General features: G+C 35.0%; 1 protein-coding gene across 1 annotated transcript; it reads right to left on the bottom strand.

Annotated features, from left to right (window-relative positions):
• Positions 1-68,488: 68,488 nt before the first annotated feature.
• On the bottom strand, positions 68,489-137,751 carry LOC150096383 (LHFPL tetraspan subfamily member 2a protein-like). Its single transcript, XM_090409109.1, has 5 exons — positions 137,206-137,751; positions 79,174-79,404; positions 75,468-75,719; positions 72,000-72,113; positions 68,489-70,264 (listed from the first exon to the last, which is right to left on the bottom strand). The coding sequence occupies exons 2-5, from the start codon at positions 79,358-79,360 to the stop codon at positions 70,122-70,124; spliced, it is 696 nt and encodes a 231-aa protein (XP_090265235.1). The 5' UTR covers positions 79,361-79,404; positions 137,206-137,751; the 3' UTR covers positions 68,489-70,121.
• Positions 137,752-144,179: the final 6,428 nt, after the last annotated feature.

The following is a 144,179-nucleotide window of genomic DNA, read 5'->3' as shown; positions in this document are numbered from 1 at the left end:
CTTTTCGCCCAACTTTTCATCATGATTAAAAGAATTAGTGAGCCAAAAAGTGGAAGTGTGAAAATTATTCGAAAAGTAATCTGATTGGAAGAAAAACTTGAAATAATAAAGAAAATGAACAAGGCGAGTCCAGAGCAAAGATAGGACAAGAACACAAAATGGGTGAATCGACCATAAAAGCAATTTTAAGCAAAGCTGCTGAATACAGAGAGAAAGGTAAGGCTGCTTCCAGTTCATTATGCATGCACTCGAAATCAAAGCATTATAATGATTGAATTAGAGAGACTTCTTTCTACATGGATCAAAGATTGTAACCAAAAACGGATCCTGCTGAGCACTGACCTTATTAAATCAAAAGCAGTGTCTCTTCGCAACCTTGAAAGAAAGGGCTATCAATGATGGAAAAGAAGAATTCCACGCTAGTGGTGGGTGGTTTGAGCGTTTAGAAGAGAAATAGCCTACATAATGCTTTAATCACAGGCGAAGCTGCAAGTGCAGATAAGGAGGTGGCTGCAAATTATCCAGATTTTGAAGAAATCTGTGGAAAGGGGAGCTATTCTGACGAACAAATATTTAATATCGATGAAACTGGCCCTTTTTTTTTTCTTTTTTTTTTTTTAAATAAATGCCTTCTACAACTTTTCTGGCCAAATCAGAGAAATCTCAGTCTGTTACAAAGTCGCAAAGTCGAATGAAATTACTGCTAACAATATGCCAGCCATTTGGAAGCACATTCTTCCAATGTGCAAATGATTTTAAAGGCTTTTCAAATGAATCTAAGTGATTTAAATCTCATTCTGAGAAATTGAGTGATTCCGACCTGCTAAATTTAGATGCACAGCGGGAAGATCCTGAACAATATGAAAAAAATTTAGTCAGTGGCAAGTCCAAAGAGATTTCATAGAAATAATTTGAAAATATTTTTCGTACAATCGAAGTTTTTAAGCAGCAATGCTTAGAGGCTGACCCTGATGAAGAGAGAAGCAGTAAAATTTGCAGAAGTAGTAGAAGAGGCAATAGGGCCATATCGTCATTTGAATGGAAAAAAAAAGAAACAAAATGCCCGCCAAACTACGTTAGCTCAATTCTTTGTTAAGAAGTAGAATAATAAATTTGTATTCTGAATATAAATTTATTCATGGTTTTATCAGCTTCATGGTTTTCCTTTAACTAGGCCCTGAGACATACCCTAATTCTTTTATAAAAAAAAATTAAGGATCAAAAAAGAAATTTGAGGAACGAATTATACTTTTCCCCATAGGTTATTATATTCGATTAGTGCGTTTTCGATATATATATATATATATATATATATATATATATATATATATATATATATATATATATATATATACATACATACATACATGCACACACACAATTAAGGAAATAACATGAATGAAAACAGAAATCTACAAATGGATAATATACAGGAAAATCTAAATCTAATCATCATAGAAAGCGTACATAAGATTGAAAAAGATAAAAAAGAAAATAAAAACTTGCAGAGAAAAAAATGTCTCTTGGAGAAAAGATGACAACTAATTGGAGAAGGAAAAAGAAATACAACAGAACTTACAAATAAATAAAACAATCAGAAAAAATATTAAAGAAGATAAAATTATACAATAAACAACAGATAACAATAAAAATATGAAAGTACTATGAAATTATCTTAGGAAAAAAAAGAAATATTAATATACTGAACTACTGAACACACTGTCTATAACAGGGGTCGCCAAACTTCTTTGACCATCGACCCCTTCAAGAGTTTCTTGACTTTTTATCGACCCCCTCTATTTTACTATTACGTAATTATAATAGGACAAGCAAGAAAGACGCTCATGTGAGTTTTTAGATTGTTTATTTTATAGTTACAGTGTTTATTGTATGTATAATATAGTATATATTATTATATTGGCTTAACTTCAAAGGGATACGTTTTTGTTTTTGACGTCCTTCTTAACATTACATATTTGATAGGAGGGATAAATAAAATATAAAATATAAAATTTAATTTAGATAACAAAATAACAATAATACAATCTTCCTTACATATATGAAAATAAGACTTTTATTAACTTAGTATACAATTTACTAACGTTGTCAATGTCAAGGGTGGGCTTCTTTGCCGGGGTGGAACCACCGACATTCGTTTATTAGTAAATATGTTATTTTGGCCTACTTGATTGGCTTCCGTAACTATTTTCATGACCTTTCTCCATCATACAAGTCCTATTCATGTCACTGTTCGCACGATTCATTCTTAATTGCGTTGTCATTCAGGATGGAGGTAATCCAAGTTAACCGAATTAAATATTACCCGTAGATTGATGTCTTACCCCCAATCGACCCCTAACAATGTTATAGCGACCCCTGGGGGTCGATATCGATCACTGGTCTATAAAGTCAGAAATCGGAGACGCTATCTGCTCATCTACCTAGCCACCATTCTTTACTAAAATATGCAGCACACTAAAACTTACTTCGATTTAGTTTATCGCAATCATTAAATTAGCTAAGCAATGGAGTGAATTCTGAAAGGAAGGCTCTCTTGGAAATTCACAGTAAGTCTTTGTGTACATTCTCAGTTAGGTTCATCTGACAAAATGACAAAGTATCCTTTATATAAAGCAGATTTTCGGATTCTATTATTTTAAATAATAGTGCAGTGCATCGTTGAGTTTTTAAACATTCAGAGAGGTAATGAAATCATCATCAGCACAACAAATAGAACGCCTTCCTTAGAACTGTGAATATAATAGAATAAAACGATAATCATTGCTTTCGTCACCTCTGTGTTCCAAGTTCCAAAACAAAGCTTCGGAATGCCGGAGGCTAAGAGTGCTTGAAAGGTATTTCTTTGCTGCAAGGCAGAAATACTTTTAGTCTTTCATTTTCTGAAAGCGAACTAATTAACTCTCGTCTGTTTACAAAGAACTGCCGTAAATTTCCCAAGATGCTTTATTACATGTATTGACGCGTTATTCTCTGCACGACAATATGGAAGCCAATTTTATTAAATTGAAAACAGAGTCGGATGACTGATAGTAGAAACTGAAACCTCCATAGCGCCCCTTCCTTAATTTCCTTAATTCGATTTCTCCTGAGTATCAAGTCCCGAAGATGTGCATAAGAGTAAACAAACTCCGAGCCAACGAAAGACCATATTACACACGACACTTATTTCCTTAATATCTTTTCTGTGAAGTAATTAACTTCGGGGAACGAATTAATTACTTCGCTGATTCCTTAAATTTGCAATGCGAAATGGAACGATTTAGAAACAGTCATCAGATAAATGAACACTTGGAATTTTTTTTTTATAACATTTAATTAAGATTTTTGCATCACTTTTCCAAAAATATATGATCGGTTCCGAAATTAACTGGTTGGCTCAAATGAGGTGTGTAAGATGCATTTATTAATAGATCTGGAGTAATATTAATTACTTTGAATTACACATTAAGATGTTTCAATGTGAAGTTTCGCTTATTTAAAGAAATACTCAAAGACAAATCAAATGTACCAAGAAATCTTTCAGTTAAAAGCAAAGAGGAATAAACGATTAGCCTAAAAAGAAAAAAAAAAAGAATTGAAAGAAACTGGATCCTTACGGTTGAAGATGATCTGTAGTATTTTTTGTAATTTATATCACTTATTGATTTGAGGCAAATAGTGTTTTTAATAGTTTGACTTATAGGCTTTTTTTTTTTAAAGAAGCGGTCGATATATATCACGGATCAGATTTCAATCATTAAGGGTATGGGTCGCATCCTTTGCTTGTACATCCTTAGCATGAGACAATAGTATTTTCATGGATGTCGATGCTTCATTCTGAAAAAAAAAAACGTTATTTTACATAAGCGTCCAGATCGGCACTGTGGAGGGGGGGGGGGGGGGAATTGGACAACTCACTGTTCCCCAGATCGGAAGATTTTAAAAGATTTGTGCATTAGCAGGCGTGATAGCAACATTTGTTTGCGATTCTTACGTTTAGCGAGTGTAATTAAGATGCTGAGGTCCTTCATGCAGAAGATTTAAAAAGAAAATCAGGACCTTTCACAATCGACAGATAATCCACAATTATCCACAATTTTAAACTTTGAGTACGTAAGTACACAAAGTTCAAAATTCCTCTGACAGGAAAGAGTTTGAAGCAATCAATCGATTAAATTTTAAACTGTGGCACGAATACTGAATGGCGTACGAAGAAAACTAAATATTAACTATAAAATTACTTATTCTTATAGTAGAAAAGACAAATGGTGCTTAGAACATAAACACAAAATTGATCTTACTTCAGCTTCCAAAGTATAATATAAAGTTCAATTCAGGTATAAACGATCACAGTCCATCTAAAAAATTGCACCTTATGATTTATTATCATTATTATCATTATAGCAGTGGCGCCTTAGTGATTAGTTTAGAAGTAAGACAATCATTCATGCTCAAGTTTTCTTTAGTGATGTCTGCTATTCAAAGGGCAATAAATATATTAGTTAGAAAAAGTATGTGCATATCTTTCTTTTAAATGATACATTCGAATAGTTAGTATCTAGCATTTAAAGAAACAGCTACTGTTTCGTACACAAGAAGATTAAGCGAAGTAACTGTCATATTGTTTCAAGGTGAACGTGAGCCTCCTACTGACCGATCAACGGTTCAAAGGCTATCGAGACCGTTAATGTCGCTCTATATCCTTCAACAGGTGCGATGAGCCGTTATGGAAGAGCTACACTAAACAGTCTGCAGGCGATGACTGCACTACCAGTGCTCTGGGAGTTCGGAAACCGCATGGAAGCAATGGGAGTAACCAAACACACAGAATCGATTTGTCCATAATTCCGAGAGGGGATAAGGAGCAAAAAGAAATTACCAATTAAACGCTGTCAAATGCAGCAAGATAAGTATCTTCCTGATCTCGTCATTGCTGCTGACAATATAGATTTCAAACACATGGTAAAAGATAAACTTAATCCCTATATAAAAACAAATTAGCAAAACGTTTCGGAGGTATGAACACTACCACCAGCACAATTATGATAGGGAAGAGGCATAGAACAGTCATATACATGGGTGGTCTGAAACGTTCTCGGCCTCGACCATAAATGGCAACACTATCGGCAAAATTATTTTACCAAAGTTGGTACATCTGTCATAAGCATCCATGTGAAATTGCAAGGCATTCTATCAAGTTGTTTGTTTTATACAACTGTCTGAAGCAAATGTGTTGTCTGTGTTCCTTGAAATGGATAAAATTGAGCATCGGGCGGTTATAAAATTCTTTGTAAAAGATTTAACGCCAAAAGAAATTCATTCGAAGTTCATAAAAGTTTATGCGCACTCTTCTACTTCGTTTTCGACAATTAAGAAATGGGCTGCGGAGTTTAAACGTGGCCGTACCAGCCTTGAAGATGATCCACGTGAATGACGTCCAAAAAGTTTAACAACCCCAGAAATCATTGATCAAGTGCACGATATAGTATTGGATGACCGGCGAGTCAAAATGCGTGAAATTGCTGAGACTCCAGGCATTTCAAAAGAACGTGTAGGATATAATTTGCATGAAGAATTGCAAATGAAAAAAGCTTTGCGCAAGATGGGTGCCGCGCTTGCTCACAGCAGGTGCTTTGGCCACAAAGGTGTTTTGGCAATGGGAAAATTAAGGGATCTGCACTATGAATTGTTGGAACATCTACGCTATTCCCCAGATCTGGCTCCTTCTGACTTATCTCTTCCCAAAACTCAAACTCTTCCTCGCTGGTCAGCGTTTTCTTCGAATCAAGAAGTGATTGCAGCTGTAGAGGGGTGTTTTACAGATCTTACTGAGAACCACTACAGGGACGGGATAATGGCCCTGGAGCATCGCTGGAATAAATGTATTAGTCTTAACACGTTCATTGCCAATCACGCGATATCGCACGATGCGAGTTCTCACCAAACGGCCGATCACGCGTTATCGCGTTGACGTCGCTAACTAAATAAAAAAATAAAAATAATTTGGCCACCACACGAAATTCCAATTTTCAGCTTGGCAATGAAAGTGTTAAGGGAGATTATATTAAAAAATAAAAATAATTTTGAAATTATAAATACTGTACGTTTTTTTCTTTTTGTTAGGCGGAGAACTTTTGAGACCACCAACGTATGTTCAATGGACATCCACAGATGCCGTATGGTCACTCCGATGCTCGGTGATGTGCCACACTAGGCTTTGCAATGTAGTCCTGTTGTATACTTTTCTGGAGGCTTCAGCTCTCTGAAGATCAGTCACTCCACACACACACACACACACACACACACACACACACACACACACACACACACACACACACACACCATCCATCCATCTCATTGACGGTCTACCCCTTCCTCTTTTTCCAGGAACTTTACCTTCTACAGTATTACTGTTCTAAGAAGTCCTCCTTTTATTCTTAGGGCCATAATTGCAAATGCTTTATATGCAGGTTATGCAGACGGGGTGGTGTGGAATTCGTGGACGTGTGGAATGAGCTTGATGGGCGAAAGGATTTATACAAGATGGATGGCCTGCATTTGAATGGATTTGGTGTGCGGAGACTGGAAAAAGTGTTGCTGAATGAAGTGAAAATGGATGTGCAGAACCAGGGAAACTAGAACTACCAAGGACGGGAGAAGTGGATATGCGGAAATCAGTGAGACAGTTGAGTGTAAGAATGTATATAATGTACCCGAGCCAGTACTAAGGACAAGGAATCGGAATGGGATAGTTAGAATAACGTATCAAGATAGGAGTGGGACAAAGGGACCTCTGAATTTCATGTATACTAATGCCAGGAGTATTAGGAAGAAGAAGGAAGAATTTTTTGGCCTTGATTAGCTCTTCCTGGCCACAGGTTATTGGCATTAGTGAAACATGGCTGATGGAAGATGATATAGTTAGTGGAATAGAATGTGTAGGTTATAGTGTGTTTAGGAGGGACAGAGAGAATAAAATGGGGGAGGAGTGTTATTGATGATAGCTGATGAACTGCAGCCAAGGAGAATTGAAGTTGTATTTCAGGATAGTGAAAAGAGCTCATTTGAGGCTATTTGGTGTGAGATTGAGACTGGCAGAATAAAATATACAGTTGGGTGCTACTAGAGACCAGGTGATGGAATAGATGGTGGAGATAGTATGCATAAACAAATTGATGACATGAGTGGAAGGAGGGTAATTATTATGGGGGATTTCAACTATGGTACCATTGATTGGAAGGAGGAGAGGACACATGTGAGGAAGGAAATGGATTTTATTCAATTATTACGGGATAACTATCTGAGACAGCATGTAATTGAAAATACTAGGGGTATGAGACTGCTTGACCTGGTCATAGCATCTGGGAATTTTACTGTAATGAATATGACCATGTTGCCACTTATTGGTGAGAGTGATCATAAGGTCTTGAACTGGGAGGCGGCTAAAGGTGTGGAATTTTCGATTAAGACAGGGTATAGGTGGTATTACCGTGCTGGCAAGTATGACAAGCTTAGGAGATTGCTTGGTTCAGTGCCATGGCATGTAAAACTGCAAGGGCTGGATGTCGATAGAGCACGGGAAGTGGTCAAGGAGCATTTAGAGGAGGTTACGGCTGATTGTATACCAAGGGTCCGAATAATAAAACAAGTAGAGGTTAAATGGATGAATAACACCATTAAGCTTGAGCTGCAAAAAAAGAAACAACTGTGGAGGGAATTTAAAGAGGAAGGTGACCTGCAGGCACACGAACGGTATAAAGCGCAGGCCAGAAGGGTAAGGAGTGTGGTAAAAAAAAAGCAAAAGCGGATTATGAAAGGAAACTAGCTATGCAAGCTAAAGAGAATCCCAAATAGTTCTTTCAATATGCTGCAAGCAAAAAAAAAACTGTACATGGCAGAATGATTTTAAGGAATGCCGATGGTAAGGAGGTCACTGAATCAGTCAATATAGTGGAATTACTGAGCAAGCACTTTGCAAAAGTATATCATCCAGGTGGTGACATTCAAAGAATGAAGGAACCATTAGTTTATACGGGAATTGTGATGAATGAAGGGGAGGTGAATAGTCTATTATAGAACGTTAATGTGAATACATCTGTGGGATTGGATGGTATACCGTCACGGGTCTTACGTGAAGCGGCTAAAGAATTATCAGTGCCCTTGACAATGTTGGTTAATCTAAATCTCGGGTCTGGTTTAGTCCCGAAGGTGTGGAAAGAGGGGAAAATAGTTCCACTGCATAAAGGAGGATCCAAGACTACTGCTGCAAATTACCGACCGATCAGCATATCAGAAGTCATTGTCAGGGTCTTGGAGAAAGTAGTCAAGGGAAAAGGGAAAAATGCAGGAATGGATTGATGAAAATGAGATACTGTACGGGGGACAGCATGGTTTTGTGAAGGGTACATCATGCCTCAGTAACTTGCTCAGGTTTACTAACACAGTGACGGTTGAACTGGATAAGGGTAATGGGTTTACAGTGATACTGCTGGACCTGGGTAAGGCATTTGACAGGATACCACATGGAATTCTAATCCGTAAATTGTAACGTATGGGAACGGATATAGAGTTGGTGAGATGCATAGGTGGGTGGTTGATGGAGAGATATTAGAGAGTGGATTATTCAGGAGTAGAGTCCAAAAGACGGCCTGTGACTAGTGGTGTGCAACAGGGTTCTGTTCTTGGATCACTGCTGTTTAATTTGTTCATTAACGATATAGAGAAGAATCTAAGAGGAACAGTTCATTTGTTCGCTGATGGTGCAAAGTTGGGTAGGGCAATTAGTGAATGCAGATGTCAAAATCTTGCAGGACGATTTGGCTAGATTGGAGTTCTGGGCTAATGGATGTCAATTAAATGTGATAGAGTGAGGAGAAAGTAAACGTCCTTGCCTAACTCCTTTTCCAACATGAAGTCAATCAGTTAATCCAGCACCAGTTCTTACCGTGACTTCTTGTTCCCTGTACAAGTTGGCTATAAACTTGATAGTGTGTTGATCATGTTCTATCAACAAGGAAGAAAGCAAAGCCGACAAGTTTAGCCTTCAATGACAAGCAATTCATAGAACAGTGAGCGATATAAAAATCGAAATTATTGGAAGAAATAGAAGTGCAGCAAAACCTCAAGAGCAAGAATGAAGAATTGCAAAAAGAAATATAATAGTAATAATAATAATAGCCAGTTAAATAAGGGCCACAAAGAAAAAAAAAACAAAGCTCATGACTAATCATTACACGTTTCACCAGCAAAAATCCGAGATCGTGTTCTATCAACGAGGAAGAAAGCAAAGCCGGCAAGTTTAGTCCTCAATGACAAGCAATTTAAACTCCAATCCACATGACAGAACACTGTAGCCAATAACCTATTGTATCAAGCAAGATAAACAAAACAGAAGAAAAACTGTTTCTATGGACTAGAGACACATAGAGACTCATTTATGAGAAAATCTATAGAATATTCCATGAATCTGGCCCAACTAGTCTCCCAGTGTCGTGCTTTAAACGCCCACACCCCTCTATTTTTCAGAAAAACAAGTTTTAAATTTATTCTCACTGTTATAACATGACGATCTTAAATCTAGGCGAATATATCTACTAAAGGTATACCTAATATCCAGGTATACCTAATAAAGGATACCTGGAAAAGTATCCTTTATTATTTATGTCTTTGAATAACTGGACAGACAATACTTACACAAATTCTGGCTTCGTCATTTTATACACAAATATAAGAAGAATAAAGAAATACGTTGTTAACAATGCTGCATAGCACATTGACAAATACTGATGTACTAATCTTGACCAAAGAAACTTCTAAACCTCATTAACCATTACTAATCCTACATCCTATGTACACAAAACAAAAGAGGAGGCGGCATTATGGAGTTCAAGGAAAAGTACAGCGCGACCGAAACATTAACCTGTTTGAGTAAAAAACAATGAAATATTAGTTTTGTAAATTGCGACTGACGACAGACATAGCGTCAAAATAATGCACGATAGACAATGTACAGAACCTCCCCGGGATATTGCACAACAACAGACTGGTTCATCCTAATAGGAGATATCAATATAAACATCCTCTACCGTTACCTCTTCAAGATATCTTGACACATTAAGTCAGTACAACATAAACTTGACTATATATTTGCACAACTGTGCGAAGATCCGTGCAAATAGCAACAAAACATTGAAAACGGATAATTACCCATGAATAAACGATGTTGTTAGCGTATGGGAGTATCCAGGATACCAGTATTTCGCATTTCGATCCAAGATAAGGTATTGGTCAAAAGTTATTCTTTTGATGATGGTAGCCTGCAATGGCCCCCGACTTCCTAGTCGGGAGCCATTGCAGGCTACTATCATTCCCGGGAGTGCTCTAATTGTCTGTAGATCTGTGTGTAAAAGCTGCACTGAAAGACAGTCGGTGGAACAGGGGAAAAAAAAACCACTCCACAACCTTGAGCTGAAAATGTGATACAAACACACAAGAAAACAGGACTAAAGAAATGATACAGACCTATAGGGCTTCAAAATCCTAGAAAACGACGGACACACATAACAGTGTAGAAATATATATAGGCATACGAGACTTATATATAGGCTCCTACACTACTCACAAAATCAGTATGGTTTCCAGAAAAAAAAAAAAGGTCATGCTACTAGAAGACGCTAATAACTATGACAAATAACTAGATAAAAATAATTATAATCCAAGAATCACGAGCCCTGCATCACTCTCGTTTTTCATAAATCACACATGCCATTGCATTAGCAACAACAGCCACCACTTTTCCCGAAATCGCACCTTAATGCATGCAATATCTTGGCCTTTAAGCCTGCCTTGTAAATGGACAAAACATATTGAATGCCTATAATACCAAATTCAGCATCATGGCAGCAAAACTCTTCTAAGCAAAAGACGTGACTCCAACTAATGCAAAAAAAAAAAAAACGTATACCATGGAATATGTGAATCAATACTCATTTAACATAGAAGCTTCCTCTTACTTCAAAGGCAGTGGGATTACAGGACTTTGACATCAGCATCCCATCATCTATCAGTACTATCGCTCCGTATGATAATTATTATTTTAGGCAAACTCGCATAAAATTGATTCTTTCTTTTGATTTATTTTAAGCCATAAATACAAAACTCTGCTGAGTTTACCATGCGAGTTATTCTTTTGGCATTTAACTATTCTTTCTTTCAGACCTCTGTTTGTGGTGCCACAAACATTGAACTACGTACCAACTACGGTGCCACGTAGGATTGCTGTAGCCATCGCAGCTAAAGGAGGTCCTACATCTTATTAAGGTCAGTCTATCTTTTTTTTCACATTATGGTATCCGTTGACTTCTTTCCAAGCAGTGTATATTACATATTTATTAAAACAATGAATGTACTCTGCACTTTGTTCTGAATCTTTGAACTGTACAGAAAATGACATACTAATGCTTAAATTGTATATATGTAAATACTCTGTATGATGATGATGATAAACTGTGTCATTGTCAAACAAAAATCATCATTATTTGAATTGTAACATGGTAGAATAGTATTTACCCCGTAAATGCGAATTATAACTGTGAATGATTACAATTGTTAATAATCCATGAAGTTCATTTTATATCAATTATATTAATAACAAATTATAATGATTATAATCTATACTGAACCACGTGTAGGTTTAATTTTAATCCCTAATTGGAGAAACGTTTCTTATTTTTATTTAATCATTTAACTATTTCGAACAACAATACAAGTGTTAGAGATCACAAGATGGCGATAGTTGTTTGCCGTACTCTCTCCCCAAGATGCCACTAAAATCACCGATAGCCATTGGCTCAGCTATGGACACCAACTGCCTCCCCAATTTCCAAAAGTTACTTAGCGCTGAAAAAAAGCTGCGTCTATTTTCTTTGCAGTATCATGCGTTACCGTATGAGTTCTGTCATTCATGGCAGAATTTCTTTTTATGGGAAGCATGCGTTCAGTAACTGTGATCTTTATATACCTCATGGCAGTAGTATACGACGAACGATATCTTGGAATGGTTGTGAAATTTAAATATCTCCAAAAGTATAACTTTACATGTTTCAAATATTTAAATATTAAATAGCGAATAGTATTTGTTTCTCCTGCCTTTCTATTATCTCTGAAAATCGGTAGACTAAACATGTTGTGGAAGGCAGGACCTTATCGATCGTTCATATTTTAATAGCAGAGTTAAGATGAGTGATCCTGACCGTAGAATAAATAAATTGATTTCGAGTAGATGAAGCACGCCTTGCAGCAGATAAACACCATTCGTCCCGAAGGCTCTAACATTAAATCACAATGATGTTATTTTAACAATTAATTTTGAATTCTGTTTGACGAAAGCCACATCGGTAGCAAAGGAATGATCGCAATTTTGATGTTGGAACGTGTACATATCCAGCTTAATTGCCAGTGATTTGGGAATATTAACGGGCTAGTAGAAAGGGTTAGTCTAGCTCAGCACACTCTTAAGGGACTCTGTTTACCAAGTATTAATGAGTTTCCAGTCTAACATCTGTGTCGTGCTACCCATCATCCCTTTCCGCTAATTACACACTTCTATAGAAGCGACATTTCTATTAACTCGGCTGTATCGATGCACAGAACACACTTGGTCTAAATTTAGCACAACAGGCACACCGAGAAAGGAACATTCACTAAATGCTATTCACGTGTCACGAGCTACGTGTAGCAACCGACACTATACATAAAGCTTTAACCAGGAGCGTGACTCCGTCACAAAGGAACACGTGTTGGGCGTGGTTTAGTATTGTTGGCGTGTCGTAGTTTTATGCTTGATAATGATCTTGTCTCGCGGGTATCAATAAATGAAAGTCTCAATTTGCTTTGTGTTCTTGCAACTGTAATTAAAATACATTGCAATAAATCGTATTCACCAAACGTATCTTCAATTTACCTACAGAAGTCCTTTCCTAAGGTACACTATTAAGTTGTTGGTTGGTTGCCACCTTTTTTTTTAAATTTTATTTTCTGCTAATGCTAAAGGAAATAAAGGCCTAGTTCACTGGTCTCAAATTTGAGGTTTTGCTTTATTAATAGACACGATGATCATGAACATACTTTTTATATGTATCCTAAAACGAGTGCACAGAATACATTGACAGTACAACATAATTAAGTTAACATTAACTTCTCAGCAATAATTTTCTTCCAATTAATTTAAGAACATCTTTAACTGCATGAATAAATCTGGACCTTGTCTTTTTTTTCCTGCCATTATCACATCAAAACATCTGTTTTTCTAGCATTTCTCTTCTAATCAACCTTTCATAACATCTGAGATTAGCTCCTTTCCATTGTCTTCAATTTTAAGACGATTTTGTGCAACCGATGATAGCTGTCACCTCACTAATCTTTCTCCGAACTCATATTTGTGGTCTTCAAGTCTTTGATCAACGGTATTATTTCTAGATTAACTCTCAGATCGATTAAGTTAAAACTAACCTGAATACTGTATTGTATACTGCTAGTTTAGGCTTTTGGCTGATTTTTCTCTTATTTCATATAAATTTATTCAACTGACTCGCCATCTTTGGCTTTTTTACTATTCATTTCCACATTTAAGTTGCTATAAAACTGTTATCATCGCAATTCAATGCAATGTAGAAGCCAAGGATTAGATAATACGAGAATTCTGCACTAATAGAATAAACTGTGAATATTTTCAGGCCTTCATCTTTTATATCAAGTTCTCAATTTCAATGGAGTTGATAAATCAAGAGTGATTTTGTCAACTGCTAGCAACTAATAACTGACAAAGAAAAATATTTTGGTTTTATAAATCAGGAGCATGGAAGCAAGCTTTAATATACAGAGCAATAATGCCTGAAAACCCTCATACTTCATTGAAACGGATGTCGAAATATCGCTACAGCTCCATGCTAATACCCGAAATTGCCCATTCACTATAAGAGTCAAGAACATTTTAAATGACTGCTGACAGAATTTATTTATTATAGAATTACGATGATAATCCCAACTTTCCCATGCCATCTAATGTAAGTGGTATTCAATTATTCGCGTGCTATATGCAGCCATTTGCATAGTGCGCTGAGAGCGTTTATGAACAATTAACATCGCATGCTTGTATCACCAGTCACGTACATGGCGTGTTTGACAGCGAATGCGCCAACAATGGACCGAGAGCAATATATTAGACAAAGAGCACGCCACGTGAATGAGACAGTAGCCTCTTCCATTTCATTGGTCTCTAAGTGCTTTCGAATAGATTAACGATTAGGAACTGTGGAAAAAGGGTAGGTTTTTTATCATCATTAAACGTCGCACGACTCCACTAATTTAAGCAACCGTTTCACGTAGCCAGATTAGAGAAGCCATAATTCACCGGGAATTGAATGTAGATTCCAATCTGCAGTGGACAAGAGTGGTCAAATGACTAGAATAGAAAACGAATGCTAGGAGTGTGTACGCAAATGAAGAAAACGAGGAAACTTTCAGGTTCAACAAAGAAAATAAAACATTTCTTGCAGAGTATTGGAATTAACGCAGTTAAAGTTACTGTTAAAATGTGACCACCTTTGTATTTCAGCTATGCAATAAAAAATAAAAGGAATGTCTTTCACTTTTTTTAGCAAAACAAGTTCTGATGTCAATCAAATCTTTTTTTTTTTTTTTTTAAATCAGGAAAAAAAAATTTAAATTTCCTGATTTAAAAATAGTCGTAGAAATCTGAAATATAGTCGCTGAAATCTGTGCACAAGATCTCGCTTGGTTAGCGTCTTGCCTTTCCAATTAACAGGTTACGAGTTCGAGTCCAGCCATAGACAGGGGTGTTGATGAATGATTATCTTTAAGAAGTCGATGAATTTCATCGAGTGATGCGAGACCACAAACTAGATTGTTAATGGCTTAAAAAAATTCCGGGTTTGGTTTCCAGATTATTTAAGAAATAAATAAAAATGCCAAAATATACAAAACATATTTTTAAAAAATCCTTATTCCACCCACAGTTCTAATGTATTATAGGTTTAGAAACTTTCTAAGGGATCTGTGTATAAAAATACACAGACCCCGATAATTTTGATGCCAGCATATTAAAATAATTTTATCATGTTTTATTATTACACATTTTAAAGATGGTTTTCTGCTTTAGGATAAAATCAAGAGAATTTGAAAACTTAATCCGAGACTACTCGGTATCGAACAAAGAAATTGAGATGCTCCCGGTGGACTAAGAAGTCAGCAGAAGAATGACACACCCATTAACTATTAGAATCCCCACAAGAGCAGTTATGTAGCAAGCAGTAATTTGTGAGTTTCAGTAACACACAGGAATGCACTTGAGCATTTTAGTCCTAGTGAATGTCAAAAAATATTTTAAATGTTTTTACCTTTGCATCGGCCTCAGGTAGGAACAAATATTTTCTTCTAAATTTCATTTTTATTTAAAAACCACAAATAATTAGAGTAGACCTGGTTATGCTATTCAGTTTATCCACAAAATATGACTTTAACAAACGTTTTTCACTGGAATGGATGTGTTGTGAAATCAAACAGTAATATAATAATTTTAGGTGAGTTTCGCAAACTATATAAACACCAATAAGATTCATTTTGTTGTTCCATATGCAAGTTATTTCGAGAATTTGGCTGGAAGGATTATATTGAAATTCAGTATCAGAAACCCTCAGAAAAAAAATTGTTGAGTTATTTCAGTGTTCTAGCAATCCGACTATTTGCAGGGGCGTTGAAATTGTATAGTGTCACTCTGCACTAACTGGGTGAATTTAAATAAAACCTAACATTTAGGATGTCATCCATGTGATTCAGTTTTAGTTTCGATCGGTTCATTTTATTGGCAAAAATGGTTCGAATTGGTATTAATAATTCTGTACTGAGATGGACAGGATTTAAGCTTTGGTATTCAGGATCTTGACTGAAATTTGTCGAATTGTATCAATTTTGATTTCGATAGGATCATCGAGTGTTACAAAATTAAGCAAAATAAAATCACATATTCAGAATACGTAAATCAAAAATGGGTCGGATTTAATAGCAGGCGTTGGATTTTTACAAAGCTATCTTATCTTGCTTAAGAGAGTTAATTGAATAACAAAAATCCCTCGTGAAAACAATATATATATATATATATATATATATATATATATATATATATATATATATATATATATATATATATATATATATATATCGTCAATTGAAAATTCAACTCAACAAAAACTCAAAATTCGGTTTCGATTTGAATTTATGTAAGAAATATTATAAGAAGCTGTTGCTCACTTAATTTATATTGGCGAGGATTGCACTTCAGTATCAAGATCAATCGATAGTATATTTTTTTTTTCAATTGATAATGGCTGCTTTATTGTAATTATAGTAATAATCGACATTATATTTTATTCGCTGCGATTGGACTGTTTTCATTGGTAAAGCGATTCCAAATGATAATAATAATAATTCCTTCTCGACTCAAAGGAATTTAATGAAATGTGGTACTGAGGATCACAGTTAAAATTTGTCGTTTCATTTAGACGGTAGACAAGACAGAAATTATCTTTATATGACAAAAACCGCTCTAGGTTCAAGTGTAAATAACGAATAGTGTCGTTAAAAAGAATACGATTAGGAAATGCAGTATATAATTTTTTTTATTTAATTTAAATAAAACAAATATGAAAATCTGCATTGATTTTCATATTTGTTTTAATTTAAAAAACAAAAAATTAAAGATCTACGTTTTAAAACCGTCTGAGACAACACGAAGAACTATGATAAGGGCCCTACAACTTAAGGTGAATTAGCAAGTCTAATAAAAAGGCAGAAGCGCCCCCCCCCCCAACAGAATACATAGCCATAGCAGACTATGTAGACAAGTTTAGTGTCCATTATAGCATCAATAGCTTTCTTGGACCACGTTATTTAGCTGTGACAGACCAGTGAGCATTACACCGGAAGAATGAGATATACAAATTTAGAAGAGATAAATAACACGAAGTCTATAAATAACATAAATAACTTGATGATGCATAATCATCTTGACTATGGAAACGATTCAAGGCAATGACATAAGTGTGCTATATTCCTATTAGGATAAACGCTTCATGGCACAATAACAAATTTGAGATCCAGTCTTTTATGAATCTATCCAGCTTTCATTTATAGGAAAATAAAGTAAAAGCGATGACCTAGCCAAGTGCAATTTACAGTCCAGAATTTTTTTAAATCCACTATTACGCTGTTATAATGTTGGACCATATGAAGAGACCATGATTCGAAGATTTGTCTTTTATTAGTTAAGAGTATAAATTTGGTAGCTAAAGTAGCGTCATACTGCATTTAATAATAAAACATCTCTATAACAATACACAACTAATACTCGAACTCCCAAATATGACATAAGAAAGTATTCCCAAAAATAAATAATAAATAGAAAAAAAATAACATAACTTGTTTCTGAATAAACTGTACTTTTACACGGGGACTACTGTTTGTTATCAATTATTTTGGTAAACAAACAATTGCACATTGCATACAAAAAAAAATCTATGAAAATCGCATGCGAGAACACATGAATCCGTAAAGGCGAATTAAATAGGTAAATTATTTAAATAAACATAAAACTTATTCTGATTGTAAGACCATCGGTTTAATACACATATGTACAAGAACGTCGACTAGTTTCACTAGCATACTGTCTAGCTTTGTCAAGACTAAAAAGGTGAAAGAAAATAATAAATGCAAAAAAAACGAAAGAATACAGTAAACCGTTAACAACGGTTAGGCAACCAAATTTGACAACTCGCGTGACAATGTATGCATGAAGCGAGATGCATTTATAACCACCTCGAGAGAGAAATTCATCGCTGTTTGGTAGAAAGGTATGGAATATACTCCATATTACGGAAACAGATTTGGGCTTATAGTGTAATGCATTTGCCTACAACAAGAGATACGATCTACATGTTTACAGCGCAGTTACTTTAAGCATAGACGACAAATGCATTCAACTGAGGGACAATACCCAAGAACTTATTCCACTAGGGTAATGGGCACAGTACAATCCCAAGATTATCTTTTGACTAGAGAAAAGTTTGTGGAGACTGGGTGCTAAAGGAGCACAGTCCCGATCTTTCACTCTGCGATTTCAATATCTTTGAATCACTGAAGGAGCACTTAGCAAGCAACAGTGCAGTGATGCCTTTAAGAGAGAAAGACACGAAGCGAAATGAAAATTATGGAAAATTCCTTATTCTTGGAGAAAGTGTGGACTATCAATTATAGCTAAGAGTCCATTTAAAGGAATTTGTCAATAAACAAAACCTGATTTGGGGGAGAGAATAGTAGGTGATCGTGCAGCTGGAATTCCCATTGTTATTTGCGCATTCTGGAAGTCTTATTCATTGAAAAGACTGAGATTTTCGTTACAAATTGATTTTTCACTTTGGATTGTAACTGCCTCGTTCGTTTTCCCTATCTCGTCAGCTGTCTCTTATTTTGGTAAACAACTGCATATCGCATGCATCTTTTATAGGTTCTCCTGCCATGCAGAAGACTCAAAATACTTCAATATTAGATTTAAGTCGACACAATTTCAAATACTTTAATGTCGTGTGTGCTGCACATATAAAAAAAGAAAATAAATGAAAGTGTTTCTGATTAAGTCTACACGAATCTTGTGCGTTTCTGTTAACTTGCCTTTGGTTTTCATTTGAATTTTATCTTCGCGAATCAATTCGCGTTTTGCTTCAAGGCGACGTTAATAGGTTATAAATGTTACTTACGACGAAACAAACATTAAATAAATAAAAAAGTGCAAGAACAATGAATCAAAATTGATTACACAAATGCAATTTTGTTGAGAGGAAATGAATGAGTGAGTAGCTACTACAGTCATCAGTGGAGAAAGAAAAATTCAACGGAACTGGAAGTAAAAGCAAGAAGTGAAGAACTGATTGGGGATATTTACTTCCAAACCACGTATATCCAAGCAGTGAAATCTGCTTCGTTCATCCATATAACAGCGCTGGAAAACGATTCGCATTATTTGCTTTATCAGAGGCGAGAGCATTTACCACTGAAAACACGTGGCTATTGTCATTAAACAGAAGCTTAATATATTCAAACCGAATCCATGAATTAACGACATGTGCTATTAATTCAACTGGAAATTGCACATCTGTTATTCACTCTGATTTACATTAATTAAAATCGGATCATCTGAATAACAGAAAAAAATTTAATCAAGAACATTCATCTGGTAGTATTATCATTATTACATTGTAATAATACTATTAACTATGTATTTATGCGGCACATTTGATATGTGTCTGTGTATTTTCACATCACCCTACTGTTGCCAATCAAAATGTTACATAATAACTTAATATTTCTATACTGCGCATTTATAATGTACAAAAAGTCATGAATCATAGTTCTTTCTACGAAGAACTGTTGCTATAAATGATTGTTATTGTTGCAGCAAGCAGTCAAAGGAAATGCGAGAAAAACGAACAGAACAGTTTCTGTGTGGTGGCGCTCTGAATGTCAAAGCCAAGATAAATCATTCCTATTCATCGCATGTCCTCGATACACCCGAACATTCTGATTATGAATTTGAATTCCTATTTTTGTATTTTCGCATGCAGAAGATGAATACCGTCTTTCAACTCTGTTTGTCAATCACTCCATTTATGCAGTCATTTTGATTCGATAGTAGCGTGTCTATGTACCTATCAACATTGGATAATTAATATTCTTTCAAACAAGTATTTGCCATTCTGCATCGTTCTGTTTTAATTTTTTTTTAATAAATTTATCTCGTTCAGTTAAACATCAGAGAATTGATGACCTATCTCCGTCTATCCTGTATTTCCGTAATATTTCCCACAATTAACTGATGCGATGAATAGGAATGCATAATTGCATCCATGAGATGCAATTATGTTTCTGAACTCCGCATCATTCCTCTGACTTTCCTTTGTATCTTACAAATATTCTTTTTCTTACTTCAACGATTTTTGCAGCAGTTTTTTTCTCACCATGCATGGATGTATCGATACAGCTGTAGTATTTTTTTCCGCAACCAATCATTACCTGAACAATACTAGTGCATATGCGGTTTATCCATTAAAAATCAAAGTACACGAACACATTTCATAGCTCCAATAACCGCGAATCATCCCATTATTTCCTAATTTCTAATAATATCCAATTTTCAAGGCTTCTACGTTAATGACTTTTCAATCTAACATCAGCAACGTATATTGTTTCTTTGTGTGTGTGTGTGTGTGGCAATCACCCCGCTGCTTATCTAAATTTCGTAAGCGTACGCGAATTGCAGTTCTTTTTCAATACAGCCATTTCGAACGGACAAGTCCTACCAAACTCCATCAAACTACAATTTTAATGAATTTCAGTTAGGTAGTAGAGCACAGAAGCAATGGGTTCAATTCAGATCGAGCTAAAGATAGGTTTCATTGTAGAGACGAAGCAAAGTGTACGGTAGTCTACATATCTTTAATGGCTTCAGAAGGTAATGACCCAACTTGCAGACACAAAAGAAATTAGTGCCTTGTCCAGGTAATGACGGGAGACCTTTCTTAAACGTCCCCCTATATCCGGAAGCCAGAGCGAACTAAATGAGCAACATAGAACGGAGTTTCTTTGGCAACTCAGTTAATGTTTTTTTTTTTTCCTTCCTCCTGCAACACCACATTAGGAGAAGCAATCAAGGACGAATCAGACCAGACAGTTCAGCCTGGTGGGTTGCTTTGTAGCGTTGGGAAATTAGGATTTTCTTTAGGTTCGCGCAGTTAATAGGAGGAATGTGATTTGTGTCGGACTTCACCATGCTAAGGTTTAAAAAAAAAAAAACATTAGCTAACATCTGCAGGAAACTACTTTTTTCGCATATATTTTAGAGCAATCTCTTTTAGTAGACTAGTTACAAGGAATCTTCGCAACTTAGCTGACCAATCTTGCTTTGATAAAACATTTAATTTTCTTAAATAGATAAGTTCAATTCTCCCCTGTTATTTCCTTGTTTAAGGACGACTCCGTATAAAGACTAATAAACTCCAGTAGTAGCATTCTTCTTCTTCTTACAGCAATCAGGCTGTTTCCATTAGCATAGCATCTCCACTTCTGGTTTACCTAAACTTCAATTAAACACTCGTTCTGAAAATACTTCTTTAAAGTTTTCTTGAAAGTATTCCAAGAAGTAATTAACTCAACTTTCTGAATTTAAAGAATCCATTAAGACATCATTTTACATTTGGGGTAAAGAGTTTAAAGGACAAATAAGACATGCTACATTTAAACACGGTGAACGAGGCTATCGTTTGAACCAGAGTTTTCCAAACTTTACATAGCAGGGGACTGTTTTTTTTTTTTTTTTTCCTTCTCAGTAGAATTCTTTGCTGTTTACCACATATACACATACATTCCCGCATGTATGTAGTTTGCTGAACTAGGACTAAGTGTGCAGTCACTATGTGCGTTTGAATGAATGCATAAACAATAAATAATAATAATAAATAACAATAAATAAAAAATAATAAAATTCCTATTCGAACCTTTACCATACAAATCGCATTCCTTAAAAGTTCGTTATAAACGAATTTTTCATTCGAAATGGGTTCGAACCCAATTTGCGGCCGGACTCCATCCTTTGCAATCGCCGAGTAATTCAGTACATTTCTGCCAGACTACAAGCTGGAGTGATAATACAGCAGAAAACTGCTACTATTCATTATTCCTTCTCCTAATTAGTATTAATGTATGAATAATACATGCATTCTATGGTCAATGCTTTTAAGTTTCGGATGTTAAAATCTGAAATTTCTTTAGAGAGCATCTACGTACGAAAAAAAAAAAAACGCTCTAGATAAACAGGTGCTTTTGGTATGTGACTAAAAGAAAGATTTTTCTACGCTTTTTTCTTTGGTTTTGTTTCAAACGGGTGTAATGTGGTGTCATGCTTCCGTGAATGACACGGAAGTGTGTGCGTGCGAAATCCACTAAAAGAACGCTGTTAGTCTGTATATAGAAATCTATATATGGAAATAATTACTTACACACACACACACACACACACACACACACGTAAATATATATTTATGTAAGTGTATATATATATATATATATATATATACATATTTATGTAAGTATATATATATATATATACATATTAAAGTAAATGATTGAGAGCTAATGTAGCCATCCTTCTTGGACTAAGGTCTCCTTGAAGGATGAAAATAAATGAAATAATAATAATAAATGTTCATATTTTCACATGCTGTAACATGACCTCTTTCTCTTACTATAAAATTCTTTTATATCTGGTATTGTAATTTGTTTTTCTTTTATTTTACTTCATTATTTATTTCGATGCATTTGGTTGGCAGCAAGTGCAACATTAGACGTCATCATCATCATCAAATTCCTGCCAAGTACCCTCAAGGGGTATACAGGATATGATAGTACTACATGAAAAAATTACATCATTACTAACTTATTATCTACAATTTTCCTCCAAATCAGTCTGTTACTTGCCAAGACTCCAACATTATCAGATCTTATATTTCTATCTTCTAAGGCATTTTTTACTGCATCAATCCACCTATTTCTTGGTATTCCTCTAGATCTGTTTCCTGCAAACCTGACAGAGATAACACTTGTTTTGCTAATCTTTCCTCTCCCATTCTATTTAAGTGACTATATCACCTGAGATTAGCTCTGCTAATTCACTCCTGGATGCCGACAATGTCAAGTTCTTTCTTAATATCCTCGTTTTTAATATGATATTGCCATTGATGCCATCTGTTCACGCCTATAATCTTTCTCAGGACTCTCACATCTGCAGTCTCTAGTCTTTGGTCAAGTGTTTTACTTCTGACCCAGCTCTCAGATCCATAAGTTAAAATTGGTTTGAACACTGTCTTGTATACGGATAATTTAGTGTTCCGACTAATTTCTCTCTTATTCCATATGAATTTATTCAATTGGCTTCCTACCATACCAGCTTTGTTGATTCTGTTGTCTATTTCCATATTTAATTTACCGTCTTCAGTAAAAGTCTTGCCTAAGAAGCTGAGATATTTTACTTGTTCCACAGGTTCCTCGTTCACAACGCAGTTGACATTTTCAACAATTCTACCTATTTTCATTGTCTTTGTCTTTTTAATGCTGACCTTCATACCATATATATTACAACAGTTATTCGATTTAGTCAGGGAATCTTGCAAACTTTAATATTTAATTTACCATATTTAATTTACCGTCTTCAGTAAAAGTCTTGCCTAAGAAGCTGAGATATTTTACTTGTTCCACAGGTTCCTCGTTCACAACGCAGTTGACATTTTCAACAATTCTACCTATTTTCATTGTCTTTGTCTTTTTAAAGCTGACCTTCATACCATATATATTACAACAGTTATTCAATTTAGTCAGGGAATCTTGCAAACTTGTAGCGGATTTATTTAGAAGTATAACATCGTCCGCATAAAGCAAAGAGCTGACATTAACATCTCCAATTTTGATATCATGTTTAATACCACTTTCCTTCATAATGTGATCCATATAGATAATGAATAATGAATAATGTACATCCTTGTCTCACACCAGATTTAACATTAAACCATCTTCCTGTACTTCCTTCAATTCCAACTACCGACTTACAACTCAAATACAGACTAAGTATTGCTTGATATAATGCCCCATTGACACCATATAACTGTAGCGTATTGAATAGCTTCACTCTTGACACCTTGTCATATGGTTTTATCAGATCGACAAAACTTAAATACAGATATTTGTTATATTCCCATGCTTTCTCAACTATTTGTCGTAAAATGAAGATGACAGCCTCTATTTGGCCTGAATCCAGCTTGTTCTTCACCAAGTTTTTCTTCCACAATTCTTCTCAACCGTTTTTCAAGTATTCTTGCATAAATCCTGCCAGGAAACTCAGTAGGGAATTACCCATGTAATTCTCACATTCAGTTTTATTTCCCTTTTTATATATGGGTACTATTAGAGCTCCACTCCAATCATCGGGAATTCGTCCCTCTGTCCAGGCTTTCTGAACTATGCAGTATAGCCACTGTAAGACTTTTATACGACATTTCAGCATTTCTGGTCTAATATCATCTACTCCTGCTTCCGTTTTACCTTTCAAGCCTTTGATGGCTTTTTCTACTTCAAGTATGGATATGTATTCCTAACTGTATGCCTGTTGAGTGTTTTTTACCACTGTGCTATCACTGCTTGTTTCATTTAGCAATTGTTCGAAGTAATTACTCCATACTTCAAGGATATCTTTTTCTCCTGTTTTCATGTAACCTTTTTCATCTCTAACTCCTTTTACAGCACTCTTTCCTCCATTTCTAAGCTTCTTCAACAACCTCAAGAATATCTTACCACCTTCTTGATGTTTATTTTCTATGTTCTTGCCAAAGTCCTCCCATGACTTTTGTTTAGCTAGTTTTACACAGTGTTTAGCTTTCTTACATTTGTCTCTGTATTCTCTAAGAGCACAAGCTGACTTATTTGACAGAAACTTTTGATATGCTTTCTTCTTTTCCTTAACTGCCTCTTTAACTTTCTGTGTTAAGGCGTTCTGATTTTTCTATCCTTTTCCTATGTAGACAACCTCACCACATGCCTCTCTGGCTGAATCAATCAAGGTTTTCTTCAAGGTTTGCCACCGAATCTCCAAGGTTTGGTTCTTGTTCTCAAACTCTTTCATTTTTTCTTCAATAATCTTTGTGAAATTTAGTCTACAGTTCACATCTGAGAGCTGCTCAACTTTTATTCTCTTTAAAACTTTCTTACATGTTATTCTTTTCAATACAAAATTCAATTTTATTCTGCTCAAGACTAAATAGTGATCACTTCCAATTTCAAATCCTCTGTACACTCTGGTGTCCTGCACCAGGGAGAAAACATCACTATCAACAATAACGTAGTCAATGAGACTTTTCTTATTCCTAGCCTTTTTTCTCCATGTGAATTTGTGCACATTTTTATGTTGAAACATTGTGTTGGTAATAGCCAGTCCATGTCCTGAGCAAGAAATCCAACAGATATTTGCCATTATTATTAGCTTTGCTCTTTTCTCCAAATTTCCCCAAAATATTTTTGTATGTCCGACAATCGCTTCCTACTCTGCTATTTAGATCCTCAACAAGGACCAACTTTTCTTTTTCATTGTGTCAGTTGCATTTTCTAAAGCATGAAAAAATTCCTCCACTTCTACCTTAGTAGAACCTTCTGTGGGATCATAGGCATAAATAAGTTTGATTGTTCAATTCCCCATTCTGATATTTGCTCACATTACTCTACTTGAGACTGCCTGCCATTCAAGAAGATTAGCCTGGTATTTAGTGTTGAATACTATGGCTACTCCTTCTTTTCCATGATTGTCATTGCCTGAATATAAACATTTTATATTCATTGCTCAGAAAGATCTCACCAATTTTTGTCTTTTTTGTTTCAGTCACCCCTATTATGTCGATCTGGTACTTATCTAATTCCTCAGCTAGCTCCATTTCTTTGCCATTCAGGCTTCTTACGTTGATAGTACCGATCTTTAACTCTGGTCATGTTGAGTTGGGGTTTGTTTTCAGATTTGTTCCAGTAGCTGACTTTTCGCTGTTCGCCCTGGTTCCCTGGGCGAACAGCAAAAAGTCAGAATTAGAACATACAAAAAACTGTCGCACACATCTTCACTCCACATGACTTATAATTCATTTTTCGGTGAATGTATTTTCGACAAATTGTGATTTTTCTATAAATTGTGTTTTCGATTAACTGCTGATCGGTAAATTGCTTTTTTCGGTAACTGCCTTTCGATTAATTACTTTTTCGATTAAGTGTTGTTCGATGAATTGATTTTCGATGAATTGCCTTTCGATAAATTGTTTTCGGTGAACTCTCCGGATACCAGGATATACACTTGGTAGCGCCTCTGCAGTTCAAGAACCTCCGCAGAAATTGAGACGGAAAAGGACTTTTGATGATTTTAAAAGACTTGGGCTCGAATTCTATAAATAATGCAAAGAGTTTTTTTTTTTTTATCTGGAGGTGAAAAGGTTTTTCCCTTCCAGAAACTCGGGGTTTTTGCCCGGCAAAGCAGGCAAGCCAGCAAAAATAATACACGCAGTTACCGGAGAATACACTGGCCTTATAGCTTTAGTTTCTTAGATAGCAATTCCAACAAATGATATGTTACTCAACCCCAACAGGATTGCTGTTGGCTGAATGGTGGTAATTGGATAATTCTCAATACATTTGGAAAGAATTTAGTAAAGCTCGTAGGCATTTGGCGTTAATGATACTTTATGTCACACAGACATTGTGAATCTGTCTGTTGTTGTCTGTAGCTGACGCTGAGCAATATAAATGAGGTAGAAGTAATCTTCACGCACGCAAGCACTGCGCTATTTCGCGATTCTCATACGATTTTAATTATACAATAAATGATAATTCATTACTACGAAAACTTAATGGAACGAAAGTTTTAAAGTAAATACAGCAGTTTAATTTTAATTGTTTCTAATTATTAATCATTTTAGCTTATCGGTCATGAAATTAGATCACGTGCCCTGGATTACACGTGAAACCATAGTCATAACATCATTTCGCACTATCGTTAAATTCTATTTAATACTAGAAATAAGAGCTATCAGACAAAGCACTTGTTTCATCAGCTTTTGGAACAATGTTTCCCTTTAATACGAACATCCGAAAATTCTACGATTTTAGTTAAAAAAAATCTTAATTACATACAAAATATCTGTAAAATCTTATTTTTTATGTTTATAACGCAAGCCAAAACATTTGCTATTAATAAACTGGATGCCCTGTGAACAGCAGAAAATAAATGAGACAATGCGAATTTGCGTTATGTATGTTACAAATGCAATTTACTTTCAAAAGGCAAATAGTTTATTCCACGTACAGTATATGCACGTAAAAAAAAACTATTTTTTTTTATTATTATTCTTTTTTTCTTTTCATGGAATTACACTTATGCGACAGTTTTAATTATACATTTCATTTATAAAAAGTGCTTTGTGCAATGTCGGTCAGAATGAAATTATTTTGAAGTAAAAAATATTTGTTTGTTTGTTTTCTGCATTTTTTTTTTTTAATGCCATAGTTGTAAATGTGATGAAAGCAAACTTCCCACACTTGGCAAAATGCTAAAAGCTTCGCCGTAATCCAATTAAGATACCTGGAATAACCGTAGCATCTGATGAAACTACATTAAGTATGGAATTCGTTTGAATTATACTGCAGTGTGCTGTATACTGTGTATCCTAGTAAGTTGTAATCAAAAAATATTTTTAAACGCATTTCAGTTAGGGCTATTTTAAGGATATACTGCCATCCGGCATAGGATAATTTTTTTTCCATTATGATAATTGCTATTCTAGTTATTCTCTTCGCTGGCGTGACTCTAGTTCCAGTTGTGAACTTTAATGCCTCCAAAATGTAATCTTGTAATATATCTCTCAAGAATAATATCTCACTTCTCTTCCTCTTGCCTTTGATAACACTCAGATCTCCAGATAAGATTCACATTTTTCTTCTTGGACCAGCTTACGCCTCGAACCATTCCTGGCACTAAAAAAATTTCAGCCGTAGCCTCTTAAACCCTTCAAAAAGCTCAAGACACTACTTTTGTCACCAGTACAACTGCTGACACCGTATAAATCCCAAACTCACCCAACCTCGGAAAATTTCTCACACATCTGGGACAGTATCCGCAAAACCTTCCTAAGAACGAATGATGTTATCGAGAAGGCAATCCGATTAACCAATGACCCTTCTCTCAGAAACTCACTAACAATTCTGCCGCAGGCATTGTGTTTCTACCATATGCCTGTTCTATCAGTACAGTATTTTCATGGACAGTAAGCATTGTTTTCATGAAAGACCGCAAAAACGAGCATCCTGTGGTCAGTATCCATCTACTGTCCGTCTTCAAACCTACCAAACTATTCTTTATCGCCTTTCATTCCATCAGCCGCTACTCTGTTCTTCGAAATATCCTCTCTCTCTCTCTTCTTCAGTGACTGCAACCTCCAGCTGTTCAAGAAATACGTCAACTGATTTCTACTCTTCCTTAAACTCTTTCCTATTCACAGTAATATATGTTGCAAATTTTACAACATTTTATGTGTGAGTTAATACTTTATATAAGAGAAAGAGAGAATGAGAAATTCCGGATGTCATATAACGATACATTTTGAACCAATGAAGGTAAGTCATGTTCTTATATTCTCGTATGTTCTTTCTTGTAGTTATCTAAGTTGCTTTAATATCACTTTTGTTCTAGGTGTTTATCAGAACTTTCCAGACCTCCATCGTACATGCATATTTCTTTATTAATATTTTGTTGGACTCCCATTTGCCTTCAGTACAGCCGGAATTCTTCTTACAATGAACCAATAAGTTTTAAATAGTTTTTGGAATTGTATACCATTCTTCTTGAAGAACATCAAGATGTTTTAAAGACGTTGGAGGTGGGAATTTGCTTCTTATTCTAGTCTCCGAAACTTACCAGAGTGGTTCAATAATGTTCAAATCTGGTGATTGTGCTGGCCAGGTAAGACGGTGAAGTTCACCTTCACGAAACCCCCATTTCGGATTGTAGGCTTCCTTGGATAATCTACAAACGCAAACTCGTCTTAATGTAGGAAACAGCGTGAAGGTCGACTTGTCTGATCATATCGCAGGTTTCCAATTTTCTAATGTCCAGGTTGTCGTGACACCATCTAAGCATTCTTTTCAGTAATCAGGTTTAGCAATTGCAGTTCTACCGTAAATATTAGATTTATGGACGGTTTTTGTGAAAACAGGTTCTGCAAGGTTAATATTTAGTTCTGCTGTTATCTGTGCTGCAGTAGTTCTGTGATTTTTCGAAACAATCCTACAAGTCTTCCATTTTCGATTTTTTAACATGAATTATCACTCAGTATAATCACTAGTGCGCTTGCATGAGAAACTACGGGGTTAAAAAACAAAACAAAACAAGAATATTCAGTGCTATCACCACAAGTTTTTTAATATAACCAACACAAACAAATGCTATTCCTAAAATATTTGAATGTTTCCATTAATTCGTCCAACCATGCCCTATCTGGAATTTGAACCCGCAGCCTTTCGACTGGAGAGCGAATAAGCTAACCATTCGGTAAATCAGTCGACATGCACACACAGAACTAGCAACGCCATCTACCAAGCGCCACTTGGTAGATGGCGTTTCGGCTTTATCTTTTAGCCATCTATAAGATGGCAAAAATACAGAGCTGAAAGGCTTCGGCTTAGTATAGGTAAGATATTATTTAAAATTAAAATGAAGAATATTATATATTATAAAAGACTGCCTAGGAGCCCAATGTATGCTGACCCAATAAAAGGTGACCATAGAGGCTTCTGGGCAGAGAATGCAAAGCAAGGAAACTTCAATGCCGAAGGCTATAATCTCATAATCTCTGAGATACATTTTCAAAACATTTTTTAAGTTTCTTTCTATATTTGGCAAAAAATAATGGCTGGATCGATAATATCCTCCATTTTAATATAATAGATAGCTTTCCTAGTAAGCTGATGCATAGCTGATTATGTTATCGCATTTTCTTTGTTTTCTTGGTGAACCTAGGGAGGTGCTTATTGTAAACAAAATAAAAGCACTCAACATATTATGAGAAATGCAAGAGTGATGAGAATTCAGGTATTCACTATTCACATTAGAAAGAAGACACATTCTAACTATGGAGACTAAAAGTAGAAACTATTAAACGACATAAAAAATGTTAATAAGTTCGTAGGCATTGTGCATGCTTGCGAAATGAATGAATCGACTGATAGAACCATTATAAAAATAAAGTTTGTTATTGTTGTTGACGTTGTTGTCGGGTGCAAAGCTTCATCGCGGGAGGTCCAGAAACATTGCTTACAGTATACCTATCATGCCGCAAGCAACACATGAAAAGCTTAGCAATGCATTCCATGATCATTTCCAAGAAACGAGACACATTGATAAAGGAAATAAAGATTACTGGCGATTTTGATTGAAGACATGCAGCAACGAATGTTATTAACTCTTATTACTTATGCAACAGAAAACCAAGATGTACCGCATGCTATCAACTTATTTACGACGAAGTGTCTCTGTGCCCCCCCCCCCCAGAGCTACAGTATCCTTTATGTAATTTATGTACTTCATAGGATACTGAATAAACTTTCATTTTTTCAAAGTTTTCTTTCCATAAGCAGAACCTGTTGTAACTTTAATTATCCTTTGAAACGAACCTATCAAATATGCATCGTATTTAAGCAACATTCGACTCGCGTGGTTTTTCAACTTGAGCTCTCGGAACGATTAAACCGCGTAATATACAGTAAGTCGAGAACTTACTGTATATAGTACATAAAATTAGTTGTCACTAGTCTAACACATATAACGTAGCATTTATGACAAGGCACTAGAGGGAGGAAAAAAAAAAAACTCTTCATATTTGACTTTCATTTAAGTTTCCAAAACCAAAACATGAAACGTTTGTGTTTTGGGAACAGCTTCTGATAACAAAACAAGACTAAATATACCTCAAGGTATTTTATCTAATTTATTCAAAACAAACAAACAAAGCAAATATACACTTATGCTGGCGAGTATGAAATGGATAAACTTCGTGAACAAGTTCGAAATACGGGGCGTACCCGAAGCTAGTAGGTCAGGGTGATAGGCGTGATAAAATTGGTGTAGGACGTGGCCGCTACCACTTCACATTTAGCGACTTCCTTTTATTTGAAAAATCAAAGAGAATCACCATAAAACAGGGGAAATGCATAATTACATATTTAAGAGTTTAAGTGCTACGTATAAAAATTGTAACTGAAATGAGAAATTATAGAAATATGTAGTTGAAGATTTATGCTATATAGCGAAATGAATTTTTGCTATTTTAAGTAATGTTAAATTGTTATTTTAAATAATGAAAGAGCAAAAATGAAATTAGGTAATAAAATAAAGGTGCGTGTCACGCTGCATTATTTTATAGTGAAATCATTTATAATCGCAGCAATTTAATCTAGAGTAAGCGGCTTATGTAGACAATTTATCTATTCTTATTTGCAACATATTTTTATTCCGTTTCCAATGCTTCAGTGTATTTTGCTAACAAATACAGTCTGATTTAAACCAAAATTATGCTCTTTTCAGCGAGTTGCGATATGCATACAAATGAACTGACAGACCAAACGAATGTAACACGCGATTTAATTCTGTAATTAATTTAAAATTAAAAATATATAATTTTGCGAAATGCACGGTAAGGCATCTTTTGATATTAAATTATACAAATGTTATCTAAAAACCTAATTAAAAACTAATACAACATATTTATTATAATTTATTTTCATTTACCTTCAGAAATCGGTGACTAGACGAAACTGCCTTTATATTAACCAAAGAGATTTTACCTGAATTAATTCGCATTTCTTTTTCTAGTTTATCGTTAAGTGGCAATAACATATAATGAAGTGCACAAATCAAATAAAATCTTAAAATATCAGAAATCATACAATTTCTCGATAGAAATTGTATGATTTTAATTCATACAATTTCTGCTTACACAATTATTAATGATTAGATAATTCTTAAATATCAAACATAAATACATTTATTTGAAATGACACGCACACTTGTATCAAATTAAAAGAATCACACACCTTCTATCCCTTGATTACAAATAAGTAAAACGCAGACGACGAATCGCTTCCTGCACATCAATCAAAGTTCTCACTGGTGCTGCCAAGGTGCGGTAGTATTAAAGCGTGCTATCACACTCTTGTGATAATTAAATAATGTTTTTAGTTTTGTGCGGCGTTCAATAGATTAGATTAATGTGTGGTAGAAGAATAATTTACAGAAGGGTTTAGTAACTGTTGTTTAATCAGAACTGTAATGTTCTAACATTTATCTCGGTGTATTCCAATTTAAGAGTACTATTTTATTTTTATTTTTCATGAAATACAATAGCTTGTATTGTATTTTTTTGCAAAAGTATGACTATGTCAATTATTAAATTTCTTATCAGTCACTCTCTAAAGAGTGGCGCTGATTTCGATAAATATACACATGCGCCAAACGAATGTAATCTCTAAATGCAAACAGAACAATTGGCTTTCAGGAAAACGCTAGTAAGTTTTTCGTTTCTTTTCAATAAACAAGTATTTCGTTTCTTTTCAGTCCAAATATGTGCAATTATCTATTAAAAAAACAAGGATATCTATTAAAAAAGTATGGTATGCGCTTTAAATTAAGCACATACAGATGCGTTATTACTTTTGTATAAAAGTTTAAAGGTCTTTATATAATGAGAATTAATTCGCATTTCTTTCTTTCTTTTTTTTTTTTCTTAGTTTATTGTTAAGTGGCAATAACATATAATGTTGAAGTGCACAAATCAAATAAAATCTTAAAAATTTAAAAATTTCGCATTTACAAAAATTATAATTTTCGTTATCTATACTGTACGGTATTATTTAATTTTTTTTATTGCAGAATATTTTTATAAATCATTATCTAGCAATCATGTAAATAATTTTAAACACATTTTTCATTAAAAGCCAACAAAAACGTCTTGTTTTCGCTTCTGCAATGCTTAATGCGTAATCTTATAAATTTCGGATTTATATACGAAGCAACATATGTTCCTTTCTAAATAATGTTTAAGTATTTGCAAAACAGGAAGAAAGATAACTTTCTCTCATTCCTGCCTCATGAAATTTCTCAATCTGGAGCTTCTAGAAAAGTAGCTTTCACTTGACGCCCCTTTCCCCCTATCATTATGGCTAATCGATCACCTAAACAGCCACAGGATTCATGGAAATTTCATGAGCTGCTAAAATTCTGGGCAAGCAATAATCTCGATGAAGCATCAACTTGGTCTGCATCAATTATTTAACGAACTACTCCACTCCCGCGTTTAGCTCAAGAAGATCTGTTTACGACGTGCACTAGAACCGATCAGCAGAGAAGATTGTCTTAAATTTTCTGGATAAGAGTTTATTTTTAGATGACTTGATAGTTATTTTAAGCACCGCAGGGGATAATTTGAAATTATATCTTGAACTTAACGAAAGAAGAGGATGGTAATAAGAGTTCTTTGCGGCTATTTAGACTAACTTCAGGAAAAAATTGCTAGTTGGCTGACAGAAATGAAGACATATAGAATATATTTTATGCATTTAACGTATGATATCAAATGATATCACGCTAACTGCAGCTCAAGAGAATTCATCGAGTTACTTAGAAAAATTAGACCACTAATCACCTAGAAAGATCGCATACAGTACCTAACACAGAATTGCGAGGGGAACCAAATGATAGCATCACATAATTACAAAAATACCAAGAGAGCGCCTCCCTCTTACTGGGTATTTCATAAGATCTTTCAGAAGGCGCTGAATGACGTCATATAAGTACACTGATCATGTCTACCACTCTTATCACGTTCTCTACAGCTTTTTATATCCCATAGGAATTTGTTCACGATCTTAGTACGTGAAGATAAAAGAAATGTGCTTGAATAGAGAGTTCTTTGTGATTTTCTATTGCCTATGGGGCTTTTGTCCCACACTATATAATTTGTATAACAAAGGAGAATTCAATAAAACAGTGAATTGTTTTCATGGAGTAAATTTAAGTAAACTTCGGAGAAAGAATATTTGAGTACCTTTGTATAGTGACGTTATTTTAGTCGTATATAGCACACTAACCTAAGTAGTTAAATAATACACAAAGCAGCTCTTCTTCTTCTTCTTCTTCTTCTTCTTCTTCTTCTTCTTATTATTATTATTATTATTATTATTATTATTCACACGATTTAAACACAGTCAAAACAAGATATCATTTAAACAGCAATTTGACTGGTGATACAGAGTAATTCAGATTCACCCGAGAATCTAAGAATAGTCCGTCAGGTAGCGTCGTAAAATATGGACTATTCCAAGTAATGCCGTTTTTTGTAGATCATGTGAGGTCACTTCGTTGATGTTTAATTCTTGTAAATAGTTGGATAGCTTCTTGGAAATTGCACCAATAACAATTGAGATTACTTTGGTGTATTTAAGTTTTAATACCGTCTCTATTTTATGCTGCCACCAGTTATCAGAAGTAGGAAAGCCATATTTTTTGCATACATGCCAATGAACTATTTTGGCTACTTGATCATGGCGGTATTAATAGTAGCTATCATTCTGCAGGCAGCACTGATTAGATGTTCTACAGTCTCATCTTTCTGATCGCATAATCTGCATTTTCTGTTATTATGGATGTTCAAAATTTTTGTTTAAATTGCATCAGTTTGTGACGCCTGTTTTTGAGCGGCTAGAATAAATCCTTCTGTTTCTTTTTAATGTATCCATATTGTAGCCAGGTCTTCTTTTGTCCAATCTATTATGCCAGCTGTGTATCGGATCACTGGTATAGTTCAAGAGTTCATTGCTCGAATCGTGTTGAATCCATCAAGTTTTGTTTTCAGAATGTTTATAACTCATTTGGTGTATTCTGTTGGTGCCTGTTGTTTAACTTGCTAGTAGAGAATATCACTGGCTTCTATTTTTCCTAGGTATTTATATATTCGATAGCTGAAATTACTTTTATATATTTTTCTTAATCAAAATCAAAATTGCTAGCCTCATTAATTTTTTCCTTTTAATAGATAAAATCGCACATTTATCCAAATTCCATTTTGATGTCCTGACTCAAATACGAACCGTGTCCAATAAAGTGTCTATTTGCTGGGCCGATTTTCCATATAACTTGAAGTCATCCATATACAACAAATGGGTAATTTTAATATTATATCCAAGTTTATTTTTCTTCAAAATCATAGACAAAGGTATCGAAGAAATGTTGAAGAGCAATGGTGACAATGAATCACCTTGGAAAATTCCAGGTTTAATGCTGATGTCTTCGAATCGTTCATTATTCACTATTAACGTTGTTTTCCATGATTGCATAGCAACAGCCAAAAACAGACTGACACTAATTATTATTATTATTATTATTATTAAAGTAGAATACATGTAAAATGCAAGAAAATTTCTTACTAAAAACAAATCTAGTTTTTCTTTTTAAATGTATTTGTTTTGTGAACAGTATTCAGAACAAATAAAAGTGGGTAATTTATTTTTTTTAAAGGAAATTCTTCTTAAGGGGCAAGTTTTGATTCGAGAGACAATCCAGTAAATCGTTTTCCTAACTTAGTTTATTGAAACTCTAGAAGGAAATAACTTAGCCCTATTTGGAGTCATTCTAGACCAATTTAAGCATAAATCCAACTTTAACATGTCTCTCGCTAACAATACTTGCTTGTGCACGACTGACAGTATTTAATATACTCTACATCGAACAGTGAAAACTGTCATGCATGCGATCAACTGAATCGTGCATTTCAGTTCCAGTCATCTCTCACGTGAAGGCCACTCACTGCGCAACAAATTAATGAATTTAAGTGTTGGTTGGTATAGAATTACACAAATAGGTTAAGTTTATTTTCCTAGACTTTCTGCAAATTAAGATAATTTAGTTAAACAATTTTTAAGCTAATACCAAGAGATGCACGTGGCACTTATGGCCTCGCAAAGAGTGAAATTGCTAGTACCGAAGTTGTAGTGAGCGGATATCGAATTTATCTGCATGCAAACGATCTTCGTTAGACAGTATACAGGTAGGAGACTGAATGGTCTTCAGGGGTATGTAGAGAAAAGTGACAGAAAGTGAGAGATTACAATTACTTATGATACTTTTAATTTTTAGGAATTGTAACCTGACTACCTATGCTACTCAGTTGTCTTTAATTTTTTCCATATTTTCTTTATTATGTACCTTTAAGCTACTAAAATTTTATTTCATAATGTATTAGCATTAATCACTCAACTCTGCAAGTTTGACGATGTTTTTTTTTTACTTGCGTATCTAGCAAACTGTAAATATTTTAGAGTGTAAAAGAAATTTTTAATATGCAGCCGTATGCTCCAAAAGGCACGCACGTGGGCAACACGAAATAAGAAAGTTATCTATATTCTGCGAAGTAAACTTGCAAGTTTAAGAAAATGCGTGAGAAATTACTTTAAAAAAAATCATTAAAATAACGGACCAAGTAAGATGAGGTTTTTTTTTTTTTTTTTTTCATATCCCTCAAAAAGAAATATTATAAATCCTGGAAACTCCATCCTTGCTTGTCACCCTGCAAGATGGGGGTGGGGAGAGCGTCACCGTTTCTCGACCTTAATGGTAGCAATTATCAATAGACACATCCTTTTTCTTTATGAAAATCAACGATAAGTAGATAACCGATTTCCTCAATACTTTGACTAACGTATTCTCTACAGGTGAACGCTATTTAAAAATTAAACAGCTTGCACCAGCTTGTATTACCTGAATTTTTAAAAATGTGCAGAATTTAAAAATTCTTTTTAAATTTTTAAAAATTCAGGTAATACACGCACAAGTTGTTAATTTTATAATACAGACATAAAAAGATAAAGAGAAGTACCAAATATTTGGTGATTGACGAAGTACACCTATTTTATACTGGAAACTCTTCCTAAAAAATAGCATCGTGCTCTACAGTATAATCTGAACCGAAGTCCCGTGATTGACAGTGTTCCGTGCTAACATCACTATAGCAACATTGTGATTGATTCATGATCCCAAATGCTTCTGTAAAAACATTAATCACATTATTATTATTATTATTATTATTATTATTATTATTATTATTATTATTATTATTTTATTCACATAATTGATACACAGTCAAAACAAGATATCATATAAATTAAAATTTGACTGGAGATTCAGAACAATTCAGATTCTACCCAAGAATGTAAGAATAGTCCGTCAGGTATATCACTATAGCAACATTGTGATTGATTCATGATCCCAAATGCTTCTGTAAAAACATTAATCACATTATTATTATTATTATTATTATTATTATTATTATTATTATTATTATTATTATTATTATTTTATTCACATAATTGATACACAGTCAAAACAAGATATCATATAAATTAAAATTTGACTGGAGATTCAGAACAATTCAGATTCTACCCAAGAATGTAAGAATAGTCCGTCAGGTATATCACTATAGCAACATTGTGATTGATTCATGATCCCAAATGCTTCTGTAAAAACATTAATCACATTATTATTATTATTATTATTATTATTATTATTATTATTATTATTATTATTATTATTATTATTTTATTCACATAATTGATACACAGTCAAAACAAGATATCATATAAATTAAAATTTGACTGGAGATTCAGAACAATTCAGATTCTACCCAAGAATGTAAGAATAGTCCGTCAGGTATATCACTATAGCAACATTGTGATTGATTCATGATCCCAAATGCTTCTGTAAAAACATTAATCACATTATTATTATTATTATTATTATTATTATTATTATTATTATTATTATTATTATTATTATTTTATTCACATAATTGATACACAGTCAAAACAAGATATCATATAAATTAAAATTTGACTGGAGATTCAGAACAATTCAGATTCTACCCAAGAATGTAAGAATAGTCCGTCAGGTATATCACTATAGCAACATTGTGATTGATTCATGATCCCAAATGCTTCTGTAAAAACATTAATCACATTATTATTATTATTATTATTATTATTATTATTATTATTATTATTATTATTATTTTATTCACATAATTGATACACAGTCAAAACAAGATATCATATAAATTAAAATTTGACTGGAGATTCAGAACAATTCAGATTCTACCCAAGAATGTAAGAATAGTCCGTCAGGTATATCACTATAGCAACATTGTGATTGATTCATGATCCCAAATGCTTCTGTAAAAACATTAATCACATTATTATTATTATTATTATTATTATTATTATTATTATTATTATTATTATTATTATTATTATTATTATTATTATTATTTTATTCACATAATTGATACACAGTCAAAACAAGATATCATATAAATTAAAATTTGACTGGAGATTCAGAACAATTCAGATTCTACCCAAGAATGTAAGAATAGTCCGTCAGGTATATCACTATAGCAACATTGTGATTGATTCATGATCCCAAATGCTTCTGTAAAAACATTAATCACATTATTATTATTATTATTATTATTATTATTATTATTATTATTATTATTATTATTATTATTATTATTATTTTATTCACATAATTGATACACAGTCAAAACAAGATATCATATAAATTAAAATTTGACTGGAGATTCAGAACAATTCAGATTCTACCCAAGAATGTAAGAATAGTCCGTCAGGTATATCACTATAGCAACATTGTGATTGATTCATGATCCCAAATGCTTCTGTAAAAACATTAATCACATTATTATTATTATTATTATTATTATTATTATTATTATTATTATTATTATTATTATTATTATTATTATTATTATTATTATTATTATTTTATTCACATAATTGATACACAGTCAAAACAAGATATCATATAAATTAAAATTTGACTGGAGATTCAGAACAATTCAGATTCTACCCAAGAATGTAAGAATAGTCCGTCAGGTATATCACTATAGCAACATTGTGATTGATTCATGATCCCAAATGCTTCTGTAAAAACATTAATCACATTATTATTATTATTATTATTATTATTATTATTATTATTATTATTATTATTATTATTATTATTATTATTATTATTTTATTCACATAATTGATACACAGTCAAAACAAGATATCATATAAATTAAAATTTGACTGGAGATTCAGAACAATTCAGATTCTACCCAAGAATGTAAGAATAGTCCGTCAGGTATATCACTATAGCAACATTGTGATTGATTCATGATCCCAAATGCTTCTGTAAAAACATTAATCACATTATTATTATTATTATTATTATTATTATTATTATTATTATTATTATTATTATTATTATTATTATTATTATTATTATTATTATTATTATTTTATTCACATAATTGATACACAGTCAAAACAAGATATCATATAAATTAAAATTTGACTGGAGATTCAGAACAATTCAGATTCTACCCAAGAATGTAAGAATAGTCCGTCAGGTATATCACTATAGCAACATTGTGATTGATTCATGATCCCAAATGCTTCTGTAAAAACATTAATCACATTATTATTATTATTATTATTATTATTATTATTATTATTATTATTATTATTATTATTATTATTATTTTATTCACATAATTGATACACAGTCAAAACAAGATATCATATAAATTAAAATTTGACTGGAGATTCAGAACAATTCAGATTCTACCCAAGAATGTAAGAATAGTCCGTCAGGTATATCACTATAGCAACATTGTGATTGATTCATGATCCCAAATGCTTCTGTAAAAACATTAATCACATTATTATTATTATTATTATTATTATTATTATTATTATTATTTTATTCACATAATTGATACACAGTCAAAACAAGATATCATATAAATTAAAATTTGACTGGAGATTCAGAACAATTCAGATTCTACCCAAGAATGTAAGAATAGTCCGTCAGGTATATCACTATAGCAACATTGTGATTGATTCATGATCCCAAATGCTTCTGTAAAAACATTAATCACATTATTATTATTATTATTATTATTATTATTATTATTATTATTATTATTATTATTATTATTATTTTATTCACATAATTGATACACAGTCAAAACAAGATATCATATAAATTAAAATTTGACTGGAGATTCAGAACAATTCAGATTCTACCCAAGAATGTAAGAATAGTCCGTCAGGTAGCGTCGTAAAATATGGACTGTTCCAAGTAATGCTGTTTTGTGTAGGTCATATGGGATCACTTCGTTGATGTTTAATTGGTGTAAATAGTTGGATAGCTTCTTTGAAGTTGCACCAAGTGCACCGATAACTATTGGGATGACTTTGGTGTGTTTAAGCCACAGTCTGCCAACTTCGATTGCCAGATCTCGATATTTAGTCATTTTTTTTCCAGTTCTTTGTTGTTAATGTTGTTATCGCTGGATACTGCGATATCAATAATCCAAACCTGTCGATGTTCGATAATTGTCTATTGTGTTCCAAATGCCGATCAATTTGTATTCGAAAGTCCCAGAGAATTTTTGCTGTTTCGTTTTCCAATACTGTCTCTATTTTATGCTGCCACCAGTTATCAGAGGTAGGAAAGCCATATTTTTTGCATACATGCCAAAGAACTATTTTGGCCACTTGATCATGTCGGTATTTATAGTCAGTTTGAGCTATTTTGCTGCAGGCACTGATTAGATGTTCTACAGTCCCATCTTTCTGATCGCATAATCTGCATTTGCTGTTATTATTGATGTTGAAAATTTTTGCTTTGATTGCATTAGTTTGTAATGCCCGTTCTTGAGCTGCTAGAATAAATCCTTCTGTTTCTTTTTTAATGTATCCATGTTGAAGCCATTGCCATGTCTTGTTCACGTCAATTTTGTCCTCAGTATCCCGAAGAAATTGGCCATGAAAGGGTTTATTTTTCCAGCGCACATATCGAATATTTTGTTGTTACTTTTTGTAATCGGATTTGTTTCCTGTTGCTTTTAGAAGGCCCTCTTGTGTAATTGCTTGAAGCATTGGCTCAGAGCTATTGTCGATGTAACTTTTTAAAGTAATTTCTTCTTCTTCCACAATCTGTCTCACTTCAGCACACTTTTTCCACCTATTCTCTTTGGTAGGTACAATCGGTCAACATCACTTCGTGGATGTAATGCATGATGAATAGTCATTAGTGTTCTAATTTTGCAGTCTAGTTTGTCCATGTCTTCTTTTGTCCAATTTATTATGCCAGCTGTGTATCGGATCGCTGGTATAGCCCAAGAATTCATTGCTCTAATTGTGTTTAATCCATTTAGTTTTGTTTTCAGAATATTTCTAACTCTTTTGATGTATTCTATTGCTGCATGTTGTTTAACTTTTGAATGGAGAATATCATTGGCTTTTGAAATTGCTTTTATATATTTCTCTTGATCAAAATTGAAATGCTAGTGTCATTAATTTTTCTTCGTTTAATAGATAAAATTGCGCATTTATCTAAACCAAATTCCATTTTGATGTCCTGACTGAAAATACGAACTGTGTTCAATAAAGAATCTATTTGCTGGGCCGATTTTCCATATAACTTCAAGTCATCCATATACAACTGATGGGTAATTTTAATATTACATTTAGGAATTTCATATCCAAGTTTTGTCTTCTTCAGAATCATAGACAAAGGTATCAAAGAAATGTTGAAGAGCAATGGTGACAAGGAATCACCTTGGAAAATTCCACGTTTAATGCTGATATCTCCAAATCCTTCATTATTCACTACTAATGTTGTTTTCCATGATTTCATAGAAACAGCCAGAAACGAACATATGTTCTTGCTAGTTCCAAATATTTTAGTGATTTTGAAGATCCAGGAGTGTGAGAGGGAATCGAATACTTTCTTGTAGTCTATCCATGCCATGTTTAAGTTAATTTTTCTTCTTTTTGAGTTTCTGAGAATCATTTTATTAATAAGGATCTGATCTTTTGTTCCTCTAGATTTTTGAAAATTGCCTTTTTGTTCAATCGGATAAATCTGATTATCTGATAAGTAGTGATATATGGAATTTGCTATGATTGCAGTGAACAGCTTAAGCATATTTGGTAGGCATGTTATTGGACGATAGTAACTTGGGTCTGCACCCCTTATCCTTATCTTTCATGAAGAGAAAAGTGCGCCCAGATATCATCCAGTCTTCCACTGAGCCTGACTGCAACAAATAATTAAATAGTTCTGCCATTTGATCATGTAGACTGGTTAGATGTTTTAACCAAAATCCATGTAGTTCATCTTTGCCAGGTGCACTCCAGTTTTTTAATTTTCTAGCTTGAGCACTAACCATTTCTTTGGTGATAATGACATTTTGCATTTGTTTTTGTTTCATTTCTAATTCTATTTCCTTAATCCATGACGCGTCTTTATTGTGTTCAATAGGATTATCCCAGATTGACTTCCAAAATTTGAGTGTTTCTTCTTTTCCTGGTGAATAATGGTTTGTATTTGTATTTCTCTGAAGAGACTGAAAGAACTGACGTTGGTTCTGTCGAAATTGCATATTTTGTACATATTGGTTTATTCTTGCCTCATATCTTTTATTTCTGTGCAGTCGCTGTAATTCTTTGTTTTAGCATTTCGGTAACTTCAGCAATTGTTTTGTTGGCCAAATTATATGTGTTAATCAGTTTGTTTTTGATGTTATTATTTTTCCGCCGTCCTTCTTTAAAACTCTTTAAGTTGCTTAGATCAGCTCGAAGTTTGTTGACCTTTCGTTCTAACCGGATTTTCCATAGTGCAGATTGTTTCATTCTCGGCTTTTGCTCTTTCGGTTTGCAACCAAGCTTCACTGAAATGATATAGGCTGTGTATGGAAGTTGATTTGTTTCCTTTATACCGTTGGTTGTGATGATCTAAATTACAGCATTTGCGTCTAAGAGGAGCTGTTTTAGCTTAGATTGTTGTAAAGCTTTTAATGGTGGTAGTCTTATACGGTCATTTATGGAGTTCATATGTTCCAATATCCCTGAATTCATTTTACACTGCACTTCTGTCAAAACATTCTGAGGTATGTCATCAGCTTGACGTTTACTGAGTTGAATTCGAAAGTTTGATATAGCTACCTCCTGATGATTTGCTGTTACTGAAGTTGTTGGTATATTACGTAACTTTTGCAGCTCAAGTTCAGTAAATATTTTGTTACGGAAAATGAAATTCTTTTGGTCCATAAGTCTTTATTCTGTTATTGCAGATTCTCGGAATTTTTGTTTCTAAATTAAATGCATACGCTTTCTAAAACCTCGTTTTTCAGGTGTTGATCTGTAAAACCATTTCATAACTTCTCTGTTTTCTTCTACAGTCCATTTTTCATGTTTGGTCGCTTTTCAGCTTTCTGCCCTGATTGCCCAGCAAGGAAAACTTAGTCCTATAGCCCACTTGTCTCCTGATGCCCAGGATCCCCAACATCTGACGCAGTCCTTGATGACCCAGGCATCGACTGATCCGGTATGGATCTCTTCTTCCTTTTCACCATTAAGATGGGAGATGGAACACTGTTAGTCCATGGAGTCAAAAGACTCATTGCGGGAGACCCTACATTGACACACTAACCATTATTTACACAATACATGTCATACTTCTCCTTAAATTCATTAACCGACGAAGCATTCATAACCGCCTCTGGTTACGCATTCCACACATTCACCACCCTCTAAGCAAAAATCTAGTTCTAACACCCTTGTTAATCACACTCTTACACAATCTCAATGGATGACCCCTCGTTCTTTCCCTTCCTGTACTGGTCTTAAAAGGTCATCAGTATCAATCCTATAAAATCCCTTTAATAAATTATATGCCTCTATCATATCTCCTCTCCTACGTCTATCAGCTAGTTTTGGAGCCCCAAAAACCTTCAATCTATCCTCGCAGGAAACATCTCACAGACCTGCAACAATCTTTGTACCTCGCCTCTGAATCCTCTCCACCATTTCCTCATCACAAAGAAATCCAGGTGACCAGATCTGTGCGCAATAGTCCAAATGCGGTCTTATTTAATGCCTTATAAAGTGAGACAATCACTTACTTATTCTTGCTTGTCAGTGTGTTCTTTAACAAACATGTAATCTGATGTGCTGTTTAGGCCACCTCTGTAATATGCGATCTAAACTTCAATTTTCTGTCCACAGTCACCTCAAGTCTCCTGCTTCGTCAATTTCTTGCAGTTCAGTTCCATTAATATAGTAAACAGCATGTGATCTCATCCTTCCGAAGTGCATCACCTTAAACTTGGACAAATTAAACTGACAGCCATTACCATCAGCCTATTTAAGTCATCCTGCAAGATATCTACATCATCTGCATTGACTATCGCTCTTCCTAATTTTGCATCATCAGCAAACAAGTAGATATTTCCTTTCAAATTATTTCTAATATCATTAATATACAAATTAAACAATAGTGGATCAAGCACTGAGGAACACCACAAGTTACCTGCCTTCTCCTGGACTCAGCTCCTCCAGAAACCACTCTTTGATATCTATCCACCAGCCACCCTCTAATCCAAATCACCAGCTTCGGATCCATACCCATTTGCTCCAATTTTATTATTATTATTATTATTATGTGACAGCTCCAGTGAGTCCAAAGACTTATCGATGGAGAGTGTGCCAACAGCATCCAATGATTGATTCCCTTCCAACTTTTAACCGCGCTCAAACGTGCTTAACTTTTGCGTGAGCCATTAGTAACACAGAGTTCCGCGAGGAATCAAATTCCTTTGCAAAGCCCAGCAGTATCACTGAATAAGGATTTACTTTATCCAACTCCACTGTTACTTTATTATAGAAAGTAAGTTACTAAGGCAAGACCTACCCTTTGCAAAACCATGTTGATCCTTATAAAGTATCATATTGCTGTCCAACCAGTCTTGAGTTCTAATTTTTATTAATTTCTCTACAACCTTAACCACCACTCCAGATATAATTGATTGGTCTATAATTTGCAACCTCAGTCTTGGATCTTCCCTCGTGCAGTCGAATTATTTTCCCCTCTTTCCACTTTATTGGTACTTTACCAGAACTGAGGCTTAAATTAAACAGCCTGGTGTTAGAGGAGGTGCTAATTCTCTTGCACATTCTCGTAACACATGGGCCGATATGCCATCTAATCCAATGACAGTGGTAGCATTAAGGTTCTGTAATATACTAAGCACCGCTATTGCGTCTATCTCTAGACTCTCATCAGTCAATGACACTACTCACACCATTCGGAACTGCAATATCACAACCAGGATGTACACTTTTGCAAACTGATCACTAAGTAACTCAACTAATTGATTCGCTTCTGTAATTTCCCTACCTACCATCAACGTTTTAAGCCACCCTTCCATAGTTATTCATACTTTTACTTGCCACATAGCGAAAGAACTCCTTAGGGTTTCTTTTGGACTCATCAACTAGCTCATAATTGGCTTTGGCCTTCCTTACCATGCAGGTTACCCTTCTTGCCTGTACCTTGTACTGCTCATGGGAATACTCATCACCTTTTTCTTTATACTTACACCACAACTTTTTCTTTATCTGAAACTCCTGTTTAATAATATTATTCATCCATCTTACTCCTACCTGATTTCTCCTTCTGACTCTCTGGGAATATTCTGGTTATTATTACATCACACCTCCAGGGAGTCCAAAGACTCATCGAGAGAGGGCATCTACTCTACAACTCTTCTTCTCACTACTCCACCAACCTTCTTCATCTAACACCAATGCCATCTACCGCCGACTACCACCACTAATACTTTCACAGACAATCACAAACATCCATGCCCATGGCAGGATTCGAACCCGCAGCCTTTTGGCTGGAGAGCGGATACGCTAACCATTCGGCCAACCAGGCCGGCAAAATATAGCTTTCCTTAAATACTCCTTGACAATCTTCCACGCATCATCAACATTTCCTTTCAAATTCTCATGCCATAGCACTGCTGAAAGCTGACTTCTCAGCTTGTAATAATCACCAACCTTATAATTCCACATATATCCCTTTTTAACAGAATATTCAGCATATTGTAAGATGTGCTGAATATTCACGTCTTACAATCTCCCAGGTCATGCTATGACCAGATCTATCCCAATAGTTAAAATCCCTTATAATAATTACTTGACCTTCACTCACAGTGCCAATTTGCCAATACACACTATCTACATTCTCCCTTATACCCCTTAGATTATAACAACAATTTCGCCCTGTTGATCTCTATCTCACACCAAACAGCCTCAAATGAACTGCCCTCTACATACCTGTCACCTTCAGGCACTTCTATCCTTTTTGGCTTTAACGCTTCGTCTATCATTAGTAAAACCCTTCTCCCATTCTGTCCTGCCTGAAAATACTGTATCCCTTACATTCTATCCCTATAACTATATCATTCTTAGTTAATCAAGTTTCACTAATTCTTATCATTTTTGGCCAAGTTGTACTAAGTAATGACAAAATTCTTCACACTTATTCCGAATACTTCGGGCATTAGTATATATAAATTGCAATACTCCCTTCCTCCATAATCTCTCTGTGTGTGAATTAGTCAACTCTATATACTGTTAATTTTCTAAGAACAATTAATCCCAAATTCACAACGATTATTGATCTCAGTACTTATCACCTGCCTCCCTAGCAAATGACAATGTATTCTATCCTTTATCAATAAATGTCTAAATGCCAAGAGCCCAATCCATTTAACTGCATTTATGGTTGTATAAAAAAAGGCATGTTTTATTATATGCAGAAATTTATAAGAAAATATTTCTTAAAAATTAAGAATATTTTATTATATGCATCGGCATGATCCCTAAAACATACCATGTGAGTGACCAGCCAGTTATAATCAGAATATGTTTATTGCCTTTGTGCAATAATGTATAGAATGTAGATGTACAGGATACTGGAAATGATTTTAAACACAGCTTGTCAGTTAATTTAGCTAGTATGACCAACAAGTGGCTTTTTTTTGAGAATTTATATATGGATCTTCGAAATTTTAGCTGTCTCAACAATTCCATTGTAAGTCATGCCGGTTCTGCAACATTTCTGTTGCTTGCATTACCAAAAAGCCACAATAATTAGTAATATTTAATATATAATGACGGGAGCTGGCAACCTCTGTTCTACAAAACAACTGATGCCTTTTGTTACTAGAGAGCGTCAAGAAGAGCAATTTTTTTTTATCTTCACTGTAAAATCTCTCTCTAAGTCACAAAAATTAAAAACTGTAAACGTTTTGAAATGTTCAAAACGTGATTAAAAAAATATGTTCATTTATGTGAATAATATTTTCATCGCGAACGTCTATAATACTCTTTTGCTGAACAAAACAATAAATCATTTTACTTGTACATAAGGAGCTGCACCTGGATGCCCTGCCATATCTAAAAAAAAAGAGAAGCGGGAGGTAGCAATGTTAGAAGAATAATTTATTTATATTCCATGCGTTTGTAGCAACGATAAATATTTAGTGAATCCAGATTATCGCCAGCCAGCGAACCCAACAGAGTTAGCAGTCTCCATTTATTTCTGCGAACACTCGAGCCTCATGCAATTCAGACGATTGCGCTGTTCTTGATGATTTTAGTTCTCTCCGTGGATTCGAGAACCACGTTTCCTTCCAATAACAAGATGTAATTGTGAATATTGGAATTCTTATAGACACTTCCTGTAGGAGGTTTTATACAAATTTCATTTATTTAACATCGCTTTAAGTGATAGAATAATCACAGGAGAAAAGATTTTGGCAACGGTTTTTGTGCAACAGTATTCAGAAATGTTTAATATTAATATAGAAAGAGACAATGGCAATTTAGCTAAGCGAAATAAATTCCAGATAGAAATTGAAAGTAGCAAAAACCTCATTTGTTAGTAGACAATTTCATTTTATAATATATTACTACGTTTTAAAACCGTGTTCTAAGCCTTCCTTTTAAGTCTTGTGTTCTAAGTGTGTGTTTCAGATTGCGGATTATCTCGAATGATCCACATTTTTCGTTAATATGAGATGTTTGTCATCAACCTAATCTTAATGAAATAAAGACAAGCCAGAATATATTGCATGAAGATTACTTAGTTATAACTTAAATTACTCAGTGAACGCAGTTCACTGAGTAATTTAAGTTATAACTAAGTAATCTTCATGTTACTTAGTTATTCAAATTACTTAGTTATGATAAATTACTTCGGTAAATTTGCTCATAACTTAGATTACTTTGATATTTATCTTTAAATAATAGTACAGTTTTTCTTTTTAAATGATATTGCAGAGCATGTTCTATTTATGTTTCAGTTTTGTAGATTATCGTTGATGATATCTGCCCACATTTTTTACTAATATTAGACTTATTGTTATCAATGTAATCCTAATGAAATAGACATAAGTTGAAATATATTGTTAGCAGATATAGATCGGTATGGAGGGAGATATAATAAGAAGACAATCAGAAAAACATTTGAAAGAATGGCAGCAGAAAACGTAAGCGAAAAATCCTCTTAGGTGGAGCGGACATATGGAGAAGAAACCAATTAGGAAAGCAGTTGATATGATGGTAGTAGCAAAGCATCAAAACGAAGCCAAGAAAGCGATAAGTATGAAGGAGGTGAGAACTGCAAAAGTTGCCGAAGAGGGTGGTGGTGGTGGGGGGTTACATGAGTAAGATAGTCCTAGAATAGACGATAAAGTAATATGAAAATAATTCTTTGCTATAAAGCAATTTTAAGATGAAAATTTAAAAAATAAATTAATTAATGAAATTTTCTGAAAGTAGACATTATGAGCTTTTGCGTTATTCCAAGCATGTCTGCAGTGATAAAAGTGAATCCTGTAACGCTTTTTATTTTCCAAATGTAATAAGCGAGACCGTTTTAACCTTATGTAACTTGCTGCAAACTGAGGGGGCAGTCAATCTTTACTGTAACCAATCATAGATAGCTGAAACAAAGTATCAAACAGCATCAGGTGAAGAAAGTATGGCAGACACCTGTCACCATCTCGCGGTCCCTAACCCTAACACAATATATATTATTGTCTGAAATAGTAAGCGCTCTGCAGTCGATTTTCTTCTTTAGTTTACAGGATGAAAAAACCAGAGATTGGGAGGGGAAAAAAGAACCACTTGCCCGTGCCGGAGATCGGACAAGTCAGGAACCGGTTGAAGAAAGGCTTAAAAAAAAACCCTCTAACCTTTGGGAAAAAAAAAAGTCCCTCTTCCTTTGGAGAATAAAAAAGGCATTAGTGGAATATGAAAAAAAAAAAACAGGCCTATTTCAGGTTAAGATTATACAAACGTGAAAAATAAAGGGGTGAATCGTGTCTTTGGATGGAAGACAGTGGAATAGGTCACTTTGTGGTGTGGTGTGGTACTTACTTTCATATCAAATAAATAAGTAAATAAATAAATAAAAACAATTGATTAACCACTGCTAGTTCATTTAAAATGAAATAACCGTTGAACAAAAATAAAATACCCCGTCTTGGAGGAAGGTCAAATATTTATATTTGACCTTAATATTTATACCTATACCAAAGAAAAGTAATGCAGCGAACTGCAAGGATTTTAGAACAATAAGCCTCATTTCCCATACATCAAAAATACTTATGAGAATCTTAATACGAAGAATTGCATCTAAGGTGGAAGAATTTCTTGGAGAAGATCAGTTTGGTTTCAGGAAGGGTAGGGGAACAAGAGATGCGATTGGACTGTTAAGAATAGTAAGTGAAAGAAGTCTAGAAGTGAATAAAGAAGTTAACATCTGTTATATAGATTTTGAGAAAGCTTTTGACTATGTAAAATGGGATAAGATGGTGGAAGTAATGGAAAAGATTGGTATAGATTGGAAAGACAGAAGGCTAATTATCTCACTATATATGGGACAAACTGCCATGGTGAGAGACATATATGGTACAATAGAACCAGGTATCATTGAACGAGGAGTAAGACAAGGCTGTTCTCTGTCACCAATTTTGTTCAACATGTATTCTGAAGCAATGTTAAAAGAAAAACTGGAGAATTCTGAAGAAGGAATAAAGATTGGAGGTAGACAGATATTTGCAATAATATACGCAGATGACAAGGCATTATTATCAAACTCTGAATCAGACTACAACATCAATATTACTACAATATTACTAGTACTACTACAATATTGAACAGATTACTGGAATCCTGTATCAATTATGGAATGAAAATTAACAACAAAAAAAGGTAACGAAAATAGTAAGGAAAGAGAAAAATATCGATATCAGAATAAATGGGGAAAAATTGAATCAAGTAAAGACATTTAAATATCTCGGAAGAGTGATTAGCAGTAATGAAGATGTAAAAGTGACATAAAAGCAAGAACAGCGATGGGAAGAGATGCCTTTAATAGAAAATGGAATTTATTCAGAAGTAAAATGGATAGATACCCAAAGAGAAGACTAATAAAATGTTATGTGTGGAGTGTTGCCCTCTATGCAGCTGAAACTTGGACATTGAAGAAAGAAGAAATTAAGATTTTGGAAAGTTTTGAGATGTGGATTTGGAGAAGGATGGAAAAAATCAAATGGACAGATAAGATAACTAATGAAGAGGTCTTAAAAAGAGTAGAAGAAGGAAGAAGTCTGTTAAGGAGGATAAAAAGAAGAAAGGGAAACTGGATCGGACATATTCTGAGAGGGAATGGAATCATCAGAGATGCCATCGAAGGAAAAATAGACGGAAAAAGACCCAGAGGAAGAGTAAGGAAAAGAATGCTCGATGACATGCTGAATGGAGACAGGTACACAAACTTGAAAGAGAAGGCTTAGAACAGAAGAGAGTGGAAGTAAAGTTTCTGCTACTAAAAGAAGAACCTGCTCAATTGCAGAATACTCAAGAAGAAGAAGAAGATATAAAATATAATTTCATATTTTATATAATAATATATTATTATATTATATATGAAATTATATATTGATAACCTCAGGGGATAATTTCTAATGAATACGGGAGTCGAACCCGAGGTACCTGATGCTGGACCAAGGTTTACTTAACACCATATAAACATACCGGCCACTGAATTAGAAACTTTTATTTACTTCGTATAACATACGGAAAGCATAGACATGCGACTGCCAATACCGATCCTCTTCAATTCCATACGCATAGTTCGGTGAGGCATGGATCTGGAACAGCCGTCATTGAATGCTTCAATCAGTTGCTGCATTGAGGAAATTCTGTTTGTTCGTACAAGCTTTCTCAGCGTCGATTTCGTTCCTGAGACTGTCTTAAGAACCCAGTTACGCCTGACAAACAGTGTCAATTATTTTTCCACTGATTAAACACCCGAGACTTCTCGCCTTCTGAGAAACCAGTGAGCTCTGCTGTTTACAAAATCGTAGCTCCAGCCAGACGGGCACCCACAATAAGCCCTTTATCGAAGTCTGAAATATGCTTTCCCATTGTGAGCAACACTGTTGAAGATTACATTTTTAAATAGTTGCCGAGAACACGTGGTGACGCACGCCACCAAGTGTTTTGCACATGCGCTGCGTAAAAATCAAGTGCGCTGGGTAAGTGATGTTTACGTATATTTGCATAAAGGTTTCTAATTCAATGGCCGATATGTGTATTTGAGAAGCTTTTAAAAATCAAGGAATTGAAAAACTTACATTGACATGCTTAACTATATATATATATATATATATATATATATATATATATATATATATATATATTATATATATATATACTTTAAAAAAATTATTCATTAATTATATCAAAATTAATTATATTTTTGTTTAAATTTGAATTATATTTTATAGACTTGTCTTAAACAAATTATTTATAATCACTTATTTGGTATTATTCCTTAAGATCTTATTTTATTCTGATCCTAGTTCTAACAAGTAGTTTAGCGTAAACAAGCAAAAACTTGAACTTGCGTGAGTTTACTGTTTACAGGATGATGCGCGTTTGAATTTGTCTAATCTTGTTCACACTCGCATTTGCTCTAAACATATATAAGAAAATCTGCTGCAGTTTTAACTTTATTCTATATTCTGCTGTTATCAGCAGGATATAGGCAACATCTAGCGATGTACCTGAATCCTCATGAGAAAAATTTAAATCATTTGAACAATTACAAAAAATGGACAGAATTAATTACATCTTTAAAAAATAAAACTTGTATTGATCATTTGCAACAAACAGTTTTAGATAATGAAAGGAAACGTTGGTATGAAGTTATAAAAAGAATAGTTTTTGTAGTTTTTAGACAAACAAACTCTAGCTCTTTGTGGTAAAAGTAATAAACTTTACGATCACAACAATGGCAATTTTTTAAAATGCATTGAAATGTTAGAAAAGTTTGATCCTTTTATATCGGAACACAAGCGATGTGTAGCTAATGATCCTGACTTTAAAAATGTGCCCTCCTATTTAGGAGATAAAATTCAAAATGAAATACTCACTTTGTTGGCATCAAATATTAAAAATAACGTTTTTATAAAGTGTGTTTTTATTGGGGGGGGGGGGGTATAGGGGCGCCAACTAAAGTTTTGCACACAGGCGCCGAATACTACTGGCGCGCCCCTGGACATATGGAAGTAAAACGTGAACTTCGACTAAAAATTGAGCAAGAAGCTAAGGATTACCATTCTACTCGTATATAGAAATCACAATACTTGGATCAGAGCTAAGATTACGGGGAGAGATATTATAACAGCTAATAAAAGATCTAAATGACAATCATGTTGCAAGAAGTAACGCTCAAAATTGGAATACGTTGATACCTGAATCGTATTCTAGAGATGGAAAGAGAGCCAGAGAGATCAAAGAGACAGTGGGAGGATAATATTAAAGAAGTGGTAAAATTCAGTGGCATAAAATTGAAGAGAGGGTTTTGAGGGAGGCCTTCGTCCAGCAGTGGACAGAAAAATGGCTGATTGAAACTTTTTCTTTTTAATTTGCGATGCCTCTCTGGTGCTTTCCACCATTCTAACCAAAAACGGTTATGAGAATCCATTTTAGTATCAGAAATGTGCTAAAAGTTAGCAAAAAAAGAAAACATTTCTTCTTCTTCAACCCCTCCCACGATTAGGAGTCACGAGGAATTAATGAAGCAAGCACATATTACCAAAGTCACCCCCTCTGCTGCATCCCTTAAGGTCAAATAATTTTGAGTGGAGATCTGTATGTTCAAGGGACCGGTTGGCTTGTTCTGAGCGACGAAAAACCCGAGTTTTCAGGAGAAACCCCCTCTAACACCATATGAGACCGGCTAACTCACCATTTCATTGAAAAGATCAGATTAAACCCGGGTTGGAATCCCTACATCAGATTCGAACCCGGGTCATCCTAACTAAAGGGCTCGTCTGTACCAAACTGAGTCACGAAGACTAAGAAGATTAAAGAGCTGTGTTGTGATATAACATGGACGTATTGCTATCACTGTTTACATCCAATAAGCCATTTTTTGGTGGGGGGGGCGTCATACAACTACTGCAAATGCTCTAGAGATCTGGTCCCATTTTTTCCCCTCACATTTTGTCTGTTCTTATATTTTCATGTTACCAAAGACAAACAATTTATTGCAAGGCAATACTTTGATTATCCATCAATGGTTAATGAGAAAATAAAATAAAAATAAAATACATAATTAATCTGGTTACTTGGTTGTCACACCTTATACAGAATTAACAGTATTAAAATAACTAAAAACGACTCTCTGGGAAAACCTTCATATTTTCTTAAAAGCGCAGTGCCCACGAGATTAGGGACAAAGAAAATATTTCACATGGCATAAAGAAAAAAAAATCGTTTGCTTTGTCTTTCACTAAGATGAATCACCTGTCAGAGATAACCAAAAGATGTCGCCACATGCTCCCGCTTTTCGCGTTCATCTTTAGAGTGCGATTTAGTAAGCAAGCAAGAAAATGCTCTCCCTCTCTTTGGGGGAGTATGAGGATTAAAAATAAAAAGAAACACACATTTTACAACCCCAAAAGGGCGATATTTCCATAAAGAAATTGATAATATATTAATTATTTCTTCTGTTAAAACTTAGATGGAATGATACCATTCAGATATGCTGGTTACATACATACATGTCCACAATTACAAAAATCTTAACTTCTCTTAAATACTGTTGTAAGAGGACATTAAAAAGTTGCCTTATCTTCATCATTACACGTTTTCACAATATTCATAAAATCTTAGGATTACTTCTTCGAATTCGTAACCTCACTTTTCTAATGTCACCGACATTATTCTCACTTCTTTATTATTAAGAACGACCTTAGACATTATACCATAACCATGTGTTGATGTTATATTGTCATGCAGGGGCGAATTCTCCATGCCTTGCTGCGCAAGCTCATTAATTGAGAAAGAAGTTAATAAATGTATGCATTTATAGGCATTTCGTTTAGGCTTTTATTTTTGTAGACAGAAGACGTCTTAAGCTTGAGCGGCAATAATTGAGCTTTGCGTCGTGTATCGGAGGTCGATGCTTGCTCGTCTAGTCAAAGCTACCTTGGCTTGCTCAGTTGTAGGAGCTTCCAGGTCCTCGCAGCAGCACTGTGATTTCATGCGCGTGTATAGCCATTTCACGTCATCTCGCTCTGTTGCTTAGACACAGGCGACAGAAGCTCACTGGTTAGAGCTACAGCCAGCTTTTATAAGTGTGCGTGTTGCTTGGCAAAATTAAGTTACAACCAACTTTTTATGACGATGTTATTGACCCGTTCATAAAGAAGAACCGTAGGGTAGAATTTGTATTCAAGTAGCTAAATTGAAAAAGATAGAATATCATTTGTAAAATAAATGTTGTATTTGTATGATTAAAGGTACATAAATTTCTAAATATATAGTTTTAAATGGTCAGTAATTCATTATTCCGCTAATCAGACTTCAATCACACTTCTCACTCTCTGAATGATAACAAGAGCAAGCGTGAATTTCAAGACAGCATTCGCCCCTGTTGCCATGATATGGCAGAACAGAAAAAACGATGCAACGCATATAACGAAAAATAGTTGACGAGGTATTTGCAAATAAAAGTGGGTAAAATTATTAATAAGAACGTGCAATTATGGTTGTCTGCGTGAATAGGAATCGTTTTAGTATTACGCATATTACGCAACCATCGCTAATTGGATGTTCACAAACAACGTCATGGACTTATCAATAATGATTTAAAGGCAACAGAACTGGTCTGAAAAAAAAAAAAAAAAAGTTGCTCTTGAAATACAACAAACAGACAAGCCTACCGGCCTCGCAAGATTACTAATTATAACTCAGTCAACAAATTAACATGTCGGAAGCCATTCTGATAGTTCTCTTGTTGTTTAACTGAATAACAGCAAACGATCCCAATTTGAGCCAACTTTTGTAGAAGTTGGATATTGTTGAATTATTTTAGCATGCTTAATACAAGGCTATAACCATACAGTACATTTGTAACGTTAAGGGGCTAAGCTTTTTTTTACTGTTTATTTATTTTAGAAAAAAGGAAACCCAGCTCTAGGGATCAAATATAGAACTTTTCAACCCACTTTAGTGGGATAATGGTTTCATACGAATCCCAAGTACTGCAGGATTCAAATCCGCACCTGTTGGATTGACAGCAAGTATGGATCCATTTAGCCAACGATCTGTCTAGTCTTCACAGACATAATTTTTGCTTCCATCAACTTGTGGGTTGATGCCCTGTATATTTTCAGCGAAACCGCAGTTTTAAAAAAGAGCTGTGATCAATATTCGCCGTAATGTTTTTTTTTTTTTTTTTTTTTTTTTTTTTTTTTTTTGTCGGCCCATGGGCGCAAGTTTCTACTCTCCGACTTAATGGTAGCCTTATTCATAATTGAGAAATTGGGCGACAACATATTTGTTAAAAGATCTTGTACGTTTCATGATAAATATTTCTGTAAGACTAACTTAACTTCTTATCTTCAACTACGTAACTAAAACCGCTAATCTAATATTTCTCATTTTATTGCCATTTTTTACGTCTAACTAATTTGCTTCAATCTGCGTAGCTACAAAAATACATTACCATTTGCACGAGTTCAAGTGACTGTACTGTCTACACAGTAGACACTCTAAACAAATATGCCTCTGCAACTTCGTGACGTCACGTCAGTTCGCCTACAAGTAATTATATGGTATTAATAAGTTGGAATGGGTTAGAAAATATGGCAGTGGAGACTTTGGAGAAATTACTAAACAAATAAGTGATCAGTACGATGTATCATATAATTAGTTTTTATTGTAGGTTCAAAAATTATTCACGGTAAATTAGAAATTCTGAAAGAAAAAATTTGGTAAACGCAGTTACAATGATTCAATATATTATTAATTATTTGCAAAAAAATAGTCTGTGGTGATCGAATTTCTTCTTTTAAACTTGTAGCTAAATATATGAAAATAAAACCAATTACGAACATTGGTAGAAATACATTCAAAATGCTTCTAAAATACCAACACAAATAATAATACAGAAGCTTTCTCTGTAGCGTCTCAAGTATCAAGAAGATAAAAAAAAAATAATAAATAAAAATGTTCTGAGACTCAAAATTTTGCAGAAAAAGCCTGCTACTTTACGGCTTTCTAGGAGTAACTATTTTGCAAAGTAGTTTTGCATGTAAGCCCTAACTGGTACACGAGTGGCTTCTTAGATACGATTTCGTCGGTTTTGTTTTATTTATTTGTTTATTTTTGTAATTTTCTGTTGCCTATGTTCAATGTACCACCGTCTCCAACGTCATTTATATTCTTTAGGTCTCCTTTTGTTTGAAATGGTTGACGGTTGTCTATAAATATTCATCTCATCAGTTTTCTCAATTTGGTATTTTTGTATTGCTTTTTTTTTTTTATCCTCCCATAGTCCTTTTACTTTTTCTGTCTTTGTTTACTTTGCCTTATAGTTTTAATTCACTTTAGCTTAGAGGGGTAGATGGATTTTACAATTATTATAAACAGAGTTGCATTAAAATACAAAAGGGCAAAGTTTATACTGGAAGGTCATATAATTTAAAATCTCTTCGGCATACCGCACGTGATTACAATTACTGAAAGCTAGCCAACAATCACATTAGATAAGAATTTCACCTTTCTGAAAGCGAGATATTTTGGCAAAGTGCCAAGATTGGACTACTAAGAAAGACGTTTCACCAGATGTTATATGCTTTGGTACATCCATCAGTTCATTGAAGTTTTCACCTATTTTTTTTTGTTTTCTTAGTGACAAAACTTTTATACAGAAGATTAAAAAAAATACCTCGCTTAGTAGAGATACACAGGCAGTAAAAACTGCAAATTTCAAAACGCAACTTGAGTAAATTCTGAAATGTAGAATGTGCGCATGATCGACTAATTCTGATGAATAATCTGCCATTGGCCGCATAGAAATTGGGAACGCAGTAAGAATAATTCTCCAACACTATTTTAATGGTTTCATGCATGCATGGTGCGCGCAACATATTATCTGTTGCACCTGTCGAGAATAACTGAATGTATGCCGACTAAACTTAAATCTTAAGTGGATGCATACTGCATTAGACTAAGTGCACGTGATATTTCATTTTCATTGACTCTACTGCTTTCCTATTTGATATTAGTTCTGTCTAAACCACCAAGAGAAACAAACATAACGACAGATTATTTACTACTACTGTACTATACCTGTTATAAATAGAGACTAGTAGCGACATCTAGTGTTAAAAAGAAGCCATTAAATGCAAGGAGACTAGTCGAAGGCTATTTTTTACAATGCACACGCATTTATGCAGGAAAAAAAAATCTATAATGATCTTTACTATTCAGGGAATTGAGAGAAAGAGAAATAACTGAAACCACACAGCTACTCATGCTGAATTACCCACTAAATCTTTCTGTCTTTTGACTGGAATAAGCAATTTGCTATTTAATGCGAACGAAACTTGTTCATTCTCTTTTTAATGAGAATAAAACTTCGAATGCCTTTGCACAGTCACATTCTTTTTAACATGTGTACACAGGAGACCACTCATACCATAAGCAATATCTTAGCTTAGGTAGTTTTAAAGGATCTAAATTCGTTCTTTAAAAAATTGTGTTCGATATTTCGCGATTTTTAATAATTAAAACAAAAAAAAATTCATTTATTTTATTTAATTATTAATAGTTAATTACCAGGATGGGAGCTTTAGTAGGGCTTATACTTAACACAAAACGGTTTTTTAATAATGGGATTACCATTATGTAACTGCGCATTTTAAATCCGTAATTAAAACGTAACTTCGTTTTCTGAACTTTTGACGTTTTAACCTTTTGCTGCAGACTTGAAGTCATTTTGGCAACAGCGAATCTATAATATCAAACAACCATCGCTTCTCAACAGCTAAACCGCATTTACAAAAAGCTGAAGGACAGTTTCAGTTAAGGATCAGTTAAAAAAATATTCAAGCTTCGACTGTGACGAATACAAACATTACCAACTCTGAATAGACCAGACATATATAAAGTTGTTAAAGCGTTCTTGGTACAGCGCAAAGATTTTCTCCCCGTGCTGTCAAACATCGATCATGTCAACATACGGTAGTTGTAGCATGCGTGTTTGCTTTGAGTGTAGGTCGCATGAAAAGCAAACGCTGAAGAGCAAAAAGATCGCAGTCTGTCACTGTATTAATTCTTCAGATGGTAGTCTAAGGGGAATAGACGTTTTTTTTTTCTTTTTCTCTTTAATCACTAAAGAGAATAAAGTAAAACTTTTTATCAAGATTGTTCCTCGAAGAATCAAATTGTTCATGCACTTTTCTGAAATAATAAATCGGAAAAGTTTAACATTTACATTGGGCACAAGGAAATAACTTTTCCAAGAAAATTGTTCTTTATGCCATCAAAGGTAAACATTAAAAGTAAAGCACTGAGAAGGATAGTGAAACATATCCTATCCATTCGCTCACAACAACAACGAAATTTTTTTTTTTTTTTTTTTTTTCACTTCTGAGAATGGTTGGTTGCTTCTGACCAAAGATCCCGGAATTGGGAATTGTAGTTCCATTAGACTTTCTCCCAAACGAGTAACTGCATTGGTTGAACTAATTACAAAGTAATTAAGACAGTAAATCCAATATATTATGCCTGTTAATTACGTTTGCTATCTTGCTTTTGGAAAAGTTGAGTTTTTGAGGAGGAGATTATGAGCTACTTCCATATGAAACCAGGTAATTACGTTTCAAAGAAAGAGCACGTGCCACGTCGTCTATCTGACTGCTCAACTCCAAGAGTTTTTTTTAGAAAAAAAAAAGTCTTTGAAATAAAAAATGCATGCATTTAGTATTTATTGAAAATATTAGTGGTGGGGGGGGCCTGTTGTACAGGCTCCCACATTCGCACACAATGGAAGAAAGAAAGAGAGGAGAAATTAATACGATTATTTTCGAATTTAACTGACGACTGACTTCTGATCAAGTTTTAACAGATTTAGTGGTAGTAGTGGTATCGATGTAAGCTGGATTTAAGTATTGATATCTGTAGAAGTTATAGGAAAGATATTGAAAGTCCGTAAGCCAGAAATGGGTTGGATAGAACTGAAATAGAAGCAGCCGAAGTCGTGTGTATTATGTCTGTTACTGGTGTGTGTTCTCAAGCCGGCTTGACTGTTTTGAGAAATGAAACACGCTAGTTTTGAGAGAAAGTGAACCAAACAGTAGAGTGTGTTAGCAAGAGGGGAAAGTCCCTGAGTGAGTCTGATTGGTACCTGTGGAATTTTAAGGAGTTTCTGGAGGACACAAGAATGGATTTGAAATGTGAGAAATGGCGTCTAGAATAACAGAATGAAACCGAGGTTTTCTATTTAAAAATAAAAATAAATAAATAAATAAAAATAGCCTGAAGAAGCTAAGTTGTAATCAGGTCCGGCTCTATCGACAGTGCAACACCTGCATTTGCACGAGGCGCAAATTTCCGGGGGGAGCAGTAAAATTGCATTTATTCTGGGTTTGACGAGTATACTCGTCTTCGCTTGATTTTAATTACCCATGCAGATGCACATTTTCAGAACAGATTCCACCCTTAAAGGGTTAATTGTCTCTCTCTTTCTGTAAAAAATATAGTTTAGGATCATTTTTCATTAACTTATGAATTTTCATTGGCTGTTAAGAATTTATGATCAGACATGTTGAAGCCTAGCTTAACAGCATGGCTTTTAAGACGTCATTAAGAGTTTTTTTTAGGTAGAAAGGAGTGGTAAAATTCGTAGGGTTGGTCCTGGTTGTAATGTATTTATCCACAGCAGTTTGATGTCATTTTTAATCTCTGAAGAAAAATTTCGTTTTAAGCAGAAACCATGGAAGTTTAAAAGTAAGAAGATTAAAGCAGATGAAACGATAAATGAGTTTCAAGTATCGAATTGATTATTTTTATGGAAATAGAACAAGGCGAAGAGGAATAAAAAAATGGAAAGTACGAAACAATAAAATCGATTTAAATTTCCGATCTGTAGATCGCTTTTTACATAAATAGTGATCTACAGAACTTATAAACCAACTTTCCAAAAGCAACTAAAAAAAACAAACATTCCAAATGTAATTCAAAAATTATTTTATTATGAAAATACGTAATCTGAAATGACAGAACAATAAAAAAAATAGTTCCACATTAAAAGTATGGAATTGTTAAAATAAATTGAAAAAAAATCACATCTTCACTCAACTTACTCGTATTGTGTGGATTAAATTTTGTTCCCCAAACTTCGAAAAGATATTTGTCTTTCTCTGTATCTTTACTTCATCCCACAATGTGTTTTTCTTCTGATGATATTCAGAATTTTCTTTCGTGTTCGCGTCTATAATCTTGGTAAACATTTTCCATACATTATGTATGCCCCAGACTAGCATCATCATCTCAATGTTTGCGTCAGCTGGCGAATCATATAATGGAAAGAAAGTTAACTGAGTGCGTGTGGTAACCACTTCTTCTTCTTCCTTCCTCACCGTTGCTTCAGAAGCGATTGCAGAAACGCATTAAGAAGTGTTGGAGACCATGTTTTAGTGCTGGTGCGTTTTTCCCATATGACCGGTTTCGTTGAAAATAATTATGCCCATAATGGCACGTTGGGAATTCGCATACGGGTATGCAAGAGCGCGTTCATAAAATCTATACAGCAATTTTATAGAAGAATGCACAAAAACTCTTAGGGAATTTAATCTTGAATTGTTAACTTTATTGAAACCGATCTTATTTTGATAAATGAAAGGTCAAAGTAGCGGTAATTCGGAATGCATCTATATAAAAGTGCTTTATACCGCGTTATAGCAAAGATTTCGTTATTTTTTGGTTTATTTATTTATTTTTGAAACCGTTGTTGAGAATTCGATAACTGCGTAATGAGAATCTTGCTTATTATCAGTACAAATTATATTTCCGAAGCAACGGAAAAACCTGTGATCCAAAATATTACAGTATTTTTTTTATACAGCATGTTAGGGATGTGTGCATATATATATGTTACCGTAAAAGCCCGAAAATTGGTGAACCCTAGGTTTTACCGGTAAATCCTAGCATTTACCATAGTGAGATGGTAAAAGTCCGTTGTAAACGCATTTTTTGGAATGACTTTTACCAAACCATTTCGATAAATGCTAGCATTTGCCAACACCAATTGGTAAAAGGCCGTTTAGTTTACATTATAATAATTTACCTTCGTCAATTTAAATTTCAAAATATAATGTCCAGGATAACATTAAACACAACTACTTTATTATTTTTACTACATTTAATTAATGTATTATAAGAAACTGTTCAAGAAATAAAAGTAACTTATTAATCACAATTTAATTCTACATTATCAAATCATAATTAAACTTATTTGTTACAGCAAGTTTGACTGTTGGGACATTCGGAGTTACAAAGCAAATCGGCTGATTTGCACAAACACTTCTTCGTGGTACTCTTCTTTGAACAGTTGCGTTTTTGGAATCCTTGTCCACCAACTAAAGAAACTTTTTTTACCACTTCACGTGCACTTATTTCTTCCTTTCCATCTTCTTCGATGCTCAAAAAGTTTTCTTTGCACAGGGTGAATTGGTTTCTTATGTGCAATGCTTTTAGTTCATAAAATTCTTCACCTTTAATGTCAGTGATGACGGCTCTTATTGGTTTTGGATCCATCTTCGCTCTATCAATATCTGGTATTTTTATTCTAACATTTTGTCCGAGAGTAGGTTTTTGGAACGTAACCTAACCTAAACTGATTCTAGATTGTAGCCGCTCACACCCATCTAGACTCGCACTGTACTCGGGCTTTTACCAATTGGTGTTGGTGAATGCTGGCATTTACCAAAATGGTTTGATAAAAGCCCGAAATGGAAGCTTTTGCAAGCATTTTTGGGACTTTTACCACCTCACTATGGTAAGTGCTAGGATGTACCTAGGTTTTATCGGTAAAACCTAGGTGTGTGTGTGTGTGTGTGTGTGTGTGTGTGTGTGTGTGTGTGTGTGTGTGTGTGTGTGTGTGTGTGTGTGTGTGTGTGTGTGTGTGTGTGTGTGTGTGTGTGTGTGTGTGTAAAATGAATGTTTTCTAGTTACTAAATATCAAAGATCATATAACAGCGATAATCTCGGAACAATTTACTAGATTTACTAGTTTGGGCTAAACTGCACATTATAGACTTGTTAGACACACGATTTTCATATTATTAGATTCTATACTGCAGATTAAATCAATTAAAGAAAGAGAAAGCACGCTGCATAAAATCTAAATATTTATAATTTCTGTATTATAGGAATTTATTAGTATAGTACTAATATTTATGTTTTAATCTTTCTTTGATCGGATGTCCTGGACTATGAGTATAATGCAGATAACCCACTATTTTTCACATGTAGAATTAACTCCCTTTTTTCCCCCAATCTCTGCTATTGTTTGATGTTTAGTGTGGGTTAAAAATATCGCCCTCCTATAATGCTTCTCGTATGTAACAACCATACGGAGCAGGAAGAGATAGATACTGACTTTCCAGTTGTTAGTCTGTTTCTATGGCAACCAAAAACTCAATAAAATAAAGACGTGTCGCTATAATCACAACTGAAAAGACGGGCAATCTGTACTGGAAGAGCCAGATTAGTAACAAGAAAGCTGAATTAAGTTATAGAGAAGTCACTTCTAGAAAATTATATATCTTATACTTAAAATTCATGTAAACGAAAGATTGCTTAAAAGAATTTATCTTTACAACATGAATACAAGCTACTTTATAGGCAGAGCAGAGGATTGTCTCTGATCTCGTGCCATTTATATTGTAACGCTTGAAATATCAAAGAAGACTCATACTAATTATTTCCAACAAATATACTGCTAGATATTTGAAGAACCGTAACCGTGAATATGGCTTCTTATTGTGAATGCTTTAAAAAGAAAATATACCATCGCAATATTCTTTTTTTTTTTTAAGAAAAAAATGACGTTACAACCATATTGACAGGAGGGATGGATTCTTCGGATGGCTGGTATTTTTCGTATGCCAGAAATCTTATTAAGAATACACGGAGGCTGAAATGTAAATAAAAGCGACAAAACGAAAGTGTAAAGTGAAATGGAGTGACTCGTAGCAATAGTACTATATGTCATGTGACGGTAGAATCAGTGAAAATGCAGTTACGTATCTTGCAAGTGACAGACAGAGACAGCAAGGCGGGGGAAGCCAGCCGTTGTCATAATAGGACATCGATGGCTGTCTGGAGTGACAGCCGTGTGAAACAGAAATGACATGGAGCAGTGGATGAGAAAGGAGTGTCTAAAACGTTACTTGGTTGTATGGTCATCCATAGCAAATACGCCTGACAGGCCTTCGTTGCTAGGTGACAAACGATGCATTACGATGGGCATAATTCCCAAGGTGGACTCAGTAGTCGAAAAATAAAAGAACATAAAAAGTTAGAGAACTGTGAAGTTCCATTAGAGATGTCATTGAGGACATGCTGAAGTTTACGTTCAAACAAACATTTCTCGTGTGTGCTGTCTCGAAATACAGCCGCGTGAAACGTCTCAGGATTTCCAAAAATAAAAAATAAAATAAAGTTTTGATCAGTCCACACTTTTCAACATATTATGACGACAAATGTAATGATAAATTAGAATTACTAGTTACAAATACAGCATTTTATTTTTAGAATTAAATAAAACGTTGGTATTTTTAAGCGTAAAGAAAATCTATATTTCATAACACTGGCTAATATATTTCCACCACCACTTCCATCATATGTATCAAAATACAATTATCATACCAGGTGGCAGTTCAGTGCTTCAGAATAGCATTTATTAATATTAATTATCAAAACACAATTATCAAACCAGGTGGCAGTTCAGTGCTTCAGAATAGCATTGAATATTAATTATCAAAACACAATTATCAAACCAGGTGGCAGTTCAGTGCTTCAGAATCAGAATAGCATTTATTAATATTAATTAATCTTTATTTTATCGATTTTCATTTTTGAAACGAGGTACATGATTTTTTTTTCTATTCTGAAAAAAAAAGGAAAAAAAAGAAATCGCTTAATACAGAAAATGGGGGATATTTTTAATTGTAACTTTTTAAAATATTCAAGTATAATTTTTTTTTTTTTTTTTTTTTTGCAATTCTCAAATTCTTTTTCTGGATAAGCGTTTTTGTTCAAATATTGTGTGCTGTCGTCTGCGTCTCTCAATCGGAATGATTGCTGAGATATAAGTTCGTTAACATTGCTTACAAGCTTTTCGTTTCAATGTCTGATTGTGTTCGATGTTGAGTGGAAAAGTAGCCTGCTAATTGACTAAGCACTATTACGGAAACAGAGACTTTAATGATGGTAATTACGAAACATGCAGCATACAAACAGAGCCAAAAGAAAACTAAAGAAAATGATTTTTTTATTATTTTATAAGATGGCGTTAGCCTACATAAGTACAGTAATGTAAGGTTGATTACCCTTGCAATGGATTCCCTCGTGGTCGATGTGCTTCTGCTGTAACAATAAAAAAAAAAATGCGATGTTGCTGTCTCACAGAGTGTGCTGAATCTGGGAAGCGTTTGTTTGTTTATAATATCTAAGAACGCATCATTCATCTAAATTGCAAAATCACATTCTCTTGGATGTGATGCATGAATACGATGGCTGACGGCACGCGATTTGGGGATTATTTATTTATTTTTTCAGATCCATTTTATATGGCAGTTAAATCAGTTAAAGTGTGAAAAAAATCTCAGTACATTAGACTGATTAGTTTGTGCTTTTTCATTTCGAAGTTTGTTGATAGCTCTTCAATTCACTTTTGCAAAAATGGGTCCGCTGAGAGAGAGAGAGAGATAGAGAGAAATCTGCCTTTTAGAATGTGCACGTTAAAATCTGAGTTTTAAACCATTCGGGAAAAACTTACCAGTTGTTTAAAAAGAGTTATTGAAACTGCGCATCTTGATTCTTTTATCTAACAGATTTCTAGTGCTATACAAACTTCTACAATTAGACTAAGATAAGGAGATTCTCAGGGAGTTACATCCCACTGCATTCAGCAAAATACTGGTGTTGTTTTACTAAGTGAATTTTTCGAATGAATCAAGAAAAGTGATTATTTTTTCATGAAGAATATTCTTGCGAAATCACGATGAATAAATATTTGTATGAATTATGAATGAATCTTGAGTTTGATTTCAATATCATATAAAACAATAAAATTCGTATTTGAACTTTTTTTCTGACTTGTTAGCCTTTATCAATTTGTAATCGTTGTATAACACAGAATATCATTTCCAATCTTCTTTTGAAATAATGTTGGATATTAAATCCAACATTATTTCAAAACTTTTATAGTTTCGCACTCGCAGGCATTTATTAGTTGCCCTAGCCAGACCGGTATTTTAGTAAATACTTTGCGCACCGACCGAGAGTTCGTTTACGAAAAATCGAAAAATCCACCTGTTCAGCACTTCGAGTTCCTTAGTATTGAGTTTTTGCTCTCTTAAGGTTTCTGCCTGGTCTCTGACGAAAACCAACCAGTTCGAAACAGCTGTCAGGCCAATGAAACCTTATCAAAATGGACCAATAGGAGGCGAATATATGGACGCTTGGGCAAAGCGATCATGTCTCCTATAAGGTCTGGCTAGGGCAACTCGTAAATGCAGGCGAGTGTGTTCCCGTAAGCTGGTCAAATTTCGTACGAAACTTTTATAGTTTTTGTATTCGGCTTTGAAATAATGCTGGATTTAATATCTACTTGATTTAAATAATTTGGCATCGCCGAAACGAAGCCTTTTGGCTCTTTATTTTAGTAAACGACTAAACATGTTAAACGTCCACAATCATAGTCACGTGATATTGAAACTTCAAGTTCGCCTAAGAGCATTCTTGTTGCTTTTTTTTTTTTTTTTTTTAATTTCTCGACAGGCCTTCTTCTAAATCAGGATTATAATAATTATGTTCATTGGCTTTAAATCAGGAGACTTTTGTTAATCTATTTTAGAAACGGCATGCACTCCAGAAAACTCCAAATTAACTTCATGTTAATATCAGGATATAAATGTAACTCAATCACCTTAATCTTAACCACCTCTGTAGCCAAATCGATATGTGTATCACGAATTCACACAGCTTTATCTTATTCTCATTTATTCACTCTATCTCTCTCATTTTTTATTATTTTTTCATGCATATCTATACGCAAACAAAATAACAATACCGAAGTGCTCAACGATGCCAAATTAGATAATGTCTAAAATTTACATCAATTTACAGATTCTCTAAGCCCATGCTGAAGGCATAAAAAATTCCACATATTTTCTACCCGAAAAGCAAAAAAATAAACTTCGTATATTTGTTCTAATTCTCTTCTTCGCTAACTTCTTTATGTCCTGGCTCAGCCCAATGCATTGAACTCCTGATATCGTTATATATACCCGGAATTAACTTATAAACTGTAATTAAATCTCTCTTTTGTCTCCTATTAAAATTCATCAGATTACGACAAGCCAACCGATTCTTATAATAATGGTGATACTTCTCTGAATAACTTCGGTTTTCTTGACATCAACTGAAAATCTCGTAAAGCTAGGCGCTGTAATTCAATACTGGCCTGGATTACAGACTTGTATAACTGTATCATCGTTTCTTTTCACGGACAGGTGAAGCTTCTTTTAACTACTTACGTAATCTACTCAGATTAGTTAATATGATTCTTAACTTAAATTCCCTATCAACCAAAATATACCCAAAATGTTGTATTCAACTTTTTTTTTTAATGATTGTTTTTCAATTTGAACCTAAATGATTAATATATTTAATTGAAGGTTTTTTTAATATATCTATTGAAGCTTTTTTTTTTGGATTAATCATATCATATCGTTAGTTTTAAAAAATCATTATCAGTATTCAACGGAAATTATTCATGCTATAATGTATGGTGAGGTTATTATTAATATGTTTCGTTTCTTATTTTTAAATCTGGATTACATTTGATAACTTGTTGGTAAGATGTTTTTATTTATTTGATATTTTTAATTTTTCTTAATTATATAATTTTAGTATTTTAATTTGTGATTTAAAATGAAAATACATCAATTTCCGAAATTTGGAAACACAGAAAAATCTCAAAAATAAGAAGCTCGGTGTCATTAATTGTTCAAAGCAGATTTCATGTAAGGGATCGCACACTTGGTGAATGATGAGGTTTACACATGAATCCCATTTAAAACAAGAGCTGAGGAAAACACGAAACCTTCAAGTAGCATAAAAAAAAAAAGAATTAAGACCGATCAATAAATGTTTAAACTTTTGTAAAAACAAGACAATTAAGTGAGATTGGATCTAAATTAACCGTCGAAATGGAATCGCAATTCAAACAATTGCCAATAGTTCTTTTATACGCGAATTAATTTCAAATCAGAATTATGTACTACCAAAGAACTAGTCGGATATCTTAAAGTTAATTTTGAGCTTCATAAAAAAAGAATACCAAAGAATAGAAAGAAATACATCAAAAAGAAAAGAAAATAACAAAAATAAAATAAAATAACAGAATCGGATCATGCAACGTAGAGAAGGAAAACCGATTGTCAGGCTGCAGTGGAGTGCATTTCTGCGGCGCAGTAGACGAAAGGTGATTTTAGTGATATTTTACAATCAATTTTAATGAGCTGTAGAGTTTTAAAAAAAATGGATGCATTTCTAAGATAAAAAAAAATAATAAACAGCAGCCAAACTCTGAAACCAGCTACAAAAAAAACAGAGCTCACAATTCATTCTTTAACCCAAGCATCTTCGTTAACAATGAACCATCTTAGTATTCAATCTTCAATTTCTATGAAATTATTTTATTACGTAAAAAAAATCAATAACTTTAACCTCTGAGAAAGTCAGTTTTAGTCCTGGTAGCATAATTAATATTTTGTTGACAAGCAGTTCATTAAGTTCATCTTCTATCGCGTGCTAAACGGTCATCACGTAGCGAGTTGTGCTATAATACGAGACTTGAACAAATTTAACAAATTACCAATAATGTCCTCCAACAATGGCTACTAAATTAAAGTTTTTTTTATGTTTAAAATGCGATTCTTGAAAAATAATTATCATATCAAGTCCTCATCCGTGCTGCTTCCCACGACGCAGTCTCCTGTAATAGTTTTATATTAAAATGAAAATGACTTTTGCTTTTTAAAAATCCTCTTCGTGAGTAGGATTGAGAAACATATACGCTAAATGATATAAAGATACATACATGAAACAAAACTATACGTAAGTGTAATCTTTTTAATAATATATTATAACACACAAGGAGAGATAAAATATTTATTAATTCGAATGAATAGGAAAAAAAAAACATTGTCCTTTGTCGTATGCTTAAAAATCATGATTGTTTAAGTTCAACAGTGTTGCTGAAGGAATAAAAATTCAGCGCAATCCTGAGAAATCGTTAGTGAATAAAAACAAAGTCTTTGGAAGGAATAAAAAGACAGATCAATCACATGGAAATGTATACCATGCTGTGATAAGAAATGGTTTTCTTTTCGATTCAATTGCTTATGATAATTGTCAGTGTAATGGCAAAGAAGTATACATCACACCAACAAACTTTACAGGAATTCATTTAACTCGTATAAAAACATCGAAATAAAACATTTAACATAAACGCTGCCTTATGAATTACTCAATAAAGTGTTAGTTCACTGCTAAATGGAACTGCTTCGTTTTTAACATGAATTCAGCTCAAAACCTGGGAACTACTTGTTCTTTGAAAAGTTGTGAGACTGCTGATGCTGAGATCACTCAAAATAAACCAAAAACTAGAAATAAATATACTTGACTAATATTTGGATAACTAGAGGCTTTCATCTACCTTAATTATACCTTGGATATTCTGAAAGAAAGAACAAAACAGTCTAAATTGATCATCAAGCTCGATTCTAATAAGCTTTGCTTGCAATTTGTTTTGCAATTTTTACAGTTTTTTTTTAAAGCTATCCAAGGATTTTTATGAAGCAGTTACTAACTTTTTAGGTGATGTGACATTGGAATAATTATTTTACAGAATAAGTGCTTATTAAATTTTAGCGTACAACATTCCAAAGAAAATGTAAGAATGCTAGGCTCTAAATCTCAGATAATATTGGTAACGAAGCGAGCGAAAGCTTGTGCAGAGAACACTTCAGACAAAATGTGCTACTCATACTCTGACTTCATTGACAATCGGCGTTCAATCACCTTGCCATTAGCAATGCTGCTGAAACACACACACACACACGAGTGGGGGAGAGTGACGTTTTTGGAAGCTAAGTCGCTAACAAATTTACTTACTTGTAGATTATTCTCATTCGGGATGTGTATGTGCGTACTCGTACAGTATGGATGTATTATAACCTGTTCTGCTTGATCCTACTCGCCAACCTATCCGTTTCTCGTGTTTCCAATGCGATATTAGAAGTGGCCTTTGATTTTTCAACAACAGCAGCGAATACCTACATGAACAAACACAGAGAAAATGCATTAAATAGAGAAAGAATCTCTTATGACAGTGTGATCGGATCATCCTTTGACTGTAGCAACTTTCGAATTGGCACAAATCCTCATTATCCCTGTGGTATAGATTCCGATGCAAGGACTCTCGTACATACTGTCTTCATCACACAGGGGTGGGGGGTGAAAAAACATTTGAGGAAATGAACTACCCATTTTCGTAAAACTCGGCGAGAAAAGAATTACTTGTCGCCTAAGTTTTACACTTTGACTTTCAGACTGCTTCTACAGTTTCTTATGTAAAAAAGGCTATTTCGGAGAAATAGGGTTCCTGCTCTCAATCTGCAAATGTCTGTATAAAATACTGGTCAGAACATCGTTTTGATTGCATCCAGTTTTTCCTCTGTTTGGCGGTCATTATTTCGATTTCGAAATCATTTTTATTCCGAGGTTGGTCAAAGGAGACAGATGAAGTTTTTGCCCTCTAAAATCCGACTTTGTACTTTACTGCTAGAGGCAGACATTTCGGCTTGTACCGACAAAAGTGCACAGATAAAAGTCACAATTGTACCTACGATGGCCAGGTAGAAAGTCCAGCCTAAAAAAAAAAGTAGAAAAAAATTAACAATATTCGATTGGAAGCAGCGACAACATGTTAATGTCAAATTACAGTATGTCGAACTTAAGCAATGGCTACATGAATACATTTATAGTTTTCATGAAACTACCATGCAGAGAATAAAAAAATGCAACTGACTTATGAAATAACTAATGTATTTACATAAAGACTGGCTTCGGCATGCTATCAAACAGTTTGTGAATTGGGTAAAATGAAAGATAATTTGTCATAAACACACGTAGTTTTAGACTAACTGGAAAATATTGGTGGTAATTGAGTTTTTACAGACTGCGAGTAACAAAATTACAGATGGTATTTCAACTGAAAAGTGTCAGAATACCTACAACAGAAAAATTCGTAGAATCACTAATTAGATGAAACGCTTCTAGGTCGTATATACTGTCTATTAATGATCTGCTCCTGATTTATCTTGGTAAGGACGAAGTGAAAAAATTAATCGGTTATTGGGTCTCTAAATCGAAGTTATTCATTTAGCAGCAATGGGACTATGAATTGTAAACTGAGAACAATGACTTAGGTACTATCAGGGTTCAGAAAAGCTGCAGTATTCAGCTTTTTCAACTCTCTCTCTCTCTCTCTCTCTCTCTCTCTCTCTCTCTCTCTCTTTTTCTCTCTGGCAAATGGAAAAACTGAACATGAGGTATGGTATTTCTGAAATTTTCCTTGGTTCATGCTGTAGAATTTGAGGAGGAATATGATGCCAATAGCTCGCTTTTGATTCTGATAGGCTGTTATCGAAGAATTGCCTGAATGCAAAAGAGGTGAAAGTTTTCATTTATTTTTAATGTAAATCTCCTTAAAAAACTGTTAATCTGTAGTGTCCCTGTAGGGCATTATTGGGCAATCTGGATAAATCATGCTCTAGAGACCAAATATGGAACTATTTTGAGTCAATTTGGGCACCCATTAGCAAGATGGGTTGGAATACCATCGTGGGATTTGAATTCACAGCATGTTGGTTGGAGACCAAAAGCAGTTGATTTCTACAAAAGGTCGAATTTCTGATTCAAATCAGATTTGTACACCATTGAAAAGCTTTTGATTACTTTTTTGTTTCGTAATTCTTTGTACATATCACGAGCTTTACTTAGGCAGAAAGTGAAGTTGAAGATTTGATGTCAGAGAAAGTGCATAGACTTCATTTTGTTACATTCGGTAACTGCATTCCATAGGCGAGCAAATTTCTACAATTTGCGATATGGACTGTAGTGTGAGAGGCAGCCTCAGCAGTATAATTAGGAAGGGTCAGAACGTGTTGGGAATGTGAAAGGATTATAAAGAATTATTAATTGATACGTGTGTTATTTGATGAGATCATTGCTGATAACATTCGCTTTGGTAGTATTCCTTTAGCAGTCATTTGAAGCACAAATAGCGAATTTTTACATCCCCAACTGGCATGTAAAAATTAGCCACACTAAAGAAAATAATTTTTCTGGTTTTTTAATTGAATATATTTTTCTGTTACTACAATAAGTAATATTCAAGTAGCTCACTATTATTTTAGTGTGTGTGTGTGTGTGTGTGTGTGTGTGTGTGTGTGTGTGTGTGTGTGTGTGTGTGTGTGTGTGTGTGTGTGTGTGTGTGTGTGTGTGTGTGTGTGTGTGTGTGTGTGTGTGTGTGTGTGTGTGTGTGTGTGTGCGCGCGTCTTAACAAGGTCTTAACATTTTACTTTTACTAAAGTGTATCTTACCTAGAGTACAGTCTCCAAGGCGATAAGGCTCAGTTCTTTGCCCACATACCACATTCACTCGACGGCTTCCCCACCCTGCAGGGTAAAGTACGAGTCCCAGGATAAATAAAAGGCCTGAAACGATAAAACAACTTGAAAAAATAACTCATACAAATACCAGCACAATATTGAAAAGTTTCTCAAATTGAAAAGCATTTTTTTTCCAATGCGAATCTCATCCATAAAAGGTACATTAGTATTGGTAGTGTGGGCTAATGGCTACATAATCGCAACATCTTTCTCTAGAAACCAAACAGCATTTTTTCAAGCCACTTCATGCCTCCAAAGTAGGGGGTCGATCGTGGTTTCATCACGCGAGGTGATGAAATTCATCTACTAAACACATTCACAAATCTCCATGCTGACAGTGGATTCAACCTCACGTGTAAACTGAGAGTGGGTTTCAATTCGGCTAAACCAGTTCAATAAAATTTCATGCTTATTTCTCTAAGGCTAATTAAGCATATATTTGTCGAGAGGAAAAATCTTGTTAAGCAATACAATAGTTATCTTGACTGCAAATTTATGTTATCTCGTGAATCTTAAAAATTTCAATTTCAGCATCTTAAATAATATTAATATTCTTTAACTTTAATAAACTTTATTATTCTAAGACTGGAAAATTTTTTCTTATCTCTTTCTATCAAATTATCTCTTTCTTTTCCTCTCTCTCTCTCTCTCTCTCTCTCTCTCTCTCTCTCTCTCTCTCTCTCTCACAGCAAAGACACCCTTTCTTCGAAAGATGTATCCCGTTTGGGAATCAAGGAACATTTAAATTTTTCAATTGAAGGTGAGTTTGTTGGTGTCATACGATGGCAGGGTTTTCCTGCAAGAAACTCCGATTTTCAGTCCACCAAACTAACCCAGAGAAAACACACGCTTTGATCGCATCGACCAGGTAGATAGTACGCAACCGTCGTATCATGGCAATAAATTAGGTGTATATGAAGTCAAGTTATTTGTCCGTGGTAGGCCATCAAGCCTGATAGTTAAGGAGACATGAGTTGAGACGAGATAGAACTTTCTTTGAAATCTGGCAACTTTTCTGTTCTGTTACCATCGACTAGCCAAGTAATATTGAAATTAAAGATTTCATCGCATGATATATTGCAGGTGTCATAATAATAATAATAATAATAATAATAATAATAATAAATGCATTAATTTATAATAAGAATGGGAGAACACGAGTTATCTGAACAGTTGCAAACATTTATTTACAAAAACAAACAGAGGAATGGCATATAAAGATAGATGAAACTTACACATTAAGAGATACTTCGAATGATTTTTGATAGAGTTCAATGTTTGTGGTTCTGTTAATATCAGAACGATAGTCTTGGTTGTTGTTGTTGTTGTTGTTTTTTATAAACTTGAATCCTTTTATTGCCCTGACAAAGGAAATCCAGGAGGTTAAACTAGGAAGTGTCTTGACATTATCCATAATTCTTCGGCTTGAATTCGCAAACAGAGAATTTCGTGAAATGTTTCCCTAAAACGCCCCGAACAAGAACATTCACAGATTTTCTTCGAGTATACTCGTAGTACACACAATTCTTTTTTTATAAGTGCCGAGTTGGCAATTTCTTATCAAAATACAATGTAACAGTTGCGTTTCTTAGATCTGACCAATTTTTGAAGTTCTCTTTGAAAACAGCGTAAGCCTGCATTTTTTAAAAAATAATTTTTAATCCGCTCGGAACCTATTGAGGATAACAATTATTCTGAATTATGAAACAGTCGTAATATTTTAATAAAACGATTATAATAATTGTATAAAATAGCATAATTATAAACAGGAATCGTTTAAATAATGATGCATTCTCAACTTGTCATTTTGAAATTTGAGACTTCAAGTAGATTTTTCCGTTAGTTATATTGGAAATCAGTGGACACTCACCAAGAGAAGACTTAATCTCCTTATATATAACTGGAAAAATCGAAAAAATATTTAAAAAAAACGCATATGAACATTCAGGGTTTTTAAATAATACTTCGTTGCTCCTTGTGGTTTGCTATTAACAAGCACATCAGCTCTTCGCTTCATGATTGCCACATGTGTTTTGTGTTTTGGTCCATCTGAAAGCAGGACGCTAGCTTCCAAGTTTTAATTGTGGTATATAAACCTTTGTGTGAAGCAATAATCATTTATGGTCCAATTGTATACTTCCAGCTGCTACAATAACAACTATGGCCAAGAAGCTTGGAGTTACTATATAATCTTCCATGCTAAATGCATTTCCAGTGAACCAGCGAACGATCTTCACCTACAGAGACCTTAACAATCCATGTGGGCTCTTTATGCAGCGAAATTTCAAATAAACGAGATACTCAGGAAATTACACCATGCTATACGATTAAGCGATATTAAATTCTCGACTAATTACTACAAATTTCAAATCAGAATTATCTTCAAAAAAGTTACCCAAGTATCTTCCAGGATACCGTTTAGAATCGTCATTACAATAATATTATCTTTCATAAATTCCCATCATGCAATGCAATTGTGATAATTTGTACAATGATTTTACTGATAATGTTGAACTCGCTAATATAAATAAATTTCTTTCTTCTTACTATCATCTGGACTTCCCACCTGAGATATTCGACAATGTAGTGTGTCAACGATCTGTTGGATTCCTAATTTGCTCTAAATAAATGATATAAAAATGTAATTCTGTTAATAATGTAAAGATTTAAATGTGTTTCAATGAGATAACAAGAGTACTTGAAGGAAAATCAACATCAACATCGCAGCTCAGGATCGACTAACTGAGAGACAGATTTAAAAAAGTCTAATATCTGCCCTACCTCTTTGGGAATTAATTACTAAGGACAGGTAAATTATTTATTGTTATTAATAATAGCTGTTGCCGTCACACGGTATGATGTTTAATGATAAATTAATGTCATGTTTTGCTTTTCCGTATTTTTTAAAATTAGATTTTGCTAAATGATGGATTAAAAATAATTAGTTTTATTTCTGCGGACTGATGTAATTAGTAATGCCTTAGAAGACCCAGATGTAAGATTTGATAATATTGGAGACACGACAAATAACAGATTAATTTGGAAGAAAATGATTAATATTAAGCTGGTAATAAAGCGAACTTAATTATACAGTATTATCTTAGTATCCAGTGCACCCCTTGAGAGTATCTATTGGGAAATAGGTGATGTTTATTGTTTTTTTTTTTCGCAAATGTCGATTAATTATAGATAAAAAAAACTGCAAAATGTGAACGCTAAATTTGTAACGAAAGGTTTAACAGTTCATCAACAAAATCTTTTTTAAAAAAATTTAATTAAGAAATAAAAAAACATTTCAAACATTATACAAACTTGTAAAGAGGCAAATTTTGAATGAAATAATTATTTTACGACTGAAAAATATGATTAAATGGAAACTAACGCAGAAATCAACGTTACCTGCAATGGCTTGGACGGTTCCTGAAATGGTAAAGATGCATTTCCTGACTGAGGTGCGGATGCAACAACAAGACACCGACGAGACGACACTTAGAGCAACAAGTCCCAGTCCAACTACAAACAGTATTAATGCTGCCTTCCAAAAATTGGGAAAATCATCCGAAGGCATCCCAAAACTAGTAACAAAAGGGGCACAGTTATCGGTGAAGAGCTGATCGAAGTTGTGAAGTTTTATGCATCCATTGTAGACACCTACACATATAAAACATGTGATCAATCATTATACAAATCAGTGGTGAATTTTTGTTTATTATTCCCAATATGTTCACTTAATTTTATTTACTTAGGTTAAAGTTAAAGAAAACTGAATCGGCGTATCATAAAATCTGATAAAATAACAAACTGTTGTACAGTGAAACTATTCCCCCCCCCCCACCTCAGTAATGCAATTGAACCTCCCAACTGAGGAAATCCCTAATGAGACATGAAGATCTAATGGCTGCTTCGGTGCAATTTTCACAAAATGAACATCGCGACTCGATTGTTGTAGGCGTCATTGTACTTCTAACGACAAAGTTCCACATTGTAACTTTCAGAAGGGAAAAAGCCGATTTCTATATCGATCGTTCGTTTTGTCTCTTAGAGATCGTAACAAAGAACACTATCTCATCCATCCGTAGTCTTGTGGTCATTTGTCCAAGAAAATGACATTCCCATTATTGTCACATGTGGAATTCCCATTTAGAGGAAATAGCCACGCACGACTGAAGCGAACGTCGAATGTTGTCACTTGATAGAGGTCGCTGGAAGTTGTAACTAAAGTTACTAATAGACCATCAAAAAAAAAAAAAAACAGAACCGTTATTTTTGCAAACCCATTCCTTCTGCGTTTCTACTCTTGTATATTTACTTGTTATTAAACTCTGAATTACTTTAAAGGGGTCTATAGTATGTAGCTGCTGTTGCTACTGTGAATCAGGCCAGCCGCATCTAAGGCGATGAACAGGGTATATATCCTGGATGTGTTCTCGACAGGCGCGATATCTGTTTTGCTGGGAGAGAAGACACGAGCTTCACCACAAGATGTCACATCCATATACGAGACAGTTTAGTTGAATAGCGGACGGAGAGATGAACTTAGTTCGGAATTCCAGGAACTATTTGGATGTAAGGTTCGTGGGATTCCTTATGGAGAAGAAAAATATAACCATTATTTTTAGGAAGATGCGACCTGCTCAAACAAGCCTATATTAGTAACTGATCGTATGTGCGACTGCAGTTAGAGAAAGTCCCTGTGAGTGGACACCAATTAACAAACTAGTCTTTTGGAAAGTGCGAAAAATTCAGAGGTTTTTAGTACATGATCTCAAACGTGGGAACAGTATTCTAAAGTTCGTACTTGTGACTGTACACAGTCAGTAGTAGCTTCAGATTTTAAAGACTGACCGGAAAAGACACTTTTTTTTTTTTTTTGGAGACTGAGAAAATTATGGATGCGATGTGTTTGTGCTAATAAATGCCAGAGGTGAATGTCAGCCATTGAGGTGAGATGCTTCCCCCCCCCACTTTTTTTTTTTTTTTTTTTTTTTTTTTTTTTTTTTTGTTTGTCAGAGTTTAATGCATTGCCGTGGAACATCTTAAAGCGTAGATGTTTGAATGCTGCAAGAATTGTCGGATGAGTAAGTGGAATGAAGTATGATGTTATGAACAAAACTATCCAAAGTCGAGGCAAGTGAGAGAAGGCCATTTTATGTCACATGTGGGGAACTCTGAAGAGAGGAAGCCACTTATAACGCATAGAAAGTAGATCAAAGGAAGGTGGTTTGTTAAGTAAACCTTTATCCCATAACCGGTTAAATGCCCTGGAAATGTCTACGGTGACTGCATAGTTTCTCTAAACTTTTTTTTTTTTTCATGTTGTCGGTTGCCCGCTGAGTATCGGAGCACGTCTAGAACATAACTGCGGGAGAAAGGGGACTACCGTCAAGTAAAGTTGACTTTTTGGTATTTAATCAATTCGGAATTCTTCCGTAGCTTTCCTGCAAAACACGATTTTTTTTTTTTTTTTTTTTTTTTTGCTATAGTAAGGGGATCTGCCCGAGTCGTCTTATGTAATAAATAGAGGATAAAATAATATCAGAAAGTCGTAATATCGGAAGTTAAGGGTTGTTTCCCTTAATGGCCAGAAAGCACAATTGCTGTTTATAGAGGAAGTGAATTTCCCAATTTAGGCCCTTTGAATTGGATTTGTTTAGTTTGTCGTTTTTTTTTTTTTTTTTTTTCAGGTAAGGGAAATTATTCAATAAATCGCTCCTGGCTAATGTTTTAAGTATCATATCAATAAGAACTCAAAACAAATGACATAAAGACGCTATCAAATCAATTATATTGCACAACCTATGTTATTTTGCAGGCAAATGTTTTTTTTTTGTCGTTACTGTTACAGCTATGCTGAGACTTCTTCACACTCATTCTTAAAATGATTAAAATTATTATTTCGACTACTAATACAGTAGCGAACAAATTAATCCGAGCACTCACATTTTAAAGAAAAATTTTAATTTCGCAAGAAAATAAATACAAAAATTAAACTCCAACTTTAACCTCATAATTTATATGTACTCCTCTGTTCCTAATAAGTTCATTAATTCACTTAGGCATGGACTCTACCAACGTAGAACATATTTCTCTTATTTGTGCATCTCGAAACATACTTTTATAATGGATTGTATTAAGTTATCCTTTATATCACAATTTAATTTTCCAAGTCTCTTTTCACTATGGCTTACAAAGTTTCTATTGGATTAATGTGAGGAGAGTTAGCTGGCCACTGAAGCAATTGGATGTCGTGATTTTTGAGGAACTCTTTCACTTTTTTTGAAGTGTGGCATGGAGCAAGAACCTGTTGGAAGATGATGTCTTTGTCTTTCTGGATCTGTGGGACCACTCTTTTCTTCAATATTTTTATGAATCGGTCACTTTTCATCATACGTCAACAGGCGCAAGTGATCCTGGACCATCATGTGTAAAACAACACCAGAACATCTTTTTAGCTGGGTGTTTAGGAGCTTGTTGAAGATCGAAGAGAAGACTTCTCCGCCACTGATTTGTGAACATACGGTACCGGCTTTCCTTGGGCAAAGAAATGGCTCTCATCTGAGAATATGACTTCTTCCACTTCTCAACAGTATAATCTTTGAATACTTTTGCCCACTGAAGCCTCTTTTTCTGCACAGCCTTCCTCCACAGTTTATTTTTTGGTCTGTGGATGGTCCTCCCTCTTCCAATAATCTTCGATGGACTGTCAAGTGAGAAACATTATACCCACTAGCTGCCAAGTCTCTATTTAAGTCTACAGCAGACAATCTTGGATTCGTTTTGCTTTTCCTAACTAGTAAACGATCTTGAGTAAGTGTAGTTTTCCTTCATCGCCCACATTTTCCTTTACTGTCAGAAGGTACCTTGCCTTCCTAAACCTCTTTAAAATCGCATTAACAGTACCCAAACCAACACCACACTCGTTGGCAATTGTCTTTGAGTCGTGGATGTGTGCTGAGAAAGAGTACATACTTTTGAACCCTTTCTTTGAGATGTATCCATTTTATAGCTACACAAAAATGAATAAAATACTACCACGAATGCCAACTTGTCTACACTATTAATAAACATCTTTCTTGCAAAAATAAGTAAAAAGAAATAAGGTTACCTAGAGTTGGAATCAACAGGTCACCATCTGGTGTCTTCCCTCTCTGTGAAGGATGCTTTCCACTAAATCGTCGTGGTGGTCCGATCAACCATGTGGGGGTAATCACGGCAGCTACCATTGCTAATGTCGTTGCAAGAGAAAGAAGAGTCCACAAGAGAGTTCGTGACGTCACAATGACGTAACACATGATTACATTAGTTGTTCTGCGGGTGACATATCGATGTGCAAGACCTATAAGAGAAAATAAAGAGCTAATATTTCACAGAATATGATTCATGGAGTTGTGATTGATGGAGTAATTGGGAACAACGATTCATTTTGTTAACTACGAGATACAATTCAAAGCTGTATTCGGTATGACTTAAATTCCCATTTTACTCCTGACTGGTTAGTGTGGTAAGTTAATCTGACCTGCTTGTTGTCAGATTAACTTACATAATTTGATGTCAGATTAACGATAATTTTTTTCAGTAGTGTCCATGGTTCTACAATCTGCAGCCTCATAAGGCGTACGGACATCTTCATGGGTTACGAAAAAATGAATTACATAGAAACTATGTTTTCTATATATACTATTCTGCACGGTTCAATGTTGATGATGATTTGGTGCATACTGGGCCTAATCATTTTTTTTATTTCAAATCTTTTCCCAAATCGATATGTAGAGTATCTTAAAATAGTAATTGCTCCTCAATAATGAAAGTTTACCATCTAGCCGATGATAATTAAAGAAATTATCATTCGTTCCACCTGTTAGGAGATCCCCGGATTGTCAGTGGTGTATCAACGGCTCTAACATTACTGGAAAGAGCACAGCAAGTCTTTCTCTAAAACCTTTGTTAGGAATTCTGCCAATATATTCAGTCCCATTGACAGTTCACACCAACAGCGATTTTATAATACATTATCTCGTTGACGATAGCAATTCCGATGGCATGCGGGACACCGAGTAAGCAGATTGACGTTCCACTTAAACTACTGAGACCTTTTATATGCTTTTCAATACCCTGTATTCCGGACCGAGAAATAGAAAAGTCACTTTCAATGTAAGCGGTGCAGTAGGGGGTAGATAAACACCGCGAAGATCTATTGGAAACAATCTCCGTCTCACGTCTGCCATTCTTCGGTCTTTGCCATTCACATCACGACTGTAAGAAGCCAGTTCTGGCTAGTCGCTAAGCACGTCGATAACGACCCAAATAATGGGAAACAGTAACAAAATGACAATTTAGTCAGGCTTTGATAGCAGCCAGTAGTTGCGGGGATTCGTCAGATCACGCACGAGCCAGATAGGTAGACAGATAAAGTGACAGATATGGTTCAGAAGTCGAATAGAGAGGCAATGCCGACAGCACTCATGTCAATGACCTGGCGGTGGATAATAGACCCACAGACGTTACTTAGTGATATATCTCCGATGTCAGAAACGCTTCTTGGCTGGCTAACTCTCGATTGCCCAGGATTAAAGCAAGCATTTAACCGACTAGTATAAACTAAATAGGAAAACTTTTCTTTTCTCACACACATACACGCCGCGCGCGCGCGCGCGCGCGCTCGCAGTCATTAGCATACCCGCAGAAACCTACGGACGTAATATCCAAAAGTTCAAAGGCTAACACGAAGTAGTGTACAGCTGGCGGGATGGCTCGCTAAGTGTTGTTGTTGTTTCATTATGAATTCGTCTCGTGTGCCGCTTTATAGTTCGCGGTGTTTTCATTTAAATGAGGGGTTTTATCGCTCATTTATTTATCTGCGATTTTAGAAATGAGTGCTGTAAAAGAGCGAAGGATTTGTATCGAGTTTGGTTTTAGTTTAGCTGGAATTATAGACGAAAGCCTATAATACTTCAACAAAACAATGTTCTTTTATGTTTCATCCAACGAAACACGAACATGGATTGCTTTCTTGGAGAGCGAAGGCAAAATGCTCAGAAATTCATTCTTACAGGCTAAATTCTCAGTCAACAGTATTACTTATAATTGGCATTCGATGGAAGTTCACAGCAAACAACCAGTAAAGTTGATCACGTGAACTCCATGATGTGGTGCCTGTGCAACAACTTTCTACAATTAAAAAAAAAAAAAAAAAAAAAAAAAGAAAAAAAAAAGCTGTACCCTCCAGACACGACTTGCGTGTACAACGGTATGAAGTGTACACTTTCTTTTTCAGCTATTACGGAAATGTTTCGGTAGCATCTCCTGCATGTAATAATCTCTGTTTTCAGCACACCATTAGTTTAAATATTCCAAAAACAAATTTCTATCAAGCGTCATTGTGTGTTGGTGACAATTCTATCTCTACAAATTAATATTTCACGGTTTAGTACTTAAAGACACATGTACCTGAATACTGAGGTATCATTTCTTATAACAGCCCTTGTATTACGTTCTTAATACAGTCGCTCTCATCATTTGGAATAATAACATAGTATGATAATCCACACATACACTCGTACACAAAAGTAATGCAAAAGTAATCATTATTTAGGTGCAGTTAATGATAATACAAGATGATAAAAGTATATTAAGCACGCTTTGTAATATTTTTCGAGTACTCAACTTGACCATCTAAACATTATATTAATTTTAGATCTGTTTAACTATTTTAAGAACTAGTAATGTGATGCAAATGTTGCCAAGGTGTAATTATGGAAACGACTGAAGCAGAAAGAGATTTTGAAGAAGCAATTCTTAAGGTCTACTCAACTTGAATCGCTGGCGAACTCTTGTGGATCATTCACAAGCCTCCGCAGCTTGTGTATATACAGCGCAGACAAATCGTAATATCGGAATGTACAGGGTGGCCATAAAATGATTTTCCCTCTTTGGAGGCATCTGTAGTTAAAACCAATATACGGAATGAGACCAAATTTTACATTGAGACTTTTGAAGGCATGGGGAGATGAATTCCGCGAAAAAAAGATTCAGTAACAAAAGTCGCCGATAGGGGAAATTTTGGCGCTGGCGGAACCGAAAACAAACGTATAATTACATCAAAGGCAGATAAAATGGAATAATAACATTTCGACGGTGTAAGCGATAGCCGCGTCACTCATTCCAGCTGGATATGTGGTGCGTTATAATGATAATAATAATAATAATAATTAAACTGAAACAACAACTTGCGAGAGACACAGAAATTAATGTAGTGATTGAACTCACAGGAAATAATGTTTTATTCATCAGAATCAGGGTCCCCTGGACCACATACACGATTTTCAATGTGCTGACCATTCTTGTGTACAACAAATTGCATCCGGTGTGCGACATACTCTACAGCTGAGCGTAAGGAGTCGGATTGGATGATCATAACAGCCACGTTTCATGTTCTCTTTCAAGACATACAAAAACAACTTGAAAAGTAAAGCACGCTGAGGCAAAGTAGGACGCATATTGAGCACAATTCGTCAGTCATTCGAATAACTGCCTGAACGTTCCCAATCCCTTTTTTAATGGAATTGGTGGCGCTGCTGTCACGCACGCACAGTAAAATTTGTACAATCCTTTTCACCTGCGTTTACTGCAAATATTTCCTTTCGGCTCCGCGAGCGCCAAAATTCCCCCTATCGGCGAATTTTGGTACTAAATCTTTTTTTTTTTCGCGGAATTCATCTCCCCACGCTTTCAGAAGTCTGAATATAAAATTTGGTCTCATTCCGTTTATTGGTTTTAGCTACAGATACCTCCAAAGAGGGGAAAGTTATTTTATGGCCACACCCCGTACCGCTCTGAGGAAAGAAGTCCTGAGTGTTCTGGGAAAAGATATATATCTTTTGTGGATATAAGAGTACTCAAAGATAACGTACACTATGAGTTGATGAAAGGAACCTGGAATAAAAGGTGCCTGAGCTTATTGCTCAGGGCGCCTAACACGTAAGGTATAAGGGCGAAATGGGAACCACAACACACAACAAATATTTATCTAAATTGTTTATTCCAAATTATTTTAGAGTAAAACATATAATAATTATTGAAACAAAAGTGTTAAACTGAAAACAGAACCAACGCTGCATCAAATGCAATCCAAGTTCGGTTTTTACGTAATTATCGGATGAACTATAATATATGAATGATGACTAGCAGGGATTAGAAGGTGAGTGATTGTTTTGTGTTAAGTAGATAGCGAATGTTAACAGGCATACGCAGTGGTGATTTTTCAAAAAAAAAAATCCTACGGAGTGCAAATCCATGTACTGTAAGTATGCCAATCAGAAGGGTCATAGCGATTAACATGCATTTAGGGGACGAAGTGCTAAATTAAGATGCATGACTGATCTAACATAGGAAAAGATTAATAGCTTATCGTGTGTCATGAAGAGAGTGAATTAACGATACTAGGGGAGATGTTTAGTTGCAAACCGTGATTATTCTACGACAAAGAGTGTCTTGAGTCCTTTTATACACGACAAAGTTATTAAATAAGAAAACTAAGTGTTTGAAGCCTTTTTGTTACTTCATTATTTTCTTATATCTGGAATCTTTCAGTTAGTAAGAGCCAGAAGACATCAAATAATTACCTAAGATGGTCGTCTTTGTATTATTACTCGCCTTAAGGTTTTGATAAACAGATGATGCATATTGCCAATATGCAGACACGCTTAACTAAATGACGTTTTCCTTCACTAAACACATTTCAGAATTAAAAGAAAAACAAACAAACAAAAAAGAACTAAGTCTGCACTGTCCTCTTTGTTAACAGCGAGCTGCCTTCATGACTCTTTGTTCGTAGAATGTCGTCTGCATTTATGTTCCTAATAACCTTCTCAACTTTTCGCCAGAAACTTTCCAAAAGATAGGAGGTAATTGCATTGTACACTGTTTCCTATCTCTTTTTCCGAAACTATGTGGGCACTTCTATAACGATGTACGCATTGTTGGAAGTAATGAGTCACTTGCCATCTACCCTAGAGTGATCGCGTGCTTTTGATTGCTGATGGGAGAATTCTTCCACGTAACAAATAAAAGTTGTCCCTTTGGTAGTCTGCATAATTTACGTGTAATGTGTTTATTTCTTCTAGAATAAACTACGAAACAAAGGATGCTAAATGAAGGCGTTAGCTTTGTTTCATTTATTCTGTCTATTCATTTAGCCTCTGGCGCGTTAGTGGGTGAGTGTAATGTAGCCCGAAAGGCTTAATTTGGAAGCACGTTTACCGATTATTATCATTTGAGCTCTTTTGTCTGTAGCATTTGTGAAATGTAAGTTTAGAAATTATTTCAACGGAAGATCATCGTTTATGAGGGTGGTCTGAAACGTTCTCGACTTCGATCGTAGGTGGCAACATTATCGGCACGATTTTTTTTTTTTCTTCTAAGTTGGTACATCTGTCATAAGCATCTATGTGAAATTGCAAGCCATTCTATCAAGTAGTTTTTTTTTTTTTACAGCTGTCTGAAGCAAAAGTGTTGTCCGTATCCCTTGAGGATAAAATTGAGTACCTTGCTGTTATAAAATTCTTTATAAAAGGTTTAACACCAAAAGAAATTCATTCGAAGTTCATAAAAGTTTGTGGGCACTCTTCTCCTTCGTTTTCGACAATTAAGAAATGGGCTGCCAACTTTAAACGTACATTGCTGAGACCATAAGCATTTCGAAAGAACGTGTAGGATATTTTTTGCATGAAGAACTGCAAACGAAAAAGCTTTGCGCAAGATGGGTGCCGCACATGCTCACAGCAGATCAAAAACGCACTCGCCTGAAAATCTCTGAACAGTGCTTGGAGCATTTTAGTAAGAATAAAACTGATTTTTCGCGTCAATTTATTATTATGAATGAGACGTGGATTCACCATTACACACCAGAATCCAAACAACAGTCAAAACAGTGGACAGAAGCCGGTTGTTCAGCACCAAAGAAGACAACAGAGTCGATTCCGTCAGCAGGAAAGATCATGCTGACGGAATCGACTCTGTTGATTCCGTCAGCAGGAAAGTTCATGGCGTCGTGTTTTGGGATGCTAAAGGCATTTTGTTTATTAATTATCTTGAAAATGGTAAAACATAACCCGAGAATATTATTCCTATCTTTTAACCAGACTAGAAGAAAAAATTCGTGAGAAAAGACCCGGTTTGCAGAAGAAAACAATCATCTTTCATCAGGACAGTGCACCTGCCAACAAAGATGTTTTGGCAATGGGAAAATTAAGGGATCTGCACTATGAATTGTTAGAACATCCACCCTATTCCCCAGATTTGGCTCCCTATAACGTCTATCTCTTCTCAAAACTAAAACTCTTCCTCGCTGGTCAGCGGTTTTCTTCGAATCAAGAGCTGATTGCATCTGTAGAGGAGTATTTTGCAGATCTTACTGAGAACCACTACAGGGACGGCGCTGGAGCATCGCTGGAATAAATGTATTAGTCTTAAGGCAGATGATGTTGAAAAATAAAAATTATTTTGAAATTATGAATTCGTTTTTCAATTGTTAGGCCGAGAACTTTGCAGACCACCTTCGTACTAGTTATCGAATCAACATCAATGCGAGTTCATATTAAAACACCGACTCTAGAAAATAAACCTCCTTCTTGATCATCCATCAATTTCCAGATAATTTCTCAGTGGAGAATATATTTTCTCTGTAGTCTATGATTTACTAGTTTAATCTACGTCAAGATGTGACCTACGTATAATGCAACGAGGTCTGGTAATATGGATAAGGCTGTTTGCACGTAATGTTCATACGAAAACTAGAATTCTGCAGATATTATTGATTATCATAGATTTTTGAGAGCAGTTAAGAGGAAGTCGCAGCAGAGTTGAACGTGACTGTTATGGCCATCACCTTTCGGTGTTTTGGTAGGCTCGGCAGGACTATTGTTCGTATTGAACGGCAGCAAGTCACAAAAGGGCAGAGATGTTCGGAGCAGTGGAGCTATCAGACAACGCATCATCGTTTCGGTAAGTAATGAACGCGCCGTTGGAAGTCGTTGTCCTACTTAGAACGCGACATAAATAAGGCGAGCTTGTAACCACCCTTTTTTGGTAACGGAATCGGACAGAAACGAATTATCTAGGAAAGTACGAGGCACTTACGCGACTAATTGATATATGCTACGTGATTTACCATGGTGCAGTAATTGAGCGCAAAAGGAACCAGCTAAGACGTGGATTTTTACTTCTACAGAACAAAAACTGATCAAAAAACAGTTTATGAAAAGCTCATTTACTTGCGGTGGAAGACCTATATGAAAATAAAAATGGAAAGGGATAAGATTACCTTGTAAGATTACAAGGTAATCTTAAAATTAAACCAATTTCTAAGGTTTCATAAATTAATTCCCGGCTTGCTTCTTCTTTGACTGAAAACTGTACATGATCGAAGCTTGAATTATATATTTTTATCTCTTAGAATTTCATCATCTTGCTGATGCACAATGATCTGGACTGCCGAGATTTCTATACAACCCTTCCGAGTACTCTTTGGTCTCTTAGTTTGCGTATTTCTTGGTGAGGTGGTATCCTATACCTTCTTCGGTTGATGATCTTGTCTGATTTTGAGTGATATGATACAGTCTTTTATCAATGTCTCGAATGGATAGTCACTGATATAAACCTCTATGATAAATCCTCTATGGAAGTCAGTAATCTCCTTTCTATGTAAGATTAAAATATTGTATAGAAATCTAGGCAGTACAGCGTAGAAATAATCAACAATGAGTTCAAGAGTCTACAGGGATTCAGGCTATTAGAGGAATAATATGTAATCCCGCCTTCGCAGGGTATAGTCAGTTCCGCTCTCAATGGATACTTTCCAAGTTGGAGGCAATGCAAAGTAGACTCGCCAGGTAGTCAATGATTTCTTCTCCAAGTGAAACATCACGATGCTCTACTGGAATGCAACAGATGTGACTGATGCCATGTTTGACTCTTAGAGTAAGGGGTCCGGATTTTGTCCCGTCTTCCCTCTTGTAACATGCTGTGTGAATTTATGCCTTTCAGGATGTAGGAATACTGTAGGGATGGGATCCAGAACCTCCCCCATTTCCGAAGATACAGCAATAAAGTGGTTCTACAGGCCGGCTACCAGATACTGCACGGGACAGAACCTGATGGCAATGCGTTAGAAGGCTTCTCAATCAGCTAGTGCGTAATCCTTCTGTCACTGTAGTGTAAGATCATGTCTGTAGACAGGTGTATGCGGAGGTGCAGGTGCATGCGGGGTGGGGGGGAACTGTAAAGGCTACGTTATGACTGGAGACTGAATCATCTGTGTGGATAGCGTAGTGCTACATCCTCTCACTTCATCCTCTCAACATCTTCATCCTCTCATTCTCTTTCAAAAAAAAAAAGTTTAAAAATACTTTAAAAAGATACGAATATAAATGTGTTCAACATCCACTTACGACAACATTAGTAGCATCAACATCTTTTTTTTTAATGTTTCTCCTTCCTATGAAAGGTTATTAACAAATCTATAATAATTTTTGTACCGTAGGTGGGCTAATGATTTTTTTTAATATCTTTTTCAATGTTATATATTTTTAAATTTATTTTTCGCGTAGTCGGGAAACCCCGCTCTAGAGACCAAACATGGAACTCTTTCAAGCCATTTCAGGCCTGCAATAAGTGAGTAGGTGGTCTCACACCATGCCGGCCTGGTGTGAGACCACACAAGAAGCCGGCCTGGTTGGTCCAGTGGTCAGCGTACCACTGGGCCAACCAGGCCGGCTTCTTAAAGTGCGCACCGCCATCTCCAGAGATCCAGGCACGACTTCCGTTTTCGCTCAGTCATTGTGTCTGAGTTGTAATTTTCGTTGGTATTACAACGAACCAAGTTGGAAGACTAGAGATCTAGGATGTCTGACTGCTCTTTCCATGATCTCAGCAAATCAGATGTTTGCTGGGATCTCCATCCAATATCCTGACCAAGATTTTCCAAATAAGTGCACCAAGGTAGTCAAGTGGCTTGAAAAAAAACTTTACTTTCAGAATGCACTGAATTCCGCAAGAATTGAAAAATAGCCATTAATAAATCTTACTTTGAAAGAGCAAAATACAGAAAATCTCCTCGTGCACAAACGGCAGTCGTGCACGATAGCCTTTTGGACATCTGCACAGGCTATCGGTCGCTATTTCTATCTATCTGTGTTCCCACCCCTTTCTATCTCGAATGTCATACTAAAGTGCCTAAAAACAAAGTTGTCTACGTGGCGCCATTCTTCCTTTCCCGTCTCTTGCGTGGATGGCAACGGCAAATCACTTCCAGGTATACTGGGAACAATGCACAGAATCCCTTTTGTAACTGTCCACCAGAGAGAGACAGCAAACGAATCTTGGTATCTTCCAGTTTTACTCACGAGATGTCCTCTTTAACTAATACCTTATTATGCTCAGCTGGTTTACCGTACACGTAAGCCCGTGTTCAAACCATCCCAAAAGAAGAATGAAATGTCTACAATCAGACCATCGACCTTAACTCTAATTTCTCTCAATTTCTCTGTTACTTCAAAGCCTTGGAAGGCTTTGAAGTAAAAGAGAAGGTCATGAACATTCAACTTCCTCATAACTTAGAGTACTGTCAGAAAAACGTCCTGATATACACATAGACTTTCCCTCACTGACCTATCCATAGTTTCGCCGATGACAGCGATCTCCATTCCGACTACTCATATGACAAACCTTGCAATCCTTAAACAACCAAAACTTCCAGATCACCTACAATCAGTGTCCGAAACACGGATCCTTATGTCATCTTGCAATGGCGTGATGACAACCAAGTCATCCTTAATGCTTCCAAAACACAATTCTGTCTATTTTTAAGCCCCCAAAAAAACCTTTGTTTTTTCTGCTAACACAGGCAAAGCTGCCCAACATCCATCTAGTGTTCAACTGCTAATCCACCACATCTGTTACTTCAATTCCTCTTTTATTCCATCTGCCTCTGTTCTCTGGAATTCCATGAAGTATTTTCCCAAGAATGCAACAAAACTCGTGGATAGGATTTTCAAGTTGAGGTGTCGATTTCGCGATATTCCTACCGTGTTATATTTGTTTGCGTTTCATTCTTAAGTAATATTGCCGGAATACTTGGCTCATCTGGTGATGTGTTTCCTCGCTGCACTCAATAATTCCTCTCTCCAGTCAATAAACGTAAGTAAAAATTCCACTGCAGGCATGGATGCTTTGTGAACGTCCTTGAGTGGTTAGATGAATTTAATTATCCACAGTGTAATACGCCATCCTGATTACTGAAGGTATGAAGTGGCATGAAAAAGTTCCCTCTTGGGTTTGCAGATCAGAGTTTGCGAATTATCTTAGCCAATCACAGTACTAAAGCCTGTTAAGTTTCAAGAGCGTGAGTCACATAAAAAATGGAATATAAAAACATTTATATCTTTACGAATATTTTTTAAATTCTCCCTTTTCACATATTTTGACAGCTATAAATCACTTCTAGTTGTTGATTCCATATTACTTGTACTAGTCATCATATCTTCCTTCGAACAAAGAGGTCGTACGTTTAAACCTCATTCGACCCTTCACACTCTCCAAAAGAGGTCATGGATTTCATCGCCACTCGGCTTAGAGGCCTGAAGTGATTTGACCCTCAGCTCACCCACAGTACAAATGTTTACTACGGGTTACAAATTTTCAGATAGATGGATTTGTCATAAAAATAAGAAAAACACAAAAAAACATTCAAATGAAATTTCTTTTGGAAAGAAAACGATGTACTCAGAAGATACTGATATTGTTCATCTCAAAAGCAAGCAATGTACCAGATAAAAAACACACACACGTGCACTGCGCGCGCGCGCGCGCCGGGGACCATGTTGATTTCCAAACAAGACGCACCATCTGCCTACAGAATCCTGAACGCTTGAAACTCTGCTTCCTGTAACAGCGTGAGATGTATTACAGCGCGATTCAGTAGAGACAATTAATCATCTGGTAAGCCAGCTCCTCCCTGCTGGGCAGAATGGTTTAAATGGAGGTTAATAATAAAAGAGGTCGCTATTCAAGGAGACAAAGACGAGTAACAAAAAGGAAAAAAAAAAAATGCACGTTGGACCAATCGCCTGCAGTACAAAGAGCACGGACGGAAGTGAGTGGCGAAGTGATGAATGCATGTCGATGAGACTTACTTTTAAAGTCTCTGTAACGTAGCAGGTGTATTTGTGTCGCGTGAATAGCCAGACTTCCACGAAAGCCGTTTACACACAAAAACACTTTGAAGTAATGGAAGGACATTTTGCATGGGCACACGACATCCGAGGTTTACAGTGTATGTCAAGTAAGCTTTCACACTGTTAATGAAATTTTCTAAATTGTCTCGCATCCGTGCCAGTCTGGGACAAATTCGGGGCTCAAAGAAGAGATAGGAATACATAATTTTCGAAAGATTTGACGCTGGAAGCTTTCTTTTTCCTGAGTTTTTAGATCGCTTGACTAAAACGTTAAACTGGGGTTTTCTTGGCTCAAAGTTAAAACAGCTTTAGACACCATCTAGAATATTTATTGATTTTATCTGCTCAATTTGTTCAAAACGTGGACGCCTTTCCTCGCATATGAAGAGTCAGGAAGCTGAGAAAAACAATCGCAAAATGAATAACAATATACAGAGACATGCTCTATCACTTACATCGTTCTTGTTGTCCAAGAAATCAGCGTTGTTTTGAACTATCTTTCTTTTGTTTCGCTATCGTATTCCTACAAAGAACGAATGTTCCGAGTTCTTTTTTGCCGTTACACACGCATCGGATGGAAAATTGTCCCAAGGAGGAAAACTCTCTTGTTACGTCACGCAGAAAGAGTGCTGGGCGATGTCCAAGAACTGTTCTTAAGTAGTGTTGGCAAGGGTTCTCGGCTCCAGTGTAATGAATATGTACAGCTGACAGGGTTGTGTACGGTAGCTGTTCCAGCAAGTGACTTTTTCTTTTTCCTGTAAGTTAACTGTTACTAAAGCTACTTTACCAATCATTAGGATTTGTCGGGACAAAAGTTAATTTCAAGTAAAGCTTGTAGGTTATAATTACGTGCTTAAACTACTAAACTTTACTATCTCATTGTTTAGCTCGGTCCTCAGGAGAACCCACTTTCTTTGAATTTTTTAATTAAAAATAAAATATCGTATTTTTATGTAGAAAACTTATGTACGGTTTTCTGTAGTATATTATCAATCGCATAATGAAAGATGCAGCTTTTTTCAGCTTCTTTCTTCAAAAGATATTTATTTTTTCCTTTAATAACGCTCTTAAAAAAATAAGAATGTCCCAATTCATTTTTTTTATCGTTATTCACATTAATTGTATACCATTAGCAACTAAGCATTAATTTCGTGATTTTATTATTTTTTTTTTTATAGAGATAATCAAAAGTTCCACTCTCTATATATGTTACGTGCACACGCACACAAGCATTCAGTGACCACTTTATCAGAGATACTACGTCATGTTTTGTTGAACCACCGCGAACAGTCAAAACAGCATCGATTTCGTGAAGTTCCAGAATGATTCTACAGGTGTCCTACCTTGGGGAAGTGTGAAATTCCTAAAGTCCCATGATACCACATTCCAAAAATGCTCACTGAGATTGAGATCTATTGACTGAAGAAATAAAAATTCATTAAGGTCGCTATTATGCCCGTCACAATTTCTAGACGATATATTGGTGGATATATTGCATTTGGCTGACACTGATGCTCAGATAGATCGATCCACCTTTGCTCTACACGGGTCTCCACAGTAACTGCCATTCATTGGTATGACCACCAAGCATGATAGGATTATGGCTTCGAGGTGTCTGTTTCTATTATCTCCTTGCCCTTGTTCTGTCCGAATGCAATAAAAATAAAAAGAACCGGGATTTACCACTCTGTGGAAATTTTATACGATTCTCTGGTGTTTATTGCTGACGTTCCGTCTCCCATCTTAGTTCTATTTCTTTTTGTTATTACACGTCATTCGTGACAATGTACAGGGTATTCAATGTACAGCACAGCCATCTGACCATGTCCATTGGACTGTCCTACTTCCTCGTGGAATCAATCCAGCTCCTATTTATTCATTGTTCGTTATTAGAGGATTCCATTTAGTATGGAAACACCTCTAATATTTTACCCACAGACTATGCATAATATGGATAACTTATATACGGATAGCGTATGTTTTGGGATAAGCCAAAAAAGCAACATTTAAATGGCTGTACGCTATACAGTAAAACCTCGTTTTTACGTTCCCGCAATTTACGTTTTCCTGCCATTGACGTCATTTTCCGTTGGTCCCGTCTTAAGGCCTGTTCTTGCGATGTATTGTTTTCCCGCCATTAACAACTTGATGTGGACGTTATTTCCCGCGATTTGCGTTTTTTCCCTCTGGTTGCAATACTGATTTTCGAATCGATTTCTGCGGAAATCTGCGCATTTCTGTTCCCAGATGGCGTTGCTTTCGGCTGTGGTTTCATTTCCGCCATCACGGTGACTTTGCACGCTTGCAGCAGTAATGTAGCGATGAGCGATACCGTGATTTTTCAATCACAGTACGAATTGATATTGCAGAATTTCTGGTACGTAATTTAGCGTGTGAAAGTTGCTTTCAAGCTGCCGTGGCGGATTATCCATGTTAGTAATATGGAGAAAAAAAAAAAAAAACGTGTAGATTGGCATGCTGGAACACGTGTGCATTTAGCAAAAGATCTTGGACTCTCCGTGTCCACTTTGAACACGATAGTGAAAAACAGATCAAGGATCGAACTCAATGCAAAACAATCTGGCGCTAAGTCAAAAAAAAAAAAAAAAACGAAAAGCAAAAACAATCAACAATTAAAGATTTTTTTAAAATAGATAATGTAAGTAATTGTAAATTCATTTATTTTCAGTTATTAAATTTTGTAATCTAGTATGTAGACTCACATACTAGCAGTAAGTCATCTTTCAGCCTTTTTTAAAATGTTTTTTACACTTCCTGCTATTTACACTTTTTTCCATCAGTCCCCTGAAAAGTGTAAAAAAAAAAGGGTTTTACTGTATATATATTACTGCTCCGAAATCTAACCTAACATAGAATGCCCCTGCATCATTTAATATGTACTTAACATTTCTGTAGTATCGTAGAGGCTTTTCTTCGAATGATAAAATTAACACCAATATAATTTGCCTTAACTGCAAAATCGAGTGGTAAATAAAATTTAACCTCCTCAATAAAACAAAAAAGTGTATCGAGTTTTAAAAAAGTTGCAAATTGATTTACAAATAAGCAAAGCTTAAAAAGAGGGCGTTATATACGGCACACTGCGCATATAACAACTAAATTGCAATTCTGAAGTTTAACTCATTCTAGCATGAGATAAACACTGATACTTAGTTTTATAATTAATTACTTGAAACTGACGTTTTACAAATTTGTTTAGAAAATATATGAGTCATTAGTTGTGGTCTTACAGAGCACGGCTTGTTCCTACAATAAATAAACGAAAGAAGCAACTTGTAGAAGACAATCCAACAAACAAAAATCTCGAGAAGATATGTATCCATCTGTCGTTTATAACAATTATTTTTTTTTTTTTATGGTAGTGACTACAAGAGCTCGTGGCTTGAAATCATGGGGGCGCTGTAACTTTCGAAATACACATACACACTGTAAGTACAGCGTATATGTTTGGATAAAATATCAAAATTATGGTTAAAATTAAAAAATAAAAAAGTAAACATGAAAAAATATTGTTTATTATCGATAAAATTATACAGTTTAGTATAATTCAAAATTACTTAAAAATTACTATAATAAATGTTACATCTTTAATTGTAATGTCCAAATATTTAAAGAGACGAAGTAAACACGATAAGCACTACGAACACTCTACTACTGGCGCAAACTGCACATAAACAACAGTGGAACTGCGCGCATTACGCTAATAGCTCGCATCTCACTATGACGTGTATATGCTTGCGCAAGTAGCAATATGACACTGTGGAAAACACAGTGCCGCTAGCGTCCTTCGCCTTTTATACAATATATTTTTTATACAAAATAAGAGAATTCTATAGGATTTTTGATGATAAAATTAAATATTACAAGCAAATATTAATAAATAAATTAATAAATATATTTATATATTGAGAAAAATTGGGGGTGCTGCAGCTCCGCGGTGCTTGTGCACAAGCCGCTCCTGTCCAAAGTAATAACAAATAATAATAATTCTACGTTCTAAAATATAAAATCACATGTATATAGCAAAAATATTTTCTAAAAATAATATTAATAAATAACATATAAAAATAAACATAAAAATAAATAAAATAAAAAATAAACATTTCATAACTGGGTATGAAAGATACGATAGAAATGCAATTTATACATTTGGTTTTTGTTGGGCGTAATTCTTTAGATGAAGTCATTTCAAAGAAGTCATTTAAAAATATATAAAATAATAAAAATATATTAAATTACTTTTTCTTGATAATCTAACATAAGAATTGAAATAGATAGAAAAGTGCACAAAATACGTGGAAACATAATCTGATGACAGAAATATGCAATGTGTGTGTGTGTGTGTGTGTGTGTGAGAGAGAGAGAGAGAGAGAGAGAGAGAGCTACCAAAATATTCGAATCCAACTAAGCCTGCTCTGAAAGCGAAGAATCAGAAAAGAACAACGACATAAAAAAATAAAATAAAATAAAAAATAAAATAAAATAAAATAAAAGAACAACGACATAAAAAAATAAAAATAAAAAAATAGATTCTAGCTGAAAAGTCAAAATATTATACTAACTTTGAATGATCAATTAGCTTAGGTTATATTCTTATTTCGTTGATGGTGTTTTGAACCGCCGTACAATATTAAAAATGCATATTTCTGTTTAAATAAACAACAATTCTTTTGTAACAACGTTCAACTTTTCCATTTTGACTTTCTTTTGTGCATTTATCATTAACATTATTGACTCGGCTCACAATTCATTTTTATAACTCGCATGATTTTTTTCCTTCAAACAGTTTACGAAAAAAAAAAAAAATTATCTTAATAACCCGAAACTAAACAGCCTTAATTACCAACAGAAAATATTTACATAACAGGCCGAAATGAAAAATCCTCTTAAAAGAAGTCATTTAAACAAACGCAGCAGTATAACATTCATTAAACTTGTGTAACAAGCCAAGCGAAAACAATGGATCCGAAAGAATAAATACTGCAATGCGCATGCGTAAACAGAATGTGACTCGCACGATGTTCGTCATATTAACTTCTAGAATAACAAATTGTACTCAATAATCTTCTGAAAACTGTTTTCATCTAAAAGTTTTCGTAATTACTTCCAATTTTTTTCTGCTTCTACAAGTTATTTCCTTGTTGCATTTTCATTAATGAATTCGTAGACTTTTACTGTGCTTCAGATAAATTTAGCAAATTAGATTTACTTAACCAACGTAAAAAGAACAATCAACATTTTTAATGACAGTTACTGTCATGAAAACGTTGATTACTGTCATGCAATAAATCAAATAGCCATTGTGTTTTACTTTAGCCTCCATGTCAGAAGAAGGCGAGAGAAGGGTAATGGATTGGATTCGGCAAAGTGCCCATTTAAAATGTGTTGGCTTTGTTGTAACAGTACGCCAATACGCCATTGGTATTTCTGCTTAACGCCAGGATTGGCTTTCCAAAATAACTAAAGTGTGTTGGAGATAGCAGCAAAGTCAACGAGACTTGTCTTCCTTCCATCAGTTATCCTAAACCTGGTATTTTATTCCCTGGAGCCGCTTATCATCCAAATCTATATAATCGCAGCCAGTGTCGCACTCAGGATTTAATCTTAATAAGAACTATGAGCATCTGCAATGATCTCCTCTGGCCCTGTATATCCTGGATGCGCCACTGATCGCAGCCCAAAATCACCGTTAAACTCTCAAAATAATGTGCATACTTTTTTTTAAAAGAATAATTTTAGAGATAGTAATCAGCCCTAACTATTAAACTACATAACTGGAGCTGTTAAAACATTAGAATTTTGAAAAATATCGATGGCTGGTGTTATTTACGTTCCTTTATGTAATTCCAAGGTATGCGTTTGTTATGTTAGCACATCGAACCCATCGCAAATTAAACACAAAATCAATATTCTAACGAAAATAAAATGCTCGTTGATGGCGTTCATGTCGTGGTCGTCGTGACTCGTTAAATTGCAATCAGCTGTAATATAGATCGTCACGACCTCTGTTGGCAACAATTAGAGGCCAGTAATTAAAGAAACAGAAAAGAATGTGATTATTCCTTCATTGAGAAGGAACTTGAGCGGTTTCTTTCGACGCCAATATTCAAAAGAGGAAGAAAAGGAGAAGAGAGAAAGACAACTTAATTATTCTCATATCTTCAAGCAGCGTCATCTAGAATTATCTTCCTTTCAAAACACTAGATGGCATCCAGCCTGCATTTTTTTTTCTTTTATTTCAGTGAATCGCGGTCCATTTTTCTAGGAAACTTTTATGAGTTTGTCTTATCCGTCGGTAAATGAGAGAGAGAGAGAGAGAGAGAGAGAGAGAGAGAGAGAGAGAGAGAGAGAGAGGGCATTAATTACGAAAGAGAAATCAAGCCCATAATTACGGTCGTTAAGAATTTCGTCCATTTTCTACTACCAAAAGCAGATCCGCCTCCTCGACAGCTGCCCTGGGCATCAAATTTATCAAAACAAGAACCCAAGCTTCTGAAACGATCATACAGCGATCGATTCTGGATTCCGTTTCTTCTCCCTGTCCCACAGAAATGCTGCGCAGATAAGGACAGCGATCCAAAAGACAACGTCGTGAGTTTTAGCGAATTGTTCGTTTTCATTCGTGGGTGATGGACGACTCCCTCTTGTAGTGGCGTGTTGGAGAAATTAATGACAGACGACATCGTGCTTAATGCTTACGTTTGTCCGTTTTGTTTCCCTAGGGGCAGAGGTTATGCTGCAGTGAAGGATTGCGAACGTTAGCGATGATGAAACGCAGACACTCCGATAACACAAATTCATCTGTAAGAGCAACTGGTACATCGCAACCTTAATGGTTCCTCTTCGGGTCATGCTCCATATATAGCAAACGGTTCATCAGAAGATTACAAAGGCACCTTTGTGAACTAGGGAGGACAGAGGTGGCTAATACTTGTTAAAGTTTTAGCCCTAAAAGGGCCCCCCTAACTCTAAAAAGTTCCTCTTTCTAAGTGCAACACAATCTGACCAACCTTATTAATACCATGTCAACAATTGCTTGTTACTATGACGATAGTTGATCAGCTCCAGTTTGCGCATGATTGATTTCATATTGTAATAAGGATTATTTTGTGGCACTTATAAGATGAAGATGAACAGAATGGAGTATTTAATAAGTTAGTTTTACACACTTCTTCAAGTGATGACCTAGAGAAGAAGGAGAAGTTACATTTGGATTTTGAAAAAATATTTGAAATTGAAAATATGCTGATATATAAATTTGAATTTCCAAGAATACGATGTTTTTCAGTTTTAGATGTGTGATTTCTAGATGACGATGTTACACATAAGCAGTTTCTCTCTTTAATTTCTTCGTACTTAGGAGAATGAGTACTGAGTAGTGTATATTATGCCAGTAAAGTGTTCGAGGAGTTGGTTTATCGCTGCGAGAGGAAAAGTTTGAAAACAAAAACCTTCCAAGTCCGTCAATCAGCAAAAATATCTCTTCAAGCCCTACTTTTAATTATTTTTGTGCACAATTCAGCAGTCATTGACACAGCGTCTGTTGAAATGTGTCGCGTCACAGGAAGCCTAAATGATGTATTTGTTTGTTATTATTACGACACGTTGTAGAGGGATGAGTTGATTGAACACAAGTCTGCTCAGTAAAAAGGAGATGTAATGGACTTTCACATAGGAACTTGGATAAGGAAGCGCGGCTGCTATGGTAAGCAGACACTTTGAGCGACAAGTGCATCCTGGCCTGCCACGTGGGCATGTTCACTATCAACCACCTGCCACCACATAACTAGCCATTTGATTGACATCTATTTTCTGTGAGAATGACGGCAATCCCATACCCCGGGACACGCAACGCGATGTTATTAGTGGAGAGGCGGACTTGCTGCACGCTTTTAGAGAATAGCGCACACACACACACACACACACACACACTGAACAGTGTCTATATATTTGGCTTTATCCAGAGAAATCAGCGAAAATTTGTTCAATGAAGGAAGTGGATAAAAAATGAATATTTGCTAAACTTCCTACCAAACAAATTTCACAGATGAAACAAACTGACTTTCTCTCATCCGATATAGTTTCTCTTTTAGAGAGAAATGTTTTAACATTTCTCACTAAACTTTCTACAAATCATGGCCTGCTTGGTTTGACTGAGTGGAAAGAGCTTCCGTTTTTGATCCACTAGATTCAAATCCCGCTACTAACATTGATGTCTGTGAATGCCGGTACGAGGTAGATGAATTTCATTGTCGGAGTGACCATCAGCCTTTTTATCGGGGTCTTGGGAAAAAAAAAAATTCCATTCTATATTTGGTCGGTATATTACGATTTTAACATTTAAATGTTTCATGTGTAAATATTTCCTATATGAATTAAAATGTCCTCACGATATGTAAACCCTAGCACTAACCAGAAGGTCAGTTCTAGTTAAAGACATTAGGAGAGCGGCCAAAAAGTTAAGCTATCATTAAAAGACAACAGAGTAAACACACCAAAGCTGATTCATGTAATCCAGCAATGCCATAAATGCTTGGAATAACAGAATTCTTTCTGAATACGGACTGCTCTCATTTGTTTTGCTAAGATCCTTTTGAAACGTTTATGCTGTGTACTTTTATTAGATTCGCTCATACAGATACACAGAATTTCGTTTTTTATGGCTTTGTCAAATGGATACAACGCTTTTATGATGATCAGACAACTTCTGTAGGAGAATCTGAAGGTTTGGTCTATTCAGGCCATCCCTCGTGGTAGTTTTCGAACGTACTAATCAAATTTATTTATCACAACAAAGAAATAGAAATTTTGAGAATATCTCTGATAAGCTGAAATAAAAATAATCATAATTAGGTTTTTAATATATTTTTTCTTAGATATCATATTACTTTCTCTTCCGAAAAAAAGTATAACTCTGTTTATTAACTAGAATAAGTTGGTTTATACGTTTTGGAAGAAGGAAAACGGTTCCCAAGAGCTATAAGATTGGACACTAAGCTTTATTGCTTCTGATTTTAAGCTAACCCTTCTGTTATTTATACACTTAGTAAAGCAGATGAATAGAATGTTTTGATGAAACTTTATTAACATTTCATTTCAAACGTAGTTTTCATAAATGCATACGAAAGAGGGTTATTCAAAAACCACTAGTAAAGAGGATGAATGTAGAGAATAAAATGAAAAGAAGCAGCTAGCACCATAGGCATGTCATTTGTATTTCGTTTGTTTCGAGTCTTAGCATAATTGCAGTTTGACATTGAAATATCATTTTAATCTAAGTGGTTATTTAGTTTAGCCGTGGCTTGTATGTAATGCCGATGTTTCTCATTTTTTAAGTTGAAGGATTCTTCATAATAAGCGAAGAATTTTACTTTTTTTTTTTTTTACATTTTATTTAGGGCATCAAAACGATAGTACACATGATCCTTATTAAGTCTCACTTTTTTTACTGAAGAACTGTATGATCAGAGATTATCCTGTTTATCTTGTTTTAAAGTTATTTCCTATTAACTGAAAAATTTATTTTCTAATGATAATCGTACACCTTTCCCTTAATGGAGTTTAAAAGAGCACTTCTCCAATTCAATTTACCTTTCTCCCCACCTATATAGCCTCTTTCGTAATGTGAAAATCCCCCATTAATATAGAATATTTTCACTAAAGAGTTGTAATCATCTTATTCGATGTTAACTGAGTTATGCACGTGATTATTGGCCGCTCCTGCGTTCATCAATTTGCCAGAACACGCTCACCTTATCAGCCCCCAATGATCCAAGGCCACCTGCTCTTATTAAACATCACTAATCTGTTGTCAGTTTTCCCTTTTCTAATTATGAATTTATTTCCCTTATGGCCCACAGTTCGCATCAAATCTCAGCATTCCCTTTACTATATAATTGTTACATCAAACAGACATTGAAAAGGTTCTGCTTGAAATGGCATCGATTCCAGTCCTGGTAGGAGCCTCGCACCTGCTTTATAACAGAATTGTGTAATGAACTCTGTTTAGCACTCCTTTTTCAAACTACTGTTCACATCTAAGCAATAAAATTAAAATTTGTAACATTAATGACATTTTTGTTGTTTGTTTAATAGTATCTATTAATTGAATCCAATTTTTATTCAATAATAAGTAACATGATCTCCGCTTACTGTATGGCAATTTATCTAGAAGATATTTTCATCTCTCTCTCTCTCTCTCTCTCTCTCTCTCTCTCTCTCTCTCTCTCTCTCTCTCTCAACTAAGTGAGACTTGAATGAAACAAAACAGGAAGAACCAAATGTAATTGGAATTTGGTCTGTGTTCATATTGATCTGAAGTGTTTTTATTTGCTATACGAAAAAAGAATTCCACTGCATGATGTTACAAAGATCTTAAGGCATGAAATCTTTGAACAAGTCAATGACCAATTTCTTCACAGTATATGTACTGTACTTATGTATTATAATTGCAAGGTATAAGTAAATTATGATAGTAACTCTCATATCAGTAAGCGAAATCTATGACTAATCCTCACATTTTCAAATGCAACTTTGTTTTCTGCGTCGTAATATGAGAGCCTCCGTAGCTCAGTCAATATAAACGAAGCGTTTTGGTCGGAAAGACCTGGGTTCGATTCCCGTCAGTGACGGAAGGAACCTTTATCTGGTCTCTTTCGACTAAAGGTGAGTTAACCCGTCTCATACGGAGGTAGGGTTTGTTTGTTTTTTTCACTCGGGTTTTTCGTCCCCGAGAATAAGTAAATCGGCCCCGTGAACACACACGGATCTACAGTCATGAATACGCCCCAGTCATATGCCGGTCCCGAGTCCGGATAAAATTGGGGGGGGGGGAGAGGGAAGCAATGGTGACTACCCTGTAAAAAAACTCACCAGGAATACTTGGTGAGCATGCCTACAGAGTCACCTACAGTCGGAAACTACTGAAAGGGCAAACCAGGAGAACCAGGTCTTGTAATATTAACTTAAATTACAACTTTTTGGCCTCGCTTATACTCCAACAACATTAATCGTTCCTTTTTATTTTTTTCTCTTGTTGGCAATTTTCCGATATTGTCCGTCGATTTACTTCAATGAAATGGAAAATATAGATGTTTGTCAGGTACCATTGTGATCTCTCGTCATTATTTTTTATCATCAACAAACAGACAAGAGATAAGTTACTAAAACCGTGAACCCAATCGATTTTATTATCAAAAGGCCACGATATTTTGTTTAGATGTAAATTACGTTTGAAAGTCGTTAAATGAAGTTCACAAGAGTCGGTTAATTACTTGGCGTGTGTGTGTGTGTGTGTGTGCAAGCATGAATCGACCGCATAAAAACCGGAAGTGTGTGGGTGTCGCTTATTACACGCTTTAATTCATCTGTTAATTGCGCCAAAGAGAAGGGGATTTCAAAGATGTGATCCATTAAATTGAAGCGAGACGACAATATTTCATAACCTTCGATTACAAGAAAATCACTCAGTGACCAAGAGACCTCTAAAAGAGATTTTCGTTTGAAGATGAATTAGCGGAAATCAGGTTTTACATCCTGCAAAACAAACCAACCGAAGAACACACATGATACACTAGCTTCATATCCTTTAATAAAAACCTTTATTTCACATAACTAGATCAATCCATTTGACCATTTTTCATTCCTCCAGGTGTCCATTCTTTTAGGAGGATCGTCCTTTTTAAATCACACTGCCCTCTCATCTTTCCAAACAGGTGAAAGTTTTTTAATAGTTCAGAGGATATATATATACATATATATATATATATATATACACGATACCCTGAAATGGATATATATAATCCCCTAAAGGCTGTAGTGTCGAAGTGCTTGTAACTGATAATCTCCCAAGTTTGTAGTTTGATGGAGTTTCCCGTTTGTCCTACGGGAGTGTTAGAATCACACCGTAGTCTCTAAACTCGAATAATTGCGAGTGGAATGCTATAGTTTTACTAATCGCAGCAGAAAATGGACTTTAATTAATAGGATGTATGTAGTGATGAATTCACTTAGTCTTGTGATGTGCACTGCAACACTTTCGTAGATACTGAACAACATATGCAAGGAGTGTATCCTTTGAACTCTGTAATGGAGAGAGAGAGAGTCATATAATAAAGTATAGTCATATAATAAATATAATAAATCCCTCTTGCTACATCTTGACTGGTATTATCTCCCCTAATTCTGGTTCGCAGTCCAGTTTGCTGGATTGCAATCCTATTTGCAATCCAGCAAAAGCAGATACTGGTCCTTTATCCCCTAGATTCTCCCAATCAACATTCTGCATTCAGGTCGCTTGTTGGTGGTCCAGTTATATACCCGATGTTTTTGTTTAATTTCACTACATGTACTAAGTCATATAATAAAGTGTAGGCCTCTATAACTATTGTTAATGAACTCCAAGGTTAGCTGGTGGAGATGACGCTAAGTTGTGATGTATATAAGGGTGCGAATAGACAGCAACACTTACTACCCAATAAATAGTTATGTTGTCCATTGTGCTGGTAATTAGTACATTGGACAGCTGAGTGAATCTTTTTATTTTTCATCGTGAACTTAATTGTAGGAGGCTGGTTGCAAAGATGGTCAAAAATACTGTTGTAATTTTCCAGCGTTTACTAAATAGAAAATATATAACCAAGAAATGGTTTCATATCTATCTTGAATGGTGTCTTTATCTTCAAAAAATTCCACGTAAGATTTGCAAGTGACGACAATCAAAGTGCAGTCGGATGGATGACACAAAACACGTCTTTGTAGCTTCGAAAAATAAAACCTGGGTTCGATTGATGTTGCTGAAACGAGGGATATCTGTTCCAAATAAAATATTTTTTTTCAACCGGAGAGTCATTTTGCTTCACGCAGTGGATTACCGGTATTAGAATCTACGGCTGAAGCAACCAAGCAACAGTTCGGATTTTTTTGTTGCCATTTCTGTGAGACTGTCTCATACGAGGATATAGGATTACTCAGGATAGCTTCAGTGTAACTCAGATTTTTCATTACGAAAACAGACAAATCTGAGAACATGTAGTGAAGTAAAACAAAAACATCGGGTATATAACTGGACCACAACAAGCGACCTGAATGCAGAATGTTGATTGGGAGAATCTAGGGGATAAAGGACCAGTATCTGCTTTTGCTGGATTGCAAAGTAGGACCAGAATTAGGGGAGAGAATACCAGTCAAGATGTAGCAAGAGGGGGGAAAAAACAGCAGAGAGGTAACTTAGATAAACTGAGGACTTCTGTGCCGGCTCGTGGTTTGAAATCGTGGGGGGGGGGGATGTTGCAACTTTCGAAATATACATACACACTGTATATACGTTGTGTATGTCTATATATAGCGATAAAATTATACAATTTAGTATAATTCAAAATCACTTAAAAATAAAATCCATTATCATAACCCCAATAATGTTCTAAAATAAATGTTATATGTTTAATGTTATATGTTTAAAATAAATGTTAATAAATCTATAACAAATGTTATGTCTTTAATTGTAATGTCCAAATATAGGGTGGCCATAAAATAACTTTCCCTCTTTGGAGATCTGTAGCTGAAACCAATAAACGGAATGAGACCAAATTTTATATTGAGACTTTTGCAGGCATGGGGAGATGATTTCCGCGAAAAAGATTTAGTACAAAAGTCGCCTATAGGGGAGATTTGGCGCTTGCGGAGCCGAAAACAAGCGGATAATTACATTAAAGGCAGATAAAATGGAATAATAACATCAAGTTTGCGAGCTATGGCACGAGCGCTTGGACCAGTACTGGTCCCTGTGTCGTCGAACACCGCAGTAGCAACGTCTGTTACTGTCTCTTCTTGCACTGCTTTCGGTCCTCTGCCAGGTCTAACTCCTAGTGATCCAGTTTCTTCAAACTTCTTAATCATAGCTCTCAGTGCTACAGCTGACATAGGACCTGTACGCAGGTTGTGAAGCCTTCTAAATTCCCGAAGGGCCGCTACGGCATTGCACTGTCTAAATTTTACCTTAACAAGTAAAGCACGCTGAAGCAAGTTAGGACACATATTGAGCACAATTCATCAGTCATTCGAATAGCTGCCTGAACGTTCCCAATCCCTTTTTAAGTTGAATTGGTGGCGCTGCTGTCGCTTACGCACAATAAAATTTACATAATCCTTTTTACCTGCGTTTACTGCAAATATTTGACTGCTTTCGGCTCAGCGAGCGCCAAAATTTTCCCTATCGGCGACTTTTGGTACTAAATCTTTTTTTAGCGGAATTCATCTCGCCATGCCTTCGAAAGTCTGAATATAAAATGTGGTCTCATTCCGTGTATTAGTTTGAGCTACAGATACCTCCAAAGAGGGAAAGTTAATTTATGGCCACTCTGTATTTAAAGAGACGGAGTAAACACGATAAGCACTACGAACACTCTACTAGTGGCGCAAACTGCATATAAACAACAGTGGAACTGCGCGACGGACAGTGCCGCATTACGCTAATAGCTCGCATCTCACTATGACGTGCATATGCTTGCGCGCGTAACAATATGACACTGTGGTAAACACAGTGCTGCTAGCGCCCTCCTAAGTGCTACAAGATGGATTTTTATTATTTTTTATACAAAATAAGAGAATTGGATAGGAATGTTGATGATAAAATTAAATGTTACAAGCAAATATAAATAAATTAATAAATATATTTATATATCGAGAAAAATTGGGGGTGCTGCAGTTCCGCAATGCTTATGCACGAGCAGCTCCTGTCTATAGGATAATTAGTTCCTGGTAAAATAACCAGCCAAGACAAAACATAATTAGTGAATCAGAACTTTGTTTTTAGATGACGTATTCCTGGAACCATCATGAACTACAAACAGCATGAAATTTTTTTATGTAAATATTTCTAAAATTATATTATTCATTTTAAATTATTATCTTTTAATAACTAAAATAATAAAATATTTCGTAAGTCTACAATTTGGGGATGGAGGGAGATTGAGCATAAGTGCAACATCAGTGTCACACTTTTGTATGGCACTGATATTATTCTTGCCGGGTCAAAATGAATTCATATAAACATAAATCGAGGGGGGGGGGTGAAAAACAGCAAAGATATTTTATATACTCCAGAAATTAGTGTAATTTTACCTAAATGTTAGTTTTGAATATTTATAGTACTTCCTCCAGCTTTTAAAGTTAACGCCTATAAGAAGTCCAAGATGCAATAACGAAAAGACACACGCACATAACACGTTCTGATGATACCAGACCGCACGAAAGAGCACGGGGTCATCTATAAAGTACCTCACGCAAAAAACAGCTGCCTTATCGCGAGACACATTTCACGAACAAGCACGTAACAAAGAATCGCAACAGGGACTGCCGCACTTTTTTTTTTTTTTTTTTTTTGCTTTTGATAATATGGTCACCTTGTGCACACACACACCCATTCGATACTCGTGCATGTTTGCCTAAAGTGGATTAAGTATGTTCGCCACGCGATTGCTTACAAACCCGAGTTTCTATTACGAAAGTTTACAACGTAACCACTTGCTGAAATATTTATCATTTACGAAATACGTCCACTAGGCCTAAATTTCTGTTCGTCTTTGTTTGCAGTTTGCGAGTTTAAAAAAAAAAAAAAAAACTTTATATTTTTTCTACGAGATGCCTCAAATAATTCCATAACTGACCACCAGATATCGCATTTCGTTTGATACAAAACTATTTGAACTATTCTGGGTCATTTCCAGTTTGCTTTTAGAGGAGATACGAAGCGGACAAGCATTTGGTTAATAATCTTACATGTCCGCGACATGTAAGATTATTTTCCTCTGTTCTCCCTGAATTACTGATGTAATCAATAATAGTCCAGTGGCCAGCAGACATTTTCCAAACCACAGCCTAAACTCTATGTATCGAGCAGTTACGTAGCATCAACAAAAAAAAGTAGCAACGTCTCACCAACACGTATAAATCTCTTGTACAACTATGTCTGGTCTGCCGATTTATGATCCATTCTGGAAATTAAAGTTGCAGAAGCCGTGGGTGCGTAAATTTGACTTCGCATTCTCGTAATGAAAGTTACGGTGAAGAAGAGTTTCATTGGTTCCACGCCTCAGTTACAACATCTTCTGGTTTTTGTCATTTCGGAGAAGTAGCCTGTGGTCAGTACTTTTTATGATGGAGTACGCTTTAGGCATTGTTCCTGCGTAGAACAACAATCTATGTGAGTGGTGCCTAAACGAGAGAAAGCCACAAATACGGCATATAATGCTTTTAAATATGGCCACATTTTTCCAAGAAAATTTTACTAAAAACATTCCTGTTTCAGGCAGCAGCGATTAACCATCGTATGTTTACCCGACGCACCAAGGCTGTCCGGAGTTTTTGTGTGTCCTATTTTGTGAGCTGAGTAAATTATCAACACAGTTTTTCATTACTGTTGGCAATAGTCCATTTAGGAGATCAGAACAGAAGTTACTGACATTTATTTTTTCTGTCTCTCTTTTTTTTTTTTCACTCTTTGATTAAAAATTGTAGATTTTAAGGTCTCCGCTACCAAAAACAATCAGGTGTTGCAAAAAAATTGCTCTGGTATTTAATTACGTAATTACAATAAGTACAGCAGACTGATTTGCTATTTGAAATATGTACTTTTTTTTATCGTAGCATGAAAATAACAGTAATTATGTGCATTTAAAGTGCAACGTACTTTTTTATATATTTATTACAAACGTGTGTGTGTGTTGCCGCAGTGATACTTGCAAGCCGTTTAGAAGAATAAACAAAATCAGAGATAATGGTTTCTAGTTATTCTAAAATAATCATTAAGAAGCAATTAACCGACTAGCAAGATGATATTAATTGAAAATCAAATATTATTTCTAATGTGATTCTTCATTTTCTGACAGTAAATGGACACTCACGTATGAGAGATTCTTATGCTAATGACTTAGACTCCCGTGATGGTGCTTTTCTACGCTTCTCATATTTTTCAGATTTTCATACTCTTTTTAAAAATGGAACCTGCCTTTTCTTAGAGATATGTTTAAATATGTTTAATTTTAATCGATGATGAAACAAAACATCATTATGTTTACGTTTCATCGTCGTCATCATCCTTTCAGGGCTTTAGGCCCAGCGGCCTGCCTATTCCTGACTCATTTCATCTTTTCCTTGATTGCTCCTGAATTTTGCGTCATCTAACTGGATGGTATCGAAGTGTCTTTTTGGATTATCTTGAACTGTCCATTCTTTCCATATGTTCAATCACTTCTTTCGATATTAGTATATTTTTCCAAATGTTATTTCTCCGGTTTCTATTCATTTTTTTCTTCTGCAGTTTCCATGGTTCATAATTCACTTCTGTACAGTAGAGATGTCCGAGCGGTTAGCGTAGTAGCTTTACGCTTCGCAACCTGAGGAAGGAGTGTCCTGGGTTCGATTCCCATCAACGACGTGAGGAGTTTAAGGATTTCCTCAGACATAGCCAACTTAGCAGGTCTTGGGCGTGGACAGCAGGGTTTTTTACACCAGTTTATCCTGGGGTTTTTCATCCCGCAAGATGGCAAACTGGCCCCTGACACATAGGCTAGTCATAGGATATAGTACGGCAACGGGAAACCACCTTGCTCATAGTCATTTCCTAGATGGTGGCGTATGTATAGCTGCCCCTGCCGAAAGGTTATAACCTCAACAACAGTAGAGATAAAGATATAGATGAAAAAATAAAGAAATTTCAGAAAATTTGTGTAACAATCAAAAGGACACTGAATATAAAAACAAGACGAGAAACTCAAATAAAATTTTACAAAGTAATGGCCACTCCCACGGGTGCTGGTAATGGCATCCCACAGGTGCTTAAGGGTCAAAGCTGTATAACTGAGAGGAGACCTCCACATAGCCTTTAAAGGAATGCGGAGAACCGACCACAGCTTCTGACCTAACGTCCAATCCTCACCTTCTCGTGGTGCACCCTGTTGGGTATCTACCTGGATACTGAACGAACGAGGATGGGCTGGCAATTTGGGATTTAACCGACCAAATTGTATTCTTATTGGCTTAAACCACAATGGAAAATGATGGTACAACATGGCCACTCCCACTCTGTTATATGGTTCAGAAACATGGACTGTTAAAAAGAAAGATGAAAGTAAAATACAAGATACAGAGATGAGATTTTTAAGAGCCATTAAAGGAAGCACAAAATTGTGCATCCTTTAATCTTATCTTATCTTATACATGTAAGATAAGAGATAAGATTATCTTATCTTACATGTATAAGATTAAGATAAGGACCATATAAGAAATGAAGACAACAGAAAAGAACTAGACATTTATAACGTAAATGAAAAAAAAAAAAATCAATGAATATAGAGAGAATATAGAAAGACCAGTGAAACTGGAACAGGCAAATGCCTAATCCTTGAAGAGAAAGAAGAAGACAGTACAGAGATCTTGCCAATACTTTATAACCGCTTTTTCTGGTATGCTTTTGAACTGAGTTAGGTTTGAAAATACAGATCATCCCTGTTATCTTTAGGAAGTCTGAAATTTTGAATAGCACATCGGAGGTATACGAAGCAGTTAATTTATTCTAAAATTTTATTTTCAATCATGATTTTGCTTCTCACTGGAGACGGTTTTTTAAAACCACGATTTTTGTGTTGATATTTGCATTCCGAAATTTTAGCAATTGGGTTTAAGGAATATATTGATCGCTGGGGGTTCGCCTTCACTTCTTGCTATGATTATTTGGTCATCTGCAAACAAAGGAGTATTAAACATAGCTCAACGATCCAGTTTAAATGCCGGTTTTATATAACAGTCCTTGATCGACTCTTCTGTTTATTGATTTCCATTCTGTGATTTATTTCACTGCGAGTTTTTAATACACAAGTATGAAAATTATCTGAGAGAAACAGAAAAAGAGAATGTCAAGCCGAAATTGATTAAGAGAACAAAAAAAAAAAAAAACAATTACTAGGGGTTACTAAGATTTCAAACTGCTAAGAGTATTTCATACAGATCTTGAATTATGAATCCCAGATATTTTTTCTCCTTCCACTTAAAAAGAGTTGTCTTCATTTATAAGTTCTCTGTAAGCACGAAACATTTGTCAATATATTCGTAAAGGCTGACGACCTCATCAAGTTGCTTTCCCTTTCCTGCACAGATGTTTCCTCGAATCTTCGTTCTTAAATAACTCTCAGTTTGGAGGATGCAATGAAAACGGCATTTATCGCCATCTGCATTTCGGAACGATAGAAAAGGATGTAAAAAGCCATGTCGATCCTCCTTTTTTTTTTTTTTTTTTCGGTCTTCTACCTCTTTGTCACACTTCGCCAAGTAGACACCCATCCATCTTCGCCACTCTCGACACAGTGCCGTAAAAATGCTAAACGACTCTTTGCTAAGCCTGATGTGTCAGGTGAGCTTTTTTTTACAGATTCCTCCCCATATGCCATTTGCATAATAAACTTTTTACTTTCGCCTGCCATCGAGTTACAATTTTGCAATGGTATCCTTTCACTTCTGCTCTCTTCCACCCCCCCCCCCCCCAGTCTCTTATTCTCTTCTTATCTTTCAACTAAAGATTATCATTTATCAACTTTCTTTTAAGGGTGCCGTGCATTAGTGTCGGTCAGCAGCAGGAGGAATCGCACGACAAGTAATCAATGCCATTAGGTGGCAGCGAAAGTAATTATAGGTTTCGATAGAATAGAGTAAAGATGTTAAAACGCTCAACGAAGGCAGGAGATCGGTTTCATTCCATTTTTTTTTTTTTTTTTTTTAAGAAATTTAGTTCGCGGAATTTGTTCTTCTAATCCCCTTACCCATCCGTGGATCTTTTTTTTTTATTAGCATCGTCTCAACGGAAGTTCTCCTTTAATGAGCGGTTTGGTTGAAACCGAAGTTCAGCATTTATTTCGATTTTATTTTGTGATTTTAGACAAGCCCCAAACAGTTATGCAGTTCATTAAGTGGAGATCCACGAATAATATCAACACGATGTTATTTATAATGACAAATGCATTCGCTTCTGTAATGTATGATTAAAATTTACATAAATTCATCAGTACGACTTACAGTATTATACCATCAAACAACACACACACACATAATAAACCACAAACTTCTGTCATAAGTTTGTAGTTTATTAAACAAGGCCAAGAAGACATGAGAAGAAGATTTATACGATCCACATGTATGCGCCGGAATAACTTTTTTTTTTGGGGGGGGGGGGGGGTCTTGCTTCAATATAACTCTTCCAAATACATTTGCAATAGTAAGTCTTCAAACCTTTATTGTCAATCCGTGTATCATAGATACCAAGGCATCACTTTTTTTTTTATCCGTTTTTCCCACAGGAACGATGGACATATTTTCCTCACAGCATGGGATTTCAATCCTCTTTCTGAACACCACATACTCTCCGAATATAAATGTTATGACTACTGACAATCGCGTTACCACCTATTCAGATTTCAATAAATGCTTAGTCGTTGTCATAACAACCACACTCCAACCTTACTGTCTGTTCCGCGCTGATCGGGTCGTTGTTTGGCTTCTAAGGAGATTTTAGCTTTGCAGCTTAAATCTCCTTTCGCATTTGCCAGGGCGCGCTGGCAAATGCGAAAATATGTTTTGTAGTATTTTCAGAAAGTGATTTTCTATTCTTACCAGATTCTTCTTCTTGTTTGTTTCAGGAATATGTATTTATATTATTAAGTCTCTCTCTCCCACACACACATACCACACAGGTAAACTGAAAAATTCATAAGAAACATCAATGGAAAAGCGTTGGAACTAGCAGAGGGACAGAAATACCCTTTTGTCAATATGATTAATGTTACTAAGACGAAGGCTAAACAACTGAGATACTTCTAAATAATAGCCACAGAATAATTTATTCATGCAACAGTAATCAGATAAGATAAAAAGATAACCCACTTGAATGATAGGAAAATAGAGTGATGTAGATACTATCAAATACGGAACTTCAGACATCCGATAAGTACAGAAAAATACAGGGAAAAAAGATATAAGAAAGTTTGGTCATGTGCTAAAGTACTATAAAAAGTCATGGGAAGATCTAAAAAAGAATATAGAAGATAAATATTCTACAGATACTAAAATAAGTGTGACGTTTTGAAAAAAACTTGGAAATCGAAGCAAGAATGCCACGAAAAGTGACATTAAAACCAGTGATATTTAAACATACGACAGAATGAAAAACGGTTTGTGTTTCATAGAATGAAAAACACGAGTTTTCGGCAAGAAAAACCTTCTGAGATCGGCTAATTCACTTTCATTTGAAAAGTCCATATAAAATATTTTCGCGATCCAGACCGGTTCGAACTCAATATTTCTTACCATAGGGGCAGGCCGATGTCGATTGAGTCTAGATTAATTATTATGAAAAAAAAAATATTAAATAAGATAGGCAGTAACAGAATATTGGTATAAAATCTCCAGGAAAAATATTGTCTTCAGAATATTTCATTCAAAAACGAAAATTAATTTGGTTTGGCAACCTTAAATTGGGAGTATAGCGAAGATCTATATTTTAAGTTTTTGAGAAAAGGCATATGATAGTTCACGTTAAGACTGCGGTTAGAAGGTGTGCAAAAAGATGTTTTTATGCAAAATTGGCTATAACTCAAGATCTCAAGCTATCTCCATTGTTATTCACTATCTATATGGATCACATTATGAAGGAAACTGTTATTAACTCAATTGTTGACTGTATGCAGACGATGTTATCATTCCAGATAAATCTCGTAAATAGTGATGAAGACTTGGAGAGGATTTAACTAAATTGAACATGCATAACAAATATATGAAAATCAACAATAAAGACAAAAACTATGGGGGGAGATGAAGTAAAGCCCCATTAATCACCATTAATTGCATTCCGAATGGTGAACATAAGAACAATTAAAAAATTTTATTTATTGAGACGCAATTTTTTTAATAAAGATGGCAATTTAAATATTGAAAAAAAAAAGATAACAGAATAAGTAACACTAGTGTTATGGAATTAAAGAGAATGGAATCAAAGAGAATCCTAAACTAGCAATATACAAGACGGTATTTCGAAATAGTTTTAATTATGAGTTTGAGAGCTATTAGGGGCAGAGTTCTAAGGAAAATTAGAGTACTGTACAGATGGCATCGATGATATTAAAATAAAGACATTTCTAAAGGAACTTATTATTAGCATCAAAAATGTGGCCACACTTAATGTTCGTTTGTTCATCTCCTTTCGAGTATCTGTGCGCATCTAAAAGAATTCTGGCTCGACGAATTTTCATGCAATTTTTTTTGAATAAAATTTATCGACACATTTAAGTTTTTGCCTAAGCGGCTAAATTATACAGTATAAGAGTTAATCACGAAATGCACCATTACAAAACGCACTGCTGTCTGACTTTCAGAACTACGAAATCTAAATTTGGGTTTAATGTAACGAAATTCACAACAGTTGGCGTAGCAACATTTAAGCAATGAAATTATACAGTCATAAGAAAAATTGATATTAAAATGCAAACATCTGAATTCTGAAGATTGTCTTACCATTGTAGAGATCCCTCAACAAGTGTTCTATATACTTAATTGTGGTTTGAAGATTTATATTATTTATTTATTAGATTGTAGTTGTTGTTATTAGTGTTATATTACTAAAACTGAAGAAAGGATTAAACAGCGATCAAAATAGACGTTTTGATGTCGCGTGGTTTGAATTATAGTCGTATTCAGTTGAGGTGAGTTGTTTGAATTATGACTGAAGCAATTAAGACTATGATACCTGTGTATTATGTGTATTAATTGCACATGTTTTTGAACTCATGTATATTCGTAGAATATGTGAAAAAAAAAGCGAAAAAATATGGAAAAAGAAAGAGTCAAAACTGTGTGTGTGTGTGTGTGTGTGTGTGAGAGAGAGAGAGAGAGAGAGAGAGAGAGAATTGCACCAAAACAAACGATTGCCTTTAGTCAGTGTTCGCAGTTACGATACTGAAAAGGTCAAGGTAAGTGTGTTCTACCTTCTCTATCAAACATCCATAATGAAAGAAATCTGTACAAAAATTCATATATCGAAGGCAATTGAAATAATGAGTGTTTAAATAACAAGAGTTTTCTTTCAAATGTTTTTACAATAAAAATATGAATTGAGAAATGGTATTTAACAAATAACAGTACGTTCATAAAATGTACCACAACACTGACTTAAAACTCAATGAAACAAAAAGGATTAAAAACACCAGATGATGAACAAGGAAGAAAGCTACGCTGTTACATATTAGTTAATTTATTTTGTATATTTTTTTCTTAAAGCCTATGTTTTTGGACCATGGTGATAGAGCCGGAAGACTGTTGTAGGTTCGATTCTAGTCGACAACCAAATAAACTTTTTCTAGGATTTTTTCAGCTGGTTCCTGAGTTAATAGATCTCTAGCACAAAAAAGACACCCCCCCCTCACTAGTAAAATCGGGTGTCTAATCCCACATAACAAAAAATCGACCATATAATACACTTTCAGATAACATTAAGGGTTAGGTTTAGGATCACTCTTTTCCCGATGTCTCTGAAGATCATCAATAGCATAGACTCACTTTCTGGTGACTATTATAAGTCTTCCCGGCAACTCTCCCCCCCCCCCATCCCTCCAAGATTTTGAAGTTAGGGTTAACTGCTATTTCCTTGAGGAAGAAAAGGCATATTATTTATTTTCGTGTTACTTTGAAAGGGACAAAAAACGAGGGTTAAAAATTGCATACTCATGATCATAAACAAAGTTTACCTCCATCATAATTCTGTCAAGAAAAATTGATCTCTTAATATTATAATAGAAAAATACTTGTGATCAGCCTTCGTAAACAAAATGGCGCTGTTAGCATTATATCCCCCTCCCATTCCCTTCAGGGAATTGACCACCAGTTTGGTAATGGGTCAAAATATTGACCATTTATCAACAATCAATGGAACATTAGAATCCAAGAAAGATTCGCTTCAAGTAACTGCGAACAAATGTTGACAAAAGTGTACTGAAGTTTGAAGTTTTATACGCTATTATTATAATTTTCTTGTGCTTCGGTTAAGTGAAATAAGAAATTATGACTGATTGGAAAAAGAGAAAAAAACATAGAGCAGGCAAATAGCATTCGTGTAGAGGAAATCAGTCAAAATCATATCAGTTGAACTTGGAACTGCTTTTGGCTTCTGGAAGACAGGTTATTGATTATATTTGTCCTCCAGCCCTCTTTGGCAGAACAGATTTGATTGAAATTTGGTGTTTGAGATATTTATTAAAATTGGCCAAGCCATTTCCATTTTGGTTTAGGTCGGACCAGTTTAATGACAAAATTAGTAAAATGAAGTACATCAAATCCAGCTGGATGTAACTGAATGAAATTCGGTATTTAAAATTTCTGCTAAAATGTGTCGAGTCATTTCAATTTGGATCCAACGAAGCATTTTTGTGGCATAATTTAGTAAGCCGATCCAAAACGAGGCAAAATTATATGTCAGAAAATAAAATAAAATAACTGTGTAAATAAGCTGGAAGAAAGAAAAGGATGTTGCGTCCTTTGAATGGAAAAGACCCGAGTATCGTTAGGAGAGGAATTTTATATGAACTTTGTATGTTGGTCAATCTCATGCAGAAGAGTTTTTCATTCGCTTAAAAGCAAATCGGCCAGAGTACACAAGAAATTTACAGATAAAAAATACAGTGAGTGGGCGATAGATGGCGTTGTGCATAAATAATAATAATGCACAGATGAAAATGTGCAGACGGTGAATTGTGTAGAATAGCCTGCCCTCCCTCCTTGGAGGTGTCACGTAATAATAGTAATAAACGACCAAGAAACCTGGTTTTATAAACCTCGTTAATGTCATAATGGGATAATCCTATCTACGTGGTGAGCCATAAGTCTCAAAACCATTTCTTATTTTAAATATAAAAAGGTTGGCGCTTGGAAATAAAAGTTCTAGTAAATGATATTTTAAAACTTAGTTTCAATTGAAAAGTTCGAATAAAGGTTTTCTGCGCATTCTAGACAGACTTCGAATCCAGATCTTTCCAAAAAAATAAAAATAAATAAAAAAATAAGGTCCTGTCCATACAGAAGTAACTCATGGGAATTCACAATTTTTTGTAAAATCCCAAATATATTTAATTAAAATTCACCCAGCCAGAGATAGTAACATAGCAACAAAACTAACCCAATAAGCGTTATGCATTGTTTGCGAAAACCATCTAAAATCAGTATGTTCAAATTATTAGATAATAATAATAAAAAAAAAATGTGTTTCAAAATAGCATTCTTGCATTATCACAGAAAATAAACCAGAACAGTGTTTTTTTTTTTGTTTTTTTTTTCATTACTACTGTAAGCAATTTATTTATTGTCATTTTCAACGTATAGTTTGGTAATCGTGTGGAAAGGAAATTGTAGAGGCCGCCACTGACGTCTAGACAAAATAAGTCATTGGTTTACGTAGCTTACACTATTATATCTCAATTGAATATTAAATATAAACTAGAGGAGGGGCAACAAATTTAAGTCTTACTAGAATGCTCTGACACACACACACACACACACACACACGCACACGTAGTACTTGTATGCAGTAGAATATGGACTATACCTGTGAGTATTTCCATCACGCTCTAGGAAGGCATACACGTATTAGATTTTGGGCTTAGTTGCAAATCTTCGCGTTATTGGCTCGAAAGAATTTTGTTTCTTAACCAGCTTCTTCGCTATCAGTGAAGTATGACATGCCATATCATCTCGACATTAGCTACATCTGGTTTTGAATGCATCAGTGAAACACAACAGTAAAGTGTAATACTTCTTATCAACTGCGTTTCTCTCTTTTTCTTACGCTAGTCTGGACGTCATTTTTGATAAATTCGCCAGTCTATACGTTATTACTAAAACGTAATAAACAGACACAACCGATTGAGTAAAAGCGATGCTCTTTATAATAACAAGAAAACTGTTAGTCATCTTTCGAAGGTGGTGATGTGAAAAGTCAGCGATGCTTGCGTGAACAACTACGTGTCGTATGCGGAGCTTGCTAACTTCCAGATAGCTCTGGAAGTTTCTTATCTCGGTATCAGTGAAGTTTTGAGCAACACCAACATTAAAAAGTCTCTCTGCCGTTGTAGATCATTACTTGTCATCGCCGACACCCCGATGCACACTCGAAGGTACAGAAAGCCCAAGAAGCATTTTTTTTTTCCTGATCTTACCTCCCATATTGACAACCACCCATGTGCAATATTCTGTTCCTAAGAGGTACGTTTAGGTTTTTTTTTTCTTTTTTTTTTTTTCTCCAACTGAAAATATTTCTCCAATATTTCAAGAACCGCTGGCTTGAAAGCTTGTAGTAGCAACCGCCTGGCAACAGTCAATAAAACCAGATGGTCCTGAAAAATCACTTCTGATTTTCCCTAAAGGGAATGCTTCATATTACCTCCTTCCATAATAACCCTGAAACGCTGAACAAATACAAGATGCTTCGGGGAATTTTATATCTTCTTTTAGGAAGAGACACAAAATGTGAAAAAAAAAAAAAAAAAAAACAATAACGACGCTTTCAAAACGTTCGAGTAGACGGCTGATGTGGGGAAGAGCGACAGGGAGGGAGAGAACTCTTACGTAATAGCGTCAGCATGTTTTTAGACAAGGGATTTTCGTTGAATTTATAGTACACGTAAAATATATTAAACATCAAAAAGCACGTACATATTTATAGGGAACTGTTTCAGAAATTACTGCCGATTAAGACAGAACTACCATGCTAGTTATCTTAGGACGGTATTAAGCGTCATTTTCCATCCTTCGTTCATAGAAAGAAGTACCAAACACAGCCCTTAGGTAATAACAATAATTAGATACTAGCGAGAGAGAGGAATATGCAGTAATATGTTTTACGTAGGATTTATGCAAACAACAAGTGACTAATTGTACTGCGCAAAGGTTCACTAATGAGAACACAATTTCTGTAATATTTACTTTGGCATTCTTTAAATTCTGATCTCCAAACTATTTTTCAGTGAGGTTCTGACTGCACTGTTAGCTTCAATGCTTGCAAAGCTTCTCTTATTTCTCGCAAAAAAGAACCGTTTTCTTCCAGGTAGGAGATTTTTGTCATCCAACTTGCTGAACAGTTGAGTGGCTTGAAAAGTACCCTAAAGCCTGTCGGTTTACCCAACTATTAATCCACTTAGCTAAATACAGGAGGTTTACTATCTTCCATGGCTGGGACTCACGTAAAAAAGTAAAGAAAGAAGTCTTACTTTAAACATCCCAATCTCTGAACAACACGGGATTTCACTTCTTGAGATAATTCTAGCCTTTTATCCTTCATGGAATGATTTCCTTTCAGCCATACGGAGGGTAGGGGCAGCTATGCTACCATACTAGGGAAGTGACTAGGAGCAAGGTGGTTTCCCGTTGCCTTCCTTGCCGTGCTATGTCCTATGGCTGTATCCTGTGTGTTCACGGGTTCGGTTTGTCTGCTTGCGGGATGAAAAGTCCCCGAATAAACTGGGCAAAAATCCTACTGTCCACGTCCAAGACCAGCTAACTTGGCTATGGCTGAGGAAGATCCTTCAGCTCCTCACATCACCGACGGGAGTCGAACCTAGACACTCCTTCCCCAGGCATATGGTTGCGAAGCGCACAGCCACTAAGCTAACCGCGCGGACCACATATTATAAGTATGGTCTCCTCCATCCGAGAAATTGGATTTTTTTCGATCCACACATTACTTTACTTCCGAATAACTGTTAACCAATCCAACTATTGAATACTATTTTCACATTTGGACCCATAAGAGCTGCACAGAAATTCTTCATTCATTAGAGAGACAGAGGAAAATAAAAGCAATTAGGCTTATGAATTGCCCGTTTCTAGACGTTCTACTATTGACTTCATTTCCTACGGACATATTTCTATGGTCATAGTTCATTAGAATTGGCATCGATAGCTCTCCTAAATCTGGTAAAACATAATACACAACTATTTCAACACCTCTTTACTGTTCAAACTCAAGCAACAAATTTTCTTCTTCGTTCATTTCTCTCAAATGCTGCCCTTTTGAAATAGATTCACTTCATAGTATTTCCCAAAGAGTACAAAATGCAGGTCTTCAAATGAAATTATTATTATTTTTCCCTGAAAAATTCACAATGGATGGGCAAAAAGTGGAGGAGAAAGAAAAAAAAAAAGCATTAGATTTGTCTAATGTTAATTTTTTTCTTTCTTTGTGTGTGTGTGTGTGTGTGTGTGTGTGTGTGTGTGTGTGTGTGTGTGTGTGTGTGTGTGTGTGTGTGTGTGTGTGTGTGTGTGTGTGTGTGTGTGTAGACGAATATGCAGAGAATTCGAAACAAACTAAACTATGCATTTATTAAATTAACTGGACAGCATATTCACTTTTCTTCTGAATTTTTATTGACATATTTAAAACTTCTAATATCTGCCAATGACGAACAGACCAAACAGGATTGCACATTTCGAATCCAAACTGTACGCATTTCCTAAACGAGAATTTTGTATTCAGTATATATGATTACAGTGCACTACTCCGTGAATGTACCGCTTCACTTAATATTATTCATCTCAAGATATCTCATACTACTTTCAGTATTTGAATAAGATTTATAAGATTCTTTTTCTGCTCCTACAGCATTTTATATGACCGATCGTGTGCTATGATGTGTGCGTGTGAGCAATGTTCAAGCTTGTGGAATGGCTTGGTCAGACAACACACAACGAATTACGTACAACAAACATCTACCCATATATTACCGAATAGCCAAAGGAAAAATACGAAGACAGTAAACTACTGCCCATGCGCATACATGACCTACATGCACTACTGCACGATAAAAACTTAATAAGAAAACCAGGTCTCTGATTTCTCTGGGGAAATGTCTCGTTTACGATTTTGTGTATTCTCTCTCTCTCTCTCTCTCTCTCTCTCACTCAAAGAATTTTGTGAAGAAGAATAGTAGAGAACAGCTAGCACATCTTTTTGAAGTCATTTGTCTAAGTATACTGAAATAACTTCAGCAATTACCAAACGTACGTTGGAAAGAAATTATTTGTTGTGGCTCAGGATTATTGGCGATGTCTAAGCGAACCACATATTTAGAAGAAAAGATCCGATTTCTCTCTTGACATAGAAAAAGAGAAAAACGAACGTGGTAATTACAAATCGTTTCCGCTCAGTTTACCACCAAGAACAATTACCGATAATAGCCATGCCAAAGATTACACACTTCATGGCCCTCTAGTTAATCGTAAAAGGACTGCTGGAAATAACTAACCTTAAACCAAACGATCGGTGGGAGACAATTTTACACCTTCTTCTTCTGTGATATTTAACTTTATCATAAATCTTTCCTACATGCTGTATATCCCTGATTTTTCCTTCTACTCATGGCAGTTATATTCTTTTTTTTTTTTAATTTAATTTCTTATTTAAATGCGCGAAATGTGCACAGTTTTTCAGTAACGGAAACGTTAATTTTCAAACTAGAATACGCCCTCTATATTCTATATTCAAACTAGAATATAGAGGGCGTATTTTAAATCCCGTTTTAAATGATTTGCAAAGAATATAGTTAATTCGTTTTTATGTTTTGTGCAAATATGTATTATGTCTATTTTGCTCCTAAAATTAACTTAGCGAACAAATTATTTTTAATTTTATCTTTTAAAAAAAAAAAAAAAAACACATTCAACCAATCTTTTCAGTTAAAAGTTAAAGAACATTTCCGTCCTTCCTATTTGTTTTCCAAATGTTACCCAGGATATTAATAACCTCGTAGATAAGATCAAACGACGGAAGCCAGTCAGGCCAAGATAATTTCCGCATAGTAATTTTAGGAGACATCCAGGACAAGACAAAGCCGTGAATAAGCAGGTGCTCAGTGTTCAATGGATGGGGAAAATAATGGTGCGGTGGTAAGTTTAGAGCCTTTACCTTCCCACGCTCCTGCGTATAATGCCAGATGTGTAAAGATAAACCGATCCAAGAGGAAGACGTTACTTAATTAGCAGGGAAGAAAAAGGGCTTAGATAACTCAGCAATATTTTCATTATAATCCTCTCGCCCAAACTCCGTAGAATGGAGAAATCTTTATCTAAAAGAAAACACGGAGAATTTGGGTACGTGCATTTAATGGAAAAGCATAAAAATACAGAATGTCGAAAATAGCGACAGATATATCGCGAAATAATGAAGACTATTTAATTAATAATATTTCAAGAGTTAAAAAATGCAATTAAGCTTTCATTTCTCCTAGCATACATGCCTCACTAAAAAGCAGATTAATATTACCGTTAGGGTTAAGGCTTAATATCAAGGGGAGAGGGGTAGGCGGAAAACTGTCGTAGTTTCTTGTAACATAATGTTTACAGCAAGTATACCAACTCAATATTTCTAAAAACTATTTAACAGGAATATTTTAACAATTTCCACATTCAGTGGCGGCTCGTGCCTTGAAATCGTGGGGGTGCTGCAACTTTCGAAATATACATACACACTGTAAGCACAGTGTATACGTGTTTGGATAAAATATCAAAATTATGGTAAAAATTAAAAAAAAAAATAAACATGAAAAAACATTGTTTATTATCGATAAAATTATACAGTTTGGTATAATTCAAAATTACTTAAACATAAAATCTATTATCATAACCCCAATAATGTTCTAAAATAAAAACTATAACAAATGTTATGTCTTTAATTGTAATGTCCAAATATTTAAAGAGACGGAGTAAACATGATAAGCACTACGAACACTCTACTATTGCCGCAAACTGCATATAAACAACAGTGGAACTGCGCGACGGACAGTGCCGCATTACGCTAATAGCTCGCATCTCACTAGGACGTGTTTATGCTTGCGCGCGTAGCAAATACTAACAATATGACACTGTGGTAAACACAGTGCCGCTAGTGTCCTTCGCTCTGCTAAGTGCTACAAGATGGATTTTTATTCTTTTTTATACAAAATAAGAGAATTGTATAGAATTGTTGATGATAAAATTAAAGATTACAAGCAAATATAAATAAATTAATAAATATATTTATATATCGAAAACAAGTGGGGGTGCTGCAGTTCCGCAGTGCCTATGCACGAGCCACCCCTGTCCACATTACTGTATAAACGAAGGAAATGGGAATAAAAATTATATGAAGACCATCTATGTAAGGTTCTCAGAATACCTGAGTATAAATTTCTGTTTATCTAGTAAAAACTGAAAGTTGGTAGAGCTACATCGAACAAAATTAATGCTTAACAAATAAGTCACAAAAGAAAAAAAAAAACTTTTGAATTGATACCTAAGTATATATATTTTGGGGATTTACCAAGAGAATACTATGAAAGTAAAATACACTTGCAGAACTGATGGAATTTAGAAGACATAAAAATGCTCTGAAAAGCAAAATAATTCTCTGTTTAAAATAAAATTCCAACATTTCAATAAGAAATATATAATGTAATACACAGATCAAGATAAAACTATAATGGATAGTGGCATAAATGATAAATAAAAGCCCAAGTATATAGGTAATATGGCTAGATCAATGGTAACAGATTTTCAGAGAAAAAAAGACAAGAAGACAGAGAACAGCGAAATACTTTAGAATTAAAATTGATAGATTTGAAGAACAAGCAAAAAGAGATAACTAAAGACATGAGATTGAACTAAGGACATAACACGACTTAAGATAGTTCTTGCTATCTTAAGTCGTGTTATGACTTCTCTGCTTGTTGACCTCTCTGCTAACTGTTAACCACAGACATCTTCGCAAAGTTTTATACCATTTACCAGACTACAAACTTACACGTCTTTTGCTATTTATTTTGTAAAAATAAGTCGATAGAACAAGCAAAAAAAAATTGAGCTTACAGAGTACTCACCACTCTTCTTTGTAGCTTTTCTGTTAGTGAACGACCAATTGAAGAAGCTTTGCATATACATATGATTCAGCAGTTGAGACACAAGCATGTGATTGAAGATAAACTGCCACTAATCTTAAAAAATCGTGGCAATTTATGCCCTCCTTTCTGATTTGCGTTTACGTGTAGATCCACACTTTCCCTTGCAGGTTCGAAACCAAATCCAACAAAACAAGGCGGATAATCCTTATTCCAGTAGTATCCTATGTCTGCATATTGCGTGTATTCTTCTAGCCGGTTTGTCCGTTTTGAGGGGGCGAAAACCAGAGTTGCCGAGAGGGGAAAACCCACCATCACCAACGTATAAGATTGGCTAACTCACTGTTTCATTGCAAATACCTGATAAAGGTTCTGAAACCATAGGCTTGATTCAAACCCGGATCTTTCCAACTAAAGGGCTTGTTAAAAACTGAGTTACGGAGGCTCGGCAGTTTATTACAAAGAAAATGTGTTACATGCCAATCCGGTCAAAACCCCCAAGCCTATTTTATCTTAATATATACACCAAAAATATCCAGAATATCTGGGTGACCGGGTACTGACATTTAATACACATCAAAAGAATTTAGTGCAAGGAACAACGTTCCACAAAAGACTGATCTCATCGATGCACCTGCTGATACCATGAAGACTGTAGCTCTTTCCTTATGTTTTGCATTTGTGGAGTATGCATGCATGCATGCATGTTTGGTATGGATAAATTCATTCAACACGCTTTCAAACCTGATGCAGTATTAATTATTGTTGCAGCAACAACAACTACGAAGCTAGAAATCTGGCAAAAATCAATTGATGACAGCACATCAGCAATGAGCTACAATTGCAACTGTGATAAAAGCTACCACCTTGCAAGCATCTAGATTGAAATATTCGTAAGTGCCTGAACAAGCTAAGCACCAAGAAAGGAAAATCCAAAAACAACCTTAAAAATCGGTTATATGAAAGATTCGGACCTTTGCAAGTATGGAAACCATGACCATCTTTTTGTTTATACCCGATTGGCTAAACCTTGCACAACCAGAGATTTGAATGAGTACACAGATGTTACTGTCTAGTGAGGAAAGTTCTAGACTGATCTACATCCAACTTTGAACACTTATGTTCTTTCTTGTATATGTTAACTTGTATTACTATTGTTTTATTGTACATTGCAAAGTGTATGTCTTGTTCAATAACTATGCAATTTAACTTCTGAATTTTGTGTTGTTTCCAATAGATACAAAATAAATAAGAACATGAAATCGATATGTCATATCCGTTTAATGCGTATATTCTCCAGTCGATCTGTCTGCTTTTCAGGAATAAAAGTTCAAGTTTCTAGGTGGGAAAATCCTGTTTACACAGGATTTTCCCTCCTAGAATGTCTTATGACAACGAGATAGAGGAAAAGTAACAAAGCTAAAAATAAAAGTATTTTACTGGAGCATTTTCGGGGACACTGAAACACATAGGTTTACAGTGACTCCAATGGTGGTTCTGAACAACAGGGATAATAAGGATGCTAAATATCATCCGTTAATAAATATTAACAGATCTTACTGCATGGAGTACTCATTCGTAGAAAACCATATTCTTTGAAATGATCCGAGAGAATCATAAAAGGCGCGTTTCATTTGCCTGCCTCGGCTCCTGTTTCTTGTGCACTCACTTTATTAACCGACTATTAAGCTACGCACTGAAGTCTACGAGGCTATGGCCTTGACAGGCATTAAAAAAAAAAAAAAGTGGCCTTCTAATGCATTCACAGCCACCCTGTTTATATCCTGCTGCAGCTGATATGTAACCCAGAATTAATCTGATCATCAGATGAATAGAACGAAATTCTTGCAAAGTGACATCATAAACGGTGGACTATCTTGTACTACGTACAAGATAGCTCACAGTTTAGCTTAGCATGTCTGATACCGAAGCCCACGACTAGTACAATAACGTACCTGGTAATATCTCACCATTTTGAATATTTTCCTGTAAAGGAACTGTTTTAGGAATATATACAATTTCATCAAATGTCGCCTAGCTAAAACAGCAGTGTTTCGAACATTATTTCGAAAAAAAAAAATTAATTAAATAGAGAATGAATGACAAAAGAAATTCATGGAGGTAAGAAGATATGGAGTATTTTTTTTTCGTATCCACATGAGCTTTTTTTTTAGTACGAGTACCAGGATAGAAAAAAAAGCAAAATAAATAAAACTTATTAAAAAATTAAGTGTTCAGAGATATGGATTTGGAAGGACTAAAGAACAAACTGTGGAAAAAATTATTGCGGAATTCATTAGACATGAGAATTATGAATATATATAATAGCGTGTATTTTATTATTATTCAACCATCTCGTAGATGGTTGAATAAATAACAACTACTTACGTTGTTATTTATTAAAATAATTAGAAATACGTTACTCCAAAATGTATATTACATGCTATTATATTCATAATTCTCACATCTAATGAATTCCACAATAATTTTTCCACTATTTGTTCTTGAGTCTTTCCAAATCCATATCTCTGAACACTTAATTTTTAATATGTTTTATTTATTTTGCTTTTTTTTTTCTATCCTGATTCGGCCTTTAACGTTGACTGCTACGTATGCCAAATGGTTATTACTATTATTGCACTTTTTTTTCCCGTCCTCTTCCTCCACTGCTGCATATTTTTCCGGTGCAATTTCTCTTTCTGCCTTATCTATAACACTGCGCAAGGAAATGAAAGTGGAGATAAAACTTCGTGCTTCTTCCATAACTTGTATCATAGTTTCCTCGTGCCCTGAGGTGGCGAAGGAGTCAGTTGAATGTGTTGATACTCTCGCATCACAACTAAGACAAATCACGAAAAATACACATGCACGCAAGTACATAACGCAACTAATTATTTTCTGCTTCGGCAGTTACTTTGAACAATCCCATCTTATCCCCTCAAAAACACCTGCAGCAATTACACACACACACACACACACACACACCACCACCACCACCAGTGTAAGCGTTCGCTCTCTGCTAACGATTCCCTCAGTCGACAGGTCGTCACGCGGGATTAACGTAATCCAACCTTTTCCACAAAGTAGGCGAGAGTGGCATTGATGTCGTATCCTCATTACGACTTAGATAAACTCATTTAAGACAGATCGATGAAAAGCGTCATTCTCGAAATTCCTCCATGCATACTGTCAGTGTCATATCTGACCTCCTCCGCTGCACTTCCGGAATGCTAACCTCTGGCTGAATGACGTCAGTAATTTATCTCGTCATGTCATATCCTTCGTAATTAGGTTAACACTTGCTTAATGCAAGACAGAAATTTGACAGCTTGCGTAATTGTGAATTCAGTGATGTTGGACAGGATGGTTCGTGTGTGTGTGTGGGTGGGTGGGTGGGTGTGTGTGTGTTTTGAAAGAAAGCGAGAAAGGAATTGTGTTCCTGTGCCTTTGTAATTATCTCTTCTATTGCAATTATGGAGCCAAAGCATACATACTAATAATTAAATTTGCATCTCTAGAAAAAGATATTGCAGAATTTCCATTTGTCTGATAATGAAAGAAAAAAAAAAAAAGACGTGACTCGTAGCCTGTTAACTTTCAATCTCACAACAAAGACGCCGCATTGCATTCGCTAAAATGCGCATCGCCTTTCATGAATTTCATTTAGTGCGCTGGTTTGCCTCGTGAGGCGGAACTTTAACAATCGGTTTTTATCTGGATGAAACGCTTTGCAAGTCCACCCCTGATGGATCCGTGTCTGGCTCCCGCATCACGAACACAGTGATGTATTGATTTGTTACCTGCCAAACAACCCTGATTAGTTTCTGTTCCGTCTGACTGCTCGACGACGGATCGGAGATTGCTCTAAGTTCGTTGCGCGATTAAGGGCACTGCCCACTACAGTCACAAGAACATAGAAGTGCGGTGTGGAAGGGGTAGCGATTTATCTCCGATATCACGTGCAGCCATTGTAACTAACGTTCGGTGCATTAGGAAGTCTATAAGTGGTAGTTAATATCTATGTAATTGCATCTCTATATTTCCGGAACACTTCGTGCAAGCAGCAAGAGCAGTGTTACTGATTTCAATCAATTCAAAGGAGTAATGGACACGAGAATTTTTTCTAAGGAAAACACCACACATATTATAAAAGTTGTATACATTTAGGAACAGAAAATACACTACACCTGCTGCACATTCAATTTTCTGAGTGATAATTAACTACAAAGCTAAAATTATTACTGATCATTCATGTGACACGATTTTAGTTCCAATAATATTTCAAAAACAAACGTCGTCTACTTAGAAATTTTTATCGTCATCATCAAGTTGTAACGGTCCCTTAGGACTTTCTAAATACAGAATATATTTCAATATACTTCAGTAGCTAAACATAAACTACTCACTCAAGCAGTTATTCAAAACTAAAGGATGTTAAGTGTTCTGTAGTATTGACATTCGAAAAAACAAAGAACTGGATTCATTTAACAAACGAGCAAAGCAAAATTAAATCATACTTTTTTTTTTATTATTTTCACGTTACTACATCTGAAAAGTATAAACGTGTCCTAGTTTAATCGTAGCCATTCTTAGCGTTGCTCTCCCTTCACTATTTATATCTAATGGACTAATTTCTATGTACATTGCAACCATAAGCACATACTGAGAACAGAAGGGGGAGGATAAAGAAAGCACCTATTCTAGGTTAAAAATTAACTTCTTTCTTAGAATTGAAAATTTCTAAACAGGATATAGAAATCAATCGTTTCATATTTTACATCTCCGACATCATTAGCATTTTTGGTACCAGCTGACCTAAACCAATATACATAACCTAAGTTAAAACCAGTTTAATTTTTTTTTAAACTAGTTTCGACAACACACACACACACACACACACACACACACACGCGCGCGCGCGCGCGAGGTTGCAAAACCTGTAGTGCATCAGTGCTACGTGTGAGAAAGTGCTAAAGGAAAAAGACTGAACCTGCTGATGTGTGTGTTTCTTGACCAGACGGAGGTTGTAGTCCTCGGGAAAAAAAATGTAAAGGATGCTTTTTTTCCCTTTTGTTTTTCTTCCAAATAACACAGATAGATATAATGTAACAGAAGTTGGTTTGGTAGTTCGAAACAGGACAGTCAACAGATGTTGGCTGTCCTGTTTCGAACTTGTGTTTTTATATGCTTTAAGAAAAGCGAAAAGAATGTTGGTAGTCAGTTCGATAGAACAGAGCCTATGAAAACAGAGAGACGGAATACGTCATCTGACAATCAAACTGTCCTCTTCTGTACACTATAAAGCATTTGTATGGAGGATTTTGGTGAGCTACCTCAAATGCAAGAACACTTAGTATAAGATTAGTTGGATTTCATATGCATATAATGTTAGCAGTTCTACATTTAATACAAGTTTCCCACAGAAGAGAAGTGATGTATTGAATGAAAGAGATATTTTTTTAGACTGAAGAGGCTATGGATGTGAACTCTATGCCAGCAAAAGCTAGAGGTGTAAGTCAGCTTAAAAAAAGAAAACTAATCTTGAAGTTCAATAGGCTGTTGTCACCTCAAACTGAGAATACAAAGGAAGTTTGATAACAGAATTTTATTTCTAAAAAGTTTTTTCACCCCGTTATAAATTAAATGAAAAAAAAGCCAAGAAATTGTATTCTTGTTTAATCCTTTATTCAAGTATAAGCAAAGAAAATCGGCGCATAAGTATCTTCAAGACTAGACTACTTGTATCTGGAAGATAATGATTTCAGATTAATTTACTTAGTATCCATGCAAAGCGCATATCCTTTCGGGAGTGTATAATGGAAAAAGACCCGAGAATATATGCAGTGAGTTTCTAAGAGAGAGAGAGAGAGGGCCTTGGTCATATACTAGAGATGGCCCCAGGCTGGCCTTAACTTTGGGTGTGTTACAGCAGTACTAACTGAGTGCAAGAGAGGTAGAAGCATTACCTTGGCAAGCAATTGAAAAGTCGAATACTATTTAAGCAGAAAATAAGTTTCTGCAATTTTGCTCTTTCAAATTTGGATTTAAATGTGTTGATTTTTAACAGCTGTTGTGAAATAAAGCGTAAGCTAAGTGACAAGCTGGAGTGCTTGTCTCAAATCATTTGAAATATGTCGATTTTTGGAATTCTTTGGTACTTGTTGGTTTGGATTACGATTGTGAATTTGGATGCGATGGGGAATGAATGCTTTCGTACTAGCAAGGAGATAAATAATCAGAAAGGTTAGTAGCTATCAGAACTTTTTTTGATTATTGATCTGTGATGATTTTCGGCAGTCCAAATACCTAATATTCGCAGCTCAAATTCCATCTCTAATTTCACTAATCAAGCTGAAAGGAATGGTGAGATAGTTGCTGTTAATAATCATTTATACACCCTCACCAAAGTACGTGATTATCCTCACTATCACTCCGATGTTCTGGACCTTTCCAGAACCGGGAGCAACCTGTCCTGTCCATCCTATCCTCAACAGTGTTCCTGCATACCGATATACTCGAATTCAGTTTTGATACAATCTGGAAAAGTAGGTGCTAGAAGGAGTATCCTTTAGCGGATTGGAAGCTTCCTGATATCAGCGCTACCAGGTTCGGTACTGCTTCACGAGATGCGTTTGTGTACTATCCGGTTATAAGTTTCGGTCTTGTCGAGCACACGACTTGAAAACTAATTTTTTTATTGCTGCTAGTGGTAACTGGAATTATTCATGATATTTCATTATTTATCATCAAATAATTCAAAAACAAAAACGAAAGAGGTTGGAGACTCCAGAAATAATCACATATCCGACAATCAACCTTAAAATGGCACGGCAACGATAAAAACTAAAAGCATAAAAGGTCGATGAAAGGAATGGAATACGTCAAGAAGGATCACATTCAGTAAAAACTGCACTATCTGATTAGAGGAAGTAGATTATGCATTATCGATGCGATTTTTTCATTTTTTTTCCCTTTCTTTCAGTCAAAAAATACGGCTAGAATGATTTATTACTAGCTAAATACTGCCACTGGCGAGGATATTATAAGTTCTGACGATAAGCGGATTGTGACGTGAAGGGAAAATTGTCTGGTAATCCATATCAAAAAAGGACACGAAATACAGCGTGCGATGTCTTATTCTTAATGGTGTTTCTCTCTCAGTGTGTGTGTGTGTGTGTGTGTGTGTGTGTGTGTGTGTGTGTGTGTAATGTTAGCTTATGCAGCATTTTATTACACTAAGCTTTTTTCTTTCAAATGTGACAATATATTATTTACTTTCTAAACGGTATGCATTTCTCGGATATTTCTTTATATACAAATATCTCATGATTCTATGATAATAAAAAAAGATCATCTGTATAATATTCAAAATCTATAGGGAATATCGGAGTGCTAAAAAAATGTGCAATTCAATTTTTCTTACAAAAAAAATGCAGCATTTATAACACTTTTGAAACTTTTAATGAACAGTCATTTTGCTAAAAGCTATCCACCTGTATACGTTCAATGTGGCATAATCCTCGTATGCCACGTTAAACTCGCCTTTACCTCTTCACTGTACGAGGAGGAAGTATTCGAGCTGTTGCATAAACTGAATAAGATTTCTGTAATGGCAACTGATGAAATATCAGCACGGATACTAAAAGAGTGTTCAGCTGAACTGTCTATTTCTTTGACCAGGCTGTTTGATATGAGTCTCAGAACAGGGAAGATTCCACAGAAGTGGAAAGAATGTATGGTAATCCATTACACAAGGGTGGTGCAAAGACTGATGTATCCAACTCTCGACCAATCGGTATCTCAGGAGTGGTGGTGAAGATTTTCGAATGGTTGGTTATGGATCGCATTCAGAAATGGGTTTGCAGAGAATCTCTACTTTGCAATGAACAGCATGGGTTTACTATGGGAAAGTCATGTTTTAGCAACTTGCTCACATTCTATAACAATGATACCATTGAACTAGACGAGGGAAATGGATACACCATGATCATTTTGGATTTTGCTAAGGCTTTTGACAGAATACAGCATAGAATACTGTTGCATAAATAGGAGAATATGGGATTGGATTATTAACTATTGGCATGGTTAAGAGGATGACTGACTGACATTGTGTGTGTGTGTGTGTGTGTGTGTGTGGTTGAATCTTGCATCTGTGAATCTGCAAGATTCAAGGTAAGCAGTGGTGTGCCTCAAGGATCAGTCCTTGGTCCAGTGTTATTCAATTTGTACATTAATGACAATGGGAGGGATTTGACATGCGACATAGCTATTTGCTGATGATTCAAAGATAGGTAGGGTAATAAGGAGTGCTGCTGATATGCAGTAGTTGCAGGATGATTTTAATAGGCTAGAATTGTGGGCGTGCGTAAATAGCTATCATTTCAATGTTAATAGATGTAAGGTCATATACTTTGGTGTGATTAGATATCCAATGTCGTATTATTGGTGGGATTATACTTGAAGAAACTGATAAGGCTAGGGATCTTGGAGTTTTAGTAGACAGGAAGTTGAAGTTCAAGAGTCATATAGCAAAAACTGTAAATACAACTGAGAGAATAATTGCAATGCTGAAACCCTTGACATGTAAAGATAAGAAGTAATTTTTCCTCATCAGATCTCACTTGAACTATTGCGCACAGGTCTGGTCGCCTGGTTTCCGTGGTGATTCTGATACAGTGGAAAGAGTGCAAAAGAGAATGTCGAAAATGATATCAGGATTGTGGATGAAGACAGATTGAAAATTTGTAGGCTGCAGGACACTAGCAAACAGGAGAAAAAGGGTGATATGATTGAGACTTACAAACTTCTTACAGGGTTATTTATATAATTTCAGTAAATGGAATTTTTCATTTTATGGAGAGTGGGGAAAGGACGCGAGGATATCGTTGGAAGTTGAGAATGAATGCTGTCAAGAATTGGGTGAGGGCTAGATTTTTTTTTTTCAGAGTGGTGCATGATTGCAATGAATTGCCGTTGGATGTTGTGTGTCCAAGTAGCGTGAAGGAATTCAAGAACAAGTATGACAGATGGTGCGAATAGTAAGGCCTCTCGATGAGTGCTGAATCCTTGGAGGCCTCTTTTAATAATAATAATATTTTTTATTGATCTCAAAATATTTATATATTTATATATATATATATATATACAGTAATTGTCTTAAATGACATTCCAACATGTTATGTTACAAAGTACAGAAACTAAGTGCTGCAGATTATGGTTAATTTTCCACATTAGGTTTCTAAAAAAAATGTGAATAATTTTTATTATTAAAATTATAATTATATATTACGCGTTTACAAAACATATTGTTCTGGGTTTTTTAACAATGAAATTCAGAAAAAATTTTATTTTTTATGTATTAAAAAGTTACTGTAGTTGGTGATTTATAGTTGGAGTTGAATAATAATACATTTTTACAGTATTTATGCAATAAAAATAAATTATATATATTTACAATTTTTGCTTTAATGTATTTAGGCACTGTAACTGCAGCTATTTTTCTGAAAACCGTATTGTACGATTTATTGTATTTGTATTGTACCTAAGTACGATCTGCTTCATAATTTGATTGATAATTGGTAGTGTTGCTATGGGTCTGTAATTACTGATTAAATTTCTTTTTCCATGTTTGTATATGGGTGTGATTATGGCAGTCTTTAACATACTTGGTATTTGTCCGGTTTTAAATAGTTTATTTATTAATTTTAGTAGGATAGGGCTTAGGTTAGTTGAGTGTTGCTTGATATCCTTAGTTCTTATGCTTTCGATTCCTGGGCCTTTGTTTGGTATGATTTGTTGTGTTACAGAGAGAAGTTTTACTTCCTTTATGGTTGGGAACCATCATGTGGAACCACAATAATAATAATAATAATAATAATAATAATAATAATAATAATTCCTTCTCCTAGTTGTAACAGCTCACTTTTTATTCTGAAATCTTTTCTAGTTCCTGACCATTTAAATGAAATAAGAGTTGAAAACCGCAGTGTTTTTCAGACTCGAATCTCGGAATTTTTATCCAGCTGAGCAGCCAAACCGGCCAGAGAACACACGCAATTCACATACTGACATCATAGCCCTAGTTTCTTATAATGCCAACCAATTCACCCAATCTTTGATGCACTCGCTGGGCCGTGAATCTCAATACTGTTATTTTCGGGAAGTTTCGCATGCATACGAGTCAACACAGAAATTTGTTTCTTGTAGTTGTTTCATTAAATGCGGTTTACTCTATCAGGGTTGTTAGTCTAACACATAATTAACAAACTCCGAGGATTAGTATATTGGTGGGGAGAGAACAAGCCAGATCTCAGTGGGATTATCCTCACGACAGCTCTTCTGACTAAACGTCTCCGCACATCCGTTCGTCATTTCCTATTTTGTCGCCACAGTTATGAAGTTGGAACCTGCTGCTGCTCATTACCAGTAGCCTGGTTATCTCCTTTTAGGAAATTATTTCTCATAGGATCTGTCACTTACATATAGATTATTTAAATTCGTAGAGGAAATCAGAATTCTAAATAACGTCTTGAAAGTAAAAATTAGCAATAATAAAATGCAATAGTTTCATTGATAGTAACCTAAACTAGAGCGAAAAATTAAAAACAACTTTTAGATCCAAAAGCAGTAATTTTTATCCATTTTAATTTTAATGTGAGAGTATGGGTGAATTAACGATGATTATACCATTTCATTCACATATATTTCACAAAATATCATAAAATTAATTTATAAATAAATACAGAAAATGAAAAAATATCAAAGTGCTTTAAAAACATTGATAAATCTAATAAAGAAACAATTTTGATTAAACGATATTGATGCAAACCATGCCACTACTCACTAGCACCTCTGTTATTGTTTATATGCGTTTTTAAATAATCTAAATAGATAAAGTAAAAACTTCTAAGAGTTCATTTCTTGGCCATCATATGGCTCTCGGTTATTCTTTCAGAGCGAATTTCATAATAATAATAAAAGAGATGTTATCAGAGGATGCCATAACAGTGGCCAATTCGTTCGTGACATCGGTAAAAGATTGCATAATTCAAACTCGAATGCAGACAACATTATTAGTGATGGAAATGATGGTACAAACATCAAGGAAACCAAAGGATGCTCAGAAAGTGGTATGGAAATCTCTGCAGTCCGATGTGAAAACCACCAAACAGGGCTTCAAAGAACCTATAGGGTTAGTAGAGCACTGCACAGTTTCTGTTTTCATGTAAAAGGTAACATTCTACTTACGATGGTCTTATTGATAATTAACATAAGTTAAATATCGATAAGACCTAGAAATTAAGGGGATAAAAATCCCTTGTTGTTTTATAGCCAGTAAGCGACACTTAAGATCGCGAACTACGATCTATGAGTTTCATGCCGAAAAACTATCGGCGTAGGCAATTCGAAGCAAAGGTGGAGCAAGATCCCTCACTATTCTTGATATTTTCTCACAATGTAAAACACAGCTCTTAGGGGATGTAATAATGTCATTACATTAGTGTTATTACATTACGTTACATTTTTTCGGCATGAAACTCATAGATCGTAGTTCGCGATCTAAAGTTTCGCTTACTGGCTATAAAACAACAAGGGATTTTTATCCCCTTAATTTCTATTAAGGTTGCCAGAAAACTAGCCGTTTGGCTTTTTATCTTAACTATCGATAAGACCATCATAAGTAGAATTCTGGGAGCGGTGAAGTCCATATCCAATTGGATGGGCAAATGAAGTCTGGCCATAGATGTAATGATCTGCAGAACAGGCGATGCATCAGATCAAGGTGCTGTTTCTTTCAAATGTCGCCTTCACTTCTTAAATATCTCCTTTTCTACACGACAATGTACCATGCCATACGGTAGATTCCAGTGTTACGTGGTTTGAGGAAAAACATGACTGGTCTGTACAGAGTTGCGATCTCAATATAGTCGCACACTTTTAATAAGTGACGGAACGAAGGTGTGAGCAGACTAATGAGTCTAAAACGGTACAACAGATTGAACCAAGAAATGTCAATAATACATCGTTCATATCAGAACCTGGTGGGGAGTGTGCTCAGAAGAGAGGAAAATGCGATCGGGGTAAAGTAGCGCACACACGTTAAGTAGCTGACTGACAACTAATAATGCTCCATTTTACACTATCCTATTATGTTTTGCAGTTCAAGAAAATTCTATTCCAAACTGGGAAACACGCGTTTTATTTTCGGAAACCGTGGAATTGTTTATCAGGAGTCGTATGATAAAAGTATATCATCGGGTCCACAATTCTTTGCTAACAAAATAAAATAAATAAAAAAAAATCATTTGTGTCTGATAAAGCCGAACGTCGGAAATTCGAGTTTAAAACACGAAACAGTTTCCATTTCTCACGCTATCATCAAACTGCTACAATTCCGTATCCCGTCAAGGATGAATACTTCTGAGTGTGCTCATGTCTTCATGGCGCATGCATTCACTTTGCAGCGGTTTTGCTTGGTGGCCGATGGTTGCAGACGCGAAGAGACCTGGTGGTGGTGCAGGGTTTCATGATTTTAATAAATAATCACATTTTAACACTGAGGGGCCTCCCAAAGAAAACTTGTAGAATTAAACATACGACAATTGATAATTAGAAAACAACCCTAAACGTGAATACGTTATGTCACCCTCGCCTGTTAATAACAATACACAATCGTTACTGTAGCTCTATAAATCGGTGCTAGAGGTACTATTTACAATATACAGAGAATTTCCCCACCTGGTTGGCCGAGGTGACAGCTGACCCGCTCCCTAACCAACAAGTTGCGGGGACGCCATGAGCATGGATGCCACATAGAAAGCCTAAAATAGACAGCACTATTAATAACACAAAAGCGTGTAGTCACAAGCTTCAAACTATCTTCTATTAACTCCATGCAGCGAACTGTATAATTATATGACGGACTCACGTAGGTATGGTGCACACCCATAGAACGTTTATGGAAGGATTATAATTCTGTCAATAAATATATGAAGGATATAGCATTATGGTGCGTGGCTGTTCTCCAGTTTGATAATTCCTAGTCATGAAATAGCTTAAGTGTGTTGCTTGAGCATTGTGAAATTCTGTACAGTTTTATTATACCTGTATACAATTTCACAATGCTCAAGCGACTAGGAATTACCAAACTGGAGAACAGCTACACGCACCACAATGCTATATCCTTCAATACGAAGGATATAGCATGCTCTATGACTTCCTAGTCCACAAGGGAGTGTTGCGAGGATAAATAATGAGGAAACCCCACCATCGCTTGTTCAAGATCCTAATCTCAATTTCATCTACCATTATCTGGAGTTGCACTGCTCAGGAATGTACTTTGTCGGACAACTGTTTCTTATCGCCGACGCTATGAAAATAAGAGTCATCAGTTAGGTCTAACGTGATCAATAACTAATTAAAAGCAACAGGCCTGATATCGTCAGGTGCTTATAATACTCATATTTTAACGAATTATATTGAAAATCATGAACTTTATAATATTCAGCTATAAAAATCACATTACATCGGTTTTATAATTATTTGTTACAATTATAAAAAAGCCTCTTAGCAATATTTTTTTACATGGATACAGCAATTCATGGAAAAATACAAAGAAAATAATTTTTTTTATGAATTCTTGGTGCAGCTAATTAAAGAACACTTAATTATATAGTAAAAAGCTTACGGGCAACTAATGCTTCTGGTGAGGAAGAATCTGAAAATTATTATATTTCCTCTTGCGTGCCCGTTTCTAATTACTGAGAACATTAAAAATAATATTGTTCATCAAAATTCAACAAACTGATTATAAATTTCTTTAATTTACTGCGAAATAATATTAATAAGAATAATACTGCAAAACAAAATGTTTGCTAGTTTCAATTTAGAATTTAGTCTCTAAAAATAAAGCTGAGAAATGTAAAGCAATAAAGCTATATTTTCTAACGATATTTTTCGTGATTCATTTTATGAATATTTAAAAAGGAGCAATAATAATGGTTAAACATTAACGTTATTACTTAGATCTGATTATCATTTCGGAAAATGGATCCAAGTTCGCAATGTCGTAATTCATCGATCAAGTTCAGACTTGCGATTATAATCTTTAAGACTAAAATTTGAAGTGGTATGTTTACATGTTACTTGGAACTTTGAAACTACACACAAGTTAAATTCATTACATTACAGCGAACTTGTAAAGCTGTATCTATTTTTTAACAGACGTACACAAATAACAAAAAGCAGACGAAATTTCACACATACGAGACTATCAGTAAACAAGTACAGAATCATTTAGTAATTCACAGTGTGCGAAAATAACTCACTATTTAAATAAAATGACAGTATGCATTAAATAAATTAATACTTATAATAAAAATGACTGCAATAAAATAAAAAATAATTATATAATAGGAAATTAAAGTTATATTATTTGATGTACTGAAACTGTATCTGAAATATTAAAGAACACTTTGGGTATACGTATTCTTTCAGGGTCAGTTTAATAACTTGTGATTATAACCTTAAGAAAAAACTTGACGACGTTATTTAGGACTTTGAAACTACGCACATCGCAAAGTTGTAAAGCTATCTATTTTTAAGAGACGAACATTAAAAAGTAGCTGATGTTTCACTCTTACGACAGCTGACAAATATAGAATCACGAGTGCTGTGCGCGAAATAAACTTTTAAATAAAAAGACAGTTTGTATTGAATAAATTAATATTTATAAAAAAAAAAAATGAACTGTAACAAAATAAATGCTCGAAAATAGTAATATAATAGTAAAGTTATATTATTTGATGTATACCAAAGTTCTGTTTTAATATGGAATATTAAAGAATACTAAACTTAAATTTTAAATACTCTGAGTAGATATTCTTAGTGACATTTTAATAATAAGAAAATAAAAAAATAAGAATAAAAACTTACCAGAAAATTCACCAAAACATTATAGCCTGTTTACTTATTGAATATAAACTTTTCACGCTACTTCCAGAACGAAAAATGAAATTTTAAGATTCATGACTGTTTTCTCTAACTGTAAAGTTCACTTAGCCATAACTGATTTATATACAAAGAGTTTAAGTTGCCATTAAGATATCTTTGTGTTCTGCAATACTGACGTACATAGTTAAAAAGAAATTTATGGCATTCGTATTATGTCACGATGCACGTATCCACTTACTGAACGACACTTCTTGCAGTTGGCGCGACGGACGTCAATATGAACGGATCCAGTGTACCTTATGCGCTCGCGTAGACTGCTCGAGGAGCCTTGGACGCTGTGATCATAACGGTCGCCTACAAATAGGCGCGCTCTTAGAAAAGAGTACTACCACTTGATGAAGAGGGAGGACTAGAGAGGAATAGACATCACTTGTATGCCTTCGCACGTGGGTTTAGGTTCCACGTGCGCAATGACAGGGAATAAGGGACGCTGATCTATTTAAATTTGATAGATGATCAGTCCCGCCCACTAAAATCAGTAGCATCAGGCCTGCGTATTTATCCGTTGACAGCACGTGTACAGCCACTATTCTTAGTCGACTAGCTAGAGAATGAGGCTCGTGCAGTGTGGGAGTGACTGATTGCTTCTTTTAGCGTTTGGCACATGACAGTATAAAAGGAAGTACAAATTCCATTTAGGTGAGGTAGTTCTTTCGTGTGCAACGCGGAAAGTGGCCTTTTCTTGTTTTCACTCATTGCATGAAATTAAAAAAAAAAAAAAAAAAAAAACGTGAGTAGCTCTTCAAATGAAATACACTGAGTTTCTGTTTGCAAACATTATGATGAAAAGCTCCAAACTGCAATTAATTTTGAATGACATGACATTAACTCTTTAAAAGTTACGTATTTCATTATTCAGTTTTGGTTTAAGTGCCTATATTGCTCATTAATCTACGTCCATAACAGAATCTGTCAATACAAATAAATAAGAGATTGATTCACAAAGTTGAAATAAAATATTTAACGACTACAGACTATTCAGTCATGTCTCATGACTATTGATACTTGGATACAGTTAAAGTGAAAGTGGAATGATAACTGAAAACCATAGCTCCTGTAAGAATATATACAATGTTAAAAGGAAAATGAAAGCCCGATTTGTACGATTTGTAACCTTAGAGGAGAGAAATTTAATTTAGCGCGGTTTTGATGTGTGTGTGTGTGTGTGTGTGTGTGTGTGTGTGTGTGTGTGTGTGTGTGTGTGTGTGTGTGTGTGTGTGTGTGTGTGTGTGTGTGTGTGTGTGTGTGTGTGTGTGTCAAGTACACTATAAAAAAAAAAACGGTTTTCATGTAACCCGTTAGGATTTTTTTTTCCTTATTGAACCGTGTGCTCGGTAGAACTGGCGTGACTGGCAAGACCTGATTTATCAGTCTTATAGAACTGATGTATTCTTGATGCTCTTCTGACCGTATACTTGCACAGATCTACCTCTGTCCGAGTGACTATATGAGCAAGGAATTGTGTAAACAACTGAATAGTTTGAGCTTATTTATTTACTGAAGAATCCGAGAAGCATACCTGGGCAACACAATAGCGTTCTGATAATGCCGATTCCCGAATTTTGAGATGGATGATGATGAGCAGAAGCATCATTGTATCTTCCAATATTAGTTTTCTTTTTGTACACTGAAAATTAAAGATTGTTATTGCATTGTCTTTGGATGAGAATGTCCAAGAAAGGAATGTTCTTGTTGTCTTCTATTTTCAAGAGTAAATTTAATTATTGCGAGGCTCATACGAGGTGAGTCATGCTATAGTGGAGACAAACCGCGTTTGCATATGCTGTTTTAGGTTATGACTATTCTTGAGTACATTATATGAGTACATTATATATAGTATATAAATGCCGTTAGAAAGAATAAACTTGGCAGTAAAAAAAAAAGTGGAAATAGTTATGTATTAATTTCAGCTAATAATAACAGAAAGCTATTAGGATGCACAATATTTTTCGTTCATTAAGTACTAAGTACGATGGTGCTGAATTAGAAAGAAGAAAGTTCACAGTTTTTCCCTTTTTAAAAAAAAAAACGATGAATGAATAGGCCATCTAAAAATGATGAACATTGTCAACCATGTTATCGTTTTATTATCTATAGAAAAAGAACCTAACAACAGAGGTGACTCTATGATCTAATAATCTCTCAACTTCCCTAGTCGAAGAAATGGTGGACATATTCTACAGTTTATTAATATCAGATGGACGATTTACAACTACAGTAGGTGCTTGCGAATGTTTTAAGAATCACCTACAGCATTCGCCATGTATCAGGGCAATGAGTGAATCACATTCTGGTCAATGCGATGTTTTCCATAACCTCCAAGTTACAACCGCAGGCCAACGCCACTAATGACTTATGAAATGGTAGTTATAAACATCCACCCTATTCATCTAATCTTGCTCCACACAGACTACCATCTCTTTCCACGTTTATGCTTCGGTAATGATGTCTGTTGTGGCGACCATTTTTGAAAAGTATGATACCAGCTTCATTTGACACTTGTGTTGCATACACACAGTAAACAGCCAGTTGGCATAAAAATAAATTCAACCTGAGTTTTGATTACTGAGACAAAGAATTAGAAGTATATCTAAAATTTCAAAAGTTTGCTTACGTGATTATTAATGATAAATATTTCTCATCCATTTCTTTTAGCTAATAACTGTTAGCTAAAAAAATGTAACTTCTTTTAGCTAACTATTACCCATTACTACTTTAAGAAAATTAATATTAGTCGGAAACCCTGCCTTTATCATTTGTTCCAAACTGATCACAATAGAAAACAGTGGATAAAGTCAACAAATTTCGCCTCCAAAGATTGAGGCTTGTATCTTGAGGCTTATAATAATAATAAATAATAAATATAAACATTACTTTAACTGGATAATTAATACAGAACTCCTAAACGATTTTGTGAAACAATTAAAAATATTTTTGCCAAGGAGTAAGTAGGGTATATTTTAGTATTTTACGTAGTATTAAGATATAGTAATGAGGTGCGCTTCTGAAAACAAGAACTTGATACATGGAAAATATTTACAGAGTACTCAGCCGAAATTTTCCTAGCAAAAAGATACAAAGGATGGGGGGAAAGCATATGGCGAGGGTAGTCATTTCAGCCTACCCCCCCCCGTATGAATGACCATTGCAAGCTTTGAAGATAAAGTCGTTTAGTGAAAAGTGTTTTATTTTATTTTTTTTATTATTCAGAAGCAACGAAATAATAAAATAATGAATAATAAAAAAATCTATTCATGGCAACTAATAAATTTATTTTTGCACCGTTGGAACGTTTGCGTAATAAATGAACATGCGTGGCATAATCCTATAGAGTCTCCTTCATCATTGAAAAGGCCAATGTTCGAATTCAATCAATGATGCAATGATTTCTTACTGTGGGGAGGGAGAAAACTCGAGCTGAATACGCTCTCGGAAACTTCAGTTTTTCTTCTTACCAAAAAAAAAAAAAAAACGATGAAATAAAAGTGGTTAGGTACCACCTTATCACTTTTATTTTCCATCAGTTTATCACAGTATGACATTGCCACTTTTCAGAGACAGACTGACTATGAATAAAGTCATAGTCAGTCTGCCACACAAGCAAGTTTCCTGTCATTTACGTTAAGCGTATACGACAGTTTCTCAAATGTTGAGGATCACGAAAAAGACAGGATAATTTTTTTTTTCCACAGGCCAACTTTGTAGCTGTAGAAGTGGGAAAAAAAATAATATTAACATTAAGTTTCAAACACACGCACAGTGTAATTTGTTTTATAAAATAACAGGTGCGTGAAACCTCTCAACACACACACACACATGAAAGAAATCTTTAAACTAAATCAGTTGAATATGCTTTCACCTTTTGGTTAAACTTTAGATTTTTTTTATTTCCTCAGCATAGAAACTGAAAAACGAAAAGTTGACATATTAAATAAAATAAACGGAATGAATGTTTAATTTAATTTTGAAAAAAAAAATTACAAAAACTAGCATGGAAATGAATGAAAAGATTCGCTAAGCTCCTATAATTTCGAATTAAAAAACTTAATGAGAACCGATTTTTTTAGCATAAAAATTCGCTATTTTTATAATTTTATCAGTGAGCCTTTAGGGCAGCTTCCAATTTGTTCAAATTCTTCTAAAGAATCGAAAGGTTGCTGGAAATGCTTATTTTTGAAAGAAAGTCAAGAGAAGTTCTGATACATAAGGTTCAATTTATGGTATATCACATTTCTGGAAAGTCGTGACTATGAGTATGTTTTTTTATTGAAATATAAATATCTCATACAGGTGTTATGGGAATTAAAAGGACCAAGAAATCCTCATTATTATTATTATTATTATTATTATTATTATTATTATTATTATTATTATTATTATTCACCGGAACAGAGAGCATCAATTATAATTCGAAACAAGTTCAGGTCAGCAGTTTCATTAATCATTCAGAAATTAACAAAGAAAAAAAAAACTACTGTTGAAAAAAAAATCGAGTTTCGATAAATTTATTTCACTTAGTTACCGCAGCGAATAGGCGATTTCGGCATAGTTACAGTTCAGCATTTATATTTCTTAATCGAAATATTACGAATTTAACATGATTGATTAAGAAAAGTTTAAGAGGGGGGGGGGAAGATATTTGGCTAAATTGATATTTAACGACTTCTATTAATACAACTTTTTAATAAATGATTAAGAAATCCATTAATTATGATGATAATTTAAAGTACCTAAATAAAACTTACCACACACAACGTCTTCTATAATCATAAATGCATTTTGCATACTTTATCCATTTTCAGTCAATTTATGTATTATACAGTATAATTAGATGCAATTTCCCTCCTCTAACTACATTTATGAATTTTGCATGCAGTTAACATCATTTCCTCTAAATAGACGCATATTTAAAAGAAATGCACATCGATCTAACGTTGAAAAAAAGTATTGGAACAGCACCATAATTCAAGGAAAACTGAATTGCACACACCTCAATAAAGTGAGGTCCCTTCTTCTTTGGCCCTGATAATATTTTTTCTTCTTCTGAGCACACTCTTGGCGCACCAGCTGGAAACAACAAGAACTGGATATTTTGGCCCATTATTCTTTCGTCATGACCACCAATCACTTCATGTATCGTTGTTGGAAGCGTCAAGCGAGCCTGTACTACTTGTAGTTCCGGTTCTTCCCGAGGTTTGTAATATAAAGTTTTTAGTCAGGTTTGCCAACTAGACAGGTTATTTTAATTTTTAATGCATCTATATCCCCCTTTTCAAAGTTTATATCTATTATTGAAGAATATAATCCTCGAGTTTTTAATTAATGACACTGATCTGTTTCATGGCTAATTATAGATGTCGCTTTTTTTAAACTGACGACATTTTTGCCCTTTTTAATAGATAGGCTTTATTTACGAACGCAAATCAGGGGAAAAAAAGAGGTTTAGATGCCATAAACAGCTATTAATTAATTATACTTAATTACTAGGCAGAACTAAATTAGGATCTAGTGATTTATATACTCGATTAAAGTTTTAATTTCAGCATACATCTTTATATAAGTACAAAAAACATTACACTCAAGTATGATGTTTTTGTACTTCTGCAGACGCACTAACGACCTCTTCAAATAGTCACTGGAGCGCCTGCAAAATTATATCTGGATATGTCACCGAAAAAATATCTTGGCCATATAGAAAAGGTGATTGTTAATCCATATCTTCCTACTTTAAGATATTATTACAATACGTTGAATGACATATTGTCTCGTAAGAATATCAACCAATCAAATTCTATATGAGAGTTATCATCTTTCTGATAAAATAGTCCAAAATATCATAAACAAAGACTGTAATAAAGAAACAGAAATCTCTAAAATCTAGCAGGTTAACTACAATATTTAAATGTTAGGATAGTCGTTGTTACTTTAGTTCTTTGTGGGAGGGGGAGAGAATAAAATAAGAATAAATAAATATGTTGGCACCTTTCAAGACATAGTGGCAAGTATACTGTATATATAATCTCTAGATACTGACAGTAAACAGCCAAGGCATGACAAGTTGAAAATAAAACAAAACAAAGGTTGAACGAGGCATACGTGCGTTGTAAGTCCAGTCTAACCCCACTCGATCAGCAAGTAATTAGAGCGAAGTTTTTTTCATAGTCTGGATGACTGTTTTAAAGTGCTATTCTCCCGAAGGTTCTTCATCAAGTGGATTACTCGTAAAAGCTTTTGATTTCTTTCGATGGCTCTTAAACAAATTCACAGGAATGCAATTTAAGTACTTTCTCAGAGACTACATAACCTTTCAAGTGAGTAAGAAATTACCTTTTCAACAACAACAACGACAAAACAACTTCGCTAAAATGCCTTTCGTGTCGTCTACTTCTTTGGAGTGAAGCAAGCTTTTGTTAATTAGTAAAGTTATCATTTAATGGAGAAAATAAGATATTACAGAAGACGAACTGCTGGTTAAAACGCTACAAAAGCAGTTTAGTTACATCACCTCATCAAAGAGGATGGTACCCGAGTGGATCATTAGCAGCAAATTCGTTAAACCAACTTACTTTCCAAAAGGCGACGTTTTAAAAATTCTCTGTAGCGAAAATAGCTTTTTTGGGGGGGGGGGGGATGTTGCGAGAGAAATGTTGTTCACTTCGGTAGAGGCTAATGCCTCACGCAGGAGTTATGCTCCATGTGAAGTATGAAAAGGAAAAAAATGACGGCTATAATTAAATTAAATTTGCATTCATTAAAATTTTTATGTTAATGGCTAAGTATATCTGCTTAAGAAGAACACGAAACCAATCATCAGAAAGAGAGTGAGATATGGATGAATAAAAAAAAAAAAAGAAAATATAAAAAAACCCATACATGAAAGATCTAGTGAAAAGTAA

The sequence above is a fragment of the Typopeltis vanoorti genome, chromosome 19, assembly GCF_054136105.1.
Source record: "Typopeltis vanoorti isolate ZY-2024b chromosome 19, IOZ_Tvanoo_1.0, whole genome shotgun sequence".
In the NCBI taxonomy this organism is placed as follows: domain Eukaryota; kingdom Metazoa; phylum Arthropoda; class Arachnida; order Uropygi; family Thelyphonidae; genus Typopeltis; species Typopeltis vanoorti.
Note: the sequence above shows the minus strand (reverse complement) of the source record. Positions and strands in the feature narration are given on the sequence as shown.

What these genes read in the sequence shown, in the direction of transcription:
- LOC150096383 (XM_090409109.1), bottom strand. Translation starts at nt 79,360, where the DNA reads ATGTGTTACGTCATTGTGACGTCACGAACTCTCTTGTGGACTCTTCTT. An exon ending in CCTGTTGATTCCAACTCTAG is followed by an intron (nt 75,720 to 79,173) that starts GTAACCTTATTT and finishes TTATATGTGTAG; the next exon opens with GTGTCTACAATGGATGCATA. An exon ending in AACCGTCCAAGCCATTGCAG is followed by an intron (nt 72,114 to 75,467) that starts GTAACGTTGATT and finishes TTATCGTTTCAG; the next exon opens with GCCTTTTATTTATCCTGGGA.